This window comes from Pleuronectes platessa, chromosome 10, assembly GCF_947347685.1.
Source record: "Pleuronectes platessa chromosome 10, fPlePla1.1, whole genome shotgun sequence".
NCBI lineage: Eukaryota > Metazoa > Chordata > Actinopteri > Pleuronectiformes > Pleuronectidae > Pleuronectes > Pleuronectes platessa.
The window spans coordinates 7,310,665-7,454,843 of NC_070635.1; the positions used below are offsets into that span (position 1 = coordinate 7,310,665).

Here is a 144,179-nt window from a genome sequence, read left to right on the forward strand (position 1 = left end):
CAGACTATTTTTGCCTATACAAAAATCAATAGAACTTGAGTTATCAAATCCAACGTGTGTTGGAAGAGAGCGCAAAGGGGAGAACGAGCGGCAGCAAAATCAATCCTGAGATATTGCCTTATTTAACAGGTGCCATAAATAGCAGCATTATGATGTTAACTATTGCCGAAGTTACAGAGAGGACGAGGAGAGGTCAGACTACATGTTACACTCACTCTCTTTGCCCACTCAAAAGCATCCAGTGTCTCATCCAAGTATACAGTAGCCTCTCCTCTCTAACTTCACTCCTGTAGCCAGGTGCATTTCCAGTGTCTTCCGCATTTTACTGCAGCCAGATCCCACTCATCAGATCCCATCAGCTAAACAGGGATCACTCATCTCCTTATGATATGGTAATCTGTAAACCAAACCTTCCTGGAGGAGCCAGAGCATGTACACATACAGAAATAAATGTTCAACCTAAATAAAGGAGATATTTGCGACAGGATAGTGAAAATGAATCAATGGAGACAAATAGGGGAACTCATGCAGTTCACAGAAATCCGTCTATCAATAAGGCAATAGATCATTTTGAAGAGGACTGGCAGGGCTAAATGGATTCCATTAGGTAAATAAATGTTTAATCAGTGTGATTAATTGACAGATGAGGTGCTTTAATAGAAGAAACCACTATAATAAAAGAGAGAATGAAGGTTAGGAGGGTCTAAATGCTCAGAAGAAATGAATGTTGTTAACTGCACAGTAGCACCAGCAGCAGCTTTATGTTGCATGAATATACTTTAAAAGGGGAATGCATGCATTTATTTTAAATTTGGTCTCATTCATTAACTTCACCGTGGATTTATATTACTATTGTGGCGAAGCTACTGTCAGCTAGTGCTTTTCTTATAATTAGCTGGGGCCTCCATACATAATATGTGACTATGTGGCAATTCTCCAGCAGCATCTGCTGAAGCTGTGCTTCCACCCTTAGTATGAACTACTGCAAGTGAGCCTCAGATTTAACCTCTTCCTAATCCTTCCACCACCTCCCGCCTTGCCTCTGCACATGAGCAATCTTGGCAGAACTACAGAGAAAATGTGGGCTTATTGGAAATTTGATTCATGTTGCCCAACGTCACAACTAGGTCTGCTTGCCATTCAAGTAAAAATCGTGTTTCCCAAGTCTAAAAGTAACAGGATTAAAATGGGTAACTAAACATGTGTAGTAACATATGTAGTGTTGCACATTTCATAATAATGCAATGAGGAGTAGGTTGGCATTAGCTCTATTGTAGACAGACAGTGATTCCATAATCTTAACTATGGAGAGAAATCTCTTGATCACACTATATTGCAGTTACAACAATTCTCTCCATTTTATCACCCAAGATCAAACTCCTCCAAAGGATATTTTTGTAAATCGAAACTGTAGTAGTTCACATTTGTTTTTATGCCCAGATGTGCATAGAACATCTGTAGTACAGCTATACATTAGGTGGAATATATAATTTCTTGTTGATTGGAACTAGCAATAGCCATAGCAAATCAAATCTCTCTTCTCTTTTTCTGTTTAACAGTGCTGCACCCCCTGCCACAGTGCACTGACAGCTTTATAATGGATAGTCAACGGGAGCTGGGACTTGCTTCTGTGCAGATGAAACTACTTATGAAAGAACTTGCCAAGTTGCAAGGTGCAAATAAAATATAGGGTACCGCACAACTAATCTAGGACACCTAGAATGTAATGCCGATGACAGGTGTGGTCCATAAGTCATTTGAAAATGCATTTCAAGAGGGAAGGTACATTTTTAAGCAACTTAAAGAGCACTGTTATCATTAGATTTAAACAGATAAGCCATCTTACCGTTACTTTGCCTTAGATCTAAAATAGACAATCTGACAATGCTGCACAATTTCAACATAACATTTCAAATACTGCTGACACTTTCTTACACATATAATAATATATTTATTAACAAACCAATGCGATACAAAGCCCAGATAATCAGCTATCAGTGTTCCTCGAATATATAATTATCCAGACCTTTTAAGGATTAAGATACCCTAACAAGTTGTCATCCCATTTCCCATTTTCATATATATATATATATATATATATATATATATATATATATATATATATATATATATATATATATATATAGTGGAGAAGTTAGAAGCCCGCAGACAAACAAATATAAAAATCCTGCAGCATCTCAGCAAATATACTTCTAGCAAGTGTATGAATTGTAGTGGCTGTTCTCTGACTGCAGGTTCAACAAGACATTCATAAAACAGTATTCCCTAGAAAGTAAGCTGGCAGACATTTTGTTTCTGACGAGTAGAGTTGCACCTGTTTTGTGTCTTTGTGTGTTTCTTTGTCCAAACAGGAACGGACTGTTGGCTCCATCCATAACAGAGAGAAAGGGAGAGAGAAGGACAAGTATTGCTGTCTTTGCTCTGACAGCTACAGAGGCACAAGAAGAATCTTGAGGTTACAGGTGCCATGCGGCAAATGTCACACTAGTAGATGAGCTCACGTGGTGTCCAACATGGAGACAGGGGAGGGAGATGGACGAAGGGGTCAACCATGCAATGATGATGAAAACCAATGCTCTATACTCAATACAAGACTAAAGCTTGACGTTGACATGTTTCAGGGTAGGAAATTGAGAATCAGGAGTCATCCATCCAAATTGTGCTACTGATATCACAACCTGAAGGTCGCTGCTGCCTTTTCAAGCCAACAGCAGCAAGACACCACAAACCAAGCAGTTTTTTCTAGTCAAGACAAATGTTCCCTCCAATGAGGAATAATGATGAAGGCTGTGGCCTGCATCCGAGTCGATCAATCAGTAGTGAATGTTATCTCAGATGCTGCTAATCAGGTTTTCAACATCTAGGAATGATGAATGTCATTGCGTGAGAAATAAATCTTCAAAATCCCACTTGACAAGTGAGGGTAATTTTTCTGTTTTGAATATCTGTCTGGTTCTGTGGTTAAAAAATACAGACACAATTATAAATTACAAAAATTGCTCTTTTTTTTTTTTTTTTTATTCACCTGCCTGTGGGTGGTGCTTAAACGTTTGTTTACTTCTTCCTGATTGGTCCAAAGTAAATACATCCTTTGTAGAGGATGACAGCTTGTTTACCGGTGCCTTGTTTTAGAAGTCTCATTCTTGCAAGTGACTGTCCCTGAGGGATTCAGTTTTCAAGTTTCTCATTTGCTGTCATTCCTGTAATTTTTATTTTTATTTACTGCCGTTCTACCATTTAATGGTTCATAGTCAAGCACTGCTGCATGTTCCATACAATACCCCTCATTATTTTGGAGCTGTTTGTTCAGTTACAGCAGAGTCACTGGTGGTTCGAGCTCAACAGATGAGGTCTCTCTCTCTGAGCAGCTGTTGCAGGTTATTGATGACCTCATTAGAATGCTGCCTGCGGCACAACGGCTGACTTTGAAGGACTTCCCATATGCAATGGCACAAACTGCCATCGAAGCCCGTGCCACTTGTTTCATGCCAGACAGCATTTCCTAACGGTCTTTTAGTCGCAGAAGTCAAAGGAAAGGAACTGTAAAGGAGTATTGTGGTTCTGAGTCCTCGCTCTGAACTGGAGACTCTTTATACCAAAGTATAACTTGAGAGCTTGGTAAAAAAATTCCAGTTAGCAGCTTTCCAAGTTTCACTCCTGACACAAATAAATCCACATCCCCTTCATTTAACACATCAACATCAATACCCACAAAATTTAGTTTTTCATATAATTGTACTCAGAATTATAAATAACACATTATATCTCCAAATGGGCTCTTATATTAAATTACTCAGCTATTCCATGCGGACAAAAGAGGTAATACACCATCCCATTTATGATGGGCTACAGGTGCTGCCTCTTTATCTTTTATATCTGAGACACTAGCTTGCATTAAAAAAGCCTCATTGAGCAATAATGCTCTGTAATTAAATATGACTTTACATTTGGCCCTACTAATAAATACAGGCAAGAAGGATCCACAAAAATAAAACACAGTGGGGGACATAAATTGTGATTTTCAGAGGCCACACATTAACATTTCTTCAGCTTTGTGTGGACACTAAAACTAGTCTAGCACAACGTAAGTCATCTGCCATAAATACTGAAAGTGAAACACACGTTTTAATCATGCACTTTACAGCTACAGTGTATTACTTGCTACCGCAGTATTTATTGTGGTATAAAGTGATGTTAGTTAAATGTCTTAAACAAGGGAAACCCTGTCAAGAAACAGTCAGAAGAGTTGAAATCAACTCTTAATAGATGTTTATCACAGTATAATTCAAAAGTAAATTATAATTATAGTAAACTAATTAAAATCGTTATTATCATGATGCCCAGAGTCTATTAATTTGAGATAAAATGCCATTAAAATAGGTGCTTGTGAGATATAAAACAAAAGTACTTGTTTGGTCATCGAAGTCCGAAGCAGCTGTTCTGTCTCTTAACCACCACAGTTTGGGTTAAACAAAGCTCCCAGCCATCGCTCGCAATCCCGCTTCAGGTGCCAAGAGAGTTGTATGCCAAGTCCCTCCAACTGTCACTTCCTTATTTAATATTAATGAGCAGTTTATGGTACACACATCCATGCCACTACCTCTCAAAATGTCAGACAGTTTTGAACAGGAGTTTTGATCGCTCAGTGATCGTCCTTTTTCCTTCAACGTTCCATTGGAGCGCGACAGAGGGAGGAAGGTGACAGTTCTGTTTTGGCCTCCATCTGCACACAGCTCAAATTGGCCTTCACAGACCATAAACTTTCCCCCAGCTAGCCAGACACCCTCTAGCACCTTCCCTGTGGGCAGGCCATATAATGTTCTCTTATAGAGGAGAGGGGAAAAAAGGAGAGACTGTCTGACTTCCATCATTGGGGATTTATCATGTTTTACTAAGGAGGCAAAGATATTTTTGAAAAAGACACTCTTGAATTTAGCTGGTGGAATAATTGCTTCTTCTCTGCAAAAGTGAAGCAAAATTGGCTTCAACATCTTGTAGTAAAAGACAGCCTCCATTTCATATCATCATAATCAAGTCGTTATAATTAATATACCAAGTAAGGACAGATGCTGCTGTGCTGCCAAAACTCAAAATGTGCTTTCAGCACATAAACGGCTTAGCAGAGACAAACACAGACACCCATAATGGTCATAGATAAGTCAAAACATATTGATTCTATACAGTCTATATGTTTTGGATATGCGCGCATGGTGTTTTGTAAGAAACTTTTAGGCAGACGTGAAACACTATTGCTGCATGCATTGGCAGCTTCCCAAGCCAAAGGATTGAAATGTGGGGACACAGTCTGATAGAGAATACCAAATCATCGGCTGGTGAACTTCATCCTCATGTGGAACCACATGGAATCTGGCCCTGGGCCAACATCAAACAGCCTTGCTGTAGGCTGCATGCAACCGTGGGATAAAACACTGACAGCATTTCCTCAGGTAGAGACGAGCAAAGAGGTTTGGAGTTCCTGTCTGATGCAGAGAGACTTGCTTTGCAATAAAAATCCTAGACAGGAAGACTCAAGCTCATCTGTTAATGTTGACGATGTGAACACAACTCAAGACACTAGCTCGCTAGCTCATAACTTGTAACCCTCGCTCACAAACAGAGTTTACTAGGGGGTTGATTCACCAGAAGAGGACGCTGCTCAGCTATTGGAACAGCATTTTCTTGTTCTAATCTATGCCACCTAGCGGAAAGGAAAGCTACAACGATAAAAGCAGAGTAATCCTGTGATTGGCCAGTGAGCTACACTTCACTCTCATGCTAACACTAACTGGCAAGTATCCTGAGAAGGCTATCAATTCACTGAATTTGGTATATCTGCCTGTAAAGGAAAGTAGAAACATGATATACTTTTTTTATTTTAAAATGAATTGGCCTGCTGATTCAGTGAGATTTGTACTGGTCCCCCTGCTGGTCAGGTAAGAAGCAACTAAGTTAATCGATGTGCTGTGCACAGCTCTGCAATAAAGAAATGGTACAAGATAGTACATGAGATATATTTTATGTTATTGTAAGAGGTGTGACATTTTGGTTTTGTTTATTATGAGACATTTGAAGGAGAAATTAAACTGTGGTGGTCTGACACGGTCAAGTTGATTAATGGGGAACACTAAGATATGGTGATAGTACATCCCACTGGCAAAGAAAGTAATAGCTGCTGCAATTTTAACTGGAATACCTCCTGCAGGCAACAACCACTACAGTTCTACAATTAGATGAGGCTTGCTTGCAACTGCATTGCAATGTCAAAGCTGTCCCTGTTTCATCCAGAACAGACTCAATTCTTCAATGCTTGGACTCAACCAAATGCTTGAGGCTTTCAAGTGAATCTCAGTCTTTGAAGACAGGATAACATCTAGCATTTTCTGAAGTAACTACAATGAAACATTCATGCTCTGCTACCGTTTCAACCAGCTCATCTCAAAGGTATTCTGCTGGTTTGTGATCTGTTGTTTGGGCTGATGGTCGGTCTTGTTGCAGCAGAAAAACACAGCAATTTTGGGATGTTTTGGATACGTGGGTGAAATCACTTCAAATCTGCACCGTTTAAAATATCCCAGTTATGACAGTTGAGCAAAGCTGAAGACAATGAGTGTTATAGGTTATGAAGGCTGTTGGCAACCTTACTGCATGACATCTTTGTGGGGCAGGGAGTGTCCGCTTTTTACAATGGTTAAACGTTTTTTTCTTGTTTAACTATTTATATAGTCATTATTGTCCAGATGTTTTCAAATTTGATTGCACAAATGTTTAAAAATGTTCCTGACATCAACCATTGACAGGGATGTTTAGTAGTACTGTAATGGAGTAACATACCAATGCATACAACTTGAAATATCCGTTTGGGAAGGTTGATTCAAAAGCGTGCCAATTATATTTTATTGATTTGAAAAAAAAACAATGCACAAGCCCTTCAGCCTTTCACCTCCGCTGCTACTACAAGCACTAGGTATTTTTTTTAGATTACAAACTGACTCATCATGATAGGTCAGCAAAAACCCTCATATTGCACAACTTAAGCTTAATGTTGTTTTCTGCTTTGACCATGCACTGTTAAGGTATATTGAGCTGTGTACAAATGAAATGTCCGTTGTGTATAACTGTTGTATCTTAATATTGTTTGTGTTCTTGCAACCTTGACGCCTCTTGAACCTGGTGTTTTTGCAATTGTTTGTGTTTCGTCTGCTGTGTAATTTCTTGGTAAGACTTCAGATGTATGCAGTAAACAATTACTCAAGTCAAAAGCACAAAATTACTGCTTTATTTCAACGTTAACTATTTTGTTTGATACCTTGTGTAATTGGGCCGACCAAAAACTTTGACCATTGCCATTGAAATAATCAACATCCAAATCAGTATTCGAAACCATCAAGTTTTTGTATTATTATAAGCCTTTATTATTTATGATAGAAAAATCCCAAATGGCCTATGAAATACTAAATAATAAACCAACATTACTCATCACGCATTATCATTAGATATTTGTTCTCAGACAAGGACATTTGATAGTTTTGCTCATCACATAATTAAATCACATGTACACCAATAACACTGGGACAGAGACACATGAGCAAGTGACAAGTTCAAAGTTACAACTACACTACCAAGATACAAAAAAAAATGTCTGTAATGAATTTCAAATTTATGAAGGTTATCTCTGCAAAAAGTCATGTTTGCCAAAGAAAAATTACTAAATGCTAAATGTTTAGTGAATGTCCTAAAACTATAGGTAAAATCTGAGCCATCTTGCAACTACTAAAATATGATGTCCATTTATTATAGTAAAGCTGATGCAAGTGGATGCTGCTGCATGCTAACAATAACATTGAATAACATACACACACTCTGTAGAGGAGTGTATGATTTACATAAATGAAGAGGTGAACCTAGAGTGTCTATACTGAGTGCATAACACGATGTTAAACAGCAAAAGTACAGTACCTTCTTGACAAAAACTCCTCTGCATTAAACGTTGATGTGTTTTGTTTTATGTACACTGGAGAAAAAAAGCCTTTCATACAGTTCTATATTTATATTCATGAAAGCCTTTATTCCAGTCATTATCAGGGTCAAAGACGGAACAGAAAGAGCAAGTCACTAAGGCATTTCATGGGCAATGTCTCTAACAGGCTATTTCACATAAAGTCAAATGGATAATTCAACATGATAGTACGAAGATAAAACTCTTATACTGGTGCTGTGAGGGATTTTGCAATGAAAGAGACGGGGTCTGGGATAAACAATTGTTTTTCTCTCATTCAGCCATATGGCGTCTCCTGGTACAAACACAATATGTGTAATGCCAAGCTCATTATGGAAGGGAGAATATGCACAAGTATTCCCACTGTGGTACCACTTCATTAGAGCAGTACGGTGTACTGTAATTACACACCCATTAATTGCTCATCCTTTTTAATGTTATTGGGATGGGCAGTGTTATCGACCTTCTATTAGTCTTGTAATCCAGCTCTGGCACTTTGCCCATGTATGAAAGTGAAAATGTATTCGTAGTTTCAATATTTGACCTGGAGAACGTTAATACATGTGATGAGTCTCTGGTTTTCCTTTTTGTTACGAGGGCAAAGTTAAGTGAATAAAACTGAATGTTTGTTACCCATTATCTCTCATTTAAAAGTTATTTTTTCCCTCCAAGAAAAGCTGCATGTGCAGTTTGTCACTTGTAGCTCACTGCTACCTTTCATGACTCTCTTGTGAAAATTCAACAATGCACTATTGAAAAAGCACATTTATTTTTTGTAGGTCACATATTTTAGATTAAAAACTATTATACTGAGAAATAATTACAGAATGTTAATACAATCAAAACAATGAAATATCATTCAAATCCTCAGGAAGGAGTTGAATTCCCCTGCCCAGTTTTTTAATAACATCTTTTATTTGAAGGTGATATGGACAGCCATTCCTCCAAAACAATTGTTATTTAGCTTCATATCCTATTAAAGCTATATCCTGGGCTGACATTGCCCATAATAAGGTTCAGTGCACACTGGCCCTCCCATCAAGCTAATCCTCTGGTGCAGCTTCAGCCAGGATGGGTCTCTCACCCACTGGGTCCACGGAGATGGGCATGGCACGGGTCAGCCATTCATTCACCCCCAATTGGTCAATGATGCACAGCCATTGGGCTCCAGCACATCACCCCGGAGTGTGAAGCAGAACATCACGCATTGACGGCACAGTCAAGGTCAACAAAGAGGGCATTGGTCTGGACGTGTGCCATCAGAGTGAGAAATCCACCACCAGCCTGCATGAGCAACCGACCAGGGCAGTCACCATGATGGCAAAGACGCTGGAGGTCAGCTTTAGGTTGGACTTTCTCCTCGCAGAATCTCATTTGTACACTATATTGAAATATGTGAGTATAAATCTGAGGACATGAATCTGTAAAGGTAAGGCAAAGTCTAAATGTCATTCATTACCTCAGTTCTTCACAACATTAGAGACACTGTGTAAAACCACTCTAGATAAATAGTTTATGGTACTGCATTAGGCTGCAGCCCATTAACATTAAATCAAACATAGACTTTCCATTATAAAAAATGAGGGACAAAACGTCCCCCTTAAAAGCCCCTCTAGCATAATTGAGTACCACCACATTCAATTGGCTTTGAATAAAATGATTCATTTTAATAAAATCCATTTTGTAACCGTGCAGTTTATTTTCAGGAAGGCCTGTGTCTTAAAATAGTCTATATTTACTGACCTACATTACAGCAGCACTCAGTTTTCAAGCTGAACATATAGCTAATCTTAAAAGGCATGTGCACAGAGTAGCTTGTGGTGTTGTATCAGTCTTTCAACTAATTTTATTTTTTCTACGTTTGGTGTGGATGTTTTTATCTCTCTGAATTTTTTTGATTTCCCTGACAATGAATTAAATAATAAAAATCTGGGAACTGAGTGTAAGTAATTTTGAGATCTTACAGATTTGAAAAGTGCCTTCATAGGAATAATGTAAGGAGGTATATGCCCCTTTGAGTGCCATTCTAAATTCACTACATTTCTTTTCATATTCATCTCACTTGATTCCTGACCTGTCTTCCATTGCTTATATCCTATAACAAAATCGTCCTCTCTTCACATTGTCGCTGATCCATTTTTCTTCTCTCTTCACTCTCATATTGTTGTGGGTGTTCCTTTGAAACCATTCCCTCATTCTCCTTGGCTTTTTTCCTAATGTCATCCCATCTTTTTTCATTTTGCCCCACTGCTCCTGCTTCTTCCAGCTCTCATGTCCTTTCACATCTTTCTGTCTTCATCTGGCTGGCTCCTATCCTCCCTCTGTTTCCCTCTCTCTCTCTCTCTTTTACATACTCCTGATGTGCTCCTGCTGGCCCCGGTCTGTCCAAAGGGATTAATTGATAGTGAAAGATAATAAATCTTCCCATTAGGCGCAAGGCCCCTGCCCATCGTTCATTATGAACCCGCTGCTCCTCAAAGCCATGGCCTGGGGTTTCCCTGGCTTTTTTAACAGGCATGTCTGCCATCTCGACGCCAGCAAGGTTAATCTCTCTCTATCGCGGTTGATTGGCTACCTCACGTAACGACAAATTCTCATTCATGCATGAGCACCGTTTGTGGCGGGTGTTTATTCCTTCCTTTCTCTCTCGATTTGCAGCGCACCGTGTTTTACATGAGCGATCCGAGGCTCGCCTTGCAGCAGCTGTTACATCTGACTGCAAAGGTCCTCTGCTGTAGGGGTTTGGATTTTATGGTTCTCAAAGAAAGGACCTATATAAAAATGATCATCTAGCAAATCGCATTTTTCCTTATTTACTATTGATATGATGGATACGAAATATAGAAACTATTCTAGTATCTGGGACTTGTACTGAATTATTGCTACCCTGAGACCTGTTTGTGGGCTCCTCAGACATTCAATCTTCAATGGTTCCTCCTTCTTTTTTCAGACCACAGATCTCCTCAATGCATTAGCCAGTAACTATATCCTTCTCCCAGTCTGGGAAGCTACCGTCCTTATCTATCCTCACATCTTTTTCGCTTTGTTCCTGAATAATTACTGTGACAAAACACACTATGAATAATTTATCCTGCTCATCAGGCGATTTGAGTTTATGTTGTTTACCATTAGTCCTTGTAGTAGTATTTCAGTAGTATAATCCCACTATGATTACAGTTCAGTACATCCTTGTAGCTTTAAGCTGTGGGCATCAACAGTAGAGTCGATCTCGAGCAGTCAGAAACCAAAGGTCTTATGAATTTTTGAAAATTATTGACGATTTTTCCCTGGAGACATAGAGATAAATTGTGGACAAAATGATACTCACTAAACATCCTAAATGACTGTCACATGTTTTCCTTAAACATGCTAAAGCCATGTTTGCCTACATGATTTAAGCACGGCAGCACAACACAAATCAATCAGCGGCTGAACAGGAGATATAGATAGTTTGTATTTTTTATTTAAAACTTCATATAACCCATACAGCAAACTGTACAATTGAATTATTCACAGTGAGTTAAAAAGAAAATAATTCAATAGCTTTTCTTAAACATTTTGTTGAATTTCCCCGTGTTTTACTCAGATGTCGCTTATTCTAAGGTTCTCTTAACACAAACAGTTACTAGGAAAACAAAATCTTTTTTTCCCTTGTTTTTTACAAAACCTTACAAAAAACTATATTCATATAAATTCTGCATGTCCACAAGGAAAACCCTGGTTGGCACCAACATATTAATCATATTGTTTGAGAGGTTTTCTGCCAAATGATAGAAGCTTTGCAACTGAAAAGAAAGGAATACATAAAAAGGCATACTGTCATGACCGTGGGGAAATCAAACTCACACACTGCTAATGGAACACAGGTTATGTAGCTTACATTTTGCATTACTTTTCTCTCACAGTTCATAGAATTTTGTGTAAAATGACATTATTATTAACATTGATTTATAAAAAGATATATATATATATATATTTATATATTCAGTAACCAAACTGACTGAATCAGCCAAATCAGAAACCCTGTTGTAACTAATTTTGATTATGATGATTTCAGTTCTTTTCACATATCAGAGACGTGAAATACAGGCAAACTTGAGTCTTTGACCTGCATGACAAGCTACAGTACACATGAGGGTAACGTTATGTAGTATAGCCACTTTTCAGCTGTGGCCACACGTTAGACCAGGGGCCCTATTCACAAACATTCTCATACAACTCCAAACTTAGCCTAAAACTTTCCAGCAAGGGAAGTTCTCTTAGCAGCTCAGTAAGCACAAGACAAAAAATTGTTACTCGCTAGTAAGACAAGTTCATTTAAAAGGTGTGGGAAAAAAATGGATTAAAAGAACAGTGGAAGCACTGGAGAGATGAGCGATGTTTAATCTTAACTTAGTTTGTGGACACGTGTAAAACCATTTTATGAATAGACTTCAAACCTGATTTTACAGCGCAAGCTGAGAGGCAGGTGAGGGAGAATATAGCAAAGCGAGTTAACGCCTCCTTCCCGTGCAGCACCAGTGTCATAGCCATGTGTTCTGCAGTCTAAAAGCAAAAAACGGAGATTGCAGCATAGAAATTGGATTCTTCATGCACAGGTGAGCGCTGTGTCACTTACTTACAACCACTGGCAACGTTATCTTAAAAAAAACGTAATAACACAATTTTCTCGTCAGCTTAAGGAATTTTAAAGCCTCTTAAAAAATCCTTGTCCCTGCTACGAACAGTATTTCACTAAAAGAGGCTCTCTTAAGGGTTACGACTCTTAGTGAATACCAGGATCTTGTCTTACCTGTAACAAGTTTCTATTCAAGTAACAATTTTCCATAGAGGTTCGTCACCAGCTTCATGAATATGACCACTGGTCCTTATTGGATTCTCAAGAGAACTATAGGGGCAGTTACTTAAGATTAAACCTTACTCTAAGGAAGTGTCCGCTAAATTCTTGGGAGAGTTAAACATTTTCATTTCACGTTTAATTTGTAGAAATACACTAGCCATCAAATAATATAATGCATTAAAGCGTTTTGGGGCTATGGAACTGGGGAAGTGGTTTAAAGTGAACTCTCTAATGAAATAAATAGCATCTATAACATATTTGACTGTGAACAGAATTCATTTATAACAGTATAAATTTAGCAAAATACATTTTCTCCTGCTGATCTTATCTACATACTCTACTTTGCAGAAGGGAATCGATAAACAATTATACAGTGACTCTCTACCAAACCAACGCTAAGTTTTACAGATCGGAGTTTCCTTGAATCATATATTTAGTCATATATTTTTTTTTTTTCAACATTTCCACAACTTGAATCTCACAGAGGTTTGTTGTTTGTTCAGCTCCCACGTGGCAGCAGCTCACAGACTCGTCAAATCTTCACACAGCTCTCAATTACACTCGCTTAACATATATACTTACTCGACAGAAATTAAAGTCAACATGAACACACAAACATCTGTCCTCTGTCTATTCACCATCTATTCATCACTTTGTCCTTCAGCATGTTACAAGTATGGAATTACTCTGTTCACAACAGGTAATGGGGTAAAAAAAAGATAATCTTCGAAGTCTTTCATTTAAAAGCAAACCTTGGCCAGTTTTCATTACACTTAGTGAAAACAAAAAAGCCTCTTGATACAGGCCTGTAAAATAAAGTAACTGTTCAACAACATGTTCAGAAATACTGGGGATATTGAGCCGTCATGTAGCCACGGACAAAGACCAGAGCATATTTTGATGGATATGTCACAATTAAATGCACTCAAAAATGCTCTTCAGTTTTAAGGTCACAGTCTCTGTGCCTTACAATTCTTTATTGATACAATGCCTTCCATCCCATTCTGTAGCATGCTCTCATTTTAACCATGGTGAGAAACTGAACCTGGACTTTTGGAATTGATTAATCGTTCACAAAGGACCAATGTCTTTTTTTTTTCACGGATTGGGAAATTAATCCAGTAGTTTTCTTAATAATGATAATGTGAAGTGAGTTATTTTTTTTTTTTCAACCAAGCAAAGACAATGCCACAACTGCCCCAAATACAATTCCCGGTCTACATGTTACCCTACACCAAGGGATTCGTAGAACCCCTTGATAGTCAAATTTACACCACTACGATTTACTCTGCATGGACCTCAAGTTGACTGCTCTCTACGAAGCTAAGTGAGCAGTTATGGCTCTAACTTGTCAGTATATACTTTGTTTAATGGTCAGATCTTTGGCAATATAAATGATTAAAATTCAATCATGTACAAAATCCTTTCTGACATAATTTGTGTTTCTGGCCAAATTTATCACATAACACTGATCCAGTCATCAATAGTGGAATTTCCTGTTTAATATGGATTTCTCTCAATTGTAGCTTGTTTTGCATCTATGGCTAATTTGTGAGGAACAATATACACATCACTACTTTAACCAACAAACTGCTGAACAGTTGTCCCTGTGAACCTAGCTTTCAAACGATCCTTTATCATATCCTACTGCCTTTAACTCAACAATTACATTATAAGCCTAGAGAACTGGTTTGAGGTAACTTTATTTTCTGCTGTCAAAGGCAATCTAGGAGTTTGTATAAATCAACAGGATAAAGGTTAGAACATGATATTTAACAAAAAAAATCAATGAAAACTGCACTTCCTTGTCCTTTTGTATATCTGTCATTTATTGCCATTCTCATCAAAGCCTTTCTTCTTACTTCGGTCCAGTACAATTCTCAGTCTTTTCACTGATGAGGATTCCTTGAAATTTTGTTTGTTTTCTTGTGTTTTTATGTTGCGCACGTAAACATCAGACTTAAAACTGAATATTTGGGTGTACTCTTTTCCCGACCCCCCGCATATTTATTTTTTTCAAATCATTTGTGGTTTGGATTAAAGTGGTGAATGTTGTCATACCTGTGTGGCGGATGCTGCCATTTTGAGATGCCCGTGTTTTGTGAGTGTCCCCATGTCACTGTGGTTGATCATGTATCTGGTGATTCCGTCTATGCCATTGTCTCTAGTCTCTGGCACTGCCCCTGACACATTGCTTATGAGGTTCTTGCCCTGGGGGGAACACAATGTCATGGGAACACAGGAGTCATCCCAGTGCTGCAGCTCATGTTGTCCTTTCCTGGGAGTCGTCGGTCGTTGTAGGCATGCATGTTTATCACTGCATCCGTCTTCACCATGACTGGAGGCTGAGGCTTGTGTTTCACTCGCCTCTCGCAGGTGAACGACAGTCTGATCTCGTCCACCATGGCACTGCACAAAGACCTCTGGGCAAAAAGGGAGGATGCGGAGAGGAGAATAGAAGGAGAAGAGGGGAAAGGGATGGAGGGTAAATGCTTTAGCTTTAAATTGTTCTGACAGCAGAGAGTGTCAACACTCTAAAGAGTACAAAATGCATAAGAACACAACATTCATATTGTGTTAACGCTTGTGTGCGTGTGTGTGTGTGTCCGTGGCTGTCAGCAATGTCAAATCGCAGCTCCACCACATGAAGCCTGCACACAGTTCATTATTGTTGCTGTGTCAGAAAGCGTGAACAAGTATGGTGCACGCAACAACTCGCTTAGCTTGAGTCAAATTAGCTATTTACAACAGTAAAGGGTTCATGCTATTCTGACATATTCAATGACTAATAATAGATTAATTTTCTATGCTCCAATTTGCAATTCTGCCTGTTAAAATAAGTAAATGTAGTGTTATGGCCAAGTACTCCTGGGGATTAGCCACAGACATGCAAATCCTTTTACAACATGTTTAAATTAAAAGCCATGAATAGAGCACAGCTTTGGTTTGGAGGCTATGTGCTGAGGATCAAAAACAAAATAGGCATGCTAAGCAACTTCTTTTGTAAAATCAAGGTTAAAAAAAAATTGTGCAGTGTAATTAAATTCATTCTAGATTAATTTCCCATCTATTCAGCCAAACCACAGAAGAGAGATCAAATTAAGATAAAGTAGCATGTTGTGTGTAATTTATGGGGATATACACCTGCTCACGTTCTGCAGTCTTCCTTAGCTTGTAGACGAATTCAGCAATCGCCACAAAGACGGACAGCACTAGGCCAGAAGCCAGCACGATGAATATACCACCAAGGTTCTGGATACCCATGGGCCCTGCCTCACGACGCTCTTCATCCAAGCAGCTGTTCCCGCTCCACCACTTCTCCTTCAGCATGTGTAGGCGCCCATCCTCCATGATGCTTAGGATTGCTATGGTGATTTTGTCCCTGTATGGGGAGCCTGGAAGCAACATAAGGCCGGTTTTACTTGGAAGAAATGCCAGCTGCAGTCTGTGATTATGAGGCTCATAAACACGTTGTGGCACACAGTCTGACTAGCAGGGAGAAAGAACCATCCTGTCCTGCTGCATTGTTTAAAAAACATCCCCCTCATACTTCAAAGGGCGACACACAACTTTTTTTGTATCACTTCGATTCTCAAATATATTCCCAGGTCATTTGCATGTCTTACCGAGGGGAGTGCCGATGCCGTAGCCTTTGCTGTCGATGAGCCCTCCCACCTGGGTCAGGTTACAGTTCCTCCTAGTGATGTAGTCAATAGTGGTGGACTCCATTATGAGGGCGTAGTCTGACTTCAGCACCCTCTGAATCCCATCCTCAATAGACTTCACTAGGGACGTGCTTGGCCTGCTGCTCATGAAGGCCCACATCTTCTCAAAAGTAGAAACCTTAGATTTCTGAAAGGGAGGGAAAGAGTAGTTTTAAAATACATTTAACCTTATTCGAACAATCTTTCTCAATACAGAAAAAAAAGAAACCCCGTTAAATATGCAATACTTTTATTAATGAGAAATAGTTAATAACCTTGTAGCCCAAATAACTGAAGCTTGAATTACTAATATTGTTAGCGCCCCTGATGAAGGGCAGAATGACTGTACACCCATGGGGAGTTTTAAATGCCTGATTAAAAACTGTCAAAGGCAATACATTTGTTACATTATAGACACGTTTTTTTACGAATATGGATTCTTTAGCCAGTGACCAAACAGATTTATGTGATTACTCTCACAGATCGCCACTGTTACAGGATTAAAGGAGAGTAAATTGAAGCTTTGTGCACATCTATTCTCATAAGTGCTACTGAAGCAGCAATAATAGAATGCCTCTCCATTAGTCTTGCATCAGGCTATGTGGTATTTCATGCAATTTTATGTGAGGTCACATTTATGCCATGTCTAATCCTAGATAATTACTGTCTAAAGACTTTAAGCCATTTCAAATTGTGAAAGATGCTGTTATAAGAAGCCCTCCATTATGTGTGACTCCAGTAGAAACATGGTATTTGTTGTTTTAAACTGTGATGTGATAGTCTGATATTAAAACTTAAAAGCACCAATTAGGATTACTTGCAAGTGTCCTTATAAGATGCTGGTTTGAATTATAGCAGTATGTGATTCCAAAGGTCTCCTGTTGATGAATGCTTCCATATAGATTCCTTCTCCCTACCCAGAGTACAAAATACAGCAATTTGTTTCAACCTTTTAAAAGCAGATGAAAACGTCATCCTTTGGAAGCAGTTGACTTGTCTACATGTGCCCTTCACTGCTCTTGATATCCTGTGCAATTTAACGAAACCACATCCCCTCATAGGAGAGGATTCAATTGACATGGTAACCTTCTTTGCACATCTTAAATTGTGTCTAGCGTGACTTGCATAGTGTGTCTTCTTATATCGTGTCATCGCTAAATGATTATCTTGGTGAACATTTACAGAAGTTAGCATTACACTGTATTTGGTCTTTTGGGGTCACTGTATTTATTGACTGCATTTCATTCCATGAATATTAAGGGGTGTAATGATGCATATTTAGTGTTACATATGCCTGGGGGTGACTAAAGTGTCTACAAATATGACATTTATTATACCTACATGTAATACTTTATTACAATATCTGGTTCAATGTTTTCATCTTTATTGCCACAGGAAACAATTTCCCTTGACACCTGGAACTTTTCTATCCATTTCCCCAAAAAATTATGACACAACCTTCCATGCTATGGGAGAAATTTCTACAGCAGTCCATTTTCTTTAGTCCATTTCATTTGCGTGGTCTTATCCTAAACTACAAATCACATTTAATAGAATTAAAGCAAAACACATAATTTAGTATGTCACCCTAACTTAACTTTAGGGCCAAATCCTTCTGGTTACATACATCTGCAAAGGCCTTATCCTCAGTATTTATCCTGCTTCTCTGCCTAACTGAGTCGACATCATCAGGGCTTTTCTGTGAGCGCAGGCGAGAGCAGAGGGCACTCGAGCCTTGCTGCTTTGATGAGGTAATTAGACACCTGTGTCGCCTTCTATTTATGACGCGACAATCACAACCGCAATTTAGAAAAGTTCACAAAAAGATCTAAAATAACTTCACATGGCTAATCAGAGGAAGCGAAGGTTGATTTCTTTTCAAAGGTTCAACGAGTCGAGTTGGATTCAGGCTGCTTCTTTATCATTACACCCCATTTAATATTCATGGGATAAAATGTAATAAGTTAGCAAACTTACATTGTTATATACTAACTAAATATTTTTCTTAAAGAATACACAGGCTTTTTCAGTTTTTCCAATTCCTCTGTGTTATATAAGCTCCCTACTATAGCCAGGTAAAGCAAGAGTCGAGAAAAACTTTTCCTTAATGTGCTTGAAGCCTTCACAACAGCTGGCCAATCAGTGCAGACTGGGCTTTACAGCGAGGGGGGCCTCAAAGACATAACAGCTAAAACCAAGCCTTTCAGATGTGTGGAAACATTAGAGCTTGTAATCCTTTAAGTTACATATCCCAAATTCAAATAATGAACCTGAATATGAGCATAATAAAAAAAAAAAAGACGTACAAAAGTCATCACTAATGATGTCAATGCACATCAAGAGCAAATATCCCAAACCAAAACACATTCTCGAAGCTGCAGGATCAAAATCATATACCTTTCAGCAAACTCAACAACGAAGCCTACAACATTTATGAGCTCAGCAACTAAATTTGTCCAAGAAGAATCCCTTCTCTTTTTGTTTCTTTCTATTGACTGCTGTAAACTTATGGACTATCTTAAATATAAATGCGGAGTGTTTTCATTTTCTTACTTGGAGAAACTGTAAGTCTGTTACATGTGTTATTCAGCACCAGAGCAGCATCAGCAGCAACATCTATTGCTCAAAAATAATAAAATAAAGTGAAGGACCCTGCAGGCAAACGCTGAAACTTTGGAATAAAAAAATCATTATTGAGGAACACATCAAACAGTGTAGAGGAGTGGAGAAGCTGAAGAATGTGTCTTTGCTGTGGGACTCAAGATCTAACTGGGGAAAGATAAATAAATAATAAAGATATAGAAAGAAAAGTTATAGAATATTTTTCAAAAAGTCAATTTAAAAACTCAAGATTCAACATCTTGCCACATTTCTGAACACACACATTTTACAGTACTATTATTGTATGAGTTTATAGTTGACACACTTCAGCTAGTTTGTTTTTACATTGGAAATGGAAATGATTACAACAATTCCACTATCAATAAATGATAGTGGAACCTTTAGTTTTTTTTTTTAAATATAAATTAAATTGATTTCAAGAATAAATAAATGGCTTGATTCAATCGTAGCTGCTCATGTTAGTACCGTACCCTGAAGAAGGACATGGTTGCGGCGTCTTTGACGACTCCATACTCAATCTTTGTCTGCTTGGCGATGTCGTCAGCTGAGTCCACAGCCGAGTCCATTCTCTCCACAGTGAGAAAAGCTGTTAAATTCGCTGTGTAGGATGATATGATGATCAGTGTGAAGAACCACCATATCCCGCCAATGATCCTGGTTGACAGTGCTTTGGGCATCAGCTCTGAGCCTGCAAGCAACACAAAGTGATAAAGATGAAATTGTAGCTGCCAAATCTGTAACAAAATTTAACAAATGCAGAAACATGATCACTGACATTTCTGTTAATTAGCCTGTAAACATTACAAGCAGTGCAACTGGTGTTGATCAAGGTGCCTTCAGTGTTTGGCAGGTTAGAAAAAACTCCAAGCTAAGAATATCAAGTAGGCAGATCAGACCTGTAAGTGTACATTTCCAAGGATTTAACACTGGGTGTAAAAAGCCTCTCAGTTCAGGCTTTTGTTGCAGATGACTACAGTTTTATTTCAACATGTCCTCTCAAACAACCCATAGTTTGTGTGTCACTACCATGGACTGTATATAGAGAAAGATGACACATCTTTACTTCCTCCCACTATCAAGACATGTAAACATCCCTGATATGAACAGTTGCACATTAGGAGCCAGAGTCAGCGGGGTCTGATCGTGAGCCATCTCAGGTGTCAATCATGAGGTTTTATCCTGTTTTGAAGGCATCAGATAACTAAATAAAACCAAACTTACTGAGAAAATGAAGAATTTGAACTTACATCAGTGGGATCAGGGCTAAAATGACAAAACCATCTTTAAGAAAAATGTACTTGACATGTACTTTGACTCTTCAGTTGGGTCCATGTCCCATCCACTAACACGGAGGAGGGTTCATGCCCTATAATGCGCCATCAGGGATTGATCAAGTCCCTTGGGCTTCACTTTTGGGGAGCAGACTGCTGTTATGACCCAAGAGAGTATGTCCTGAAATGGTGCCCTTACATAGCGAGAATATAAAGTAAACTGTGGTAGTTTGATTTGGTTTTCTTCTTTTTTAGACTTGAGAAATCATCATTGTTTGGGTTTTTATTTTTCCTTTAGATCTAACTTTAGATCTAATGTCTAAATTGAAATTAAAATATGCATCCTTTAATGAGCGCATTTAGAAAAGTCACAAGTGCCTGTAAAATTCAAACACTCCTAAGTCATACTCATCAGTTAGGCAGCTGCTCTGGAATGTAATCACTACGACAGATTTGCGAAAGGACTTTTGGCATTAAGTTCCCAATTTAAATGTATCTTTTGGCATCAATAGTAGTCTATCCTCCTCCTATTGTTAATTCAACTTTTTTTTTTCCAGAAATTAGTTTTTGGTGAACATACAAGTTGATGTATTGCTGTGAAAAGTGCATCTCTGTAGGATGTCAAATCAAATATAAATGAGATATGTAACGGACACGATTATAATTCACTCGGTTTTCCTTCTCTGTTTCTATCTCGTCACGTCGTCAGATTTTTACCAGACGTACACGCGGGTCTATTTTGCAAACAAATCATCACAGTCTGTATAAATAAATGCAAGAATAATCAAGATATACAATTGTGCGGAGCCCGAGTGACATTACAGCTCTGAATCAGCCTTGACTTTGAGTGGTCCTCTGCTGAGTAATACTATGTTTACAATGGTACACTGACTGGTACTAAAGTTACTTTATATCTCATCTCTGACAACCTTTAAAATACCCTTGTGCTTTGTGCACTCTGTTACTTTACTGAGAAGATTTATGAGGGCAATTCTGAAGAGTAACAAGCCCACATAAGGGGGGCAGAGTGGTCAGCTCTTTAACCTCTCCCACCAAATTTGATTGGATTTGTCCTTTGAGGTTTGACTAAGACTACATGGTTGCAAACAAGGGACGACAGGAGCGTCCCTTAATTCACTCTGACTTCAGAGGGGGAAGATCCAGATGCATTCCCTGGTCACACTAAAAATGAAGTGAAGCAACGGGTAACTCAATTGAATTCCACACTATAAAGCGCTGTTGTCAGCAGGGAACTGTGTGTGGCTCTGCATCAGAACACTAATAAATTCAAAAAACCGATCAGTCGTATGGTGCCAGGGAAACAAAACGATGTCAAAATGGCATTTGTTTACTCTAAGAAGGACTTCAAGGAAACCAAGGAAATTTTAACGTTCTTTCAGGAAAGACAACACAGACTCTGTTACAGTAAATATCACATATCTCACTGACATGAATGCCGTAAATGGTTGTGTACAATTATGAAAACTATTATAAAACAATATTAGGACCTATGTGTTTGTGACCAAGTTCAGGATTTTATACAATATTATTAAATTAGCATTGCTAAAGAAGATACAAAGAAATATAGGAAAACATAAAAGGAGTTTACATAACATTTATAAATATATTGCATACATATATAATAATATTACAGCAATAGTGTGGTTTATAGAGACTCAGGTTAACTGCATTACCCTGTGTTTAATTCACTACATTTTGAACTCCTGTTAGATTTATCTTTTCATGCAGTCTCAGGATTAATGTCTCAAGATGAATCGGGAGTTTTGAGTCATTACATTTCCATTCTTGATGATTCAGTTATTTTGTAATATGAATATTATTTAGTGTGAATAGTAGTTTTTTGCTAGAGTTAAATAATTCCATTTGACTACTAATTGATTCTGTATGTCTTACGGCATCAGTGAATACTTCAGCATGTGTAGTTACTATATAGATATTTCTGAAGCTTCTACTAACACGACAGAGCCCCACATTTCTAAAGGGAGATCATAAAGAAGTCACTCTGCAATTCTCCTTTGTGTAAATGAACAGACTGTTTTGCATCTAATGATGCTTTTTGAAATGTCAGTCTTTTGGGACACAAAAAGCTGTTCTCTGTGAAGCCAGGAGTGCCCCAGTGCTTAACATGATGCCCCCAATGTCTGAAGTGTTTCTCCCCACTAGCAATGCCCCACATTAATATGAGAGAACTGGGCTTTCCCATGAGAACATTACCTGCACTTAGCTTTTTCTCTATAGAATCATAACACAAAAGCTGGTGTTCATTGCATCGCAAGTAAATCTTGATCTGAATCTCAAGAAGAGGCTCCAGTTTCTTAACCACAGACAAAATGCCATTGCTAATTAAATCAAGCATGAAAAACCAAATAGAGAATATAATATTCCAGGCTTACAAACTACGGGTAGAAAATGAAAGCAATAATGTCACAGACATTGAGAGAATTGGGAATAAATCAACTCATAAATCAAATGTGCTTTCAAAAATTATTTTATATGAGGAAACCAATTTGCGGAAAATGATCAGACATATGTTTGTTGTGAGCAGAAGTCTACTGAGACCCCCAGGAATGCATTTGAAGCGCACAAAGTGTTTGCTTTTGCACCTCCTCGTATTTTGTGTTCTTTGTGTTATCTGTGACACCTCCCTCCCACAGACAAGCTGGTTGATATTTTTTTTTTGGATACCCTCAAACACGCCATTTGCATTTTAAACATGTCACAGAAATGGCTCCCGTCTCGGCTGCTGTCACAGTTTGACAGACGAGCAAGAGATGCCTGTTTATGTGACACGAACAAAATATACATTGGTGAGGATACCAGTGGCAGCAAGTGCTACGAGAGGCTGTAGGACGACTGGGTGTCGCAGGATCCCAGAATCAGTTGTGTCAAATCGAAACACAGACGACTTTCAATCTCCCTGTCAAGATATTTTGAATGTTTTTCATTTAAAGATCATGTCAGAACGGTAATGTGACATGACGGAAAATATGCAGCATATGTTCAGACATGAACTTCATGTTAACTCTGATTTCCCAGTGATATTCTTTTCTCCATATGAGCTATGAATACGAGCTGATTAGCATCTGCTTTAGTCAGCCACGGTAAATATGAGACACACAGAAGCTCAGGCATTGACAGACAGACAGTGGGCCACTGTATACATTATAATAGTGAATTATCCACTGTTTATTTTAATAATATGGGCTACTAACCAGCTCATTTTGTTTTGATTCCCTTTCCTCTCCCTCCTCTGCATGCTGCAGCTACATCCGTAGCCCTCTGTCTGCACCAGCAAATTGGCAGAGCTGCTATGCAGTTTCACAAGAGTGCTGCCGAGCTTCTGTGCTTAATGAATTGCTGAATGTGTTTGCTAGCCTTACGGGCACAGATCCACTCCCGGGTCTCTAGGAGCCTCCTTGATTTGTCTTGTTACATTGAGGTTAAACATTTTATTACTTGGGTTTTTTTCACTCCACAGTTGACTTCATTAAGTTATTTCTGGGGCCTTCATTTGCTTACCTATCCCTTTAAGTGACACCTAATGAGTGAAAACCTATTTGTAAACATTTGGTTTCTACCGTCCAAAGGAAGAATTTAATCTGCCGCTGGAATTTTTTTATGTTGGGTTTTTCCTGTTGAAAGAAGAAATTGGTGCTGTTGTTTTTATGCTATAAATGTGTGCATTACATGATACTGGTGCAGTGCCCATTCTAAACCTGCCGGTCTGAAATGGACTTGACTCGTGATAATGCTGGTTGCAGCTTTCTCTCTTAAACTGTCAAAGTAAAAATAACAGCAATAGAGCAGCAGCTAGTAAAGACTTGCTGCCTGCACCACCACTGCTGCACAAAGAGCTTTTCACCTGTTCATTTAAAGCTTGATAAAGCTCGACTCAGTGTGCAGAGCCCCCCAACGGGAGAATCTGTTGCTGTTGTTGTGATCGACAACATCACTTGCGTTTAAGAGTCCCAGCCGCCACTGCCACAGAGCGATGATCGCATGTTTATTCAAATTTTGATATCATCGAACATTTCACATCGTACTAAATTCAACTTTGTAACATACAGACAGACAGATAGATATTGTTGGAATTATTAGATAGATATACAGCCCACTTTACCATTCAAGTGAATGGGAGCTATCACATTTTGTCCATATTTATATACAATGATGAATATATACAGTATATTTAATTGATAGGCTATGTGTTTAACTGTTTTGACAGAGACATATGGATTTCCTACAGCTGGTCACTAAAAGTCCATTTCATATGGCGCTGGAAACATCACACCAGCCAGTTGGAGCATGGCTGACAGCTGGCATTTGTCAGACATGTACTTCGAGTTACCCTTTTTGTCCCGACACTCAGAAAGCTCTTGTGCAGGGCCAGCGACTGTGTTATGGACAAATAAATGCGGCAATGTTTTCCATCCTTACCTGCCAATCTCTGACAAGTGGCTGGCACCTACTCTTCTCTTTTTAAACAGCAGGTAGCTGACAACAGCCTTCCTTTGTCATGAGCTCGGCAGTTGTTCTGACAGGTAAATGTCTTATGAAACAGTCACAGAATGGAAATCATGGAGCTTAAAGAGGCAGAAAGTGGGAGCTAGCCATGCACAGGAGAGGAGGGGTGGTGTGACAGTATTGTTTTTGACAGGGAAGGGAATGTGTGTGCCGCTGTACCTTGTTGCATTAAGGAGCCGACACCGAACCAGAAGCTGTTGAAGAGGGTGAAGTTGTTTTCCACCACATCTGATCCGGGGTTACACGGATGTGCATCGTACCATTCATATGGACTGAACCTTGGAACGAAACAAGAAGTTAGAAAGCTGTTTTTAAAGTTTTACTAATCTAAAAAAGTGCAAAACTTTCTGTAGTATTTATTCTTTCTGAACACTGTTCCTTTCTCAAGAAGAATTTGAAAATCTGAAATATATTAGCATACAAGCTATTTTGAGAGTTGCTGCTATTTTCGAGTTTCACCTTTCGTGTCGAGTAAAAGAGAAAGAACTATTATGAAGGCAGCTCGACAATGTAGTACTTCAAACATCTGAATTTATTGTTCCACTTGTGGCAGTGGAACAAGTATCTTGATTAGGGGAACATTTAGAGGGAGTTGCTTATACCCAAATACAGCAGATAATGATCCACCTTTGCAATACTGTACAGTTTTGTTTGTTGTTTGTCTGCCATTTAGAGGTGGGCACTCAATGCATATTTGGTTTATCTAAGCTTTTTAGGCTGCTTGCTGCTGCTAGAAATGAGTTTGACATTAAAACAGCTAGGCTATCGACTTTAAAACAAACAAGGAGCTAAAAACACACAAAAACTGAGTATGGCTGAGAGTCACTACTGAGTTGGTTAAAACTTGTTTATGTACTCATCACTGCAAGCTACAGTTTTCACATTACACAGTTGTTTGAACCGTTCTTCACACATAAATAGTGATTCATGCAGCTTTGTGTATGGCTATAACATGGGTATGTAGGGAAAAATCTACATGAGTCAGGTTTATATGTTTGGAAAATTAAAAAGTTAAATCCCTGATGAAATGTCAAGTCCAACACATTGTAGATCAAAACGCTGTTGGTTTCTAAGTATTACCTTACCTTACCTGAGCTTATTGTGTGCTTTGTACCTAAATGTTACCAACGCGGCAAAAGAGTATTTTTCAGATGGTTTAAAATGGCACATTTAACAATGTGAGGACTTCTCCTAAAGTAGCATCAAACCAAAAAGCAATCTTTCCATATCTCTGCCATTTAATGTGACACTTGCCTGATAATGCTTCACACTTTTATTGCTCAAGTCATTTTAAAAGGCAGACGTTGAGATAAAACACACTTAATGTCACAGCTTTCCCCCTTTTGAAATATATATTTATATAATGTGTAAGTATTCCAGGTGAATTCCTGTAGAATTGAATCCCTTAAACTGCAGATACTATCTCAGATAGAAATGTGGCATATTTATTACTTTAAGGAGATACAGAAAGTGCTAATGGCTAAAAAAAAAAAACAGATAAGTAAAACGGTAAATATCCCTGGAGCCCACCAAAGTGAATCCTCAAGATTACATTCTCCATTGTGATGGGCTATAGTGAATATAAAAATATGAGATAGATGCACTTCACTCTAATTACATTCTGCACAAATATTTGGTAATGTTAATCAGATGCTGAACAGAATCGTTGGAAAATCATGAAACTGCTTCACAATGTAGTCTCTATTCAAATAATTCAAATTTTATGTGAGCAGTTTAAACGTCTGAACTTTTGAGCAAAAGGGTGTATTTTGGTCCAGTGTTGACTCTTCTAAGCGCACCCCTTGTGCATTTAAATTATCAATATCAAATATACTCACTAGTGTTTCCATTTCAGAGTGTTTCTCTTAAGACTCCAGAGAGGCCTTGGGCTACTGCCGTTCTAATATGGTGCTCCCTACTATTTCAATTAATTCCCCCAGTCTAATTTTTTTTTTACTTTAATGTTGTATTGAAAGCCATGGTCAGATAACATAAGTAGGTTGATAGTGAAGAGGAATGGTAAATGTGTTCCGTACATCCAAACCTCTCATGAAAAGGATATAAACATTACACAAATTAATGAATATTAATTTTGAATCTATTCTAAGTGCAGTCTTGACAGAAAATGTTACAAGGCTGATTTGTATCGCCCGAATTCTCTGCTAATTTCTAAAAAGCACATTCACAATCACATTCAGACTCTGCAGCCACCCACAGAATTTCCTGCTAAACAACACTATTAACCATCGGCCAAGAGAACAGCCTACATGCAAGAAGAGGTCTGGAAACCTGCTTGGCATCCAAAACATCATATAAGCAAAAAGCTGTTTGCATTTACAGACATTATATATAATTTGCACATTGTAGCTAATGATGCAACTGCACTTTCCACTAATGTTTCAGTTCTGCTAGTCATTAAATTACACGAATTTTCCCACTACTACATCACTGACTGCATTGTTTTTATTCCCCCTGCGATAAATCCTTTTCAACCGCATTCCCGTTAGTCTTTCAAATTTAAAACTTACAAGTCAAATTTTAACTTACCAAATGCTTTTGGTTTTGAATAATATGAATTAAATTATAAATGTTCTCTTACACTTAACAAATCTTACCCTACCCTAAAGAGAACCTGTGTTAGCCTTCATTAGATCCCTTTCCCCTAAATCTTACACACTGAAACTTTAAATCTCTGCGTACCATGACGATAAAATACTTGTATTTGCACATTGAATATAAAGATAGCAACTAATTCTCACCCCTGGCAAACCAACATAACTTATCCTCTCTATTTTTGGGGAAATTTGTTGGTGTATATTTTTTAAGGTTTTGTATTATGGACTTACATTCTCTTGAATCATTCTTAGTTTAAAGGTAAATGTTAATACAAGCATTATCTTCCGTTTTATTTATCTACAGTTTTGAAATAATGTGTACTTTTGAACAGATAAATAAAATGTACCTTGCAGCATGACTAACAGGATTGAACAGATGTACTGTATGACCAAACCTTGACAACTCTGTCCAGCATTTAGAATTGCCCATTGATGCTGAAGCAGGCCTCTCGTTGTTCACTTTTCTCTATCGTTGCATGATGCACATTTGAAGATGCAGCTTTTCAGCTATTTCGGCCCCCCCCACCCTGAAAAACTGAAGCAACAATTTAAGATGATTTCGTATTTATGTGAAGCCACTCCAGAATTTGTTTGGTCTTGCAACAACGAATGAGGAAAGAGGAGCGCAGCTGTTTGCTCTCAAACCCCAGAACTCCTTTCAACGCCCGGTTTTCAAGAACTTCCTCAAGCACCACTTTGCATGAGAAGCAGCAGGAAAGACTGACAATGATACTAACAGGATATTCATCATGCTCATGACCAAAAAGAAAGAAAAATACAAGTGAAGTACACTTTAGTCACATTGATAATCTCTATCCATAATAACTTTCACTTATTCCTGCCAGTAATTTAGTTTTTTTATGCTAAAGATGAACAATGAATACTGTAGATTCTACCCATGTAGCTTCACATCAGGTATGTATATTTGTTGCTTTTTGTACTGCTGAACTTTTGCCACTATTTCAATTTTTTTTTAACGATTTTCTGAAGGCAAATCGTTTGAAGCTGCATTGTTAGTTCCAAAGATATCTCACAGGACTTTGCAACTCAAGTGGCTGGAGTGGGTTGTATTCCTTCTCTCACTTCTGGTCTATGGAGAACTCATGCAGACATAACTGCCTTGATCACTACCTGGCAGCTAACACAGTATGAGAAACTGGCTGGTGTCCTCAAAAGTCTGCAGTAATATCTGTGTAAATTATGTCTTTTCAAGGGTCCTATGGACAAAAGAATGAAAGACCCACTAGAAACAATTGCATATAGACATTTTTCACTTACCTGGCAATGACAAAAAGGACACAGCTAACCCCGAGGTAGGCGAGCAGAATGTAGACCCAGATGTCGGGAGTCATGGGATTCAGGAAGGAGAAGAAGCCGTTGTTGGTGGTATTGGGTTTGCGATACAGGATACTGATGCCCATGCTCATGAAGGGCTTGGAGAAGTCAATAAACTTTTCACGCACGTAGGTTATGGTAAGTGGAGCAACTGCCAAGTCCGCTCTCTGTTGAAGACAAACAAAAACAGTTAGTTTGCTCTTTGTTGTCTGTTAGTTTTTTTAGTCACACAATCAGGGATTGCCAAGACATGTAGTAGAAAGATTAATGGTACCCAGAGGATGAATTATAATAACACTGGTGAGGAACCTGACTTTTTCTAGTCTTATCGACCACTCAAAGCTCTTTACATTAAAAGTCACAATCACCCTTTACAGACACTTTAAATAGTTCGCTTTTATACGCAGACCTTTTTCTAACACACGCCATTCACACACTGCCAGCACAACCATCAGGAGCCATTTGAAACATCAGCCTGCAGAATAGGGGAACAGGGGATATAAGCAATTACCTTCTCAATATAGTGGATGGCCGTGTTTCTTTAGTACAAAGTCTAAATATATTTCAACAACTATGAAATAGTTTCCCATTACAACAGCATGTTAACATTGTTTTTATAAGCTTGTTAACATGCTGACATTAGCATTACTCTAAATTGGTAAAATCTACCGAGAATATTATTTTAAGTATTAATCATGTTATATCATTGATACTGTGACTTGTGTGTCAGGAGGCTTTAAGATTTTATTTTTAAAATGTATTTATTTAATGTGAGGAGACACACAAGCATTTACAGTCATTCATTTTAAATATGATAATACAATCGGTAAATAGTAAATGTGAAACATGTTTTTGTCTCCAATGAAAACAGACATTGTTCTAGTGTATCTTGTGCTGCTCCATCTTTGCAACCATAACCTAATGTCAATAGAATAATGACACGATTATGGCATTATACAAAGGACTGGCTGAGCATGACAGATACGTTTCAGTCATCTATTGTGTGCGTATCACTGTATATTCGGAAGGTTACTGCACATTTCAACGCCCCTCACAACTCCCCCTGCACCATGTCTGGACAGGAGGTTAATGAAACCAGCTGCTTGGTTCACGCTCGAATACCTCTTTCTTCCAAGAAACCAGACCCTTCACAAAGGGAGGCTTTTTTCTTCCTACACATCGAGCAGTGGAAGAGGAAAAGGACTTGTTCATACACCAGTTCCCCGTACAGCCTTTTTACCAAGTACTATGAGACAGCTTGTGTGTTTTTTGTATTTTATGCAAAACCCTGACTTCTAACCCTAAAGGACTGGAATGTGCTGGTTCCACAAACACATTCAATCTTAACGAGATGAAAAGCTGATCTGAGTGATGCAGCTATGTCCTGCCCTCCTCTTGCGAGCTGATTTATTCTATGTCATCTTCTCTGTTTTTACCAGCTTAACCATCGTTTCTATTCACTTTCGGGGCCCTACGGCTATTCATAACATGAATTTAGCTTCCCCTGTGGCTCAAACAGCTCTTCCCACAGATTCACTTGATAACTACCACACAGCAGTAAACAAAGGTCAGAAAGAAAACATTTTCCACTTTGCATGTGGCACTGTGGATTATGTACTCCTGTGGTCAGCACCATGGTGGTTAAATGCACAGTGGCCTCTGAAGAGATGGAAAGATGGGAAAGCCAGTGCATCCTGCCGTGCCTCTGCTGTCCCTCTTAAAATATTCAAATTTCTACATCACATACTGCTCCCTCTGTTCTCTGCTGCCAACTGCAGCTCTGAACCAACCTGCCACTCAGCCGGAAGATCAACCAGCATGCGTTTGCAGACATCCCTACGGCAAGCTAATATACATGCTGCATGTCCTTGTTCTACTTGCCGCTTAGGCACACAAACTGGGCATATGCAAGATAACCTGATAGTGCATGCCACATGGCTTGGTGTTATCTGGGTTTGCAGATGGTCGGCTTAGTGGTATTCTCCCTCTGGACCTTCTCACCTGACAACAGCCTGGAGGATTCATGAAGTTAAAACTAAGATAGTCTGACTAGCTGAATATAGGCTGCAGTCAGCCATTCTCCCCTGTCCACTTCCTGGTTGTAAACCTTTTCAAAGTCCATTTCGCTCTTGTGAGCTAATGTATTCAACGCAACAATGTAGACAAAAACCTCTGAACTAGCAACCTACAAAGGCAAGTTTTGACGATCACTTGGATAATAAAATCACTCCTTTACTTTTTTGTACTCCTATATTTCTATAAATTGTCATTTTCAGTGCAGTGATCACTTCCCCATATGCAAATATTCCAAATGTCCCTCCCCTTCAATACTGTTTTAGCAGGGGCAGCGTAACTGCATCCTTGGCTTATTGGGACCCAAGACAATTGTGATTAAAAGACAATTATGTGTGGTTAAAAATAAATATAAGCATTTTCCCCCTATATAGCAGAATGATAATGGCTGCAGTCAAACCATTCTCCTGCGCTGACGCAGCTCTGTGGAGATAGGTCTGCGTGTGTAAGACTTCAACTGAATTAAAGTATTTATTTTGAACTCACTGACTTTACACTGACCATACTTAGTGGATGGTATTAGTCCATTTACTCAATTCCAAATATGCAGTAATTATGTGTTAATTACAAACAAGCCTTTTGTCACTTATTTACACAGTCCATAGTCTACATGCATCTTAGAGCAGGTAGTGTGATATAAGAATCATTTCCAAACAATTGACTAACGCAAATTTGTTATCCTACGGATTTAGAACCGATTGAAATGCAAATTTGTCTAAAGATTGTGATTAGAATTGCTGAAATACAATTTGTGGAAATAATTTTGTAGGACAACCAAAAGCTGTTTTTGGTACTTGGATGCTGAAGGAATGTAAACAGAAAAAGGTTTTCATAACCAGTTGTTCTCTTATACAAAAAATGCATTGTGGGAAACAAATGCACAGTGTGACATTTATGTACTAACCACCCACAGTAATATAGATACACACGAACGGTCCTATATGCTGTAGTCTGGTATCCAAATATACAAAGGGCTAATGATGAAGCACACTTACTGTAATCAAGAAATTGGTACTTTGCATAAGCAGCGGGCTTCAGAGTGAGGTCGTCTGGAATGTGATTTACTCAAGGGAAATGTTTGCTGCTGTGGCAGTTTAACTCATGCTCTTACAGCTATTGGTTAGCCACTCTCACAACTACCTAATCCTGCTTCTGAGATTAAAATCAAAGTCACACACACTTGCAGTTACACGTTTCCCCCATGAAATACCCAATTATGGGCGTTTCTACCTGAATCCGAATGAACAACGTTGTTTCAGCTTATCATTCAGGCTCAAGTCTCATCCAATATCTATATGTGTTAGAGGATTTGGGCCGGCTATAACTTATCTGTTGAAGAAAAGATTAATTGCCATGACTGAAACAAATGATGTGCTAAGCACGCTGTTAACATTTGCATCACAGCATGATTAAAGTGATCATCTATTGTGGCTAAATCAAGTTTAACAAGGCCTGTTGCATCATTTAGCACCTTCCAAACAATGCCCTTTGGCACCACAGCAAGCTTTGTGACTACACAGAGGCTAATAAAGGGCTGTATGTTACACAATGCTAAATCGCTGCACTTGGCAACGTCGCAGTTACTCATTCCGAAGCAACAGTAGCACAAGGATTGAAATGTGTAATACTATCACAGTCAAAACACAGAAATTCACACACACTCTCACACACAGATTTCTACTCTCTGTCACATCTCCTTCTCCGCAACAAATCTTAATGGAGGCTTACAACTGATTTTAATAAACCCAAGTCATGTTCTCTTAAGAAAGTGTCAGTCAAACAATTTTGTGTAATTTCTATAATGCAACTATGATTTATGAGGCTACACTGTGGGAACTGATAGTTTTAATGCATGAGTCTCAGTGTCTCAGCACCATTGTATCAGCATAAACTAACACCTTTCCCTGTTTTCTACACTAACACAGACCTTATCTAATGTCAGGACCCTTTTTTAAGTACAGCCACTGATCCCCAGTAAACTGTTACAGATCTTATTTATCTGTTTTACAGCAGCGGGAGAATGGGTTTTTAAGAGGTTAATAAGAAGTAGTTATGAATACACATTTAACAGATACAAATGATGACTTAAGACGTCTGCTACCCTCTGTATCTATTTGTATGTGGTATACACAATTAATTCTTACAATAGGTTTTTCGAATAGACCATTCTGTATGGATACCGACTTACTGCATGGTACATTTCACAAGTTTAGAAGAAATACAGCTGCAGTAGTTTGTAGTTAGCTACGTCTTCTCACTGGCCTCTCATATCACTCCAGGGTCAGATCTCTTGAGCTTGCCTTAACGTTTATGTTTCAGGTCTGCTGAATCACGAACAGCTTATCCATACCGACAAGGGTAAGGAAAGCACTAGACCACAAAATAGAGCTGACTAAAAATCCACAAAGGCAACGTCATGCATCCTTGGTCATGTGATAAGGAACAGTAAAAGCAATAACTGGCAGAACAGATTCTAATCTACACTTCTGCTGCTATTTACAAAGGCAATAGATCTAAAAAAGGCTCCAATATATAGGTGTTTCATCAAAAGTATCATGTTTAAATGCAATTTTGTGAACTCTATTTGTCTATTGCTTTATTATTTCTAACTTTGTAAAGATGTCAACCAAATGCCAATGGAGCAAACATAGAAGATGAGCTACACTGTTTTCAGAAGGTCTCAATCACCCGATGCTAAATCTCCTCAAAACACGTTTAAATCTCATTCACACATTCTTCTTCTCTATTTGACTGAGTTAATGAATAAACTAAATGGACACCTGCACCAACTCCCTTTAAACTGAAGAACAGACTAATACAACGAGTGAACTTGCAATTTAATGAGGGAACCATGCATCTTCATCTCGGTGCCAGTGTTCTTTGCCTTTAGTAATCCATTTGTTCCCCTCAAGGTTATTGTTATCAACATGGATCTATCAAAAAGCTTGGATGTTGATACAAAGTGTAGTGGATGTCCACCTTTCTCAACCCTTTCAGCACCAAGCCATTGACTCCTGCCATACGAATCCCTGCACTAAATGCCACTTAAGCTATTACAAGTTTTCAGCTGAGTACAGCGCTGACCTGATGGGGCTGAGGACAAAGAGAGAGCACTGACAGGGACGCTTATGAAATGCCAGCAGGGAATTGCAACCATGACATTGGTGTAGCCGCTGCTTCATGGCCGCTGGATGTATGAGTTTGATACACACAGCTGCGATTGCCCACTCTGCATTAATAAGATGATCGGTATCCTTACTATATGCAACACATTTACATTGCTCCTCCTAGATCTTCAGCTGAAGGCAGTGGTTGGTCTGGCATCGACACACTTTTAACATTTAGACAACCTTGACATAATTGTGCCATAAATGTAACTGACAGCTTTGCAGGCTCCCCCTGACTCGTACTCCATCATAACTATGTCACTGTCCACACAGAGGACATAACCAGCAGTTCACTTCAATGGCATGCTTTTGTAAGTTCATGTGATAATGTAAAAAACATTTACAGTATATGGAGCTGCCTTATTGCAGAGATGCAGCATATTCAAGGAATAGTTTGACATTTGAGGAAAAGAGCTAATTTGCTTGCCAAGAATAGGCTGAGAGGATTAATACCACTCTCTTGCATGTGTGGATAATAAATAAAAAATGCTTAGCTGAGCAATAAGACAACATGGGGGTAACAGCTTGCCTGGATTTATGTAAATCTATATACCAACACCTCAAAAGGTCGCCAATTAACATGTAACAGCTCATTTGGAACACGAAGCAAAACAAAAATACAAAACTTATTGTTGTATACCTGGGGTGGAAGAGTAACTTCTTCTCTAGTTGCCTGGCAACTGCTAAGCTAACTGGATGCGTGATTTAGCTACTTATTTTATGTAAGTGTTGCCTCCATCTTTTTTATCTAATTTCTAATCTAATCTATATCTATATATTCCAGAAATGTCAAACTGTGCCTTTGGGGAAACATTTTGCAGCAGACAATATAAAGTACAACTTACGTGTTCAATAAGTTCCCTGATCATGCCGTTCCACTGGCCCTTGTCGTCCTGCGAGCCGTATTTTCCATCAGGCACCAAGCGGATCTCATACGTGAAGCCCAGGATGTTGGAGAGCTCTTTTAACAAGTCGATGCAAAACCCTTCGAAGCGGTCGTTCCCAACCAGCGCCTTGTCAGACTTCTTAAGCATGACATATGGCTCCTCCTGCGCAGACCCAAAAGATCAAATGAAAAGCAATGGTGAGGTCATCTTTTTCAATTTGTTTCAGCACATCCACCTAATTGAGGCAAAGTGATATGAGCTGATGAGCCGCTGTTGCATTTAACAGGCAGTGACAGCAGATTCCAACTCGGTGTACGGCTACAGGAAGTGTTAAAATATGAAAGAAGGCTGAGGTTTCTCCTACATTGATGTATTAGTGAAAGGAGACCTGAGCTACTTTAATACTCTAATGCAAGTAAATGTCTTTTAAATTGCAAAGCCCTAACCAGTGTTTGCCATAGTGATGGTCATGTACAGAGAGGGAATGTTTGCCATCGGTTTGTACTATATTTGTAATGTTGAGCTGACTAAACCTGCCCTCGTCCCCATGCTGCTGTGTGTTGACCTATATACATGAAGCTGGTTCACAGGTTGTTTATTTAATGGTCAGGTAGCTGCCACCTTTTACTGGCCTGTAATATCCAGTCTGGCTGCCCATTGTTTTGGTCTGTGTAAAAGGTTGATCAGGGACAGAATACAGTATCATAATGTAACATGCCCAAAACTTTACCTACATCAACTGTCACCAAACTCCAGAAAGTGAGCTGACACCTGCAGTGACAATGACTAATGCAGAATAGCTCATAAATGATTTCCTTTAATTAGTGCCTGTTACCTTTTTGCTGCCAGATAGACTTGCATATCCTGCTGCGCATTTCAGGACATATGTTGGTCTATTCATGCAAAGGTTGTAATATAAAGATTGTCTCCAATGGACAGATGTATAATTTACAAACACTCTCAGAAACAGAGTAATTATCTAATACAAGTGAACCTTCGCTTTTTTAGAGAAAATAAGCAGAGTGCCCTTCATTATACAAATTGTTTTTTTCATGGGGTCAAGGGTGATAAGTGTGTAGGTGGGGACAAAGGAAATTATCGTAATAAAATACAACATCATGTACAGTTGGCTTTTAGACACAGTTTTGTTTTGTGGTCTGTAACACAACCTGACATGAAACACTGCATAAACTAAAAATGCCTGGAAAAACATACAGAGAAAGATACATGTCTTTAATTGTTTGCTATTAAAACACAGCACCACTTGGACACTACTATTACAATGGCCTTTTAAATAAATGATAAGATATGAATACTTGATGACAGTGCATTTAGAGAGTAAGGCGCTTAGTCACAAACTTTTCTTTAGTTGTTCAATTAACGTCATCAAAAAGTTTGCATGTTAAGGGAAAAAGTCATTACCATCTGTTTCTAGCCTTCCAATTCTTGCTATTCCCCAAGGTTTGAACTCAAATCAAAGTGTTTATACCAGTTCTACCCTCGCAGTCGCAGCATGGGCTAGCATAACAGAAAGAAGGAGGGAGGTGGGCCTGTGAAGAGACATTACAGGCAATGGAGTGCAAACAATTAATGTAAGGAGGAAAACACATTAAGTGCCTAATCTCTTCGACAAAGTTATCACTATAAAGCTGTCAGACGTCTTGTTCATGCATCGCTGGAATCAGTTTGATGCAATATCATTACGCCGAGAGGAGAGATTGATATTAAGACTGAACTCTCTTCAGCGATTTGAAAGTATCTAGTTTTATGACCTTAAACTAATGATTCCCAGTTAAATAGCAAATCAAAGAACATGTCAGAGATATTCAAATGTATTCTGAATTTTTGGAAAAGTTAAATTGAACTTGAATCACTTGAAGTTCTTTGTGATGAACACATCTAACACCACTCAAACTCTGAGGTTAAATCATAAAAACAATAGCGGGCACTTCCTTGTACACAAGTTAAATATTGCATCACTAGAACTTCATTCGATTTCTCCTCTTAGAGATGGAATGAACGATGGCCTCTGATAAGCATTAATTATGTCAAGACTTGACCTCAGATGCAAAATTACAGTATTGTTGTCGAACATAGGCATAATGATAGTATTTATTATTGTAGCCTGTATATCTGTCCCGGGTGGGGAACATCTGCATCAGAAACCCCCCAGTATCTAGTCTAGTGCAAAGGGGTTCTACATGATGTGGAGCTGTTGTAGGGATCACCCAGTTCTTTCTGAACCTCTGAACATGTATTTAATTCCTTTCTAAACAGCAGTTCATTATATCTTATAACTAGAAAGACTCTCAGTAGAGCACATACCTCTGCCAATGCCCCAAATTTTCCTTCAATTCAATGAAGCCGCACTTAAGTACCCATACATTGATATCAGCTCCCTAAATGTGCCTAATATATGAATATCTATTCTTCATCACGACCCATTCCCTGAGAAATATGAGAAAAAGTAGAAAAAAAAGTCTTATTACGCAGACTTTTGTGTTGTCAGACACTTGGCCATTGCCAGCTGAAACGTCAACTGGAGCTGTCACACTTCATCAGCTGTAGTTAACTTGCTAATTAAGCTAACATGAGTTGTTAAAAACGGCGTCCCCATCTCTGACTTTTTAATGTTTCAAGCTGACTCATTTTAAATTTGAAACCCTGTAAAAGGATGTTAAATATGAAATGAATCGCTGCATATGTGATTTTGTGCGAAAAGAATGTGGGGCTGAAGCTGCATGCATGATCCAGGCACAGACTCCTCACCAGTTGGGATGATTCAAAACATTAAAAAGAAGATGCAATATTATTCGTATATTGCAGTAAAGGAATTTAACGTAAAGCTATTTCTGGTACTACATTTAAGCTTCTTCAAATCCAGTAAAGGGCAGAACAGAACAGCCTCTAGTAGGAGCCAAAATTCTGAATTAGCAGCATCCTCACCACAAAGAAATATTACACAGTGACTGTGCTGTGGTGAACAGAGCTTAAAATGAATGCAACCTTAAAAACTGTTGATGATGAAATGATCCTAGGCCTTAGAATTAATGCTGGGTTCATTTATGGTACATATTAGATTCCAAGGCTCAGGAGTAGGCCGATAAAAGTGGTTAGAGTAAGATTAGGTTCAGGTTAAGGTAAAAGGAGACGTAAATCAACGGGGACAACAGACCTGGACTCTACAACACCTCCTCCTGATCCTTCAAATCTAATCAAGTCCTTAAGCGTAAGGAGGCCGCTTGCTGGGCAACATTTGCAGCTTATGTTAGAGCACATAAAAAACGCTGCTTGATCCATTCTTACAGATGTTTTTAGTGGGCAATATACACACAAGTAAAAAGTGATATTTCAAAACGTATATGCAATAAACAACGCACTTGAACAATGTACTTCTTTTTCAGGTATTCTGTGCCTGGTTATAGCTCTTAAGCTATGACTGCACAGTGGAGGGTGGAGGGGATTTAGCAAACCATCAGTTATAGTAACATTTTAGTACAGAATCTGATCTATAATCTGTGATTTGTGTGCTGTGTTTAGATCTAGCAAATATAATATGTCACAAAGATATGTTAAACTTAGTGAATCTCTTTTTTAGTGTTGCAGTAAATCTGGAATATAACATGGCTGATGCCCTCTGGATGACAATGAATATCTCTACTGGAGAGAGACAGATATAATACCTTATGCTGAATTTCAAGGTATTATCTTTCACACCAGGGTGCACAGGTGACCTACCAGGATGGTGGTGATGACGAGGGAGCGGTTAGCCAGGGAATCTGTGATGTTCATCCCCTTTCGCTTTGGCGCTTCTGTGATGTTAAGACCCCCTGACGGACTCCACTTCCCCACCTGCGGAAGATGAAAAGCCTGTAGTTAAGTGTTCTGTGTCTGTTGGTGGGCTGTGACCCCAGCAGAGAACCCGTCCCACGCATTAGAGCCAGGTTGAACACATCTCCTGCAGCATATGATGAGTCACCTTCATATCAGCAGGTCAGGGTGTTTGAAAAGCAAAAGGTAGTTAGGTGTATATCTTGAAATAAATCTTGTATGATGAGCTAACCAAATTTGAGTCATTTGAGGAATTGTACGTTATAAACCAGATTTTAGATATAGTTCAGAATATTCAATTTGGTTATAGTACACATATAATAATATAATGTCTAACATGTCACTTTACTGGTGTTGTGCGTATCTGACATCCATTTAAATCTGAATAACAAAGAAAGAAGGTCTAAACAATGACACTAAAACAAATTATTAAAATGGCAAATACAGCAACAAGGGTACAGTTCATTTGTATGAAGGTACATCATGGGGCTGCAATTTGAATTACACTGTGAAAGTAATTCGGCTCTGCTGTCTCGGAAAGAAAAGCCAAGAGATTTGAACAAATAAAAGGAGTTATACATGCGAAAAGCCCTCAGGCAAGAACCTCTGCATATTGTGGAGACACACTCTGGAACGTATCATTAGCACAAATAGTCCTCTGGCTGTCAGTTACAATCTCTGTTTGCAAGTCAAACCCTCTACCAAAACCCGCCCTCCATCTTTACTGCGTTCTCTATTACCACAGACACAGCTTTTAATAATCACAGGGGTTTCTGCTCGAGGTGGATCCATTTAAAGACACACAGCGCCCCGCAAAAAAAGCATGGAAAACCTCTGTTAATGTCCTCCCTGCCTAATCCAGAGAGAGGCATATGCTCTAATTTGAAAAGCACATTAGTTACAGCTTGTCAAACAACCAAAGAGGACTCCAGGAGAGAGATTTAAAAATATCATTGAATGCTTTACGCTTTGCAAAACTCTTTGTAATTGTACCCAGTTACAATTAGCTCAATTCATTAAACGTGATTAGCAAAAAGACTTGATTCAAAAGTTATTTACTCATGCAACCACATAGCAAGCATTACATTTATTTCACCCTCCTGAGCGCGGCGGCATGGACTGAAAAGTGGCACTCTAAGAAACTGTTCATAAATCCAGCACAAGCTCACATTTGGGCTAATATTCAATTACAGTGGATTAGTTGAGAAAAGTCCACATCTTAACAGGCTCAAATAGTTAAAGCCGATTCCATGGATATTAAAAAATGGCATTTCGCAGCACAAGGCTGGATCAACACGAACATGCATGAGTGTAGGACTTGTCAATCATGTGAAGATGCAAATATGCCATCAGATACTTTTTCCAATTTGACTGTGCTTCAACTTAATTGACTGCTTGCAGGACAAGATGCCAGTAAAAGGGAGAAGAGGAATAATTTCAAAGCAGCACTGTTACAAGTGAATATCTCCGTTCTTGAACAGAAGGGTTACAAGCTGAAAAGCCCCTGCTATTATATGGTCCTGAGCCTTTAGGGAGTACTTGAGGAAGTCATAATGGGACTTATCCCTATTTGATGTATTCATAATGTAGGAAAGCCCTCTACTAGAGAAAAGCTGTTATAGTCCAGAGGGTACTTTGCCTTACACTATAATAAAATAAGTTCTACATTACCAACCTCTTAGTTTGTTTTTTTTCCCCTTTTTGCAAAACATGTTTATACAGCTCATTACCGCCAAACAGCATTTTGGGCATCACCTCGAATTATCATTAAGAGAGGCTGCAATTAACACCCTAATGTGTACCCTAATCCAATTTGCTTTATGATCCACTAACTTATGCTTATGTTGAAGCAGCCAATTTGCTTCCTTGTTAGGAGGTAAATGATACTGTCAAATTTGCATTATCCGTTCCACCTCAGGCAGCAAATATGAGATGTATTTCTGAAATCAATATTCCATTACTTCTTTTTATGGTGTAATCGTCACAGAAGTTTTACACATTTATACGCTGTGTGGGGTTCCATACATTGATATAAGTTTTATTCCATCTCAGCAAAGAACGCATTGTAAGGGAAGCTTGCATTTCAATAAGTTACCTTTTCAAGTCCGTCCTCCTTTAGACTGACGACATCCAGGTCGAAGTCTGTACGTAGACCAGTTGTCTTGTTGAATGAGAGTCTCCCAGTCAGACCATCCCAGTGGGACTGAAAGATAAAACCATATTCATTGATTAAATTCCACATTGTCCTTGTACAATGATGCACACAGCATTCTAAACTACGGCACAACCAAATGCAACTACTACAGGAATCTAACATCATTATTCACTGTCGCCCAGTCAGATTGATTCAGATTTAATTGTGTTAATAGTAATGGTGCTGTTGCAGTGCATTTTGTCACCACTAGGTGCACTCACTAACTTATGTTGGGAACCAAGTATATGGTGCATATTGCAATTTGGCAAAACATAATGAAGAACTAGTGCATAGAAAAATGCAAGTGCTATCAACAAAACACGCTACAACATCCTCTAACAACTTCAACTGAGAGAAAATTCACACTCACACATGCATGAACACCCATAGACCAAGAGTACGAGCACGAATTGTACAGGCTGCATTTCCTTTTTTTAAATTGCATTTTACATCTCAACGCCTCCAAAGCATTTTCCCTCCAGACCACAGAGTTAATTAACAACCATCTCCTTTTGCTTGATTTCCCATGAGGGGGAAAAACACATAACCGCCCCCATTACGATTCCCTGATACCCGCCACCTCCATGGATGTGCGCGTATGCAAACACGACAGTCCCTGCTAAGTACCTGGTTTTCTCACACTTAGGCTAATAGAGGTAGCCATCTATCAGCAGTAATGGAACTACCTCTTCTTTTGTCATTGGTCTTGTCAGCTTGGGTTTAGTCTTGGCATTTGTATCGCATGCCATGCTATACAATTTATTTTTAATTGAATATCTTATTAATTTGATCTCCTTGAATTATTGTCATATTTGTATCCATTGGTATAGCACAAGACCATATCTGTAATAGATCTTGTAGTTTGCTGATATTTCAAATCCAAATTCTAACAACGGCTCAGGCTATAACTCCATTGTTCCCTCCTGTCGCTTGTCAGAGCTTGTTGTGAGGAGATTCAAGCTTCAAGGAGAAGTTTGTTGCGGTCTCCTTTTTCCAAGCCTCGTACCTCATTTCATCTTGCCTATCGCAGAGGTGGGTGTCATGTTCAAACTGCTCTAATTCAAAGAGTGACATAAATGCCTCAGCCACATCACATCTGAAGGACCTATTCGACCTTCAGAACATGTCAGACACTTATCTTGGAGCAATTGTAAATCAGGTCTGAGTAAGGGTTTCTGTAACCTCACACAACAGTCTGTTTGCATAGGAACAACACTGTAATGATATCTTATTGACTTCAGTCATTATCACACCAAATTGCTAACACGAGTGCTAATGGTACATCTCAGCCTCACAATGCTCATTGTTTCAACTGACCTCACACACACACACACAACATTGTTTGTTTTGCATTGTAATGGTGTAAGCCTATGTGATATTGTGTTTGCGCATTTGGCAGACAAGCAGATATTGTTCCTGCAACTCAGACACAAACAATAGTATTTGTGGATCTTGTGCCAGATGGGGATGTGTAGCTGAGACACATGATAATATGGGGCATCAGTTTTCAGAGCACACGTTACACAATTAATTCTGGGTGTTGTGGGGATGGTTGGAAACAGTTGCATTGTGAGCGCAAGTACAAAGATTACATTTTCTCCCAGGGTGTTCATCATGGATATGTCATTATAAATGGATGGTTACATATTGTTGCTCTAATTCTATTTACTCAGGGAAACTACTCTTAACGTGGGATGCTATATACCCTTTTGCCAAACAAAAAACAGAAAATTGGATTTTGTGTGCTTTTAAATCCTCCTGAAAGACACTGCCTGTACCTTTACTTACTTTGTTAGAGTGATATACCTCAGTTCATATCAACAAGGTGACAATAATCATCGTGGCAATAATAACCATTCACAGAAACCTTTTATTACAACCAGCCACTCTAAGCTAAGAGGAAATGCACAAAAACTGTACCCCACAATGCTGACTGGTCAGATAACTGTGCCTCACTGGAAATCTCAACACCTTACTGGTCTTAGTGCACTTACGTGGCTTTCCATATCATGGTAGCCAAAAAAGAGCCAACTGACACTGGGTGAGAGGTGGGATACACCCTGGACAGGTCACCAGCCAAGCACAGGGCGGATGCATTTCAGACAGACAACTGTTTCAGACATTCAAATGCGGCCAGCCTAGGTACAGTGGCAATCTGCATGGCGACTTCGACCCCAGGGAATGAAGTATGAGTCAGTTGAGTTGTGTTACAGAAAAGTGGATGAGGAATAGGGTTTAGCTTTACCCTTTTATATTGACAGCCCCCTGCTGCTATCACTCTTATTGCTCTGTGGGCATATGCAAATTAATCGGGCAGTTCCCACAGATGATGAATCCTGGTTACAAGCCGGAGCTTTAATGAAATACTGTAGCTCGAGGTAAATGCTTTATTTCTGCAGTAATGTGAGTGATTATAAGATGGAAAGAGAAACAAATGGAATTCCTGCCTTTTCTAGACCACACCCAAGACAAAAAAAATCCTAATTATTTTGTTGTTTGAACAGATCAAGATACAAATAGTAGCATCGCTGCACACCCTTCATCTGCCATTTTGCAAAGACTTGTTTGTGTACTCGGAGGCACTGTCAGACTCTCATGTTAGATGAAATAAGAGCTGATTACACAAGTTGCACTCTCAAAAGGTGACAGTACGTGCTTTCCGGAAAATAGGTTATGAATACAGGGAATTTATAAAGCTGACAACAACGGTGCTTTGATGTGTCTATCAAGGCTTGGTTTTCTTTATATGTGGATATTATTGATTTACTGGGTAAATAGCTAAGCCTCAAATGACTACACGGTCCTCACTCCACTCCTTTTGTCATGTTCACCACTCAATCAGTAAGCTTTCAAATGAATTACACTCAATTCAAAATATAGCAACATGCATAAGGTGTTACATCACCTCTTTGATGAAACTCATGAAGCGACCTCCGAATCTCCAGGGTTTGTGGCGGTGGCACTGCAGCGAGTTGACTGTCATCTGCGGAGCGTGCTGGTATGACACGGATACAATGTGGACCGCATCATAGGTCAGAGCTGCATCTGTCTGGAATAAGGGGTGAACATTACTTCAGCTGATGCCTGTAAAAAGAAATTCTTTGACATTTTCGGTGCAGCCAATGTATTTTTGAGATTATTTATTTATACATTATATACTGTGACGATTAGTCCTTCCTTCAAGTACATGAATGTTTCACTCTCTTTAAACACCCATCATACAAATTTTCCGCAAATTAAATTGAGATAAATGTACTTGTAAATTACCATCCTTTATTTCTCAACAGGTAATTGAAAGTATAGTCCTACCTGTGTCGTATTTACTTAACACAGAGTTGCAAATTTAGTTGCTGTAAACTGTTTATTAATTAAACCTATCAGTCAGTTTTAGGAGTAATCCGGCTTCAGAGATTTTGGGCCTGTCAAATACAAACCTTTGTGTAAGCTTCACTTGCTTTGTCTACTAGGTGAGGTTAGTCAATAAGTTTAATCAAAGCTTTAATCCAAAAACTAAATTGCCCACTGTAACTGAACCCATGAAAAATTGTTTAGAAGATGCTGGAATCACTACAAATGATTTTGCCTTTAAAAAATATATTAATAATAAATTCATATATCTCTATCTTTCCCATTCAATATTTAGTGAAGCAACCCAAACTACACAAGTCTGTCCACATACTAAATAAATAATTAGTTTTATTCATTCATGAGCAAAGCCTCAGGCTGTGTAAATTAAATTCATGTATTGTGTGCATTGTGTGAATTGCTGAGGTAAAAACTTTGATTCTAAAAGTAAAACACAGCAAAATATAATTCTAACCATGGAAAGAAGCCACTGATCCCTATGTTGACATTTAGATTGACTGACTGACTTTAAATGGAACAACACAGAAGTAATAAAACATACCGTCATGATGCCCTCCAGCAGGCCGGAGTCAGGTTTGTGTGGTAGCTGCCTCTCCATCGACCATTTCTCCACAATGGATGCAACCTGGGGATTATCCACGTTGAGGATGCGGAAGCCGGTCATGTTGACACCACAGAAGCGATATGGCTCCAGGTCAATGGCCATCAGGTCCTTTTTTTGAGAGACAGCAGTATATGGATTTTCATTGAGTGTACCAGTGATGAGCATCTTTATTTGAAGTATTTCTCCTGGATGCATCCTCCTCACATATAAAAGGAGTGACGCAACAGCTGATTAAAGAGATACTATATTAAGATCAAATCGAGGGAAAGAAACGAAAAATACAGTTTTCAATGTCACATCAGGAAAAGTAAGTACGGTGTCTAAAGCGGTGTCTGTATAATAAATTAAATCTTAAAAGACTCTTGTGGCGGAATCATTTTCTGCAGGCAAATCCTTTTAGAATTGACAAATTGTTATTTGCTTTGTACCTACATAGCATGGAATGACTCTGCACAAACTACATGCTTGTTTTATATAACATGTTTTTCATTATTATGATCAATCATGAAAAATGTATAGATTCATATTTGTGGCTAAGGAAATATTGTAAACAAGAAAAAAAAAAAAAAAATCTCCAGTTCTGTTGGATCATGTTAATAATTCAACACTTGCATTCCCCCAGCAACTTCTGAGCAAAAAGCAATTCAATTTGAGTCTCTGTAATTTCTGGGGCAGCCGTTGTAGCTGAAGTGTGAAGTCACATGTTGACGCACGTCGTGTCGGAATGGGCCAGGGGGCTTGGAAAAGACATTTGGATGAACATAGATATTTCATTAGCACCCTGTGGGGTTAGTGCTGAGGGAACAAGAGCGTGTAAGACACTTACTAAAGAACGGTCGCCGCCAGTCACTGAAATATTTCTCCTCATTTCTTTTTTCCCTCCCAATAGAATCTAGTACTGTACTATCTTTTATGAACAGAGATCAAAGTAAATCACTATTGTTCTATATGACATTCAGAAGCACTCAGCAAAGTAGATCAGGTTACGAGTTTTTGTATCTTTGAAGCTAAGAATACAAACTAACTGGGACAGAATTGTTTGTAAAATATAATTCATCTTTTGCGACATCCTCATTTTGTCTCAGGGCATTTTCGAAAGTCGGAGAAGTAAGTTGTTCCAATTATAAGTTGACTTTATGCTGCACTGCCTTTTTACACACGTCGATGAGACAGAAACAACATTATCCAACAACAACAACATTACACAGCAGTGTTCTTTACCTGAGGAACACGCCCCATATCTCTGAGTACAAGTAGAAGTGCTCTGTATGTGCTCAGCTTTAGGTTCTCAGAGATAGCTGCTGTGAGACGAGAGCTATGACAGACTCATTTCACAAGGACAAGGAAGTTATTACCCCGTACTACTCTGCTGTTGCCTTTTTTCATGCTCTAATAAGTCGCCATTTCCCTCAGCTGAGAGGATAAAACACAGACATCAGGAGGTTCCTTCGAGGGGAAATTGTATTGCAATATAAAACCATGTATTCATCATTCTCAATCAAATCAAGCCACTAGGTATATCGTATTAAGGGTGTGGCAATCAGTATGACAACATATTTAGATAGATCCCACAATGAGATTGTATAAAGACACCCTGAATGAAAACATATCTTGTTCCAGAAAGTCATATCAAATACGAGTTTTTAAGTCAAACTGCAGGTAAATATATTTTTTTCTTCCATTTATTTTGAAACTGATACACTTGACACATCAACCAGTGCACTGACAATACAAGGGTATTTCCCTATTAAAGCAATACACATGCTACACCAACATGACGCATGGCAGAACAATATCATTGCCACGCCGTTGAGCGTGAAAGATGACACCCATCATGCCTGGACCTCTATGTCATATCGCATTATCACAACAGTCGGGCCGAGTCCAGAGAGACAGCCACTGTGTGTGTTTGTGAACGCAAGGGAGGCAGGCACAGACAATAACAGAGAGTGAAAGGAGCAGCATCGAACATGCTGCTATTCATTCCCGCTCAGTCTGTTGTCACCAGATAGCCAGTGTCACAGTGAAGAGCAGCCATGGCTCCCCAGTGGGACAGCTTATTTTAGCCCAACAAGATAATTTTAGCTGAGATATAACGTTAGGGTTTATATCAGATATATATAATACATATACATACAGGTGCCAGTTTATAGGGTACACATAGCTCAAACTACTGCTCTGATACAGCTGCCATATCTTCATAGAGGTTACGATTTTCAGTTTTCTGTGATTCTACTTTAATACCTTTTAAGGATGGAGGCGAGTTCTAACTGAGGATAAGTCTATTTTAGTTCTAATAATGATTTTATTGATGTAAACAAACCTTTCATAGAGTCTGAAATCAATAACTTCTTTTGATATAGTTTATTGATTTAAAAGCTAATAAACTGTGGAATTATATTCAGTTAAAAATCTGGTTTATATTGGTGCTGTATTGCAAGCAAGTTCATTAAATTACTACATATGGCATCATTCTGTAAAAGCTCACGATGAACCACTTTTTGTAAAATTGGAAATCTTGTTCAGTTTTGAATCTCAGGCTGTTGTTGTTTTCCCTTCTGCCACCCTCAAATACTTTTGTTGACTTTACATAAAGCAGAGTTTTTTCTACAGCACACTGAAGACTCCATTAAGCCTGCAGTTTGTCAAACAAAATTGATATAATGGACTGGATCCAAAGCCCATTGGCAATTAGCCACTATTCATCACGAACCTCAAGCGGTGGGGAGATGAGAACAAACAAGACTCTATTTGCATTAACAAGCATGATACATTACCAGAGTGGTGAAGATATAGTGGTAATACTCTGTCATCATCCCCATGGTCTGTGCCTGGAAGGAGATGGAGACAGAGGATGGGAGAGGAAGGTGTGAACGAATGGAGACAGGGGAGAGAAAATGGTCATTTCGTCACGTCAGGGTATTTTAGAATCAACAGCACAGTGAGAACAAATAAAACCAAAGAGCCACACGGAATGGGCTTTCATCTGCAAAGGAAAAACATATCCAGATTTTAATGAACATATTGACAAACATGCTGTTTATTTTGTGGGCAAGTGTCTGCCATCATTTGCTGAGATTCCTGCGCCATATGTGTTCCGGAGAATTACCGAATAGCAACTGTACTCGATGCTTTTCTATGCATTTAAACGGTTCGCAATGGCTCAGGACAAGTGACGTTATCCCAGCAGAGGCGAGCCTTCAATCAGAAGAGCTCTGTAATCTTTGTCTCATAGCCCAACACTCCATCACTTCCACTTGTTTCACTCAATCTACATTCAAAGGCACCACATTCCCATGGCGGCTGTGCTTCCCTCTTAATTGTACCATCTGCCGTGGAGAAAAAAAAAAAGCCAAGGTTATGTAAATAAGATGCTGTGCTTATGTGGAGGCAAATTTCACTTCTCCATCTATAGAGATCAAGCCAAATGCGTGACATTGAAAACATGAGTGATGTTTTGTATTGTGAGCAGGAGATTTAATTCATTACAGTAATGTATTTACCAACTGCAGGATGAATTTAGAGTGTGATCCAATGTGATTCTGTCAACATTAATTTTTTTCATCAGGCTCTTATTCTAGCTTATCTCCATATGTCCCTGTTCTCGCCAGTGGAACAATCATGTTTTAAGATTAATACTAAAGAAATGACACAATGAAGGGCAAAGGAGAGGTTTGATCTTCAAAGAGAGCAGGGACAGACTTCTTATTTTCTTGCATCCTGTCAGAGAGCGAGTGCAACGTGACAGAGGAGCGTTGAGTGCAGGTGAGCTTGTCAAAACAAAGACGGGACCCAACATACTGTTGACAATCACAGCGTGACAAAAGAAACATCCCAAGGGCACAATACAGTAGTTTCAGACGTGATGTTTCAAACCTTTAAAAATACAGTCGCATCAGATTCTCCTTTAGACGTACGAGCCCAGCAGCACTCAGGTCAGTTTATATTCAGCGCATCAGATTTTCACTTATTGTCTTAGAGATGAACTGCTTTTCAGTAAAGCTGGAGTTGAGAATCTTGACATACTGTTGTTCATGAGGTGATCTTGTCAAACTACAAATCAAAACTCTTGTGATGTGAATTCAAGTTTTTGCCCTTAGAAAGAAAGTTTCTTTTATTTCTGCTTCCAGCTTGTCAAATGTCAGTATTTCTTTTTTATAGAAATATATTATTCAATAAATTATTATTAAATATGTGGAACTGAATTTATTCTTTACGTTTGGTGGTTATTTATCATAATTTTTTTTTAATTCTGATCTCAATTGTCCTACAACAGGGAATTATTTTTGCAGCACATTTGATGCAGCTTGAACACCAAAGATATTAAAGTTATAACATAATTAAACTTTTACACCACTTAAAATAAATAAAGACAAAAACGGTTACTCTTGGTGGTTGCCCCAATCGTTATCTAATAATTTTGATTGACAGAAATTATTGCTGTGTTTTATCTAACGCTATATTTTGTAAATTAAATATGCACAAAGCTTCTCTAGAAGGCATCACAGCAAAGTGTCAGAACAACACACATTTTAATTTACTACATGTTAGTACTGTATGGTATTGAATTTAATTCGATTTCTCATGATCACACTTTATATACTTCTGTACACCGACGTCCTGATAATTTGCTTATGGAGTAGAACTGTCTGGAGCAGTTTTGCCTCTAAACCTTCTCTCACTTCTTCTGTCAAGTGGACACTGAGTTCATGGTGCGAGATGTGTCAACTGGCCACGAGCACACATGTGTCAACTTAGATCTCAGTAACTTGGGAGGACTGAGTTATTTAAATAACTTGGAAGTAGATGAAGCATTTGGTAAACATGTTAATAGAGGATGACAGCGAATGAATGGAGGAGGGGGGAGGGGGAGGATCCAGCAGCAGCAGCCTGCCACTGACATCTATAGAGCATCAGACCACCTACACAATCTCCATTCATTTCTTGTTGACAGCTCTTTGTTGACTGAAGGTTGTTTATATCCCAACACATGTATAGACAGGATGTATATTAAAGTCAAATTGGGCGGCAATTCGTCCATAACAACTGCCCATCCGCGCATTTAAGGTCTTGCTAAGTCAAACCCTCCATATGTTCGTCCACCACAAATATAATAATAATTAACTAGTGTCAAACAAAGCTTTGTAGCAGAGGACCAGGAGATTTAATTTTGTCCGGTTCTATCAATAAAGGGCTGAATGCCATTTTATGAAATGCTCACACTAACCTGTTTGAGAATCTGTGCCGCCATTTGGTGACTGCAGTCGAAGATAATGCGGAACTCGCGATTTCTCTTCATTTCTTTGAGAAGGGGCCTCGTGTCCTGCGTGTCAAGAGGAAGCTGACGTATCTTTAGCCTGATGTTGTACCTGGACGGGGCCATTATCAGCTCCTGTAGCCTTATAAGGCCTGAAGCAGAGAAACAGCACGATTGACGGCATGGCCACACAGAAAATGCTCTGAAAATCAGGTACATAACGTAGATTCTGTAACATTACAGTAACATTATATAGAAGTATAACAGTTAAATGGACACCAATATTAACCTGATTAAGACATTAGACTGAATAAGACACTGCCATGTAAACAGCATAGTCAGATTACTTTAACCTGAGTAATATTATACTCAAAATAAGCAATGATCAGATTAAGAGATGTGGAGTATTCTGATCTTATTCTCATTATTTAGACATGTATACATCTTAATCACATTACGTCTTATTGGAGTTGGCACAATATTTTGCAATATCAACATTGGGAAGTGACCAACTGCTTGACTCCTCCCCTGATTTTAAATGTAACCTTTGCAAAATTAGAGAGAAAACACCCAATCACTCTGTAGGGGATGTTTGATATTCTATTAGCAGCTTACATAAACATCATAATCCAAATCAGGTCAATAGTCAGAATATTGCCGTCCATGTAAACACAGTCAATCTCTTCACCTGTGCTGTCATCATACACCACGGTGGCTGTTTTCCATTTGAGGAACTGCACTAAGTCCAGGATGGCATAGCTGAGTGATGAGTAATCCGGGTATAGGTTTGCGTAGAAGGCGTCCCTGTTGTCCATCGGGTGGTGTTTCCATCGCACCTGGATGTGCGGCACTTCCAACGCATTGCAGATGGACTGCACAGCATTTGACGATGAGCTGTGGGAGGGCCCAAATATTGCAACCACTCCTAAAGACAGTTGGTCGCAAGCTAGAGAAGAAAAAGACAGAAGAAATGCTTGAGGAGAAAGCAACTCCCAATAGCTCCTCAGAAGCTCCTCAGAAGCTTATTTGACCAACCAGCTTCTTGTTGTCCTTCCACAGTGTGATCACAGTCCTTGAACAAACACCATAAAAGTCACTCACCTTTCCTCGATGCCTCAAAGCTGTCGTAGATATTAATCCTCTGTATGTCATATGTTAATGTTGTGTTTGGCAGCAAAGTCCTGTTTCTGTTGATGTTATTGACAGCAAATTTAAATGCAAGCTCCTCCGCGCTGACAAGTGAAACAGGTCCTTCGGTTTGCTCGAAAATCCCACCTGAGATAAAAAACAGAAGGATATGTAAAGCCCATGACAGTTGGTCTCAAACATTAGCACAAGCAGAGGTAGAAAACGCAGGATTCCAGATATAGGACTAAATGATATCGAGAGGCATTTGCACTTAGGATTGGCAGAGAGGGGAGCAGTACACATTATACAAGGTATTGAATTTGCTCAGCAAACATGGAGCAACCCTCTCTATTTTCAGGGAATGTGGTAAAAACCATCAGCTTTGAAGTCCAAAGCCATAATGGATTTAATAATGTGTATGTGTATGTGTGTGTGTGTTCCATCAGTCCAGCAGAGTAGTTTAGGCTGCTGTCTCTCCATTAAGATGTCCTTTTATTTCAACATACAACCACATTGGTGGAGCACATATCTGGGCTCTGTACTCTTCTTTTACATAAAATTCAAAGTAAAGTATTTTTTAGATGGAATGGACTGCTGCTCAAAACTCACAAAGGGGGCTCACATCAAAGTAGACATTAGACATCACGGCTGCACTACATCCCTCAGATAACGGAAAGAAGAAAAAGCTTATTTTTCTGTAGTTTACGAGATGAACGTTACTTTACATCATATGCTAGACTTAAATCAAAAAAGATAAAAAAGACTGATTTTATGTTTACATTATGTCCTTAGCCCAGGTTTTATACATTAATTCAAGTACATTTTTAAAAGAACCTAATCTGCAAAATATATCTAACGTTTATATAAATGTAATCACTTAAATAAAATTTCGGTATCTTAAATTTAGTAACCCTGATGATGTCATTCTGATAGAGTGTAGTATTGATTTAAAATGTGACCAATGTTAACTGTTTAGATTAAAACTTATTCAATCGGTTAAACAATTTACAAAAAAATCCAGTTATTTTAGTTATATTCAGAGTGTTTACTTTGGAAATACTCCACTGTTGTGTCCTCATCTACCACATCTGACAATCGTCTAAGTTCAACAAATTGTGTGTAATCGGTGAAGTAAGAAACGCAAGTACTGTCAAATTTGAGACAACAAAGTTCGTCTGTGGCTCAGCTGCAGCCTTGAAGACGACAGCTTCGACAGCTTCCTGGAAAAACGCCTGTAGGAACATCAGCTTATGGAGAGACCAGCTCCTCCACCTCCACTCTTATCATATTATCCCTTTCAATAACAAGGAAGAATGTGCCTGCCTTCTTCTATCAAATCTAAAAAGAATGTTCACTGCCTTCAAAAGTCTGTATCTGTAGTTAAGCTGAACTTTAACGGCTTTAATTGAGGCAAGCTTTTAAAACTAGCTTATTCTGCATTCAGATCACATATTTGTTAACACCGAATCATCACAGTGGAAGTAATGTTATAAATTATTTAGACATATTGAACTGATTTTATATGATTTCTCTCAAAATGTTGATGCTCATTTGAAATCTCTTTCCACTCTCTCAAGACTCTACATTAAGGTAGTTACTAGTTTGTTTTGCGTTGCATACTATTCCACAGTTACTTTTCAAATACTCCCTTATTTAAAACTGCTTTCTTGGTTCAATACAATTTTAATCCTGTCTTGACAATAGGCCTATTTTCATAAATCACATGCTATCGGTGTGGCAGCTAACCATTATTTTTAATGATCCATTAATCAATTGATGATGTCCAAGGCCCCAACATCTGGCAGTTTTCCCCCCCCAAAAAGAGTATAACACTTAAAGATATCCAGTTATAACACATCAGAGAAAAAAGCTGTCAAAAAGCTGGAACCAGGAAAATAGTTGGCATCTATTCCCAGAACGAAGACAATTTATTGCTGATTTAAATTGTTAGTAGTTCATTTTGTGTTGGCTTTATGGGATGTGAACTATAGTACAACTAAATATGTTCTACTGTTATTGGCTTATTGAAAACCGTAACCAATATTGAAACATGACAAAATAATCAATTAAAATATACTCTATTATAATATGGCCCAAAAGGCAATGTATTTGTATTGTTCAATATTCCTGTTTTGCTGTATTATTTGTTCTGTGGGATTATGCACTTCCATGGCCTAGTGCACAGACTGTCTGGCAGCCTGGTATAATTTCACTAATCCTAGAGAATACCTGGTTGCAGAGAGCTGAGCTTGTAAATAGCATCTGTGACCCACTGATGCCCCTTAACAGACCCCCAGTGCCCAGATCACAGAACCATATATCTGCTGCTGCTATGGGCACAGTGGCAAGTCTGGGAGCCAAGATCATCTCACTATTTATGACTCAAAGCCTTCCCGGATTGCGGGGGGGGGGGGGGGCATGATGCATAAACAGCCCGGTGGAATGCGTCACATTAAAATAAATGAATCCTTCCATTTCGTAGGGAAATCTCATTAGAGTACATTAAGTAATCACTGGAGTATATAGTAATTTGACTGTTAAGAGGATAAAATGTGCATTGCTCAGAAACACTCTAACAAATTTAATAAACAAGAAGAAAACTGCTCCTTGGGAAGAAAGTCCTGCGTATAATATGGTTTCCCACTTTTAGAATTCTGCCATAAATACAATAGCAAGAGCTGCTGCAACTCCATCAGATGAGGGCATCACGCCAACTCAACTCTAATGATGTAGAGATTGGAATATTATGGATGGAGCGATTTTTACCAGCTCCCATTTAAACAACTACGCTGAATGCGCCCACAAATTGAGATGCATAAATATGAGACTTGATTTTGTGAATCATCGTCAAAAGGCCTGAAATTAGCATGTCTATAGACACACACACAAAGGCCCTTAATTAGTCTCTAAGGTCCCCCCACAATATATAAATCCGCCACTAATTGCAGCTGTTTCCATAATTTGTGGATTGGCTGCATTCATAAACCACAGACTGATGCATGTGGAGAGAGGAATTTGCTACACTGGCTAAAAGTACATTAAACTCGACCACCCAAACTTTGAGACATGAGGAGGGGCTTCTAGTACCTGTGCTGTATGATATAATCACAATCTGATTCTGACTCTTATATTGTGCAAAATTATTCACAATACAACACAAGTAATTACTCAGTAAATTCAGTTTTAATGTATTCAAGTAATCTCCTAATTTCGTAATTCCTAATCTGACATATTTAGGGGACTGATATCAATGAGAATGCTAAATTTGGTGCAGTTTAAATTATTTTACGATTGAATTTAAAGACTGTTGTGCTGTGGTGCAGGTATTAGCTGTATTTAATGCCATTGTATTGCATTCCGCTTATCCTCAGTGTTGCTGGTGCCAAAATCCATTACCACTCATTAAATGTGTTTAGCTTACAAGATTTGCAGATGTAATTATACAAAACAAAGGCATCAGGAAAGTAGAAAGCCAGGGTATGTTGACGGGGTTACTAATGAATCGTGTATAAAATGTACAATGTACATCGTAAAGTACCTCACAGAGTTAAGTATGGATATTGGAACCAAAACACATGTTCATCGATACATAAACCTGTTCACCTGATCATAGCGATGAGTACAAGTGCATGGAATATAATTTTTCAAGCTAATAAATTATACATTAACAAAACATTTGGCCTGCATGCAAATGAAAGCCTTAGGTGATCTGTAGTGAATGACAATCGAGCTGAATTTAATTCTAAAACAGTAGCTGTGAGTGCTGACGGGTCTGCAGGGCCTAAAGGATGCAGGCTCGAGTTTCAAGATTCAGCCGTAAAAATCCACGCTATATAGCTTATAGCCCTACACGTCATGAACCTGCAAACAAAGTGGGCAAACGCGCAAGCATAAGCCCACTCTCTCTGCTGTTGTGCGAAAAATACTGATTTTAAACATGTGCTGCATTTACTGATAAAAGACTTCAAAGACTGGGATCTGAGTGACAGGGTGACAATCTGCCAAATCCAGCTGCAACGTTGAAATAGAATTATATCAAGGGTTGTTTTTGCTATTTGTTTGTCATATTTCGCACCTTAACATTAAAGCTGTCAGGTTTGGACGAAATATACTTTAGATAAATTTAGGGTTACCACGTGTCGGATTTCCTGATTGCTGGTGAGGCAGGATTACTCTGAAGAAATGTTCTATTGCATGTTTTGTTTTCCCTTTTATCCGAGTTGATTCATTTGTTGGAGAAACACGCTGCATTTATCTTTGTGAATTTATCTGAATTAATTCATCATGGAAAACTAAATGCAATCTCATCCAACAGCTGTCGTATTATTGTGGAGCCGTTCACAGAACAATCGTCTTCATCTATGATCGTCATCCAATAGTTTGTAGTTGTAATGCAATGTAAACACCAGTGTTGGAATGTGTTTGTCCCGATTCTAACAGCAATCACACAAACACACAACTCAAAGATTGTTTTTAGCATTAATTTTTTAAAAGAATCATAACCTTTTTTTACAGAATAAAACAGTGTCAACAGCTCTTAAAAGCAAAGCGAGGTCACATTTGACTTCTGCACTGTTTTACTACTGGGTTAAAACCACTGGATACCATTACCACAACAGGATAATGGGCAATTTTGTTATTTTCTGCTAAGCAAGAATCCGACCTTACATGTGGTTACAAACTCTGATGACCTCACCCCATTCGTCCTTCTAAACTTTGCTAAACCACTTTTTAAACAAGACTACCTTGGAGAAAAAGAAAAGTTTAAATAGATAAATAATTAAAAACATTTAGCATATAAATACAATGAATAATACATATGTGTAGAGATGTAGGAACATGGAGTAAATATTATTTCTATCGCCCTCCATTGCATTATACCTTAGGCTTGTAAAAATCAACTCTTTGCTGCCAGCGCTCCAGCCTAAACAATGAAACTAGCTCATTATGCTCTTGGATACATGTGCACTCGCCCACTGCATTTCTGAGTGTTGCTCTTTTATACTTTATTTTCACTGGTGGGATTCCCAATCTCCCTGTGAATAGCTCCCTGTCTCACTGGACATACAACAGCACTCAGTTTCACAATGATGGCAGCAAACAATGACCGGCGCGAAGCACACATGCAAACTGCCATGAAGACTCGGAAACGCAGCCAATTTTGGGAAGAATATGTTTCTTCATAATTACGGATAACAACAGAGCACTCGGGACCATCAGTTGCGTTCTGCTGGGCCCAGTAGCTGAGTTAGCCAATGCTGTGCTTGCTATCAGAGAAAACACAGGCCTGCAATCTTTTACATTTAATCAATGATAAGTATCATGGCAGGAAATTAAGGGTGCTGGTTAATTAATGGTGTCTGGCAGCGTGTCGGCTCATTAGTTAGCATAGACACCTCACAGCAAGAAGGTTCCAGGTTTGATCTTAGCTGTGGTTCTTCTACACACGTTCACCTGGGTTTCACCCCACCAGTGTGGTTTCCTCCCTGTAGTTGGAACACATGCGGCTCAGGTGAATCAAAGACTCTAAATTGCCTGTGGGTGTTAGCGTGAATGTTTTTCTCTGTGTGTTAGCCCCGTGGTGGATCAGTGACCTGTTCAATGTGTTCCTATGTATTTGTCGTAACGCTCCCGCCCGCCTGTTACCCTTATCAGGAAGAATGGATCATAGGTGAGTGGGTGAGTAATTACTCTGGTGAATTTAACCAGGACTTAGAATCTCAAAAAATTATAATCATATGCAATTTTGGAGGAAAAATCTGGGCAAGCGTGCATTGAAATATGAGCCACTATCTAGTATATTGTAGAGCAGTAAAAATGTTAGTGGTAGTGCTATCTCAAAACATGTTAGAGTGATCGCAGCCTTGCGTTGTAATTGCATTGCATATAAAACAACTAAAAGATATCACATTAACTTATTAATATAGAATGAGATCTTTTGAAAATGTTAATTCCTAAAAGATATCACTGTGTCCTCTAACATGATGTGTTTAGAATCCTTCTTCCCCATACTGTACATATGTTTACAGACCTAAGATTAAAACAACGTTGGGACCACAAGCTCCCTGTTCCCTCTGTAGATCAATAGGCAGGACATGATTATCTCACAGAGCCTTCTTACTGTGTTTTGGTAATGTGGGCGATTACATTACAAAATAAAGCTAAAGCACAGTATAGCTTAAAGGATTAAATGGGCCATGTTACTTTATGGGTGTCATCCGCTCTTATGTAAGCGTCTGTGTACACTGGTAATTCATGTAAATTTATTTAACAGGATGAATAAAGCCTTAAATCTCAGGACAATTGTTATAAATTAACAATAAAAATGACATTTAAATTTACAACAGCTGAGTGATATATTGTACATCTGATCTTTTGTTGTTTTCCAACAATATTTAAGTTCGTTCACATTTAACAGTTGAAATTCATCTTTGCTTGGTAGAAAATCACAGCAATGTGATACTTTGATTTATAACCTCAGATTATGAAGTATTTAGCTGTTTGCTTTAACTTAATCTATGTCAGTGGCATCTGGTAAATATTTGACAATGTTAGCATATCTAATATTGGAAAATATTACTTCCAAATGCACTGCAATGAAACCAGCTGTGAACAATTTGGAGAAATAACAGAATATTATTGTTTTTATTAATATTTAGACCAGTGCAATATGATTTTCTTTTTGAAATATCAACAAATAAACAATCCAGTAAAACATTTCCCAATAAATATATCACCTCAGAATAAATATATATTAAACATGTTCACATACACCTACACATTGTTTCTTGTAGCGTGCTATAGATAACATGACTTGTCTCTCACACACACACTGCCTGTCTGCTAAGCTGACGTCCATTCATCATTCAGACTGATTCATTCTGTCTCCATTCATGTCTTAATGATTTATTTTCCTTCATATTGTAGCCACCAATAACATGGCTAATAATTGTCTCCTCCAACGCTCAGTCTCACAGCGATCCATTAGGAGGAGTGACTGTTTACATTTCTTACTTTTGACAGACTGTCAACATAATTGTATATACATTGTATATACTTGTATATATTACTTATATATAGCAACTTATAACAATCAATATTGATAATTGATCGCAGCAGGAGAATCTGGTCTTGGATGGAGAATAATGACAGAAATGCACAGAAAGGAGACAAATATCACTGGAAGCAGCTTTTCTTCCAAATTTGACATCGACAGTCGATGACAATGTTTGAAGTGTCACAGCATTTAGACGGATGTTTTGTAATGTGCACAGCTTTCAAAGGGCATAATAGATTATCATATAAATTGAATTTGGCCTGTAATGAGAAAGGATGTTTTAATTATGTTATTTCTGCCCCTAACTCACTGTCCACATTGGAGCTTCGTCCAGCTCTATCACAGTTGAGAGGCATTCTTATTTATTTGATACGATTAGTAGCACTCTTGCTGCCCTATAATGTTGTGATATCTCCTCTGTCAGTGGACTGTCAGGTAACAACACATTTGTAAAATCTAATTTTATGCTCAAGTGGTTCTGCTTCTGCAATTTATCGCAGCTATCGCTCACCCTCTCCCTTGCTCGCTCCTGCTCGCTTCCCCTCAGCCCCGCTCCCTCTCCAGTCTCCACCCTCTCTTCCCAGCTTAGTGAGGTGTTTTGATCTCATTATCATTCCCAAACATTCACACCGGATAATCTGTCAGGGCGGGAGCCTGTGCTGTGCACCGTGCAGGGCACCCTGGTCATGATTAGGGGTGTCGGGGCGTGCTTGCAATGAAAATACCTTTTTCTTCAAATTAGAAGTAATCGCTGTATCTTTCGTATCTTATCTTATGCTACAAAAAATTTACTCTGTCAATGAGATGCTTTAGTCAAGAGAAGCTGCCTCATACTATATGAGAACAGCTGGGGGCCAGCCTGGTGAGGACACTGAATTGATTAGCCAAACGTAGCAGTGGGATTCAGGTGCCCTTTCAGCCACAAATCCCTTTCCAGAAACACTGCACAATGCACAGTGAACCTGCATTAGACAATCCCGTTCCACAATGCACGATACAAACAGCCACCTCTCTCCTCTCTGTGGCCTATTGTTATCGCGGACTTAAAACCCACATCATGCCAAATCCTCACCTCGCTGCCAGTTCAATCAAACATTGTGCCAGGGAAACGGGGAGCGAGACAATGGCGACTAAAGCCAGGTGGATGGGGGCTCTGGATGTGCCAGGCTACCTGTGTCCATCACCATCCCGACCCCCTTTATATCCTCACCCACTGCCACCTTTCTTTGTCCACAAATGGTGGTAGAAAATGCAGACCTGCAGCCCTGGCACTTTGTCACAGTGGGACACAAAGGTGTCCAGAAGCAGGGGAAAGCTCCACGCTGTGCATAAACAACAGCTTTAGAAGGTACATCTTCAACAAGCCCTGTTTGAGTGTGGTTCTCTTTTTGAAGTGGACCTATATAGAGATAACCACAACAACATAAGTAAAGCTTATACTTACCAGCTAACCAAGGCTGTATTTTAAATACTAGAGTACAGATACTCTGCTGTTATATATTTTGAGAGAAATACCAAGGCCGCAATGCAAATACATATTCTAAATTAAAATCTTATGAGCAGGGACCCTGGAAGTGAGTCCGTATTTGGTGTGCTTAGAGAAAATCTGTATACAATAATTACATCATATTAAATGCAGTGCAGCTGTGTTGTGATTTTAGTTTTTGTTTGAATGTCCGACCGCATCATATAACAGTTTGAAAACAATTGATATTACAACAGACATTGAAGAAATCCCAGATTTGTTTTTTAAAGACATATCCAACCCACTAATAACACCAATGAAATGATCTAATTTAGGACTTTACGTCACAACCTCCTTTGCAACGCCCCTTCCAGTCTCATTGCTCATCAGGCTATACTAATTTAAGTCTTTAATCCCACTGCAACATGATTTTGTACAGATTACGGTTTCACATTCACCAGATCTGATGTATCATAACCGTCGGCCACATATTCACTCCCCTGCAGTCACAACAAACCCCACAAATGTCAAATATAATAATTGAGCGTTGGAAATGGGAAAATACTTCAACTACTTATAATTTTAATGGCAATGTAACGCTAAAACCAAAACTCTCACGTCCCCTGCACTACTGAAGTGATGTTTTTTCATCAGCTATGAAAAAAAAAATGTCAATCATGTCTGCATGAAAATCATATGCGGTACAACTGTGAGCAAACAATATAACAGCATGAAATAAAAGAGACAGGGCATGTCCTTTTCTCCCAGTCCGAGTGCTTGAAAGAAGGGATTTACAGTACGTAAGTGTGCAAGCTAGTGGGCCTCATCTGCCAGGCGACCAAAACAAAAGGAGAGGTTTTGTCTTTGCTGCTGCTGCTGCTGCTGCTGCAGAGTAAGGCAGCCTTTGCACAACAGCACAGTGTAGAAGAAATACCAGCCCCTTCCTTTGTTTCAATGAGATCACTGTGTTAATGAAGCCGGGGTTTTATTTTTTGCTTTGCTCAAACAGCCCTCAGCAAATGTAATGTCTTCTTTTTATGTATGTCATTTAAATCAGGTGATACAAGTTTAGCTGCAGTGAAAAGTTAGCACTCATTCTTACTGAAAATGAATACATAAATAAAATGTGTGAAGAATAACTTTTACTTTTAAGTCTTTCAAATTTCATTCTATTAGATTTTATGTCAGAATCAATATAATGTGATGATTGTCGGTAAAGCAGCGGCACTAAGGGGCTCAGTGTAATGACCTCGTAGCTCAAGTCCTCTCCATCCAGTTTTATGTTCATATTCTTTGTGTTGGGTCACTTTGGGACTGGAGGGCTTCATTTTCATTAGCGGCACATTGAAGGGGACCTCTTAATTTTACGGTCACAAACCTGCTGCTGACCAATTGACTCAACCTGAGAGTTAGACCTCCATGCTTCGATGTATATGGGCTCCACAGGGGAAGGCTATAGGAAACTACTTTGGGTCACAAAACCACGCAGTGGAATTGACATTGATTTTACAACTAAAGGTGCAATTAATATCAAGGCCTTTGTTTATTGCTGCGAGCGGCTTCAAAGTCCATACTAAAACGGAAAGGCATTGTTTAATCTAGGCCACCTTATTACCGTGCAGTTTTGACAACCACTTAGTTGCTTTAATGCTCAACATAATTAGAACAAGAGTTTGAGTTCAGCTACATATAAAACTCTTTGACAGCGCTATTACTGTCCCATACCCATAGAAGTTAGCGCCTTTTGCCAGAGGCATTATGAAAACAGGACAAAGTATCTTCTATGATCTTCTCTCTTTCAAAGATCTTTGACAGAAAAAAAAGCTTGATTGCAACCCAAATTAATTCCAAGCAGAATTTATAATAAAACGGTTAAATATCAAACTTATATATGAAGTTTATATGTTATAGCGACAGGAAAAAGGCCCTGGAGCTGAGAGGTTGAAAGAGGTCTGAATAGTCACCCTGTTTTTCAAAGTCATTGCAAGCGTAGCTAAATATAAATCTGCCCCACTTATTGCTGGACGGACCACACATGCAAAGTAAATGTAGACAAATGAAGGGGAGGTGCAGGTCAGATCATTTGGGACACCTCTGGCTAGTTTCTGGGACAGGAGGCACTCAAATGGAAATTGACTTCATTGTGTCCCCAACAGCGTTCACATCCTCGGGAAGAAGCCCAATCTCCCAGCATCTGAATTGAGGCCCTTGGCGCTGGGTTTTTATCCACGTTCTCTCAAGTTTGCTGGTGGTGTGAGGACGGTTATTCCCCTCGGGGCGCGTATAGAGGGCCATGTACTCAGCGGGATTAGCAGAGAGCAGGAGAGCAACGAATGTGAAGGACCAGTCGACCGAGGGGCATTTAACTGATCGCTTCTATATGAACATCAACATTTATAGACTCAGAATTAAAGATACCGTTGGTAGGCTTTTCTGACTTTTAAACATTTATGTAAAATCACCATAGAAGGACATTCCTTCATGTGTAAATCAACATGTTTGACTGGCAGCCAACATGAAACCTCTGTTTTAAAAAGTAGATCTAGATTTGAATCATGCTCTCGTAGGAGGATTATATTTCTCTCTTTTTTGGGGATCTCTGTTTCAAAACATTCTTGTCAAATCAACTTATCAATCTACAGCTGAGATGATCAAACGAAACACAACACAATGAGAGGAGACATTGTGTGTGTGACACTGTTGCATACACATCGTGTCCCGAGTCATTCATTCCCAGTGTGCAGAACCAAATGCACAAAGATTATATTTTCTTTATTTTTCAAACATGGTTTGACTATTGTAGGTTTGTAATAAAAGCTGCCTGTCTTATCACAGAGCACAAGCATTATTCCAAAGCACTTTGCACTGTCTTTTCAAAGCCGATTAGAGCACAGAGAAGGAAGCAAGCTCATCCTCGCAGAAGCAGGATATTTACATTTCAGTGCCATGTGCAGGGAATTCAAATTTGGCTGCTACGATTTAAAAATCGCCGGCTTCCTAGCAGTTTCACACTTGAGTGCTTAATGGCTTCGTTAACATCCTGAGGGACTTTCCTCATTACCTGATCTGGTCAGCTCTGACAGGTGCAACGAGTCTCATCACTGATCTTTGTTCATTGTGCCAAGTTCCCTCGCACCAGCGATTGCGGTGGAATCGGAATCAAAGAAACACGTGTGAGTCAAAAAGCCAATGCAAGGAAATGAACGTCAGTCAGAGGCAAAGGGGGAAAAATTCTAATGAGATCAGTGCCCTTGACAAAAAATGTACGGCCAAAAGTTAAATCTAGTCTAAATTATTCCAGCATTGCCTTTCTCAGACTTGTTGGACACAGACCAAGAACACCATTAGGCCATTTTAAACAAACCCATTAAGTATGTGTTTCATTACACAGTCACTGATAAAGTCCCGGAGCAATGCTGTAGAAAAATGCTTAAGATTTTTATGTTTTCTGTATTAAATTCACCAAAGATATCAGATAATAGTCTTCTAGCATCCCATGGATTTATCTCTGCCTCATATACTTGAAAATCCCCTTACAGCACATAATTTATAATATTTTAATTCAACATCACTTATCAGATTTTTATCCTGAAGGTCAGAGAATTTCCCTATCACATAGGACAGCTTATGTTCCCAGTAATAATTCAGTAATTAAAAAGCCTTGTTTGCATTTTTTCTTCAAAATACAAAACATCTGCTGTATGTAACATAATTAGAGGATTTCCACATAAGCAAGGTGGACCGTCTCTGTCTGAAACTGTAAAACCTGTGACCTGCACCAAGAGCAGTTCCATTGTCATTGTGACGAACATGATTGTGCTATTGTCGTGACCCACAATGTCAGTTACGTTGATGAGTCCCAGCCCCTGCTACAGAGCGCCGGTCATCTGTTTATTCAGAGTTTATTAATATTGAATGTATATTCTGTGTCCAAATTGCACCACATGCGACACTGTACTTGCTTTGGCCCAAAACAATACACATCACACGTCTGAAAAAGATACAACAAAGGGTTCTTGAGATATGTGTTTTACATACAGACAGAGATTTCTAGAATTATTTAATCGATGAAAACACAAGGTTTCTCTATTTATGCCAATCCTTATTATAAATTGCTTAGTACAAAATATGATTGGAAGATAAAGGAGTCAGAGAGGCATCCTAACAACAGAGCTGTCTTCTTGCCAACATCCTCTGACCATGGCAACAACTTGTTTTCTCACACTGCTCCCTCCACCCTCGCCCTCAGAGTGATGGTCACACATGCTGCACAGCATAAATTGTCTTCAGTGTTTGCTTTGATCCCTGACATGAACATGGCACCCTGCTAAAGCAGCTCCATGTGGAGTACTGACAATCAGCCAACACTTTGTTGTGGAGAGAACACAACATGTGTGCGCCTTGTGAATTGCCCATACAACAGGGTGTGCATCATGTCTGATCACCCACCTGAAAAGCACAGTGGAAATACTCCCCCGTCTGAGGTATGGTAATGAGTTCTGCTCAGGCTCCAGACAACTTTCAAACTCGACACCGAACACAGACTACATGTGCAGAACTACTGGGACAGCAGTGCCATCTCTTTGTTTTTGTTCTACACTGAGAGTATTTGGGTTTAAAACCATATTTAGATGTGTTACTCTAAGATATAGAACCTTTTCAACCCACCTATTTTATAGGTAGGAAATATATTGGAATGAGTGTTTACTGTTAGCTGTTTAAATATAATCGGGCTCTCAATGTTTATGCTTGGTTCCAGCCTTGGGTTTCACCTGTTTTATGCTCAAGAGGATAAACCAACATGAAGACCAGGGTCCTAAATCAGGGGAAACCTTCCACTTGTGTGCTGAACAACATTAAACAGGTCAACCAAGGACAGCAGTTGAAGGCACAAACATCAGGAGACATCACCACCAACCTCCACAACGAAGGTTTTACAAGCCACTGTTTGAAGAAGGCTTCAGGAGCAGAAATACAGGAGAGGCCTCTCCGCATGATGCCAACCACTCGTCAGCAGAAAGAATCTGAGGGTCACGGTGGAATTTACAAATCAGGGATGAGAAAGCTTTGGAACCTTTTTCTGGACTTGCTGTATGTGACCATGATTTACTTCTACCACAGTGACGGAAAGGTCAAAGTGTGGAGAAAGAAAGTATGAGCTCATGAAGCAGAACATAGAAGCTCATCCGTGACGCACAGTGGAGGAGGTGCCATGTCTGAATCTGCAACATGCCCAACAACATTAATTCATCATTTTTCAGCAGAATTAATTCAGAAATCAACAGAAACAATTTTCTGCCAATAATTATTCAAATCTTTTAAACGTTACTCATATTTAGGCACTTTACTTTTTTGCTCCTTTAAACACGGGTGGGTTCATAGAAATGCTGCAACGTCCTTAGTTTATTAACAAATTAAATTCTGAACATGTGTCTATTATTCTAACCCTCAATCCAAAATGATTAAATGTATATGCCTTGCTGTTCCAATAGTGTATTTACTGAAAGAACAGGCTTTCCACACAATGAGGCATGATATCGTTATTGTTCATAGAAAATCTGCATATTTGTAAAATAAATTTAACTACAATTGGGCTAGGTCAGGTTCAGCACTCAGTAATGGCAAGCATTCAATAAGAGGAAATATGTCCTCTGTATATAACCTTTAATAAACCTGGCTCTTTATTATGATCTTTATTTTGCAATAAAACCTGCTGTAAGATCTCAACCTTGTTTTAATGCTCACTTGGGTTGATCCATCATTTCAGAGAATAATGTTGCCCTCAGATTTGTTGGGGGTTGATATCTGTTTTTGCCTATTTGTTTTTATTATTCAAGTTTAGGGACCCTTATTTCTTAATATATATGGGGTTTTACCCATATTTAACATAAATAAATGCCATATATATAACAAAAAGGCAAATATTTCCATTATAGATTTCCACATAGATATTTAGTTGATGGCACATATGAAATACAAAATGAAGCTGCACACAGCCACTCTCAGCATTTGTCTTTTGAAAGTTCCATGAAATGTATAAAGCATTTGTAATAGGCTGAATATCATTTAATATTTAATTTAATTTAATTTGTTCATTTAACTAATATTTTCAGCTCTATATGTTAATGTATGTAACTGTTGCTGATTAGTGAAATATGAACAATATAGAGTCCCAATTTTAAAGATGTTTAACAGTTGAGTGTGACTTTGTGCAAAATGTTTAATTGTACAATATTAGCACCAACAATTAATTAGTATTGGCTTTGTTGATGTCATATTGTGTTAATCAGCTGTTGTTACATTCTCGGTGCACTTGGGGTAACACTGTGTAGTTAAACTGATGTTTTATTGTTGTTTTATTATGCGATCACGTAGTTATTATTTAATCAGAAGCTTTACTTCTTTTTGTCCATTGAATAAGCTTTAAAGTATCACAAGGCCATACAAGGTATAATAAAAACTTCATCCCATCCACTGCAGAGTAATGTATGCTGCCTGAGCCGACGGCATTTTCCTCTGCCAAATGAAAAAGGCAAGAAATCTCAAATGAAGTGAAAAAGGAGCGAGGCAAATCCATACCTCATACTAACCTCAGCTTCTTGTGCAGTCAAGTCTCAGTGCTTTTATCTGGAAGACCTTATACTATTGATGGGCTCTTGAGAAAGAACAGAAAGTACTGTTGCAACAACAGCATTTTGGCTTCTTAGCATTTGTGGGAATACACAGTACGAGCATTATGGGAGCAGATTATTTATTTTGAATGAGAGGCAATTCAATACCTTGGGTCCAATGGGAGAAGCTAAAATGTGTTCCCGGTGCAAAACAAGCAGCAAAGCAGAGACTTGAGAAATCAAGGTGCTGAATTGAATAATAACGGCAAACGACAAAGCCAACAAACTCTGAAACCTCAGAGCTGACAAGTTCATTACCCGCTGAAACCAGCCGGCTAACAGCTTTTCTTATGAGGTTTTTTTTACTAATAAAAGGTTTTAAAAAAAATGCACACACTGCGATTTCTGTCTGGCCACCACAATGCCGGTGGCCTGGTGTCAAATCAAGGTCATGTTTTTAATCCCATATTTCCCCTTTTCACATTCAAGTTTTTCTTCAGCTGCTGTAACACATCAAACCCAGTATGTTGTTGTGCCATTATTCAACCACAGAGGCTGCAGCTTGTCCAGTTCATACAAAATGCATTTTGATGGATGGGAATGAAAGTTAAACTGAGATATTTCTCATGATTAGACAGATTTGAGAGAATACAAAATATCCCTGCTACTCAGTAGAAAGATCAGGGTCCAGACACATGTGTATATACTTACTGGAAATAACACAGAAGAGATACCACAGGAAACATCACTGCGGCTCCCCTGAACAAATTATTTTGTCCATATTAGGGTTTGTTAATGCAATGCCTTTATTTCAGAGTGGTCCTCCTTTTTAAGTTTAGCTGCTTCTAGTCAAAAACATGATGGTGTCGTCAGCTTAGCTCTTTTTTCATGCAGCCAATCCGATGGGTTGGGGGGGGGGGGGGGGGACTCATCACCCTGGTAACTCTCTTAGTTACCAGGGTGGCTTCCGATTTGTGCTTCCGATTTCCGATGAAGCACTGGGGTGAAATGCTCCCCAGTGCTGTGCCAACACATTTTCCGTTAAGAGGAAAAACTATATGGACACAGAAATCTGATGCACTGCAAAGGAAAATTAAAGGTTTTTCAACAAAATGAGGCAGTGTTAATGTTAATTCTGATAATATTGGCAAAATTTTCACTGTCTAAATTTGTAGTGTATCTCTAAGTGCTCTAGTTGCCTAATGTTTGGAGTTTTAACCCTGATCTATTGTGTCTGGGTCTTTGTGTACATTCACTTTTTGTACTACAATAATGTTGTGTACAGGCATGATAACATTTCTCCTGGGGTTGCTCAGAATTGGTAAATTACGTTGGCTTGTTTGGTGTGTGCCTCGGATACACTTGAAAATCAGTGGAACTCTGCCCTCTAGCCTCCGCGAGAGAAACAAAGGAGTGCCATTGTTTTGTATGTCTATCTAACACTGTAATAAAAGCCATATGTGAGGAGGCTACAGCTAAATCCACCTTGCCAATCTCAAGGGTGCTTGTGGGATCAAGAGACCAAAGCTATCGTAACGCCTGGTTTAAAGAGAGCGGGCTGTGTGGCAAGAAGGGAGAGGAGCACCTGGCAAAACAACCGTGATCCACTCGCTTCCTTAAGCACTTTCACGTGGCACTAGTTTAGTAACAGTCACTCCAACGGCAGCACTTGAAATGTGAAAGCACACGTGCTGTTAAGCTGGTGTGAGTGGCTGCAGTCAAGGACCTGTTTTGTCATTCAAAGCAGAGATGGCCCCAAGCGCTAAGATGTTTGAAGAAACTTAAATATGAACTGCTCTACCTTGGCCATACTATCCTGTTACAGTTTTCCGGGGACGCTATGACAAACTGTAGAAAATCAAGTTGTACAGCTGCGTTACTGTTGTGCGATCACTGAGACCAAATCCCAAACATCAAAGGGGCCTCACTGTCAACTTTGAGAGGACGCACGCATGTGATGTGCAGCGTTTCATGCGCTGTCGTAATCCGTTAACACTCTTAATTAAAAATCTGAGTGGCGATGCAATCATGATTCGGTCGACTGCGGCGACAACGTCCAATGTTTGTTTGTGCAACCTGGATTCAAATGGGGATAGTCAGTGAAAATCAAGTCATCACTCGGTAATGCCCTTGTGAATGCGACACGCGTCACCAATGACTCATGAAATGTGTTACTCCGATCACAGGTTAAATCCACATCATCAATCCTCGAGATTAATTTGACTTGGGAGATGAGTTATTCAATAATTCATGGTGTAATATTTGCCTGCAAATTAATTCTTATTCAATGTGACAAGGAAAATTAAATGATTGCTTACCAGGTAAATTGAACATAATTATTCTTATTTCAAGCTGTGGTCGGCCCGCAACAAAAAAACCTTCAGGCTTTGTCGTTGTTTTTGCCAGGTGCTGCTGTTAAGACAAAGAACCAGCATGTTTGTATTTCCCAGAAGGTAAAACAGCTAAGTTTAGACTGGAGCACATGAAAATGATTCATGTGCTTTAGATGTTTTTCATCTCACTGGAAGATTTATGATTGGTATATTACATAGAAAATGATCATGCTTTTGCCATATGCTCTGAGAAAATCTAAAGTTACCACATCTTTTTTGGAATTTTTTTTTACTTTAAACTACTTTACAGAGTGAGAACAGTTTGAATTTCTTCAAACCTTCAAACATACAAAGAAGTAGAGCTATAGGGTCGGTAATCCTGGGAAAGCTACAGTTAGAGCAGGCTACACTTTGAAAACGCAAACAACATCCTCCCCCTCCCATCAGCCCACTCGCCAAGACTACGCTTCCATAACGCACACTTCTGCTGGAAGCCGACTTCTCTGGGACTCGCTCGCTGACTTCAGCCTCTGATTCAGCGGTCCATGAGCAGAGCGGCTGAAGACTCTGCTCATGGGCTGTGAGAGCAGGCAGACAGGTCGGGTAGTGACAGACCAGTGCGCCAACCAATCATTACAATTATGATGGGCCATACACATCGGCCATTACTTATATACTGATGGCTTGAGTATTTCAACAGATACGATTTTTTTAAAAATCAGAAACAACCCAACAACCCTACCTCTAAGGCATCTCCTTCTGGTGACCGCCTTTTATTCTGAATATGTGTTTCATATATTTTTTTTACTGATACCCACAGCTACGTCACTAATCATAATATCAGATTTTCCAGTCGGACAATAGAGTACTTTACACTTTGAAATTGCTGCCGTACTTGTGATTCTGATTCAAACTGAAGGTCAGCGTGATTAAGAGTAAAGTTATTAAAGCCTGTTAACTCCAGAGTGAACTGTAATTATACCAGTCTACAGAATGGAAGCAGCAGCACTTCTACGAAGTGACCTCAAAGGCAGTTTCTCAATCACCGCCTGACAGAGTTATTACACCAGGTCCTTACAATTACTGCTGAACAACAATCCCGTACTCTGACATTTTAAAAGTGCAACTTGAAATCTACAAAGCGCACCACTTGAACAGGAGGAATTTATGCATTTATTACGTTAATTAAAGTGAATTGAGTGACAACCATCACAATTCATGCACCAGAAATGCCCCAGCTTTACAAGTAGTGTATTGATAAAAAATAGTGCTATCAGAAACACTCAGTGTTATACAGCACAGGAACAAATATCTCCACTTTACTCACACCTGCTGTCTACCTGTCAAAAGCCTTCACTGTACTGCTGGTTCGCTTCCTTCACCACAAACCCCCCCACTCACGCGTGAAGCCTATTCACAATTGCAGGCCCCCTATTGCGGTCCGTCAGATGCCAGCCTCAGACATAGTGCACCACTGCGCTGCAGTCTCCGGAGCTAAGTGTCACTTATTCCTCCCGTGCTTCTCTTGAGCAGAGGGAGCGAAAAGCACAAAAACACACTCTGGGAGGAAAGATAGCTGTCAGCCGGTGCTAGAAATCATTAAGGCAAACACATAGTTGAGGGCATGTAATGTTAGTATTGTCAGTGATGCTGCTGCTGCAGTCTGCTAAGTGAGAATATGTAGCCAAAGACGAGAGCTCTGGGTGTTCGCTATGATTATCCCTTACTTCTTATCTAGCTATATTCCTCTTACATAAAAAGAGTAAAGGGCGATAGATTTTTTAAATTTTTAATCCATTCCATCTTTTCCACCTCAGTTCATTTGTTTAGTCTGTTTTCTTACTGGTTTGTCAGCAGGGAAAACAACTGCAGAACAGAAACAAAAAATGTGGTGGGAGGATTATCAAGTATTGTATCGTCTTTCAGCTGCTCTATCGTCTGCGTTGGTTCAGTCCTGTTGCCCCAATCAATCCATTTTCAGTCACACTGTTTTCAGCAGAAATGCTCTGACATTCAGTGCACACTACACCAGCATGGAACACTACACAGTGTCAGAGACGAGCTACGAGCTGCTGAGCGTAGTAGAGCACCTACATCCATCACATGACCAGAAACATGACTCCTAATGAATGTTAATGTCCCACCCCACCAGATGTGTGCCAGCACATCTTTATAAGGTGAATGTGTCAATGTTGTATTTACAGCTCGTCTCCGTCCGGAAAAGTCAATAATAAATGCAGGTTCAAACCTCCATCAGTTAATGTCTACGTAGCCTTTGTGGCTCATACAGGAGCTGCATTGAAATAATGGAACCTCTTGTGGTTTCTGGCTCAGTAACTCAGGGTTTATCTATGGATGGAATAATAAGATGTCCCTCAGAAAACCTCATGTGGACAAATGTCTTCATGGTCAGGACGTCAATATGTGAACCAGCCCTTTACCTGAAAAACTCAAAATGAATCATAGGATCAATTTAAATTCAAGCTGACATTTTTTTTTCATATACCAGATGGAGTAATTGATGATTGTGTGCATTACAATAAAGCTTTGTGTTGTGTATTTGTACAGCAATCTACTTTCATTACAAATTCTTAAACACTGTGGTGAATGGCAACAAACCTTTCTTAAATTATCTGTTAGATCTTTTGAATATATATTTTATAAGGTAGTAAAAAGTTTATAAAATACTCACCACAAGACAGACAAGTAATTAATCGTACAAAAATGTATGATAATTAATTATATTAATTAACTTTCATCAATACTATGTGCATGAAATTATTTTGTGGACATATGAACATATGTTATTATTTCATGAGAGTTGTCCAAACAATATATTCCATATTTCTATGCTTATATTCCATATTTTTCATAAAATTAAGCAATATAAAAATAGTTAAATTGCAACAACCAACCAGATACTGCTATACTGTGTACAGAGTATTTATACTATATGCTACCATACATTCATAGCATCGTCTTCTCTGCCCATCAGGGATCCCTCCTGTACTTCTGTCCTCAACCACCACTTGAGGTGGTGCTTTTGTTGTACATGATATTGGGCGAGTGCAGCCCAGCTGAGTTAATCTGTTTTCTGCATCAGTGACTTGCAACAAGTCCACTCTCTTTTTCATTAAGTGACGGATTGATCCTGGAGGCTGAGCACAGCAGAGGTGCTGTCAAATCGCCTTGCCCATCCATCACACATTATTAGCAGGTGCCCATTTTCAGAAATAACAAGTCTTGCTTACATTTACGTCTATAAACAGACAAACACACACACACACACACACACACACACAAGCATCATACACACTCTCCCTTGTATTCTTGCAACAAGTTAGTATGATAAGATTTCCCCAGCAGAGGAATCTAGTCGGAAATGTTTTCCAAAACTATGTCTAGTATTTAAAAAAAGACATATCAGATGGATTACCCAAGGCAAAAGTAGTTGGCAATCTGTTTTTGTTTAGGTTTCCCTGTTGTTCCCTCCTTAGAAATCTATTGTTTACAACTTATTTTCTTTTAGAGGAAAGAATAGGAGGGATCAGCGTCCCAGGCCACGAGGTGCCATCGTCTCCTCTCTCCATCTGTCTGCCCACTCTTCCGAGGGCTAATTATCCTAATCCCTTGAATCCAGAATGTAGGCTGGTGGCACACGCCTCAGTCCCAGGACGCAAGCGTTTTGCCTCCCAGTTAAAATGTGGAAATTAATTACCGCCTGCCCTGCTGCCAGTGGGAGGAGGAAGAGGAGCGGCAACCGCAGGAAGGCTTGTCCCTAGCAGGTGTGGGTGGGTGCTAGGGAGTTCTCCTGTGAGCCTTTATAGGGGCTACAACAGCAGCTCAGTTTGTTGAGAGCTGTACTCTACTCCCAGAGCCTTGTTGGCTATTTGAAGTCTCTGTAGGACAACATACTGTTGAGTTCACCAAGCTCCATGCATGGACTAGCATGAGATACAATATTTGTTAAGTGCGAGGAATTGAAAAATAACAGTGATTCAAAATGAACTGTGCTGAACAGAAAAGTGTTCATCTGCCATTATGAAAAAAGGTGAGAATAACTTCATCCTGTGTAAACTATGGTGGGCCATTTTCAAATTAGTTTTATATTGAGAACAAAACATAATAACTGATGTATGGCATATGTTTCTGCTATTTCTTTAACACAGTTGACTGGATAGAAAAATAACCTGCGAGATATGTGAAAGCTTGCACTCAATTCCAAAACACCCACATGGCCAAATGGCATAGACATACTTAGTCACGCTCCTACTTTGCCAAGAGAAACGGGGTGAGAAATACCACTATTAAAATGATATTCATTGCTGAAAAATTGCAGTTTTTGGCATCCACACTTTCTATTTTTCTCAGGGGGGTTTGCTCTCATTAACACAAGTACTGGTCTTGAAAATGAACTGCCTGAAATGATGCCAGTTTCTAGACATGGATCCTTATGAATTTATAATCCAAACCCTTGAGACTAACCGAGGAAGAGAAGTTCTGTTCACATTTGATCTGCTTCGGAGCCCGGAAGTTCTGCTGAACAAGGGAAAGCCTTACACCTGTGGACACATCTGATGAGAAAGTAATTGGAGAGAGTATTTTATCACATTGACCACAATGGTCTAATAGTGGTATTTCTCACCCCGTGTGTAAAAAGGTTTAGCCTCACTGAGGAGCTGTTCTTCTCTGTGTTTATATAACAGATTTGATCCTAAAAAACTACTCTACTATCATTCTTGTGGTTGTTGGTAACTCCACGGGCAGTATTGACCTTGAGGGACAATATAATGCATTGTCTAAGAAAAAGAGACAAATGTCTATACTAGTGTACAACCAATAAAACGAATAAAAAAACCTTGTCCACACAATCGTCATTTTACAAAATATCTGTCAATACGAGAACACAAAAATTGCAACAAACCCTCAAACAAGCATGCCTGGCCAGTAGGTGGCCATAAAATCAAGATCAACGACCCATCAAATACTAGAGAGGGAGATTGTAAGTATGCTCTGTGAGCTTCTTCTTCCGTCAACCGCTATGTAGCTGCCATCGTTGTATCTGGTGCAAGCTCATTACAAAAAGCAACACAGGGCTTGCACGAAGTAAGCTATGATGTAATTATTTCCCAAACAGCTGTTTTAGAATTAATATGCAGTTTTGCATGATGATGAGAGTCCAAAATATCCACATTAGTATGGACAGGGTGTCAGCTTAGCAAGGAGGTTCTCTAAGGATCCCTCACTATTCATGAACTGTGTGTAAATATTTTTCAAAGGCAGAATCATGGTGTGATATCCCTTATTTATCCGTTAAAATAGATGTTTGTTGTTAGACATCTTTATTTTTAGTTTATGAATAATAAGGGATCCTTAGATAACCTCCTTGCTAAACTGACACCCTGTCCATACAAATGTGGATATTTTGGACTCTCATCATCACTTACCTATTCTTATATATTTATATATATATATATTTTTTGTTTGTTTTTATATATATATATATATATATTATTGTACTATCCACTCCAGCAGCACAAGAACACTTTCCTACTGGACACTGACACAATCACATCATTGCATTCTGTACCATAGAGTCAGACACATTCCTATATCTGTAATATGTTCTCCGTATGTGATTTATGGATGTTTGTCGGTGAGGTGTATAAGTGTTTAAGTTACTGGATGATCTAAATTTCCCACGGGATTAATAAAGTATCCATCTATCTATCTATCTATCTATTTTATAATCTTTAAGTATTACATTTAATTTTTGGGACTTTACCATGTGAGAGAATGGAGTGTAGAGGAGGATTTTGCATTTGAGGATGTCAACAGCTTCCAATGTACCTATATAAACACATGAAAGTTACAAAAATACATTTAGTTCCTCACAGACATCTGGGAGGAATAACACACTATCTAGCAGTGTAGCTTATGATTAAATGAACCTGTAGATGCACAGATGGTTCCATTGTAATCGAGGACTCCTTCCAGCCTCTCTACATTTCCTTTGGCCTTGAGTGTGAGATTGTCAGGAAGTACATTTTATTTGACGCAATACATGGCTGACCTGAGTGTCAGGTGGGTAATGGGGGTCATCAGTGAGCAGGTTGCTACAGAGATAATCAAATACCCGGAGGTGCTGAGCGGGTGTGCAGTGTCACTGGTATCATGCTCTTACCTGCCCAGACAATGTTCTCTTCCTAAAGCCAAGATAGAGCTGGCTTAATCCACACCGCTCATTTGCTGATGAGCTTACGAACTGAACAATGTATCAAAGGCAGGTTTCTCATTGAAAGAAATGTGTTCATGTACAATGATCAGGCACTGCAATCATTTTCATGTTGAGGTTGATAGGTGGTATAACGTGAAAATAAGACATTATTTTAAAGAGTTGATCCAAACCCAGATACACACTAATAATGCTTTGTATAAGGAAAAGTGTATATTGAATTTGGTAGGTAGTCGCATGTATTACTGTCTTTCTGATAGGAAGTCCCGATTGGCTGACATTTTATAAGCCTGCCCTTTTATTGATTATTAATCTGGCAGTCAGAGTATTTTCTGAAGCTTTTTTACTGTTTTAAAAAAGTCATCACTCATCAGACCTTTGTGTAAAATTTGACATAATAAAAACAAGTATTCTTAAAGCCAAAACCATATTTTGTAACCTCACACTGACCTTTGAACACCAAACCAATGCATTATTGATACCAAGTATGTAAATAAATTCCCTTCTGGAGTTCCTGAGGAATTGTATTCACAAGAATGTGTCTCACATGAGGTCGCAGTGACCTTGACCTTTGAAGACTAATCAGTTAGACATTGAGTCCAAGTCAATGTTGCCAAATTTGATTAAACTCCCCCAGGCCACTGAGATATCATGCTTATCAATGAGATGCGTGGACAAATAGACCCACAAACATAATTTCTCCAGGTGCTGCTGTCCCAGCCACTGACCAATGACTGTATAGAGAGATGGACAATGTGTCTCCACTTCCCCCTACTGTACAGAATTGAAGCCAAATATCTTGGATAGATGCCGTTTTCTTCATTGCAGTGTTTAGGGAATGGAGTCGGAGTATAGAGGTCCCAGTGATACACATGCTCAACCTAATGCGAGTCCGTCTCAGCTGTCAATCACGATGTTTTGTCAAATTTTTAAGGTTTCAAATAGTTGATTAAAACCATATATAGGCTACACTTGAGCATGCATCTGTGTGATAAGCACTAGCTAAAGTGTCAGACGTTTTAGTTTAGCTAATGTTCCGATTCCCATATGGAGGCTTCCAATATCGAGGATACAGCCAGCCACCAAGATGCTTTGGCTTCACTTTTGGGCAGCTATCATGTCATCCATCTTTATACATTATAGTCTATGATACAGGATGAGTTAAACATCAATTATCTAGTCATAATTCAAAATTCATCACTTAAACAGTGTTTTCCTAATGATGTTTAATATACATTTGACAAAATAAGACACATGTACATGCTCTTGTACGGCAGTATTCTATGTATATTTTGCATTTGGACTTATTCAAACCTTTTTATCGTGGATTCCTGACAAGACCATGCTGGCACTTTCTCCAATTCTCCATTATAACCTAGAGACAAGCAGCCGTGTGACAGGAAATGGCCACGAGTTTACAGGTTTTTATTCCATCCAAACACTGCAGAAGGTGGTTTCACTGATTAGCATGCCTTCTAGCTGACAGAAGGAACCAATTAGCGTAATCACCTGCTGTACCACGGCACATGGTTTTTCCATCGTTGCTTTAGAGTGAGGCAACAGAAACAGTGCTAGCTAAGTTGATTACAGCATCTTATGACCTTGATAGTGTGACGAGTGGGCCTGTGTGCATTCATGGCTTTTAGCATACTGCTGGAATCTTAACACTCCACTTGACTTTCAGAGATGTGATCCCACCTTCACATTTCCTCATTAGCAACCCTTTGCTGATCATTAGCACCTTAAGTGCCTTTAATTGATAGTCATCTCTCACTGATGACTTTCCCATTATCCGCTGACTAGCCCCTGCCCGAGTCAGACGTACCATTCCTCCACTTTTCCACCTCTCCCTTCCGACAAGATTGGACAGTGATGTATTGAAACGTCACTTATCATTCCTTTGAAACTGAAGCATGTCCTGCTCCACAGAACATGACAGTGCTGCAGGACAGAGCAGGTCATTTGTTTTACCATTCAAAAATCATTTCCCCTTAATGCAGCATATGATGCCTCCGCTGGAGCGTATCAATTTGAAGGTGAGTCAAATTAGATACATTTTTAGGTTGGGGCCCATCAACGGAGTGCTATGGAGTGAGTGACAGATGCATGGTTGCTACAGTCACAGCCCTTGTCAGTTTTTCTCTCTTTCTCCTTTATAACCAGTCCCTGCACGGCCATCTATCTTTCTTGTCCTCCACCACCATCTACATAATCTGTTACCGTGGTTTCCTTCCATCTTCCTGTGAATCTGTGCTGAACTGCTCTGTAATTTTACATCAGTGACGCAACGCCTTTTGTGCTGCTTCACAAGTTTATGACAGTCTTAACGTACAATTTTTTTTCTTATCTCTTACACGAGGAGAATATAATATAAACGTACGAGGGCAAATTCCTCCAGGCTGTAGAATGAATTTGCTATAACCAACTTTCACTATAAATTATTTGCTATGATTGATGCAATGGGCCTATAATTAACTTAGATTTGCTGAGCTGTGACTAGTGACATTTAAAAAAAAGGAATAGATGCAGTGAATAAAATATTGGCCCCAGTTTTTCCGGACCTATCATTATTTCCTTGGACATAACTGATTTTCTTCATATGGAAACGTTAATACAGTGTTCAGTGCATTTCAAGTGAGAGCCCGGGTACAATTTACTTTTGCAGCTGCCTTCATTTAAGCATGAGGTACTGAGCTTCTACTGGTGAGGAGTCACCACTTGGTTTGAGACGACTATGAATACATTTTGACTGAGTTCGTCGATTCTTGATACAAGAGATGGGATTGTATCAATCATCATCCGCTAAATCCTGATGAAATATTCAAAATCTCATAGAGACATGCCGGCGCTGCTGTTTTATCTGTTCACAAATGAATGAACAGACATCTAGAGCCAGCTCCTGTTTTTCTACAGCAGCATGAATTTGGCAGCCAGTGTCTGACCTCCAGGCACGCTAACAGGCTAATGATACGCTAATGTGTCCCATTACGCCCGATTTGCCAGGAGGGGATTCTTTTGGTTGAGCATCACGCTGCTGGTGGATTTCAGATGGGCAGCGTATAATGATGCGCGCCTTTCTTCCTGGCTCATAAAAGATAGAAGGAGCAGTCCTGCTGAGAGTCATTAGAGGGCCATTTACGCTTTTCTTATTCACACACTTTTTTGTGGTCTTTGAAGAGAGCCACAAGGCTACGCAGACATCGTGAAAATGAAACGTAAGCCGCCACTCGGGCAGAAAGTAGTTCCTGTGAAGGAGAACTAAAACAGCTGTTCAGCTTTCACAATGATCACCAAAACCAGTGTTTGAGGTTAATGCTTTCCAAGCAGTAGCCAAATAAATAAATAAATTACATGGAAAACCAAAAAATTATAATTGTGTATACAATTGAGGAGGGAGGGGATATGCCGTTTTGGCTTGCATTTCCAGAGCATAAAACACAAATTAGCATGGTGTGATGCAAGCGAGTGGGGCGAAATCACATACCATTTTCTGCCTCCTCTCTCAAGCCTTGCTATTACCATTCCATCGACAAATTGAATCCAAGGCTGATTTGAATTGCACCAGCGTATAACCTCTTATTTATTCATTGCTTTTTTTCCCCTCACCTACGTACTATTAAATCTAATAATTATTTTTCTCAGTACAGCAGCCACCACATACTTTGAACACCAGAGTGACTTCATGCGTCCCAGTGCAGGATTTCAAGTGAAAAATGAAAAGTGAGATTATGTTCATTAACTTCATCATATTCATCATAGACCCAACTTTGGCATTAATTTTCTATTCCATTCCATCGATTTTGACGAAAATTGGAACAGCTGCTTTGCTATGGGAGCTTATTTCTTATTGGTGAAAGTGAGCCTGTGGCTCCAGAGTTTGATCGTATGGCAGTTTTTATTCATGTCCTGTTATTTAGAATATTTTAAACAAATTCCCCCCAAAACACGCGTAATGTGCTTCTCTCTATAAACTGAACAACGGTGCACAAGAAAAAGAAAGATAAACAAGCTCTAAAACAACAACCAATGTTGCATCAAAGTGCCACGAGAGAACCACCATCAATCTGTTTATAAAACGAGTCTTTGCATTATCAATTCTTTGGTGATGGATGAGAAAACGGCATCATGGGAAAAAATGGACTGACCTCTGCTTAAACAAACACAGCTACAAAAAGAAGCGAGTGATTAAAATATAAACCTTACATCAAGATTTGTTTTGACTCCTTCGAACCAGCGTCGGTGAGCGGCCATGTCCAGTCCTCCACTGACAGGTAATTAATCCATTACAGTGATACATCTCAGATCTGTCCACTGTTTACTCTGTGCTTGCCCTCGCACATTACACTACTGTGCTTGACAAGAAAATTATGAAAGAGGCCGTGCTGAGGCGTAGGTTTGTGTGAGTGTGTGTGTGCGCGGTGTTAGTGTTAAACGAGGCGGTGATATTTGCCACTTCAGAACCAATAAGGTTTTATATAATGGATGTCTTGTCTCATATCCATGCTCTCCTGATGTCATAGAAAATAGCCTGGAAAACACAAATGTCTTATCTAAGTGCGAGAGCCTGTGTGTTCATAGGAAAGAGAGGGAAACAGAAGAATGGTGCCCAGAGAAAGACGGAGGGAGAGATAAGGTTTTCATGGTGTTACTGTGTATGAAGTGCATTTAAAGTCAAGTTTCTCCTCACATCAACCAACTCTTATCAGCAGTGCTGATCATGAATTTTCCACAAATTTATGATCACCCTTTTTCCGGATAAACACTGTTAAAGAGCATGACAACCATGGGGTGACGTGTGAGGGAATGTAATGCCAGCCCGGTTTGTTCATTAGGAAGAAAGTAGAGTGAAGAGCAGTATCACTTCTCCTTATATTTGAACAAACTTTTCGCTGATTACATTTGGAGATACGCTGACATCACTTTGACAGGAATTTAATGGAAGGTAATTTCTCACACTTGAGCGTCAGTTGGAGACATGCAGGCTGAAACTGTGGGGGCAATTACACCTTAATAATACCTTTGTTGAAGTGATAATGTTTACACTCTGGATGTGGGCAAAATGACAAAGCACCATGACGGTTTAAAGTGAAAGAGGCTGCAAGGAGGGGAAAGTTTCTCAGCTTTAGAAAAGACAAGGAATCTGGCATTTTATCCAGCGCCATTCATACCATAGGAGAATTGAGCCACAGCACAAGTTCATCATAATGTCCACATGCTACACTAACAACTAGTGACTCTCAGACCACCTGTTGCTCCAGAAAGTTTAGGACATTAAAATGTTGTCTGTAAAACACCAGTTAAACTGATATATTTGCATTAACCTTGATCTTTCTCACTGGTGAGGGCCAAGGTCATAATGCACATAATCCCCACCAGGGACTGCTTTTCTTTTTCAACAATCATGTGGCTTAGCAACCTTGATATGAGGTTGGCTGAGTGGGTCATCAAAAAAAATTGGGCTTAAATCTTTCACTGTGAACTTGGCATTAAATGATAGCAGATTAAGTGAGTGATCATAAACAAAGCTGGTAAATCTATGAAATAAGAGGGAATTTTGGTCAGAACATTAATAATTAGCCCGTCTATTGCAGCCTATATACTAACGTTGGACTTTACCAAACATACTGCTCCATACATCTCAGAGAAAATTGTAAAACATGTATAAATTCTCCTCCCCCACAGGCTGTGTCCCTGTGTTATCAGTGTGAATAAGCAGGTTTGTTCTCTATCATTACTTGGCCTTTGATTTGCAGCCACATCTCAATGCTCCAGTTAAGTGATCTGAACACACAGCACTGGCAGACTTTCTGTCACAATGCAGATTTTTCTGAGCGAGAATACAGAAAAATTGTTAAAAGAACCCATGTCTTCCCAGGCAGAAGCTTGCTCACAGACACCCAGCTACAGCTTGTCAACAAAATGACATGCCTTACTTTGAACTGAGGGGAGTGTATCTGGCTCCAGCAGTGACACATTACCAAGGAGATGTGAAGCTTTGCAAGGTATTACATACCATTCAGCTCGTATAGGAGGAAGACGCTAAGGTTAGACAGTGGACTCAGGAGTTGTGTTTCAGCCGAATCCACAGTAGGTGAAAATCAACCCACATTTTTTCCACATTGAAAACTCTGTGTATTGTAAGGTAGATGCAGCAATGTTTCAAGAATGAGGACGGAGTTTTATTTATATACATATTAAACTGTATTTGAGTCATAAAAGACACAAACAAATGTTGAAAGCAAAAAACTATTATTACACATTTATTTTGAGCATTGAACTATTTGACATAACAGATTGTGTCATATTTCCACCACATGCTTTAGCACCATCAACAATCAGGCAACACTTTAGAGGAAGCAGATTTAATGTTTAGTATCGGCTCAGCACAGATCAGTAATGAGGTCTGATTCAGGTAAGCGTATGCTAATGCAAACACAATACCTCTTGTCACAACTTCTTGTAGCCTTAGTCATCAGTGTTAGTGGGTTCTTGCTCTGCAATGCATATTAAATAACCCTACATAGGAGGGATTATATAAGCAGCAGCACCCACGTTGAGGTGATTTGAGGTTTACTGAAGCTTGCATGAAAACATAAGACTTATAACCGTCTAGCATAGAAAAGCAACGTCTTACAGTTCAGTTACATCACATTTTTTTCGTCCAAAATAATGAAGTTAATTGAGTTAGATCGAGTCCTAGGATTAAGATGCAGATATGTCTGCAGAACCAAATCAGCCAAAAAGCTGGTAAACATTGCTGTCAAATGAACTATTTGGCTAATACAAGGGAAATCTTGTCTCACAGCCGGCTTAATTAAAAATGTTAATCAATTGCTATCATCATCATTTGTATCTCCGTTGTCTTCCTGCTGCACAATCAGACACATACAGCTAAGCAGAGTTGGTAAAAACCAACATGTCATCTTTACCCTGGTTACAGTACTCTTTAGGGACCCTTGACAAAGCCAATCTTTTCTCACTGGCCTCCCCTTTGATGCACTGCAAACACCTAGAATAAATTCTGGAATGCGACTTCTGAAAGCTTACAGATACGGATGAAAGAAACAAAATGGAGCAGTACCACCACAAATCATGGGGGGTGGGGTCGACACCAATAGTTCAAGTGAGATGGCTGCTGAGCCCGAGGAAAAAATGCGACCAGTAGGGTAACTTTTTGAGGAGAGACTTTGTGAGTTGTTAAGGAACTACAGAATTTACTGCTACTTCAAAAGAGCAAAGAGACAAACTCGGTTTATTATTGCAGCCTCCTTCACCATCTCGGTGAAGGAGGCTGCAAGTTTCTGACGATACTTTGTTATCGTCAGAAACGCTCGACTTTTTGCTGCCCTCGAGTGGTTACATTGATTTACAACCATGCCAATGTAAAGGCTGCAAGGAAGTATGTTGACAGTGACCGTCACATTGTTTGAAACAGACATATCTCTTTTCGAATGCTACGGCAGCATGTATGGGAGCCTTAATAATGACAAGTCACTTATGTGCTACAGCCCCGTTGGATTTTCTTTTTAATACAAGACTCTTGAAAGGCTATCACCAAGGTCTGAAACCGACTCATTTCATTCAAGAGCTGTGACACTATCTGTATCAAGCAAAAGCAAGGAAGCTCAGTCTTGTAAACAAGCCACAGGTAAAATGACTAAGACTGTAACTGGTGTATAAAGAAAATGAACCAATACCGAGAAGTAATACGTTTGGTATTTCTTTCCTCTCCTCTTATTTTAGTATTTCCCTCTGCAGGTTGTTTATAAGAAATAAAATATGGAAAATGTACTAACAAACGCAAGATTTTTCATCCAAAGGTTGAAAACAGGAAAAATCCTATTTGGTTTGTAAAAAGTCAGGACATGATTACACCTGTGGCTGCAGTCATCACTTCTTTGATGGAAAGTAGGATAAAAGCTGGCATGCAGTTAAATATAATTGCACACATCAAGATCAGTGGGCAAGTTTTTCTACAAAATAATGGAGGTCGTCTTTTAAATTTGAGGTTTCACACGATCGTTTGTGTCGGTGTGTGTCGTGAACACAGCGAATGACTCCTAGGAAATGAGAAAGAAGAAGGAAAAGAGATGTTTCGTGTGCCTTGGTTGAGTAAAAAGCAGCTGCTGGGCTGTGTGACAGGAGGACATCTCAACTATCCGATGAATGGAAACATCTTATAGTTACGTATAGACTCTACCTGCTGGGCCTTTTACTAGAGGCAGAGAGAGAGAGACCAATCGGAAGCACAAACACAGATCCTGAGACGGGGCTGATACATGCAAGGCACAATTGCTCTTGCTGAACCAACACATGAATGAATAGTCCAGGCTTTTGCCTCAGAAGACACTAAAAAGATGTGATGATTCATATGAAAACAGTTCATTCAGCTGTAGTTTTTTGCAGGGTTGTAAAGCTGATGGACCCTAACCTTAAACACTTGGTGCTCTGGTCATGTGGGCAGACTCGCCTCCAACAACTTCATCCTGGAGAACAATGTGGCCTCATGAGAGTGATTTGCTCGACTGAATAACTTTTTAATCCTTAGGTTTCTCAGCATGTGACAAATAAACCCTTGAATCCTTAAATCCATTTCACAAATTTCCTTTGTGTTCTGACCCATTAAGGTTGATAAGTCTAAAGATTTGCTTCAAACTAATGTCGACTAGATGTCTTACATTCATGGGTGCAAGTCTCAATTTTGAGAAATTCAAGTGTCACTGGAGGCTGACGCCAGGACATAAAAATAATTAATAAAGTTTTCGATGAGATGAGTTCCACTCCTAGGGCAGCTCAATCTGTATTAATCAATAACCTCAGAGATACCTGTTCTTACTGCTTTAACTTTCAATCTGACAGAGACGAGGAGAAAGAAGAAGCACAAATGATGTCCCACATTTCTTTAGCAGCATATACAATTCAATATGTTATTATAAGGCACCATTTGACTAGCATCTAAAATGTATAGGCCATTAATAGACAAAGAGGATTTTTGTCACCTGTTAACTGGAAGCTTCGGAATGGATGAAATTCTTATGACACATCCCTTTTTGTGTGGAGACATTTCGAATGTGTTCTGCATAGGGACGGGAAAAGTCAAGCCTTGTGTGGCACCTTCTCTGACATGCAGATGAGATGGCAGCCCACCGGACACTAAAGCGGAATGAGGGGGACAATTATGAAATTCAGCGCAATCAAGGGGGTCCCTGACAGGCTGAGCGAAGTCTGATGAGCCAGTGTGTCACTCCGGAGCTCCAGGGCTCCACAGCTAATCAACCACCAAGGAGGGGCTTGAAGAGCGCGATCACTCAAGCCCTCAAGCACCACAAGCACAGGACGGCAATCACCAGCCCATTTCCATGTGCTGCTATTCCGACAGTCCCCCCCTACCTCGGAGTCTCAAATCAAGGTGCACAGGGACATGAACAGGGAAGAACCAGGTGGAGGCAAAGTTGGCTCGTTGTTGTAATCAAATGAAATGTAAAGAAAAAGAGATAGAAAACTTTTTTTGCATTGAAAGCAGTTTGTTCAAGCTATTAAATGTCTATTAAACAATCTTAAATTGACTGAAAGCACAAGGGGAAGAGTTTAAATGAGCCTCAGCTTCCCGACCAGCAGCTCATAAGAGCCTAGTGATGGGCTTGCAAATTGAAATGCAAGTCTTGTTATACAAGTGCACTGAGGAGACAGAAGGGGTGTGGGTCAGGAAAGGTGAGAGAAAGGAGTTCTCATTTTACCCTGACAAGGGATTAACACAATGAGTGTGTGTTAGCGAGGTCACATCTTCTGTCTGCTGAGAAAAGAGTGAGAGCAAGTGAGTGAAACCCAAACAAAAGCTTATCTGTGACCTTCTTAAAAGAACATGACTTCAAATAAATGGTTATTTCTTTTCCCAAAGAAAAGACGAAGGGGGGAATAGGAGGAGGAGAAAATAAAGGAGTAAGGGAGCATTCCTTTTATATCATCATGATACATGTAAAGTCAAAGAAAAATGATTTAATAAACGGACTAAACTTTGACGCGGCAGCAGCTTGATGGTGCTCAGATGCACCAAAGCATGTAATTGGAGGAAATATCTCCTTCTGTCGTCTGTTTTTACTTTGACAGTGGCTGGAGAGGCTTCCCACGTAAATGGGCTTCATTCACAATAGCACACACAAGGCCCATCCTGTCATCTCATACTGTCCCCCGATGCTTAGGCAGAATATTGACAAAGAACGTGAGGTCTCTGATCTATCTGGGCTTGAGCCAGCCACATTAAAGACTGGAAATCCAGTTCACAAAACCCTGCTGATTGTCCCCGGCCCCCCTAAAGACCCTGATAGATGGAACAAAATCCAGCCTCTTTAAAGTCCACCCTCCTCCTTGTATGGTTGAATCTCTGATTTTCTATCATGCTGGGCTTGAGGGAGGTATGAACATCTGAAACAGGGGTCTTTGAGCCGGCTACTCTGTCAACGTGACGCTCAGTTTTTACTTTAAATTAGGGCTGCACATAAACAATTAGCCTTATCATTGATTAGCTGGCTGATTTTATTTGGGGCTGCAAGTAATGTTTATTCTCAATAATGATAAGTTTGTTGATTATGTTTGGTCTGAAGAATAAAAAGTCAAAATAGTAAAAAATACCCATCACAATATCCTAAAACCCAGGCCTAATATCTGCCCATGGAAACAATACAGAGATTACAGGCTTGCCATGTATGAACATACTAACAATCCCATAATAAAGAAAAACAGAAACTTTAATATGTATATAGCATTGCTGTAAATATTTTATAAATTTCTAATCAGTAATTATCATTCCATTTAACTTGTGTTTCATTATTTTTTATTAAAAAAACTGTTATTTAATATATTAAACACTAGAATAAATCTAAAATGCCAGTTGTATATGTATATCGACCAACAGGCAAAAAGGTATTACATTATGATCATAAGAAAAATGTAAAGTTCTGTAATTTTACGAAATGTCTATTCTGTTGAAATATTCTGTTGAGTGTTAACAATGTTATTGATTAACTGACTAATTATTTTATCTTTATACGACATTTCCTCATTAAGAGATTGCTCTTTTCTGTATGCTGTAAGCCTGTGCTCGCCTCACAATAGGAGTGTTCCTAACCACCTTTGTGGTAATTATCCCTCTGGCAGACGGGCGGATGGGATTCCTATGTGAACAGTGCAGGGAGAGGCTGAGCGGGACATTAACAGAGCATAAGTCCTGTGATGCCAGTGTAATGCCAATTATTTTAAATGTGGTCAGTGTTCTGATGGTTGTAAATTTCTCCAAATACATCTGAAGATATAAGAAATGTTCCTTAATGTAAATGAAAAGGAGAAAGTATTGGGCCAAAGAGAGAACAGCTTTTTTTTTTGTTGAAGGAATAAAGAAGATCATTTTTTGAGTTTTGAACTAAAATACAAAATGTAATCCAGTAACCTAAGACACAGTTTTATTCACCTCTGTTGAACCCACTTACTTAAAAATTGTCGCATTCCTCATGAACCTTTCAGACCTTCTACAATACGGACATTTTCTTCTAAGTTTTCTTAATAGTTACGTCTAGACATATAATCACGGTGAAGAGCTCTTTCCTTGTTTTGTATCGCAGAAGCCTTCAGCCACGCCGGCCACTCAAGGCCTAAAATTACGAATAGCATTTATTAAAGGAGATGAGAATTTTTTCCACAGTTTACTCATACAAAATATTCTGCATGTTGAAACCACTGGTGTGTTTTAAGACCCTGATAATATCTGCTGTTAATATTCATGGCGTTTTTAGGTTAATACAGCGAGCGACAGTGCAGTGCAATGTTTGCTTTACCAATGAGAATAATCAGCAGCATTTATACACCGTAAATGTCTCATTAAATTTGCATATGATTATTGCAGCATCGGTTCAATTGATCCTTTTCATCAAACCATATAATACACACTGATTGCAGACTATTTTTTGGCACAGGCAGATTTCATAGTGTTATGTTCGCTCTCGATGAAAAGCAAATTCAAGAGCATAGTTTTGAGAGTTAGCCCAGTTTTATTCAGAAATTAGCTTTCACAAAATGTATTCTCTTTTTTTTCTTCCTCTGGACATCTCTGAGGTTGAGGGGTTAACTGAAAGAGGATTAAATTAAGTTGCATTCTCCTTTTCTCTGAATTCGTTGCATTTGAAGTTTTCCTGGTGAATTTTGATCATCTTTCACAGAGGAAAAGGAAAAAGATTTATTTCTCAATGTCGGTAAAGGAGCAAAAACCTTTAAAAAGGGTCACACAAATACCCGTGTTTAGTGTCAGAACTATATAAATAACTGTGTACCCTCCAATTTATGTTAAGGAGCATTAAAATGATTAGTTGTAGTCTGTAATGATTTCCATAATTTGTATAAAATAATAAATTCGTGCTTAAACTGGCACAAAAACAACACAAGCAACACACAAGACTGATCAGTAAAAGAAGAAAGAAAACGCACTGGAGACTGGAAAACATGATTTAGGAACAAAACAATCAGAAGCCTAATTTTTCATTAACTCTGTGATAGGGAATTGATTAGTGAAAAACAAACCCTGCTGCTCAGATGATAAGCAGTCCCATGCTATAATCTCCAGCATTCACATTCTGGTTTGCCAACTACGTGAGCTGCCGTTACTATGACAGCCATCCCTCCTCCTCAAACCCCACCTGAAAAAGTGAAAACCCGCAGGGACCATTAGTTACTAGCCTTTTCTGGCTCTAAATTAAAGGCTCTAATTCATATGAGCATCACTAACCGCTTTACTAAAATGTACTGCCAGCCTCAAACCGCCCACAATCTCTCCTCCTCTTTCTCGTCCCTGTCAATGATAATGTCTGTCTTGTTCCATATATCTAAAGCCGGTCACATGCAGACAAGCTGTCTTCAGATGAGTCACGGGGGAACGTTTTGTGGTTAACCACAGTGCTCTCTGGGGGCAACCTGGGCAGTAGATCGGCAGCCGCTAAAAACATTTGCAGAGATCGGGGAGGCTATCCCAGTTTGTCTTGCCTGCGCACAGCATGAGTGCTGAGTGGAATCTTCTGGGTATTGGCTGTGTTAACTAAATTGACATTGGCTTCCAACCTCCCGGCTATCCATCAGGGGGCGAGGGAAGCAACCCCCGAGCCTTGTGCACTTCCTGTGGTTATGCTCACAGGGATGAAAAGAGAGGGGGACGTGTGGAGGAGAGGATCTATGTTTCCACCGATATTTTTGTTGATAGCCATTCATTTGTAGTGGTTTTGGCCTGAAGAGGTTTGTCTTATCTGTAACTTCTCCTTCGTCTCTGGGGGGGAAATAGAGGGTGAGTCTTCTCTAGCCTACTCTCTCACAGATGATTACTAACTCCTGCTCTACCCCTACGCTCCAGGGATTGTATGCCAGCTCCCCTTATACATCCCCTTTTCATGCACATTCTCGCACTTCCTCTCTTTCTCTTTCTCTCTCTCTCCGAAACACACACACTCCTGCACACGCAGTCATGGAACGGCAATGTGAGGGAATCACACAACCAAGACCTGACATTTGCGGCGCACCTATAACAATGTGAGCTTGATTAAAAGGGCAAAATTAAACAGTGTCATCCTCTATTCAATGTCCTTATCCCTAGTTAAATAGGATTTAAAACCTGTGCACTGCAGCTGATACCTCCACTGTTGAATCCTGATAGCTCTACAGCGTTGAGAAGAAAAGGTCTTGTTATTCTAATGCATGCATGTAACTGTATGTAACTGAGGTGTCAGAGGTGACCAAGTTTACATGGAGCGTCTGGGAATAGATAAGGACGATACTAATGTGGGGTGGGAAAGCAAAGCTAATACTGCTCCGGTGAACGCTGTGGTGTTTGAAAGGCACGGAAATAAAGCTTGGTTTTATCTGGCTTGGGGCGACACACAAAAGGCACCAACAATGCAACGTGGCGGGTTTTAAAATTGGGATCAAAAGGTTCAAGCTAATTAAAAAGCTAAATAAGAGTCCCCTAGCTTCATCTAAGTAACTACCCTCTTCCTTTCTCCCTCCCTCTTTCTCTCCTGCTGCAGTACTTTCTTTGACTATATAGTGTGAGTGTGCCGTTTGCCAGTTTATACAGTGTGTCTGGAAAAGTGAGGACAAATTGCTCTGCTTGCTGAAATGTAAAAAAAATCACCAAATTACCACCAACAAGATGGTTCTAATTAACTATGTTACGTGACCCTGAGAGAGAAATGCCCTGAGATCAAGCTTTCTTCTCAAACTGTTTTGATGTTTCCGACAGAGCCCCGAGGAGGGCTGCTATGGGAGAGTCAAATAGAAAGGACAAGGGCATGTAATAAAGACAAATGGCTAGAGCATGAAATTTGATTCATTGCCTTGGTACGGAAATATTCATAGGGAAATGGCCTACATTGACATGCCATGCATTTCAAAACACTGTCAAATCCAAAACGTGCACGTCCTGCTGTAATGACATAGAGTCCCTGAGGGACCTGCAGGGGGACTCCAGGCATATTGTGGATCTAATCAATCAGGCTATTGTTTCTGATGGACATATATATATACTCATATTTTCATGTTTTTTTTAAACTGTTTTTCATCGGAATCAAATGAAGGTGACAGAAATGTTGTTCAGTGTGTTAATTTATCATTTATCTTACAGAAAAATGTTCCTAATCACTCTACATATTCCAGAGATCTCATAGTTTTTATTTATTTGTTTTTATGTAGTTGTTAACTATTCACTCTCAAAAACAATACTCCTTATGAAAACTGTATATCATATATAAATATCAAACTGTATTGTATTTAAAATGTGACATTAGACCAAAACTGTCAACATGGCTTTACACTGCTAAGGAATAATAGGATGGATTTTTTTTATCATCATTAGTGATTCTTTAGATCTCCTGTTTCACTCTGAATAGTGACACTAAACAAGCAGTGTACTATTTTCTGTAAAACAACATCTTGTGTCCATATAAGAGCAAATGGATTGCCTCATTTTTTGAATGAAAATGATGAAATTTACAGCCATAAGGAACCCAACGCCTTATTTATTTCAATAGGCATCAGAAGCATATGCTTGCAGCAGACCTTTCACTGCAGAGCACCCTCTTTGTAGTACGATATGAAAACACCATCTGGTGTGTGAGCAGCAGCTAGGCTAAGCTAACTGGGGCTAGATAGGGCCCTGCTGTGTCAAAGGATTATCTTACTGGTTGGTAGATCCGCTCTATTAGCCCCTAGTGGCTGGGATTATTGGATGATCATTATTATATGTGACTGAACAAGGAGCTAAGTACCTGCACTTCCCCGATGCAGTTAGGTCTTGTTAGTATTAGTGATCAGACACATTACGAGCACATTTCCGAGCATTATGTATTTATTGCACCTATTCTGGGACATAAACAAACTGTTTATTGAATACACTTTGAGCTGGACTCAACAGCGCATTTAATACAGGCTGACTGGCTTTCCTGACTCAACTCAACAAAAAGGCAGAGCGCTTCAGGAAAACACAGACTACGGTGCGCCTGGAACCCATATTTGTTTGTGGAAGAAGGATCTTCCTTTCTAATGCATCTAAAGAGGATCACAGGCGAGTACAGAAGACAGCACGTTCAGAGACGGACCCTCTGCTCAACAAAACGAACATCTGCCGTTTCCCATCAGCGAGATTGAAGCTAATGACGAGCCGTGAGTGTGCTGACAGAGAGAATGGAATTGGATTGTGTACAAGAGGCCCACTGAGACCAGACATATGTTTTGGAAAATGTTGTGTATCGAGTATGGGTTTTACATAGTGTGTGTCCTTGTGTGAGTGTGTGTGTATGTGTGTGAGTGGAGATGCCGGAGAGTGGGAGAGGCAGAAAATAGGCCTCAGCTATTTCTTTTGCAGTTCGTTTATCTGTCCATGTTTATACAAGTGGATGAAGGGGAGTGTGATAGCGCAGGTAAAACAAGTGCTGCATCCCTCTCCCTTCAATCTCTGCTTTCACTAGCAGATAATGGAATTACACATCAGAGAAGCTTCTCCCTGTCTCCAATTCTTCTGTGACCTCTACCAGCCTTTGTTCATATTCACCACGACAACTCCCCGGGACCGAGCCTCCACCAGCAGGCTTCTCCCTGTTTCCTCCCTCTGTGTAGGGAGAGATTAAATTTAAATGCAAATGAAATATTCATTTCCACTCAGCAACTGATGGCCATCGTAATTTGAAACAACTTTTTGATGCAACGTCCCGTCATTGTTGTGCATCATGAAACACTTTTTCCTTAATGTCCCTCCCTTTGCCGGCCGTACCATCCTCTTGTGGGTGATCTCGATACAAGCGCCCCTTTGGGTGCGACTTTGTTAAAAACTAAATTCCAAAGAAACATTACAGTCTTTTACAGTCTCTTGAAATATGTCTGAGTCATTTCAGATGAGACGTTCGCACAGACCCTCGGCGAGGAGGAACTCTGGGAGCATGCTAGTGGAGAGTGCACTCTCTGTAGCTCGCTGGAAGAGTTAATCACATGAAAACTTCTCAGTCTCTCTCTGCTGCTGGTGCGGGGATAACGACAAGCCTCTGAAGTGGCTGTGTTTCGAGACTTCAACCAAAAGTGGTGACCACAAACCCAATTTATCCCTCTGAAGCCTCTGAGTGGTCACACTGCATGCAGCTTCGAGTGCTGCACATTTGTCAGCTTACATTTACTGTAAGTCTCCGGGCCGTTTCACACACAATAATTAAGTCTGGAGTCATGGCCGCTCCGAAGCATTTTACGGAGGCTAAATGAAAAATGCATGTGAGCAGGTGTAAGGGAAGAGTGAGTAGCTGAGGAAATGAAATCAACATGAAATCATGAGGGAGATTGATTAACTGGCACTGATTAAGTGCTTTAAGTATTAGGTAGATAAAGTAATTGATTATTCAATAAATCCCTGTCAGGCAGCAAATAACCTCACTGAGAGAAAAGAGAGGCAACAAATGATGAATTAGTTTCATTAAATCACAGATGAAGGAGACGACGTAAAGTAATCTATAATTACTAGATATATAATATCTTTCCTATCAGTCCCTTTACAATTCCTATCTGATGGAGATGAGAGCAATGTAAAGGCAGAACGATGTTCACTGGAGTAACAGAGCAAGGCACCAAAAGTCACATTCAATGAATTCATCAGTGTGATTCTTCAATATCCTTATCAATGTTTTCATGTTGGTCAAACATACAAATAATTTGCAGACACACTATCTCCAGGGAGAAAATCACATCCACATGCTTGAGAATATTTGTCTCTTTTAAAGCAAAATTGGATGATGAACTCAAATGGTTCCTAGATGGGATTAGAGGTTGAAAAGATGTCAGGAGGACAAAACAGAAGAATAATGAAAAGGCAGGCAGAGAGAGAGTAAAGAGAAGACCTCCGCGTGTAAGAGCACAAATACTGGAGGAGCAGTCTTTCATTCCCTCCGACAAATAGAAGCTCCAGAATGAGACGGAGCGACCATCTGGCCCCAACTTAGAGCAATGCACTTTAAAAGCACTAAAATCAATGGCAACAACTCTACTGTGGATGCCCACCATTACCCAGATGGAGCACAGGCCACCTAACTAAGAGCAGACACAGCACACACCGAGAGCGCCGCGCTCAAATACCACCGCCGCCCACCTTGATGATTTCCACTGGTTTATTTTGTGTTTGTAACCAGTGCTGAGGAGCGATGTTGGCCATTGTTCACAGACTAAAAGAGAGCCCTCTGTTGGTTTTTGTGACACAGCACACACACACACACACACACACACACACACACACACACTTACACGCTAAGAACCAAATTATAAAATATTGCAAAAAGGTCCATTAAACATTGAAAAGAATGCGCTCATTCCCAAAAAGTGAATATAAACTGCAGCATTTCTGAAATAATAATACACACAACACACACACACACACACACTGTATCTTCTATCCACACCCTCAAGCTTATCCTGCATTAAAACAGAAATTTTGTAAATTGAATTATAAAAATTATTATATTTATTTTATGTGATTTTCACGTGTATTTTTTTAATGGACAAATTAAAATGGATACACTCGTTGATGTTGCACGTAAACACTCTGCTTCAAAAGATCATATAAAAATATAAGCCCTTTCAAATTATTCTTTTTTCTTTTTCGCTCAGAGGCAAATTCAGAAACCATCTCTTGCATGTCCCTCGTCTCAGGATGTCAAAAAAACAATCCCAGGAACACACACACTTACACACACACACACACACACACACACACACACACACACACACACAAAACTGCTCCTGCACCACAAGCAGTGATAGATTCTATAAAAAGCAATAGTGCGACTGTAGCACATTTCAAGGTAAATTTGTCTCAGCACTTTGACATTTTTTTAAAAACAAAGCCTGCCAAGTCTATTTCAGGTCTTCATTTGAGCTGCTGCTACAGTAAGAAGGAGAAAAAAAAATGTTCCTTTGACCGAACGATTTCAGATCAGTCGGGAGGGAGCTTTAAGGATTTATGCAGTTTCGCAAGACATCGCCAAAGTCCATACACAGCAATGTCAGAGAAGTCATGGCTCCACAGACTGCAGCAGTCAATCACAGGGGACGAGCAGGGCCCTGCACCCTGACAGCTGCGTGTGGTGCTCGGCAGTACACAGCATTCTATGCTCCTACACCTTTCAGCTGAAACTTGTTTTTTTTTTAATTTATAGAAAATGTAGAAAAGGTCCTTTGAGGTTCTAGAGCAGTGAAATGTCAAGGCTCTACTCCATCCAACTTCCTTTTGAATGAGCTTCCCATTGTCAACCCACTGAGCTTGACAGGAATCATGAATCAAAAAAATCCCGAGTGGAATCTTGCAGATATGTCAAACGAAAAGTCGACTGGTTCCTGAGACACCAGTGACCTCAGTTACAGAGCACAAGAGAATGGATTTTTGCAACATCCCTCCACTTTCACCCATTGAGACAAACTCGCTCCCTGGCTGCCCCGGTTCTCCAGGCTGTTGAAAGTGCTCTGTGTTAATGAGGGCCAGTGCCATTTTGAGTAATTGTCCTGCGTGGCACTCCGCCAAATGTCAAAAACGATTTGCCTTGTGACAAAAACCACTATTGATCTTCATTCTGCTCCTGTCTCTTCTCGGGGCAAAATGTTTCATCGCTTCGTCAGCATCAGAATGACAATTCTCACATTGTTCCTCAGTGAGGGATCGAGCCGGCTTCTTTCTCACTGTGTCTCACATGGACGATCAGGAGGAGGAACACAGGACTTTACTGTGCTATTTCATCAGTTGGACCATGTTTATGTATGTGTGTGTATGTGTGTGTGTGTGTGTGTGTGTGTGTGTTCATTTGCAGGGATGATAGAAGATGGAAGAGATAATAAATAAACTTAACTGACCTCCCTGGATAAACTAGTTAGAAACTTTCTGATGGTGTGTAAACTGACAACTGTAGCTTTCAATCCATCACACTGTTCTTTAAAAATAAACTTACTTCCAGAAGGCAAGGCATTGAGCCGGATGACTCAACACACTGGCTGCAGAAAATGGAACAGACAAATCAGGGTGCTTAGAGGTCACACTAACCCACAAGATCTCGCTGCGCGGAGCAGGCTTCCTCAAATTTATAGGCAATCGTCTACTATGAATGCAGTGCTCTCCTGTTGCTCCCTGCCTGCTCTCCGTTTAAGCACAATATCATCCAAACGCACACTGCGTGGAAGAGACGCACGTTAAATGAAAGAGACTTATTCTCATTTACTCCAAAATAAACTACCCGCTGCAGCTGAGCGCGCACGGATGAGACGCACTGAAATGATCCGAATAGGGAGCAAATTTGAAGGTTACAAACGGGTGCGCCTGTGTGAGTGAGTGTGTGCGTGTGATGGCAGATGCGAACTTACCTATTCGAATAACGTGAGGCATCCCGTAAGAGTACTGAATCCATAAGAGACATAGAATCAGCGAGGTCCAGTATTCCCAAATCGCGCTCCGGGGACACAGCCAAGTATTTCGCATGGTTGTAAAGTCGTTGGATCCACTTTTTTAAAATTCCAAAGACGGCTCTGAATTGCTCCTAAAAACTGAACTCGACGGAGCATATATGGATTTTGGTGTCTGCGACAAATCTGCGCTCATTATACTTGGTGCGACATTCTTCCAGGATTTGTCTCTCTCTCTCTATTTCTCTCTCTCTCTCTCTCTCTCTCTCTCTCTGTTACTCACAAGTCTGAGCGCGTCTCGGTCAGGATGAAGCTCCAAGTCCCTCACAGGCGGGTCAGTGATACACCTGCGAACACTGGCCGCTACAATTAGCCTGCAGGAGTGTCTGTATCCCCTCCTACAGCCGATGCTATCTGTCTATTGGCAAGTGCAGCGGCAGCAGCCGAGCCAGACCCCTGCACCGCTGTGGAGCAGAACTGCGCCTGCGGAACTTTGGGTCGCCTGGAAATGAGTCTGTCTCCTGGAAGACAAAACCCAGAGAAGCGTCGCACGATGAGAGACGAAGGATGTGCACGCGCACTTGAGACGATGAAAAAAAGAAGCGGTTGCCGCGGTCTAATCACTCCGGTCTCTCATTCCAGTTCGTAAAGCACAGTGAGACTTTGTGAAGGTGGAGGAGCCGACGTCTCCAGTTGCGCGCGGTGATGGCACGAGGCAGGTTATTGAGGAGCGTCCAGATGTGATAAGATAAAAGTCTTTGTCACAGCGTCCACCAAAATACACCTTGTAGTTTGTGCTGATTTGAAATGAAGTGCAGAGAGTCGTGCATCTGCGTGCGTCTGACGACCATCCTTCCGCGGTGCCACTAGAGGCACGCGTCGTTACGCATTGTTGTCAACTATGTCCAAGAAGTGTTTTATGGAGGTGAACGGGAGCGATGACCCGATTCTCCACTTTGTAAGATGCTGCATGCACTGGCATTATGTTTACGTCTTCATATTTTATATCTTATGATTTATAACCCGTTTTTTATTTGTTATTTTTGTTTCAGCCTTTGCAAAGATGGACATTCAGAAATGTGTATTTACTGCTAAGAAATAGAGAAAGGAAATCCCCGGGATGCACACTGTGCCGTGAATGGAATGAATTCTTTGCACGAGGGACATAAGTGTCAGCTGAGGATTGGTCCATTGACAAAAGAGGCTGCTTATCGCTGTTATTTGAGACATTCTGTCTGTGTCAATAAGTGTATTAAAACCCCGGTTACTGCTGGATGACTATCTGCTTCCCCATTTTTCATGCCTCACAAAGAGCCGTCGAATACAAACTGAAAGTTAGATATACAAGCACACACACACACACACACACACACACACACACAGAGATCTTGTCGGTCTCATCACTGCAATAGACGAGGCACCTATATGGTTTGTGGAGCTCAGTAAATGTGTTGTGTATTTAGTGAGAATGAAACTTGCAGCAAGATTTAAAAAAAGCTTTGGAGATGAAAGCTTATCAGGGATTAATTTGTGACTACTTTCTTTAAATGTAGACAGATGGATGGATGGATAGTTTGATAGATGAGATCGGAAATAATAACATTGATAGTTTTACCATTTAAAATTTTTAATAGCCCTAATAAAAAAAAAAAAGCTGCATGCTCCCCATCAATGAAATGAAGTTATTAAAGATAATCTAAAAAATGCACTGCTACATTATTTGGGCCTAATAGAACGCAGTTGATGAGATAGTACTGCGGCTCATTGGTTTTATTTTTCTGTTTGGAATGGGGGAGAGGAATAAACTGTGCATCAGGGGGCATGCAAGCAAGAACAAGCCAGACTGACTGCCACTGCATATTCATGTCTCCCAGAGCAGATTTATCGCCTCTTGGCACAATGTAAGGACTATCAACGTGAGTTATGTGGCCCGGCTCTCGCATTATCGAGATTCATTGACTTGCTGCTCTTTCAAATACAAAATGTACACAGCTCCAGCAAACAAGACATTCTGGGTGTGCGGGTGCCCTCTATAGAGAGACGGCGGTGTTTGCTCTCAATCACCTGGGCTGATAACTGCAGGGTCGGGCCCGGGAGCGAGAGGGCTACCCCGCTGTGACACGCAGAGGAAATGTGAAGCACACGATGATGATCTCTGCTAATTCTCGATTTTGAGGAGCCGCTGGAGCAAACCGGATCTGAGTTGTTTGTGTTTCTTGCAGCAGTTGGCAATAACTCTCCCATGAAGCTATCGGCTTTGTCTTTCTGCCCCTCCCCTGTCATTGTAAGGAGACATGAAGACATGAAGACAAGACATTATATCGCTGTGTCTTCTGCTATTATCACAAAGAGTAGGAATGCACTTTGGCAGTGGTGCCACAAGAGGAGCAAACCAGGAGGATTATTAGAAGCGACCAGAGCAGTGCCGGTGTATCCTGTGTCGTACACATTACATTAAATCGAAGTATATGTAATCAGATTTCCATTAAGTTATTGAAAACCATATCTTAAATGTACACTTAAAGTAAATACATTTATTTAAATACATATATATATAACATACAATGCTATCTGTGCAGAAATGTTTCCCTGTTAGGGTAATTTTATCACATTTTATAGTATGATTATATAACTGATAACAACTGCTACCATAATTCATAAGTAGTATTTTACTATTCTGGCCGGGTGAGTATGTGTTCAGTTAAGTAAGTTGTACTCATCCAGTGGTTCCCAACCTTCGGGCTGGGCCCCTCCAAAGTGTCACAAGCTGAATCTGAGGGGTCATGAGATGATTGAAGGGAGGAGGAAAAAGAAATAACAAAGTTCCTCAACACAAATTGAACCTGATTTTGCAAATTGTTGCTCTATGGGCTCAAATTGAATTCCAATGAAACCATACAAGAAGTTAGATGTTGAATGTGTCGAAACTATTAAAACTAACAAATGAACATCTGCTCATGTACATGATCAAAAGCCACAGAGAAACAGGAGTCTGATCCTATAAGCATCAACTAATGTTTAATAAATTTCACATAATTTTACTCATTGACTCCTTTAACATTGAAGTAAAAAATACTGTCAAGTGAAAACCCTAGCAAAGTACAATACTTAACAGGTAAATTAACCTGTGCTTTCCAAAACCGTTATAAATACAAATGCCAAAATCTTGAATTATATTTATAATAACATAAGGCATATGTATGCACACGCTGTCTTTCAGGAGCACAAGAACATCCATTGACCATCTGAACAAGGAATAAACCAGACGGCTCACGGCTCTCACAGATTCCTACTGTATTTTCTGAGGGTTGTCAAATGATATCTGAAGTGGCTGTACAAGGCCCCATTGAAGCAACAAAGACACTGAAGGACACTGGGGACTATTACAACAGCACAAAACCATCGCTGATATAACCAGTCTCTGTACTTTGAGAAAACATTAAAAGTCGTTGAAGTTGACACTTTCTAAGCAGGTCACACATCCATATACAGCAGCCTTATTTCTTCAAATGATTGCTGTTACCTTTACAACTGGACAGCGATCAATGCCTCGTCTGGCAAGTTGCTCGTAACAAATGGCTTTAGAGGCATCAAGTCCATTGTAAAGCTGGAGTCATTGACAAGACATGTACTTAGTTGACTGGATTGATCAGCACATTTTGTTTATTTTTTGAAGAGTGTGAGAGAGAAGAAAGAGGACAATCAATTTCCACATGGCGCCTTTCACTGCTTGTGTATACACCTGATGATTGCCTGGTGAAGATGTGCGAGCCAAGATTGTACATAATTATTTGAAGAAATTGCTGCGCTTTGATTGAGCCTCAAGAATGAATCGTGCGAAATGTGTTCGACATTGATTTTGCTTTTCTCTTCGCTAGAAACACAAAGAACTTTGTCACCAGACTGAAGATCGAACATCTCCCGTCAACAATGAGTCAATAGGAACTCAGCCCTAGGTCTAATGTGGTTATAAATTAGACGCCGTTTTCTGGTCTTTTTTGATGGGAATAACTTTTCTTTTGACGAAGCTGTGGCTTTGTTAAAAGGAAAGAAGATTGTTTCATCAAAAGGCCCCAGACAACTTTTCAAACTCTGAGGGAGTTGTGTTGATCTCTCGGGAGAAAAGAGAGACGAATACAAAATGGGGTTGAAGGCATAGATCTTGTTTGTATTGCTCGTTCATCATTTCATAGACAAGTAACGTGTTGTATGTTTCTTTCCTATATGTCCGCAGTACCTGACCACCTCACTATACAACAGCCTTAAAGAACCGGGCTGTTCGGTCTCATATCTGCTGCTTGGGGTTTGTGGCAGCTCCATTACATCACCTCCACAATGCCTATGCAGCTTTTGTGGGCAGAGGCAGATAATTTAATGACGATTTACCCTCTTCGGCTGAAAGGGGGCAACAACATCGCTGCTTTGCTGACAGATTGAACACTTGCTAAAGCCTCACACTTTTATGATTCAAAGCAAGGTGCCACGCGCAGACAAGGTTATGAGGAATTGGCCCAATTCTGGTGCTGATTGCACCGTTTACTGGGGCTCTACACCGCTCGGGCTCGGAGTTAGAGACTGCTCAAGATATATGTGCTGCCGTTGACGTTGCGGTGGTGTGTCGGGGCGAGGGGAGACAATCACAACCCTGATCAGTCATCCAGACAGTCTGTGAGATGGGAAATGACTGCTGGCGGGGTTCAGCCACTGGTTATAGATGAGAAAGGCACAGAGTAATAATAGATTTCTGACCAACCTGATTTATCAATTGAATTATTAGTGTTATCATCCTTATCACACCCATCATCTATCTTCAATAAACACTGAATGTCAGCTTAAAATTGTGAAATATTTCTGAAGTGTTTATAAGGGAAAAAAATCACTGCAGCCACATTGTCATGACCATTAAATCAACATGTCTATATGTAAGTGAATTAAAGTTCATAGATATTTCAGTAAAACACTATTAATACCATAGTTGGAGATGATTATTCTTTATTCTCCTGCCTAAAATCCGGAGTGGCTCAGCTCTAAAGTGACTGGTCCTCGATGTGCATAAGACCCACGAGGTCAAGGAGGCAAAGTGGTGAAATAAAATCCCACTGGAACTGGAGAACCTATGGAGTGCAATCAGCGAGACATTAATTTCCACACAAAACTCTCAGTGATTATACTTGACCCCGCGTGCATTGTCTGCGTCACCTGTCCTGACCTGTACTCCAGCTCTCATCAGAACACAGTCAGGACCAGGATGTTGTTTTTAGTCCCGAGCAGAGGTCACATTATTTGCATAGTTTGTCTTTCCTTTTTTTACATGTTTGAATCATGTTATTTTTGTCTGAGCTCTCAGGGCTTCAATCAGTTACTGTTATGTTCAAGTGTTCTTGATGTACATGATGTACTGCTGTGCACGGTGCAATGCGTAGCTTGTAATCCTCTACATCTCTTGTCTGTCTCCACTGTCAATTTATTCCAAGTCAAAAATACCTTAAAGGGTAAACATATTTAAGATAGAAGTCTAATTAAATGAAGTTTGTATCCTCATTCTCTATCATGACATTCTCAGATTATATTTGTGAAATATAAAATGATGTGAAGATGCAAGTTTAAACCAGGTTTAAATATTTCACCTCCCTCTCTTATCTGCTTGGTAAAGTTGGAGAAAAATACATCCGTTAATTAATCAGGCCATTATTTTAATTTTTTATCAAGCACAGTTATAAATGCCAGACAAGAGAAGCTAAAGCCTCAGTGAATTTGCTGTATATTTACAATATAAACAAAACCACCCAACCACATACACAAATAATAAGGAATTCAAAACGAACTGCAAGCAAACAACATCAAAACGGTCATAAAATCAAATAAAAAATAATAAAGTATACATTTTCTCATTAAAAAACAAACAAATGATTAATTGAACGTCAAAGTTGCTGTAAATTTAACAAATTAATGAATTGACTGATCGATTCAGCTCAACAAACTATGCTGAACAAGAGCAGAATCTTACTGAAACACTTTGGCATCAAATCTTTTTGTAATTTATATCAATTATCTTCAATAAAACTGTGTGTACAGTGATGCCGGTCCTTCCAGTCTCACCACAGTCACACATTTTCCTCCAGAGAGCCGGACTTGTGTTTGTGCTGAGATCAGTGCAGAGCGTCAGGTTTGAACGTTGGCACAGTGAGAATCTTTGTAAAAACATATGGCTAATTATCTAGTGTGGAACTAAGAGAAGACGGCCATCATAAGCCAAGCGTCCTTAAAGTGTGTTTACCATCTAAGAGTTTGTTCAGCGCTTCAAAGGGAGGCAGAACGAGAGGCCGGTATCATGACACGGCTTGCAAATACTCAAGCAGCCAATACCCGAAAGGCTTTGTTTCGGAGGCTATCTTCGCTCGCCACTCGGTTCACTCGAGTAGCATATCTATCAGTGACGGAAAGGGAGCGGTGGTGACAGCCGCTGTACGATTAGAAACTATGTCGGCTAATATTGCACAGGCAGTCGAACAGGGCCAGCCTTTGTTGTTGTTTACACAGCGTTTGCCCATCATTAGACTTGGCAAGGCTGGCTGCCTGCTCCTTTTATATTAATTAAAATGAATATACAGTAAAGATCGCACGTGTGGCTCCCGGCCAGAATTTTGAAGTAAGACTCAATTAACCTCGATGACCCAGTCGAACACAAACAAAGAGAAATGATATGCGGCATGCAATCCAAACAAGCTGAGCGGCTTCAAAACTACATTATAAATGATTCAGAATGCATTTGCACCTTATTTTTGTTTGTGTCTGCCAAATCAATGGCCCATTAAAAACCTGCAGTAACATAAAATGGATATCATGAAAGAGCAGGTGTCTGCAGGGCAAGGGAGTTTAGAGAACCAGTCGGCTTTCGTATATATGATTATCTTCACGTAGGTAAGTCACTGATTTGGCTTTAATGTAAGACAGACATGAGTTTGTCAAATAATTTGAAACAAGGATGAACACAATGTCTGTTTGTGCTGTGTTTTTTTACCTTAAGGAATCTTTCATTTAAAAGCGACTCGACGCTTGAAGATTGTGCGTGCCTTTGTAGGTGTGTGTGTGTGTAAACAAGTTCCACACCGACACTTGCACAAACACATTCAGACAACCTGTGAAAGAAAGTGTCTCGATAATCGGAAACGTGTTTGAATTTGTGCACAATACAGTGATCCGCACACTTTCATGTTATCACATTGGCAGTTATGAGTAATTGCACCCTGCAGCAGTCCCTACCCCTGGACAGCTTTTAATTATGTTACAAAGTGCACATGCTCTCCTGCATTAATGTCTCCGCTGGAGTCCCACATGATTACATCCACTCTGGTGTGGTGCGAGGGCCCAGCTTCCCTAAATCGCGAAAACATGTTTTTTAATCTCGGGAGATAAACTCACACCCTGGTATTTGTTGATCTGAGTCAGGGATTACCCTTTGTGTTATTTATGATAACGGATTTGAAGAAAAAAAAAACATGTTGCAAAGCAGTGGGATGCTCACGAAACCTGAAAGACAGCAGGGGAGCTGAAGTTTATTTATGTATTTATCTCTAAAGAAAGAGAACAGCAGAGAGACAAAGAGAGAGAGAGAGAGAGCTGACAACATGAGTGAACGAACCCACTGTAACATATTCTTCAGGCACCATGGATCATTTATGTCTTGTATGGCCTGTGCCTGAAACATCTCTCCCTGTGGAGCGGGATGTGTGTGTATGCCGTCCATCACTGTAGGAGCAGATGAGTGTGAAGTGAGGCACATACCAACCAGCAGCTTGTCACTCACACTTTCATGTTGGGCAAGTCCCTCCTGTCACACTTGAGTCGAGGAACGTGTGAAGGCATGATCGCCTCACAACCTGCTTTGACCAACGCGTCAACAAAATATTTATTTTTTACAAGAACAAGAATATGACAACATTCTAGTGGTATTCCTACTTTGTGACTGTGTTTTATTATGCAACGCATGTCATGAAATCACAGAATGTAATGACAAATGGTAGTTGACTTGGGGTCTGGAAAGTGAAGCCAATGCAGAAGTGCCTGAAATCTGTATTATCTCCAATGAACAGCAGGGGGCGACTCCACTAGTTGCAAAAATAATTCAGTTCTAGCTTTACAACTTCTTCAATAGAGCGTTCATTTAATAAATTATGAAAAGCCTTGCGATTCGAGTGGGGCGTGGATACCATTTGATTTTTAAAATTACTTTATTGTCACAAAATTTTACATTTGCTTGTAATATGTGGATAATACTAATAGCAGACTTACAAAATGTTATGGTTGATCAAAAAAGGATTGTGCGGAAAAATTACATATTTGTAAATATAGTTATTCTCTTGCTCTGTATATATTTTTTACCTTTGACTGGATCCCCGCGAGGATCATTAACGTCCATCTTATTCTTTGTTTGCGGTTGGTTTGATTTTGAGGTGTTGATAATACATTCCGTAATATTCTAGTTTATTTAATTTTAGCAAAACATTGAGGACGTGAATCATAAAATATTTATTAGATTGTTTTACAGATGATGCCCTTGTTTACATGTTAAAGTACCTATTCAATGCTTGACTTATCCATGCAAACATAAAGCACACTGTAAAGATAACCAACACGTTTACTGAAGTAATCGTTGACTGGGTTTGGAAAAAAAGAAACTGTAATGAGAGACAGGGGTCGTTTGGAAATGTGCTCTTTCAATCAATGTACACTGCTCCGCGCTTGCTTAATCAAAGATCTTGTACATGGATAATCACTACAAGTGAACCTTGCCTGGCTGACATTTGCATATATTGAGTTACAGGAGTCAGTCTCTCTCCGACGATATCTGGTGGATCATCTCATGCGATGTTATCTGTTGCGGCGCAGCAAACATCAGAAGCATGTTTTTTTTTTTTTTTAAATGAACCATCGGTGTGGTTATAGTTCGATTGTAAATTTGCTTAATGAAACAGGAGCACAATTATAATTCTATTATACAGTTACTGCAATTTAGTTAAAGTGGATGCGGAAAATGTTACAGCTTTATATATTATTTTGGAAGTGAACTCTTAAGTGCAGCTAATGTTCAGACCTTTGAACGACCATTAATTCAAAAACTCTTGTTCATTAATTCATGTTTCAGGTCCTGCACGTCTGGTAGCTTCAATCTAAGTCAGTGGGACCTGACCTGGGTTCAGGGACCCTGACACGGTGTGGAGAAATTAATCTGGGAGTCACAAAGGATTGATTGGAAAGAAAAACAGAAAATAATAGATTATTACAGTGTAGTGTATTTGTAAATTAAATGAATATATGAACTGTATTAAGAGAAATACAGAGCCGCTTCCTCACAGAGATAACAATAGTATATGAATAAAATCAGTAAGTTACATGAAACAGCAAAGTGGCAGTAAGCAGTAACGATAAGAGTGAGTAATATGGGCTACTGTGCGTACTACACTAATATGACACAACCACAATTAAATGTTCTGATGAAGGAAGGATTTAGTTGTGTTTCTAGGTAAAAAATTGTTTCCAATCTGCAGAAAGACACATGAGAGCTCAATTAGTTCCAATGGTTTTAAAGGAGATTCTAACTGAGAGTAAATTCCCAGTGGAAGTTCTTGGATCTTTTTTCGGATAATAATCAAATCAAGCAAAAAAAGAAAAATCTTACGAGGTTGATTTAATACATTTACAATGGGAAGTTCTGACTTGAGTTTCTACTTAGATTTAAATCAGCAATTTTCAAGGGGAAGTTCTGTCTTGAGTCTCTTTTGCAAATAATAATGACAATAATAATAATGACGAAGAAGAAACTGTAATACAAGAAATGTAAGTCAAAGTGCTTTACAATATAAAATTACAATTACCTCCTCATGGCTGTATGACTCTGCGAAGGAGTCAAGAAATATAAGCAGTGAAGACTTTGACCTTTGACTATTTCTAATCCAGTCAATCCTGAGTCCAAGCGGACGTTTGTGTGAAATCACAAGATGTTCCCTCGAGGTGTTTCTGAGAATACGACAGACGGATGGACAAGCTGAAAACACAAAGCCTTTGACCATAACTATTGCCATGGTGGAGGTGTAATACATGCCCAGAGTGCCTCACAGTTAAATACACATTGAATGAGCACATTTAATGTATCATACCATGGAAAATATACTCCCTTAATGGAAGTAATTAATATATAATACGTGTTTCACAAGGCAGCACAAGGCAGCAAAATAAAACGTCAAAGTCACAAGATCATTAGATTTAAAAGACAGTTCAAAGAAAATTTAAATTCAAGTAAAGTCTGAAAAGCCTCTGTGATACACGTATATCTCAAGGAGGGACTTGAAAGAAATGACTGAGTCAGCAGACTTGGTTTCCTCAGGCAGATTGTTGCAGAGCCTCGAGGCCTTGACTGCACACACTCCGTCCCCTCTAGTTATCGACCCGAAAAGGAAGATGAAAATTCTATACATGCAATGCATAAGATAAGGTGGAAATATAGTAAGAATATGATTGACAATGAAGGGATAATGAAAAACAAAGTAGAAAAATGCAATGATTACAATAAATGCATTGAATCAAGATCAGCCTGTATGAGGAAAGTCATAACTAGCGAAAGGCTGAAGTGACTAAAAATGTTTTCCAGGTTTATTTTTTAAATATTAAGGGGGCTGGTTTCCCTAATATCTATAATTAACATGATCTGTAACTTTGGGTGGTCATTGACACATTTCTCTTGGCTGTTGATGGGAACCTCCGTTAACCAAGAAACAGATGAAGTCACTCTTCTTGAGGCAAATATTAATAAAATAAAAGTTACAAGAAGCCAGTGCAGTAGAGATGATGCAACTGAGTAAAGCGCTGCTTTTAGATCCAAGAAGACGACCAGTGTGAAGCTACATTCATCCGAGTTCAGCCTGAAGTCGCTGAGGATTCTATGTGCTGTGGTATATTTTGACATTCAACTTAAATTCCTCCAGGATATTTGATAAATAGAGAGAATAAGACCCTGTACATTAAAAAGACTGTAGCTGAATTATCAGGAAGGAAACAAAAAAAAAACAGCCAAAATCATGTTCATCTTTTTAGATTTTCCTCTTATAATAATATCTAGCATCAGGGCCGGGTCTAGGCAGGGGCAAGAGGGGGCCTGGCCCCCTCAAATAAATATTGTGCCCCCTCAAACTAAATAGGGTTAGGGTTAGGGTTAGGCACAATGCCCCCTCAAGATTTGTGGCTGCCCCCTCATACATGCCTGTCTAGACCCGGCCCTGTCTAGCATTACATGAAATAAAAATAACCATAGCATCTCTAAAAGCTTCAAGATAAAGGACGAAGGTTGCATTTTGAAGGAAGTTGGAACCAATGCTAATGATCTAGAAAGCGGATGTTGCCTCCACTGACGCTCCTGTTGCAGCAGAACATCCACTCAATCAGTATCTAAGCTTTTTTTTCCAAGTGTCTCTGTGTTGACACATGAATCCCTGTGAAGATAGTCATCATGGACCAGTACAAGTCTCATGGGAATTAATTAACCTATATTGTTTATGGTGACATCCCTTGAAGGACCCGTGGGAAATAGTGCAACTGAGTCACTCCTTCTTTACTCACATAGTCAATAAGAGGGAGTGACCTGACAAGGGCGTACATTTTATTCAAGCTGTTGCACACGCATTTTCTAATGAAGCTCAAGGCTGCTCATTTCTTCTGCATCTCCGGCAGTCATATCCCAACACTCTTTGAAATGACGGTTAGATAGTAAATGGCTTATTCCCACTGGCAACCGAGAAGAGTATACATCTTTATAGTCTGTTATCAGTCATATTATATCTTGACATCCCTCTCCACTGTCAGAGAGGAAGAGTTTCAGTTCCAAGTAAGCATCCACCATCCTGTTAAACAAACCACCAAGCTGTGGCTCCACCGGGAAGCAGCCGCACACGTCGGGGCTTCAACTCAAAGACCAGACATTTAAGTGTTTCACCACCGGGAGGTTGCAAAGGTCTAATTAGACACCATGTCTGCTCTGTCAGCGATGGCAGACCTGTACAAGGCCCTTCCTTCCACTGCCAAGTAAACGCCACAATAAAGTTTGCTCCATATTACGGCGTCAAGCAGAACTGGGCCTTTTTGCTGTGTGCTGCTGGGGTTCTCCCCATGGGAAAGCGTCTGAGGAGAGGATACAGCAATTATCCACGGGCTGCAAAGTGAAAGGTGAAAGGCTTTGTATTTACCAGCCGGCGAGTGGTTAATGACAATACAATATGCTGGAATTATGGGGATTAGAAACCAGGGATTTGTGTACAGGCAAAGAAATTTCAATCAACCCCTTAGTGTTACCTCAGTAAATTGGTGAGGGACGGGAGTCATGAGCTGTGGGAAACAACAAATGAGCAAACAATGAGGTTTCATTTTATTTCACTCATGGGTTGAATGTCTTGTCTATGAACTATGGAGAGAAACAGGACAACATGGGAGACATTAGCTGAACATTAACGTGACCCAGGAGGGTTCTCTAGTCAATTCGAGTTTATCCCTTAGTTACAAGTCCACACTCACGTACTGAAACATTTATTCATGGTATATTTCTATAGAAAATACTTTTTTAAATCAAAACAATAAGGAATAAGGCAGCAAATATATTCCCTTCTGAAATACATCATTCCTTTACACAAGTCCCTTGCTCCTACTTGGATGGAGTCATTGGTGTTGGCAGTAGCTACTGATTCAAAACTCAGTTAGCCAACTTGGTCTTCAACACAACGGTTGCCAACAGCTTGGCATGGAAGTACTTTAAAAGAGTTGACGGCAAAGATGCATTGAGTGTGTGCGCTGTGAGTGTCTTATAAAATGTGCTGGACATTTGGAAAGTGAAAGCTTGAGAGTGGATTCATACCTGATCCCAAACACTTCCCTGCACAAAATACTGGCAGAGAATGCAGCATATGATGGATTTACATTCAACAGTAGGGTGAAACACATCTGTCTCACAGCGGCCCTGAAGAAAAACCAACATATTCTCAATTTGCTTACTCAAGCTGGAGAAAAAAAAATCTAAGATGCATGTGAATTTTAGGTTACATTCATTCTAACATTTATTAAAATGAATGGCTTGGTTTTGCTTTAATGATTATTAATAAAAACAAACAATGCACCAAAGCTTTTATGTCTTGGATGCCTTAGATTAATTCATATTTCCTCTTTTAGCATTTAGCGTTGGTCAAAATATGATCAATGTATTTTCAGAAAAGCCCAATCAAAAGTCTAATGTTTGGAAAAAATATTAACCTTCATGCAGTGATAGTAATTACCTGGTGGAGCTGCCTGAACTCATTATGTGTACATAGATTGCTCTTTGCCTTCCTGTCATTGGTAATGTTTGAAGTTGTGTTTCCATTGTACAGGACACAGCGACCAGATTGAAGAGTGCATTTACACAAAAAGCAGCAGCACTTTGTGGGAGGCTACTACACTACACATCTAATATTTGCCCTTAATTTCCGGAGGAGCAGCGCAGCTTTACTCAAACAGCACCAACCACTCTGCAGAGAGTGGTAAAATGGCAAAATTTGAATTTGATAAAACACTTATCTGTGGGACTTTTAACTTATCATGCTTAGTACACTTGATCTAAATCATATAGTTGAATAAGGACCCCCATCTATTTTTGGTCTAATACCAGCCGGGCCTGTCGTAATAAACAGAGGAGTGAAGCCAAAAGGGCTATTCCTCATTTGCTGTCTCATGGTTTAAAGGGGTGAAAGGCGGTGAAGAGTACGGAAAAAATGCAAATCACATCGCCAGTTTATTTCAGCTTAATTCATAAATATGTCAGTGATTCTGTAGTTTTTATCTTAAGGACCACATGAACATTAAATGCAGAACCTATTGACAGAACTCTCAGTGACAACATGCAGTGCTAGCTTTGTTTTACCACACATGTCCATTATGGTATAAGGACAACAAACTATCTGAAGTTACAAAATGATCATGGTTACAAACATGTACTTTCTGCTGTGATATATTTAAATTATATGTTAATTCCTGGGAATTGGTACAAGGGACGTGACAGACATTTGAGTCTTTGAATCAAACCTCTAAAATTACGAAACGTTTGGCGGACAATAGTGGCATGGGGCCTCATTAAGGGGTTTCTAACCTGAGTGTTTTTATGTTCTGTACAGCGATCGTAGAATTCAAAGGGGTTCTCAGAAAGTTCCATTGCTGTTGATCAGCCTTTCTTGAGGTGGCACCCTCTCCACTCGGGGCCTCAGGCAATTGTCTGCTTTGCTTTCTGTGTTCAGTACTACAATAGCCCTATGTGCACCTTTTCTGAAGTTCATACCTTCAGCAACCAATTTTCTCCGCAATGATTATTGTGTTATGTCTGCTCCTTAGAATTCGAGGTCTTTTAGTAAGTTAGTTACATTGAGGGGAGCTTCAGTTCAAGAAGTGAGTCAGTTGACAATGTTGGTGGTTCATTAACTGAAAAGTGACAAATGCTTAGTCTCTCCAGAAAGTCACGATACTGCCCAAGTGACATCCTGTAAGCAGCATGTGCCCGAGCTACATAACTGTTTGATTCCAGGTGTTTTTCTGATACCGTGTTCCCCTACCACCAAGAGAAACCTAATTTAGCTTCCTATATCATAATGTATTCCTTATTGTAACAAGCCAAAGCTCCGTCGATGAGGGTTGATCCAAAGACCAGAGCTCTGTCGTTTACAACAGCTTTACCACCACAGTCAAATGCAGAGGCTGTGTAACTCTAGTGCCAGACTACAGTGGCATATTATGAAAGAAGCATTTGTCTGAAAAATAAGTTTTTTACAACACTTACAACTTGAATGATTTTCACAAAGGTTGACTCGGAGTAGCACATCAATTGTGACAACGCTATGGTCCAACCGCGCATGTAATTGAAACAATCGATTGCAATTTCATAAACACAAATGTGCATAAAGCACAGGACCGGTAAAGTAAGCTTCTGTTGGTTGAGCGATCAGACCGGCGTGCCTATCAATCTCTCCGTCCTGTCCCCCCCCCACCACCCTCAGGCTTGTTTATTGCTTTTCCATTGCATGCTGAATAGGGAGCCACTGCAAGGGTCTTTTACCATCGCAGGGAGAAGCAGTTTCTGAGCTCCGCCTATAGGATAAGCTCACTCACTCCAACAGAACAATCGTCTTGTGTTACAGACGAGAAAAACGACATTGATCACTTGAAATCTTCATAGATCAGTTGGGATCCCTTGTTGATCAATCTTTTTATTAATCTTCCAGCCAAACTAGTTTTTGCTCTCCACGTTCACATCAGTTTTCATTGTCCTTATTGGCCTTAGCGAACTCTAATGGTGAAAACAGTTCACAAAATAAATCACTACAGTAGGAATTACTATATATTTTAAGACATGGTGTAGTTATTTCATCTATCGGAGGCATTTAGCTGTTGCTCTTTGAATTTTCTTCCAACACATTGTCACATCTGCTGGTGAAATGCTCTGCTAGGTTTGTGTTGCCTCCCGAAGTCTGCGTTTGTTTCTACACATTTTTTTTCTGTTGACTATGTAAGTGAAATAATTCCATATCTTACTTCTTGTGTCTCAATTGAAAATGTGACAGGTGACTGTTGGATTTCCTGCCTGACATATGTATACTATCTAATAAACACAGCCATCGAGGTAACACTCCGAGGCAGTTATTTAGTGCTACCAAGACCAGAGTAAACCGCTTTTTAAATGAATGGGGAAAAGAGTCATAACTCCACTTTCAATCGTCACCAGTGGAAATACACAGTATAGAAACAACAGTCATACTTATTCCCTGCACAGGAACATTTCAAGGGACTGTGGGAGCCCCACGTTAATGGGTCCTGGGAGCCCTTCACCAAACCAAACCTCTAAATGTATTAAGCTTTTGACTGAAACCTAGTGACATGGGACCTTTTTAGTGAGTCTCTAACCATGGTGTTGTTTAGTCTCCTGTACTTAGCTGATTAGGGGATTTCTCAGATGTTGTCGTTGCAGTGGACTAATGTAATCAGCTGTTCTCAGAGCACCCCCCCTCTCTGCTCGGTGCCCAAAGCGATTGCCTACTTTGCATACCCCGTTACGATGTCCCTGACTTTGCATGTGCAAGGTTGTGCAACAACACAATCTGCTTGATATGTTTCAATTGCTGTAAACCTGCTGATTGGCTTATCTTTGGTTTGATGGACTTTTCTGTAAAGCATTTGAAAAGTTGTTTGTCTCTCTGTTTTAACATCTCTGGTGTCGCCATTACCTTTTCAAATGGATTTAGTTTTGTCAGTTTTTTTACGTACAACCAACTAACCAATGAAAACGTTCAAATGAAAAACTGCACTGTGCTATGTGGCATTACTCATTATTTGTCTGTCTGTCTTTTCTAAATCTATTTGTCAGTTTTTTCTCTCTTTATCCATCTGTCTTTCCTTGTGTTAAATTAGATGGGAATAGGTTATGAGAACATTTCATGCCAGGAGCATTGGTAACGATGATAATTTATGTCAATTGTTTTTTGGATCTGCGAAACATAAGGCATCAAGCTGAATTATCTCCTTAGAGGCTGCATGAATACATAAGGAATCAAAGGTGGTAACGAGCGTTCAGATTTCACAAATAAGTAGAAAGCTGGATTCTCATAGGATCTGTTTGAGCAAAGGAGAGTGCAGTCATTTTCTTTTACTCACGTCCGCATTTAAGTATTTGATATATTTTATACTTGATAGGTAATTCCATTAAAGCTCCATGTATCACTTTTATATTGGCCGGTTTTTCCATCTGGTTGTGGATAACTGGTCAACTGTGAACCATGTGATAAATGTTCAATGCAGCAACATTTGAGATTAGATTTTTAAAAGACCTCAGCTATCTACAACATGTAAAGATCAGGTTCCCTGAGACACAGAGGGCAAGAGGTTCTTTTTAGATGCACCCTCTTGCCTCAATGCTCGGCAGTCATACAGGACGAAATCCATTACAGATGACGGGCAGGTTTTTGAGTAATAGGTGCATCTCACCTTTTTGTGACCTGAAAAAAATTCTCACTTTATTACTTGTTCTGTTTTCCTCGCGCTGTTTTTAACCACACGGAATGAATAAAGCTCAGGTGCTTCTTTCCACGGCAATGTAGAAAATCACTCTGGGAAACCGTACAGAATAAATGTTACAGAAGGAAAGGCTAAAAGAGAGTAGAAGGTCAATTCAAACTCTGCTGCTAAACCACAAGCATCGTGATAAAATAAATATATCTGAGACTAGGATTTATAAGGCATCTCCTGTATTTGAGGGAGCTGATTTGTTGATCTTGACAAGTTCTTGTAGATTCTTTGTCGTCCACATTGTTTGGACTCTTGCCACCTCTCTCTGCCATTGAAAATCCCCCCCCGGATTTGCACTTTCGAGGTTTTGCCAGCTGGCGTATGTACGATAAAAGCCACACCTAACTAAATCCTGCACAATGTGGTGTGACCGAAAACAGCTCAGGTTGCAGCCAAATTGTTGCTTTGCTCCAGGTGATTTAAAAAACTCAAATGTCAGCCAGGGAAGACCCAGCTGCTATCAGTGGCTGAAATAGGAGTCCTTTTTTTATTCTAAAGCATGTTATCAAGGAGATATAAGAGACATTTTCTATTGGATTTATCGTAGATATCATTATTTTGTCAGAGTGGACTCCTCCCCGCCTCAACACTGCAAGTCCATGTTGAGCTAAGGGTAATTTCAGACTCTACATCCGATTAGTATCTGAGGCAATGTGGCTAAGGACAGTGTTTGCAGTAGTTATTGGTGACGTGGGAGTAATCATAGAGGATTTGGAGGAACAGCGGTCTTATTTTGGAGTTATTGATTTTTTTATCTGCCACTGGCAATGTTAAGAATTCCAACCCTCCAACTGTTTTTTTCGCAAGGAGTAATAGAGCCCCTCCTGCGGCCACAACAGCACACTCACACTCATTGTGTTCTCTGGTAATACTTTTAGATATTTTAGGGTAACTTCAAATCTCAGTTGCATTTGTTGCCCGTCGGCTGTGTTTTGTTGCCAGTTCAATTTACATGTTATGCATCTGGTACACATTCTGACAAGTATAAAAATTGCACAGCTCTGTCAAACCCCAGGCTTTCAGAGGAAAGCTTAGCGAAGAGCTCTTCTAATTTCTCTTCCCGATCCCTCCCCGTTTTGGATCGCTGCACGCATACTGTGGTGCATTACAACCAGCGTGTGTCTGCTCTCATGCCCCTGCTGCCTGCCTCTCCTCTTCTTCTACATCCAATTCTGGAAACTGAAAGCCAACGTCCCTGTAAGATTCCACCACTGCTAAAATGCAACTCACTGGAATCCTACACTTATTATAATACAAGAATGAGATTAATATATAGTGTTATTCTCTGTGTGAAATATAGTTTGCTGAATTTCTATGGTAATTTAAAGGTTTTGTGGCTCTGGGGATGGATTTCAGTGAGTCGGTCAGTGTGTTCCCCAAAGCAATATCTCTGCTGCAATTAGAGGGATTGTTGTGAGTTGCTTTGCAGTTTCAACTGTACTGATTCTCTGACCTTACTCCTAGCGCCATCTTGATATTAATGTTTTATTTTTATTTTGTTTATGTGTTGGCAACTACATGAATGAATTGCTGTGGACATTTGTGTCATTCCTAAAATATCAACATTGTGTTAGCATTGTCAGTATGACGATGTTAGCATGTGAGAGCATTTCAGCATCTTGTTAAAAGCCCTGCTGTGCCTAGTATTCCATAGAATGTATATAAAGATGGAGGACAAGTCTCCACTTCCTGGATATTTACGCCACCTTCTTGCAATGATGTTGTCTTTTGGAGCCAGGGTCTGCTCAGTACTGCTCAGGGGATGGAGCTGTGGTATCCTGGACCTGCTGATACACATGCTCCACCAATTGTGAGTCTGTATCAGCTAGCCAACTTTGACAAAAATCTATTTCCCGCCTGTGTATTTTTGTTTTTAGTTGGTATTGGTGGGGTTTACCTAAACTTTAGTGAGCCACCAGAAGGCGATTGATATGTAAGGTTGACTATATACAGTCTATGATACATCCTCACAGTTACCGTCCTGGCAATGAGCATTAGTCTTATTTAAATATTAGTTTTCATCTCTGGGTTCCTGTTTGTACAGCGATAACTACGACTCACTTAAATTCACATAAATTGGCCTGGATCACAAATTCAATAGGCTCTGATTTCAGACTGATTAACAGGCATTGTGAAGGGGGCTTTCATGTTGAATGTCCCTGATGTGAGCTCAACCCAGTCAGAGGTTTGCTCATCTCTCTCACTGGACCAGGAAGGAGGCCTCTGCTGAGATCATGAAGTGCACAGCAACAGACACTTCTACATCAGGAATCATCTTGTAATTACTGTAATGCTAATCAGCCAGTAATCACCTTAAGAGCCTGTCGAGCCCTTGACGGAGCATCGCGGGGGACATCATTCTCATCAATGTGACCACACAGCTGACACAAGTCTCATCCTGTTACGGGGCCTCATTTGAACTCCCTCCAGCAGGAATATGCTGACGGGATATCCATCCTCCAGCTATTGTTCCTCGTCTAATCTCCTCAAGATTAGTTTCAAATCAAGCTTTTCACAGAAGTAAGTGTGAGGAGAGACCTCCACGGCTGGCCTCTTAATTCCCCCCCCCCCAAAAAAGATATTTTCAGATGGATGTAGATGAGGGAGAGAATAATGATACTTAGAGGGAGTTTTTTCTACTTATTAAGCTCAAGGTGAAACTTCCAACGACAAGTGGTCAAATACCTTAGGATTATCAATTTATAATCATAATCATAATGCTCTAATTAGAGTGCATACTTTACCTAACAGTACACTTATGAAACCACATTTAAATTCACTCGATCTAGATGTTTATTTTCAGTAGATCTGTACTTAATCTGCACACACTTAATACATTTTTTTCCCGTTAAGATTTTATAAAATTGTCATACCCCACCCCTCTACAAAATCGTATGGAATATGTTGGGTACTTTTTGCATAATCCTGCTAACCAATAAACAAACACAGAAGAAAACCTACCCTCCTCACATAAAAAAAAAAAAATGAAATGAAATACGATCTGTGCTTGTCGGATTAATTTATCAAGTATTAGTCAATCTCCTGCTGATCAAGTGATGTCAATAGCACAACACCTCTTTTAGCTTCTGCTCGATCATAAATTAGAGCTTTTTTCCCAAAAGCCCTTCTCATAGACTCCATGTCCATTCAGTGAAAATAAGAGCAGTGTTTTAGTGTTGCGGTGCAATATGGAACATGAGGTTTTTCGATGAACAGAATGATAAGTCAGGCATGAGTGACTCATTTGTCCCAGAAGATTATACAGCATTATGGTAACTGCTCATTTGGTAGTCTCTGCTCAATTGCATAGCTATGCATGCTGTTGCTACTCTTTGCCAACATGTTATCGCTTTATTGCAGAGCTGCCACTATTTCATGGGAGTAAATATTTTGTGCTACAGTCTATTAAAATGGTTATGAACAAAAAAAAACACACACAGTGAGTCGTTGTCAAGGTGTGTTTGCTCCTCATTTGTGAGAGATATGAAGGTAAATTTAATATCTGAACTTTTAAACACTTTCACTCAGACCGTGTGGGTTTTTCCTGAATATTAATGAGAAGCAAGCGACCCTAGAGAGGATCTTGAGTGAGTGACTGGTGAGCATGCACTGCCCCACTGCCCTATGTTCAGCTGTGGCATTGTTCATTAAAATCCCCTGAGAAACAAATGAAACTGTGGAAATAGCGTAATGGATTTGGCTTTTCTTCCCCTCTCTTATTAAGACGTATTTTGCGAATGCAAATACACATTCAGTGGACCTCCCGAGCTTTCGTTTAATTAGGGGCTTATGTATTATATTTTTCATGGCTGCTCAGAGGCAGAGTTAAAAAAGCACTCAGAAGTCAAACTGCAAATAAGGCACATAGAGCAAGTCATGGGGTTTTATTCTGTGTCAACTGCAGTCTGTGGTTCTATCTGTTCCAGAGCTCTTTTTAAAATTACTCCTCCTTACCTCCTTCTAAGGCCAATTTTTCCACCATTAAGCTGACAGATTTACTCTAGTGATTTAATTCAATCAATTGGAAAGGGCAATGAGATATATTCCAGCCGTGGGACAAAGGTCTGCATCATTCGTCTGCACTCAGTCCAAGCAAAACAATTATACAAATAACCTTTGAACACATTACCTTATTTACTTCATTAGGTTAAGTGGTTCCCTTTGAGCTATAAGGCCGGATAATCTTCACTTGACTCTGATTTGGCCACGACAATGAGCTTTATTTTAAGAAAATGCAGCGAATATAAAAGGTCAAAAGTCATCTAGCCGTATAAATCTGTCAGTCTACATCCACGCCAACTTCCTTACTTTCATGCAGTCACATTGAAATCTTGCTTCGATGCCGGTAAGAGCTTTTAGTCACCTTTTTATTGTGCAGCTCTACAGATTGAAAAAAAGGAGTGCAGCATTTTGAGGTGAAAGTGGTTAGTAGTGAATATAGACTGTCACTGCTGGGAGAGAAAGAGGGTACGAAATGAGAGAAAACAGGTTCATCTCCCCCAGGTCTATAATCCTGAGATTACTGTTTGCTCTGGGGCCTGTCTGACTGCACTCCGGGCCGCCTGTGCTTCACTTCTAATCTCCTCGGCCCCAGCTGTCCAAGAATTGATTTGAAGATTCTCTGAATCAATTACTCTTCTGTCCAAGGTCTCATTGCCTGGGAGAGATACTCGCACGTGCACATGCGCACATGTTTACATGTACACATGGAAAAAATACAAAGAGAAAAATGCACACACACACAAAAGGCTATTCATCCCTCCGTAATAAACAATCATTCACAGAGGTTAATTGCAGAACCTCTGACACACCAGTCTTGAACCAGGCCTTGTCATTCTCTAGTGTATCTCATACAGTTGGGTATGAGGCCATTAACTGGCCACAGATGAGATTTGATCTTTTACTTAGTTTACCTTCTCCACTAATTTGGTTGTGAAGGTGGAAACAGCGTCCACCTTCATTTCTCATTGAGAAAACCTGCTCACATTTTTACCTCTGCCAAGGAGTTTATGTTTTCGCCCGTGTGCATTTGTTTGTTTGTCTGATTGTCAGCAGGATTACGCAAAAACTACTGAATGGATGTCTACGGGATTTGGAGAAACTATAGGACCTGGGTCAAGAAAGACCCGACAAAATTTTGGTGCTAAATGTTTCATGAATCTGTGCTTTACTTAAAGGTCCAGTGTGCAAGATTTAGGTGAAAGGGATCTTTTGGCAGAAGTTTAATTTAAAATTATCATGGTGATGTTTTCACCAGTGTGATCATCTAAATTGTATTAATTGTTGTTTTTTCTTTACACTTTATATTTAAATACTTTATATTTACCTTTCTAGGAGGGCCGCCATATTTTTTACAGTAGCCCGGTGTGGACAAACCTCAACCCCTTTTGAGTTTTTTTATAACAACTGAAGGATACCACAGGTTCTCTATCATGTTTGGAAGGGGAGAGTGAGTTAAGGAGTGTTCAGCTGCAACATGTTACTTCACTACTAGATGTCACTAAATTTTACACACCGAACCTTAAATTGGACTTATATTTACTTCTCACTTATACTCCACAACATGTATCAGCAAATATCTGTATTTTTTACTTCACTATAATGTGGAACTTTCACTTGGGAACATTTTTGTTGGTTTATTTGTACTTTCATTTAAGTAAAACGTTTGAGTACTTCCTTCACAACTGTATGAATGGTTTGCAATTTGTTGCCGCTTGATTGAATTTAAAGCAGCTGTTTGACCTCGGCAAAGGTATGAGCTTTAGTTCCAACCTACTTTGTTTACAGTATGCCATAGTAGGGTGCAGTTATTTATAATCTGCAAACATCTACTGCTACCACACCGGATGCTATCATGTACAATACTGAATGTTTTATTCAGTACCTCTGCTCATGACCCTGGATTTCCAAGTGGTTGTAATAAGATCTAGTGGATAAACACTAACACAAAATGCTAAGGAAATGGAGTGTTTTCAATATACCTACTGTTAAGTTATTTGTGAGTACAACTCCCCATCATCAGCCAGGTTTATAACTATACACTCACGTTCCTACATGTATGAATAATGGATGTGAGAAGGGAATAGGGAGGTTTCTGTGTAAAGGCAGAAGAAGCTGGAGCATGAATGTTGACCGTGTGCCTTCAATTGAGCTTATTATTTATTCATCTATTTTTTATTGAGTCATGGAAAGCCGCAGACAAGCCCACAAATGTATTATTGTGAAAGCAGGGGAGAAGAAATTGACTCCTTTGGTGCAGGGGAACTTTTAAGATGAACTTGCCCAGCCTCTCAGCAGTAATTATTATCTCTCCATACAGCCATGCAGCATGGAGGGGGAGAAATCCAGGGAAGCTGGCTTTCTTTTCATTCTCTCGTCCAACACTGTTTGTCGTAGGGTAGAAATGCAGTTTGCAGCTGCAAAATAATTACAGTTTATTGCCAATTAAACTAATGAGTTCTAAAATAGCCTCAAGTGTGTTGTCTGACAAAGCTGAGTAAAACTGCACATGGAGAAAATCTGTAATGTAGGAAAACCAGCAGGAAGACTTGGTGATAACTAAAGGTAACGAAATTGAAGGTCAGTCTAAAAGAACCTGTCAAACACACACTTCTCCCCTCACACCTGTCTGGACTGAAGTACCTGAGCGTGGAAAGAGATGTGCTGCTCTTTGATAGATGTCCTCCCCAGGCTTGGCCTCCAAATCCTCCCTAAGCTGCTCATCGTTAATAATGCAGCATGCTCTTACTCAAACCTGCCTGACAGATGTGCATAGATTGAGCCTGAGGTTCCCCGCTGCTTGTAAACAGTCTGCTGTTATTTTAGGGACAGGTTGTACTACAGCTCTGCAGCGTGTTTTTGGTGGAGGTGACTCAGACAAAACAATAGACTGAGCAAATTTGTCACTTCCCTGAAGTCTGCTCTGAGGAGTCTGAGCGCTACGTCTGCCGCTTTTGTCCAAACAGAAATATCTCCACAGCTATTGGATGGACTCCTGTGAAGCTTAACTGATAATTATGCTCATGAGAGGATAAACTGTAATAACTTTGCAGGATGAATTGTTGTGACTTTACTGATCCTTTTACTTTTCATCCAGCATCATTATGAAGTCAAAGTGGAACTTTCTGCAATTTGAATTCCTTTATAACCAATTACATGCAAACCAAATAACATTATCATCAGCGCTACCTACTCTGTATTTTGGTTTATTAGCAAACATTACCATACGAATAGGACAAACCAGACATGCCTAACATTAGAATGTCAGCATGATCATCATGATTATGTCTTAATGCTGACTGTAGCATTTAGCTCAAAACACAGCTTGACAGAGCCGCTTGCATGGCCATGAGCTTTTGTTTTTCCTTCAGCAAGTCAGAAGCCAAGTTTTAAAGACTCTAGAGTTGACATTTTTTGGGACCCAAATAAGATTTAAACCCCCTAATTTACGTCCCTTGGAAAAATTTGACATAGCCTTTGTTTTATCACTTCTACTTTGTTATTTAAAAGGACAACATAAGAGGAATGTCTAAGGGAGATATTTGACAAAATGTATCAAATGTATCATAATCGTTTTGCATATTCCCATTTGAGGACCACTGCTCTGGAGGACATTTTAGCCCATCTCTGCACATTAAGAATGCTCTACAAGCCTTAGATGCAACAACAGAAATCTACAGGGAATCTGACAGCCAGGCAGCCCCTCTGCCTACAGTGTGAGTACCTAAGAAATAAGTAATGTCTTATTTTATAATACAGTGCATTTTGTATTAAATATTCTATCATATTATTTATAGCTCAAACTATAGCTGTAGCAGAGAGCTGTCAACTTAGTCGAATGGCATCAGAACACATGTATAAATTCAGATTTCATATATTAAATGTGTTTGTTTGCTGATCGAGAGAAAAAAGAAGAAAAATTGGAAAACTTTGGTTCACAAACAGCAGGTACACATGTACAGTAAGTGTTTTAGTCTGAACTATTTCAACTGTCACTGTCATTCTTACGCTCCAGTTGTCTCTCAAATGAAAACAGGGCTCGGTACCAATGACAAAAACAATTAATAAAGCTTTTACCTACTCCATCCAAACTGTTTAAACTGTGTACCTCCGATACATGGAGTAGCTCCCAGTACAGCAGCTCTGCAATCCACATCCAATTGCACTGTCGAGTTTTCCATTATTTATAAATGGTCAGTCTATAGCCTTTTCTCTATGGGGATTTGACTTTCACTCTACACATGCAATCTGATATGTGAAGGAGAACAAGCGTCGTCTCAACATGTGTGTGATTTATTGTTTTAAATAATAACTGTCGTTGTTTTAAATGTGGGGCTTTCGCTGGATTTCAATCCGGAGGGGGACTGATCAGTTATGTAGCCGCTAACCTACCCAGTGAGTCATTAAGGCAACAGGAGGATGAGTCCAGGCAATGATTCATAATAGTAATGAAAAACGAGCGTGACTGTTGACATTAGAATTCAGTGCAGTGCTCAGCGCTGGGATCAGTTCACATTAACGCTCTGTGGTCAGTTGTGGCTCGTACTGTAACTGTCACAGAGACAGTTAAAGCTGCTGAAGCCTGAGAGATGTCAGTTTAGCCACGGGGAATTCACATGGACTGAGCTTTGCGACTTAAGATAAACGACTCTGACCTGACGTTGACTGTGTTTACTTGAAGGCTGCAGCACGTGAGTGAATAACAAACAAATATAAAAGCCTGCCATACCACATGAATCTCATTGTTTTGCCCTCGGGAGCTGTGCATTTAATTGTGTTTAAAATAGGCAGCAGAGGAATGCAAAGCAGTGACCCGACATCTGGCGTTTAAATCTGATCACTAATCATTCAAAACAAACAGGAAGAGCATATTCCAGAAGTGCCCCTTTCTACCGATCTGCTGTTTTTGTGACGCTTGAAACGATGCTGCCACCTTTGCCTCCGCACAGATGTGAAGGGCCAAGAAGGCGCGACAGTGTGGTGTCCCTCGCTGGCACCCCTGTGTCAGCCATCATCGCAGGGCCGCGGTGGCACTGAGGTTATTAAAAACACAGCCTCTCCATCTGTCAGAGCGTGGTGTGTTTCTGGCCTTTTGTCGCTTTGAAGATGCAGCCTGTCAGGCTTTCCACCCCATGAAGTGATTGGAGATAAAACCAAAATCCGTTATCAGCATGTCTGTCAACTATCGACAATCCCATCTGTCTTCCCCGATAAGACTCGTCTCGCATCACGGTTTAGAATTGTCACAAGGCGTGGACGATTCTTACTGATGCTTCGAAAAAAGGGAAATGTGATAAAATTAGAGGCAGCCTCATTAAAGATTAAATGTGGTAAATGTTGAGCCTAATAGAATTTCTACTCACACAGAATTGTGGGGGCAGAAAACACGAGCAGCTACAGTTTGAACTCTTGAGTTGGTTCAGAGTTGGAGATCGAGAGGCCATAGATGTTTTCGTATAAAAATGCTGCTGCCTCAGTCCTTAAGATCTTCAGATGGTGAAAATACTGTAAGATGCAGAAAAACAAGACGACTTTTACTGCAACGCAAAATTGCTTTGACTAATGCATCAGTTGAGGTTCCTTCTGCAGAATTGTCTCTACTCAGGACGACTCAGTCTCTCTACAACGGTTTAATACCTTTATTCACCAATTAATGCAGCATCGCTCGTGACATGAACATTGACTACATTTAAGGACATCAGCTTCCAAAACTTGTCTCCAAACAACATGCAGGGATTCAGCCCGCAAATCAGTTTGTGGACTCTCACTGAATGCAACAAGGAAACAAAGCTTTGCTGTTACACAACACTACACAAGTTAGTATCTGTGTCTGTACACCAGTATGAGCTATGAATTATTAATATACAGTATGAAGGCAAATGAGCGTTGCCTTTTCAGAAACCAGATAATCCAATGAGAGAGTGGAAATAAAAGCTGGATCAATAATGAATGAATTTGTCCCAGATTTTTCTGCTTGCAAAACTCATCTGCAACCAAAATTAAATATCTTGTGTTGCAGGAAAAAAAATAATAAACTTTTAATTCCATCATCATGTGTTTTTCAAGTAGTTTAGAGTTCTTACTGTGTTCACTCTCTTGTTGACATCAGTAATAGAAAAGTTCAATTCCAAAGTCTTGTATGCATTTTAGAGTGCATATATCTACATTCATAAGTTGTTTCCTCTGCAATATACTCAGAAGATTATTTTTTGGGGGGTAAGTTTCAATATTTCTTTGATATCTGCACACTATCATACATTTCCATTTCACTAGAAATTCACAGTCGTCAAAGTTAATGTTTCATATTGAGCAGCATCTTGCGCTGCGGATATACAGAAGAAAGTCATGCTGTTACTTTTCACTGACTCCCTGTAAATAAAGAATCTAGGGCTCACCGTGATAAATCTTCTTTTCAGTGTCACCTTCATGAAAACTAGACCTAAGTTTTCCTCAACCAAAAATAAAATATAAATCTCATATTTGACATAGCCTGCTCCAGTTGGACTTACTGCGGCTATTTTAGTTTGTGTACAGGCATCAGATCAATCTCATGGTTCTATTGAGGTTGACCACAGTAACATAGATTTCACCGAATGCAACAAGCAATGGTTGTGTCTTTGTCGTAGGCCCCTGGTCTACTCACATCTGTCAGCACCAGGGTGAAGTCATGAAAAATATAATCATACATTAGTTGTTTGTTAAAGTACATTACTTTATTAATTACTCTGCAGTAGAAGTAACTACTGACTTGTTCCATCAATGTTCTTCCTTACATCTCTATACACTATGTGTAGAAATAGAAGGTGAAATATTCTCATTCAACACATGTATACTATGTACCTGCAGGCGGCAATCTGGATGTTATATTGCCACAGTAAACTGCTCGCACCCTCTAACTATGAAATAAGGCAACATTAATACTTGCAAATTTTGTTTTAGAATGCCTTTATAAAACAAAAACATATTGATGTATTGTAAAAATGCTGAAATTGAAGCCAGTGGTGGCATCCGAGGCTCTAAATTATTAACATTTTCTCTTTTAGGCTACATTAGATGTCAAAGCTCATGCAATATATTTGAACCTGCACATTTGTTGCCGTTTTTAAAGGTTTTCCTCTCACTGTGGATTATCTGCAGAGCTCAGTGGCTCCACTAATTAGTGTTTGACTTGAACAGCCTCTTTTTCACCCCCTCATCCCATGAGTTTGGGCATTGTTTCAGTCATACCCTCCTACCATTTCACAATTACAGGCCTCCAGTGTTCTTTAGAGGGAAAAGTAGTAATGGGCCATTATTTCAATGCTCACCAACCATAGCTTTTATCACAGGCTACCCACACTAAACAGCAGAGATGGGACCACTGGTGGAGAGGGTGTCTCCTGCCTCTGGGATCCACAGAAAAAAAAAAGAAAATCTTTGATAATATCTGGCCTAAATACACTTGATGTTGGCCTCAGTGAGATGACACTTTTAATGTTTTAAAATTGGCTTGTTGTAAAACTCAGGGTCTCTCAAATAAATGCAGCTAATTGCCAGAATAACGGTTTCAACAACCGGTCAAATTGGCCGTTTAATATGAGCTTTGGATATTAACTTCAGATTGATAAGAGGGAGACTAACTATGCAGTCAAAGGAAAGTCACAGTAAACTCCAAATGAGAGGAAGGACGGGATGATGGGTGGAGAGAGCGAGGGGGCTCGGTAAATGAAAAGGGAGAGAGAGAGTGAGTGAGAGAGGACTGTCACCTTCTGACTAAAAAGTGGCCTTTTATCATTTATTCATTTGAAATGCAAAATCGTGGAGGCAGACATTGAACATCCCCAACTAAGCCCTCCTCTCCTCTCCTCTCCTCTCCTCTCCTCTCCCCTCCTCTCCTCTCCTCTCCTCATTTGCATTGAAAGGACTGCAGGGTTCATGTGAAGGCTGGAGCTCATGAGCTTCATGGCACCGTGTGGGCCCCTGGAGCCGGTTCATTCGCCCACATGTTAGTGAACATGCAAGAGCTATGAGCAAAGGCAAAGCAAACAGCACTCACTGCCCCCACTCACATTTTTGGCAGCTTTGCACATGGAGACGCAAACTGGGATAAATACCTTAGTGTCTTAACATGTTACATGCTAAGAGCTCCACTGCCTGCCTTGCTAGAGTGAATACATCAGTTTGAATTGAACTTATATTAGATGAAAAACAGGTTGAATACAAGTTTCAATTTTTAGATAGTCAAAATGAAAACAACGACTTAAAGTCTTTTTTTTTGCAAATGAATTTGTCCTTAGTTTGACTTTCAATATTTGGTATTTTAATCAAAGTAGTTTTTTGCATCAGCTATGTGCCAGTGATCTCTACATGGTGTAAATTTGAATACAACCTACTGGATACATGAAGCTGTGCATGAAAGAAATTGTCTGTAATTTGACTGTAGTAGCAGCATCCAAGCCCCAACATTGGGTTTTGGGCTCTCCTATATTACTCCATTATTATCTCCAACAAGGAGGTTATATTTTGTCTTTGTTTGTGTGTTTGATGAAGACGGCAGAAACTACTCAACCGATTTCCAGGGCACTAATCTTTTCACTTTCTTTAAACATTTTATGGTTTGAATCTCACTTTGCCCCTAAAAAATTCAAAGCGATATGCTGAATAATATGCTAACTATAACTGTGGTATCTTAAGTGTTGACAAGCTACATGTTCACATCAATCCTATAATTTCTCTACATTCTAATGTGGCCAAACTAAGCTGCCGGTTAAGACTATCTCTCTGATACCATAAAAATCCAATCTACTCTCGGCAGGAAATTAAATCACAAAACTTAATCAGAAAATTAGGGCAATACCAAAAGGGTGACTGTTCTCACAAGAGTATTATTCCTTTGCCTGAGGATATAAACAGAACAGGAGCAAAATGTGTATAAAATGAAAAACACCACAAAAGTATGCCCAAGTACATTTTATTTATATGTTTGTATTTAAATTAGATTAATTTAATCATACCATTGCTGTGATCTAAATATGTAACTGATTTCATCATGACTAAAAAAGGTTGCTTTAAATATAACCAGACAAGGAGGAGGAGTAAATGATTTGACTCTGCATGTACATTTAAAAGGATGAAATTGAGCAGAACTGCAGCTACTGTGCAGTGATCACCTGAGTCCGGCTCCAGCTGGACTTTCATTTGGCTCCAGAAATCTCACTTACTACAAATAACCTTGTGTCCCACTGTGCCTTGTACATGTATGTTGGTGTGTGTGTGTGTGTGTGTGTGTGTGTGTGTGGATGTGTGTGTGTAGGGGTGTGCGCACACATGCTTGCACATCCGGCAGAGGCTGTACTAGAAGGAGGGGGCAACATGCTGACCGTCACTTTCCCTTGCTGTCAGGACCAATCAGTGTCTGCCAAGTTAATGGAGAACACAAAACCTATTTAAAAGCTACATTTACCACTTGGCTGATTCCATTACATTGTGTAATTTCCAGGTGTCACATTTCCCCTCCACACGTCTGTCTTAATGCTCTCCCAAGCACCCTCTGATTAGTCAGCCTCGGCTGGCTCCCCGAAATCCAGTCTAGCAGAGCACCCCATCCGTTTACATCCTCCTTAAAGGGAAAAAGTCCTTACTGCACATTTTATTCGGGTGTTCAGCAAGTTACCAAATAATACTGGACACCAGCCTGGCTGTAAAATGCTGAATGGTGCTAGCTTTCTGTGTTCTTGGATGGGTCGATCCATACGAGTGTCATCCAGATTTTTTAAAGTCTGTCCAGCTTTTCACTACTTTTGGGTTTGAATAAAAGTCTGTGTGTTAATTGTTGATGTCTGAACAAAAATGTCTTTTCCTGAAGCCATTGTCAAATTTCATAAAGAATACATATATTTATAATATACACAATGTTTAATTTGTGTTCAAAAGGCAGAGTGGCTCCTTTGTTTATTACAGAAAGGGCAGAATGCACATGCAACTGTTTAGGTTTCATATATGAATGTGTCTAAGCCATAGACAGAGGCCAGTTTCTACAGAAGTCATTTGAGATGAATAATTGAAGGCAAATCATCATGTAAAGGTACATTTTATCTTGATTTCTGATACATTATGCTTGAGGGACGTGTCTTACTTTGAGGTTTAAACTTCTTTCTTATTATAACTGCATCGAGATCCGTGGAAGCCCACCATTGATTGGTTGATTGGTTAATAAGAAGCCGCTGAGAAGCCGCTCAGTTCAAAATCAGCGTTTGATTCCCAGCGGTGCAAACGGTGGTCAGGGGATAACCTTCCCTACTTTGTCAAACATGGTGCTGATGTATAATCAGTGGCCAGACATTGAATTTTAATCATCCGCAGACCAAGGAAATCAATGTCGCTTGAAAATGCAATCAAGAGCTTAATTTGATTTGTGACATGAAGTGTCACTGTGTTTCCGATTCGGACGGCCACATGGGAGCCGCAGCTACAAACTGTTTGGCCCAGAGAAATTCTGCAACCTAGAAAACATTTCATTTTCTCCATCAGAGTTTATAGTCAATGGAGAGTGGGCACTTCCTCCCCGTAAAGGTCACCAGCCTGTTACAGTGTGTTATGTGTGAGGACACTCATTATAATGGGTCATCTTATGACTCTGTCATTACTATGTGCTCAGAGTGAGGCTGAAGCTGCCACACGTTTGTTTTTTTGTTTCATGGTTTGCGGATGAATGTGGGCTCTGAAAATCAGGTCATTAGAAATGCAAAGCCTTGCCAACGTAAGGATCCTCTTCGCTCCTTTTAATCACATGCAATACCCTGCAGTTATGAGATCTATCAAGCTGCCAATAGTTACAAGTGGGGAAATAAGGACGTAATTGATTTCCGAATTGGTGATCATTGCTATTGAAGTAGCACAGTCCTCTGTGTGACTCACAAGTCATAACAGATCAACACAACTTACTGCAGATATACAGGCAGATAATGAGATTAAACCAATGAGGATTTTTACTTCAGCTACATCTAGGTTGTATTGTACTTGTTAACGCAAAGCATCCAGTCAATATCATCAGTTAATTTCCATGATACTTTAAGGACTATTAATAAATGTGAATTGTATTTTTGCTACACATTACACGACAGAGATTAAATCCTCTCTTCTAACCGCTCATATAAAAGCAATGGTTGGCAAACACTGGAGGGGGGGGGGCTCCTTATTTTTAGTGCAGCTGAATTCCAGCCTACAGCAAATTACAGGTCAGCAAGGTTGGTATGCGTGTTGGGTCCTCCCACTCACTGCTGAATTGCGCACTGTCGGAGGAGTATATTAAAAGGACCCACAGGGCCACTAATGATCTGCTCTCCATCAATGTGCAGCTTGCCAGGAAATGTCCTGCGCTTTAATTAATGATTCCGAAGCTAACAATCAATTCAGGCGTATGTTAAAGGAATTAAAACTGTCCGCTAAAAATGTTCCCATTTGGTGGGTGGACATGGTAATTGTTAGCATTACTGACAGTCGAGCATGTTGTTTAAAAAAGATAGAGGAACAATAACATCAAGGCAGGCTGTCCATCTTTCCCTGGTTCAAATGGAGTGCGCGTATAGGGCAGCATTCGTCATTTGAGCTGTGAGCTATTTTCCGTCTGCCGACTGACTGGAGGGGATCCTTTAGGAATTCATCATTTATCAAACTGGTTGAGATCCCCTCCGGCAGGTCGGGAGCAGATGAAGTCTGACACCTCTGGGTTTGCCTGGAGAGGAAAAGGCCAATCGGGATGTTTAGCTCCTAGCCTAACCATGGCATTATTGCCACTTTCATTAAACTGGGCTTACAGATGATAACAAATGAATACTCAGGCACCGTGATATCTAGGGCTTCTTGCACTGCAAACAGACACATTTTTAAATCTCTTGTTCCTGTTTCGTCTCTCTTCTCAAACATTGAATCACTGCTTTGAACAGCCAAAGAACTTCAGGGGCAAAGATGTAGCTAAACTAAATGCTTTAATGCTAATAAAACAGTTAACACTGAAAATGTTATGAATATCTTTATATGTAAAAGAATAACTGCTGAAAGTAGATCCTGTAAATGTCAAGACGCAGTATGACTTTACCTCTCAAACTGGTTAATAGGCTAACTGACTAGACGTATTATTAGATTGACAAGAACATCACGTCCATGTGTTTTGAAACAATTCTATGCAGCTTCATAATACATCTCATGGAATGAATGAGTCGTTACATATCACACAGTTGGAAAAGGTTTTTTCCTTTCTTTTAGAAGAAAGGGTGAATGAGTCAATATAGTCAGGGCAAAAGTCTTTGCCCTTTTTTCTCACTGCGTGTGCACGAAATGGCACAAAAGAGAGGACATGGTGCATAATAAGGACAGAAAACATAGAACCTGGTCGATCTGTGGAAACAGCATACTTGCCTGTTCAATGTTTCCATTCTGGAGTGGCATATATGGTCAAGGCAGTCTTCTTCTCCTTTGTTGGCACTGTGAAAGCAAACAAACTTTGACTTTTCCTTCTTTGACAAAAGCCAGAGGGGTCCGGAAAGGCCAATTGGTTCATGCAGTTCGAGAACTCAGGTTTTTTTCTGGATAAGATACAATACAGTGTGAGTAAGTAAATCTTATGGTGGTCAGCGTTTAACCCTGCAGATCTCACAGCACAGCCTTGTTAAGACCAGAAATCTCTCTCACAACTAACAAAAGTCTATACAAAGAGACTAACACATGCCCACAGAGAAGCAAAAGCACACACTGCGACAAAACCCTCCATTCCACCAAAAAGGTACGCAGACAAACATAGTTATTGTCTGGCCGGTTGACAATAAATGCAATCTGCAGACACAAAGTCCATTGAAACTGTACCCGAAACCCCAAAGTGAGGGAAATTGCTATACCAGGACACACAGCTGGACCAAATCTACCAAACAACCTCTGTAAACATGAACCAAACTATCTTGGACATCATGTCTTCGCTTCCTCCTGTTATTGAAAAAAGAAGCTAAAATGACACAAATAGGGCTCTACCATTCTGTGCTTTTAGCAAAATTTGTAGCCAGAGTTTCGCTTGTGGTGCTTGTGGTGCTTGGGGTTTGGAGCCAGGGTATCGGGGCCCGCTTAAACAACCAATCGCGAGTCAGTCTCAGGTGTCAATCATGAAGTGACAACAGCCATATTTAACGCATACTCCACCAACATAGCTGTGCACGATGATTTGATTTTACCTTTGGGGAGCTGTCGTGTCATCCATCTTAATATACAGTCTTTAGAATGAACAGAAATGGAAAAAAAGAGTCAAACACAGTCCTCAGTGCTGATATGATTGGAAAGGACATACTTCAGTGGAAGCCAGCCTATCAGAGTGGACTGCAGTAGACCATGCTTAGTATGTCCAGTGAGATTTATCTGCTTACATCAGCACCAGGGACAGTTGCTGAAATATGCATTTTGATTCTGCCAAAAAGACTATTTATCAGTGTTGTTTCTTGTTGACTTTGTGTGATGTGAGAAATGAAGCAGAGAAGATACCACAAAAACCTGGATTTAAAGAAAAAAGGAAACATTAACAAAGGATCAGGGAAGAAAAATAACAATTTCCACATCTTGGAATACAGGGAGAGCAGAGAAGTATCGATGTACTTTCCATTATAGTTAAATTGTGTGATGGGTTTATTATCAGAAATTAAATTGCTTTTACAGTTGCCAAATAAAATTGAGAACTGACTCACAACATCCATGTACACTGTGTGCCCTGTAATATTGCAAAGGCAAGGCTCACATTCACTGGCCGAGCAGGCGCAAGGGGATTTCCTGGTGCTGCTCTGCAGGGCAGCGTAGTCGAGGCTGGAGAAGCTGTGATAGGTTCTTGAACTAGAACTAGAGACTGAGAGCAAGAAACCTGTGTTAAAACATCATCTTTGCCTGAAGGCCATTCTGTAATGTCAAAATAAAATAAAAATACTAATAAAAGACTGTTTTATTCACAATTAGAAAAGGAACATGCAGTATTTTAACATGTTCTAAACACAGACAGATCATTTGCCTTGTGCATGTATAACAACATATACTCACGTAAAGTATATATAATGTACATGTACATGTCTTTGTACATCTCCCTTTACTATACATAGCAAATTCTAGAAGGACTAGTAATGAATGCCCGGTGGGAAGACATGAATATGCATGACCACTTCTGGATGTGTATATATATCATCGTGTGTGCTTGGCATGTACTCATAAGTGCTTTAAATAGAAATTTTGACGTTAATATTTATATAACCTCAGCAACTCTTTAATTGCAATAACGTATATTCAGCCTGTCCCATTTGTTTACATTTAAATGGAGGGTTAAGGTATTAAATGTGAAATCAATAATTAAGACGAAGCACTAATTGGATGATAGTATTGCCAATAGTTTAATGGAAAGACATCCCAGTATGGAGTCCTACAATTAGATTCTCTGCATTCCAGGGTTAGCAGCCTTTGCTGGAAAAGCTCATGATCATGTACATGAGGGCAAAGAACATCTCTCAAGGCCAACTACTGCACTGGCTGCATGTTTTTACGTAGGCAGCAGAATATAGCAGATTTATTATATGTCATTTAAACAAGAACCTGGTTTCTGTAATTAGGGGTCAGAAATAAGCATTTGTTTTCCTAGCTAGAATTCTCTCGGAGCATGCTGGTTCCTTTAACATATACGGTTAACCATGTTTCTAATTGGCTCCTTGCAACGATGCATGAGCATTAATATAGAAAAAAACTGCAGTTGCTGCGTGAGGGGATTAAATAAGAGATAATTTCACACTGCAACACATCTCTGTTTCAAAAATTACTTAATTCAAATTCTAACTGAAACCAAAACTGACACAAAATAGCATTCAGAAGTCTAAATAAACAAGTTCCCACCAGGTTTATTATTTTCTATTAAGGTCTTAAGTAGGATCAGTGATTGGGAAGTACACATTATGCATTCACCACATAAATCCATACATATATATACTATATATATATATATAGTATATATATGTATTATACAGATTTACAATAACCAAATTACTGCAGTGCATGTAAACATGTTCACCGATTACATGTGTAACCTTATTTCTATGATAGAGGCAGATAGAGGTTTAACGTTGAATTGGACTGTTTGCTTTTAATTAGCTGATGACATTATAGTGTAAGATCCCTTCAGACACTTTCATATCCCTCGTGACGAATGCAGCTGTCTTGCTCTTCTTTCTTTCCCCACAAGCCTGCCTTTGACTTTGAGTACCTATCGTGTAGTTTTCACCCAGACAACACCTGACACCACAGCATGGTCACCAGACGCCCTGCAGCGCAGCACACAAAGAAGATGAAAGCTCCATGTTATTGCATTTGGGCATATGGACGCTCACATATTCAGGCAGTCATACGAACAACTAATGTACATAGACTTGAATCAATAAAGAGATGAAAGTTTCTTTATTACAGTAACTCCATCAGCCAAGGGTACGGCTGCTTTGTTTCGAAGAATGTTTATCTCTATTTGCCCTGTTTGGGAAGAGGGCCATGGCTGGATGATGTCAGTTTTGCTTCGCTGGCTCAGTACATTAAGTTGAATATTTGCTCTATGTGAGAATCAATAATGGAGCATCTGCAGAGGACTATTAGAGTCATACTCTTACATGAGGCTGCATCCTCATGATTCACACAAAGAACACTTTGTACAAGGTTAATATCAAGAGTGCCAAAAACAAAATATAACACTGTAAAATAGGTGTTGGATGGGACGAAATGTAATGACCTAAGATGGAGGTGTGCAGGGGTAGTATTACGCATATTAGCACACAATTTTCTTTACGGTCAACATCTGTCAATCAAACTTCAAATTGTAATCCTGTGAGATTTCTGATGGAACCGTCCAAAGGTGTGAAGATGGACAGATCTTGTTGGTCAAACCGATAAATCCCAAGTGTTTTTTACACATTTGGGAAGAGCTCCTCAACATCCCAATGTTTTTTTTTCTTCTTTTTTGTGTCGCATGCTCCCTGACTCGCTGAGCCATGATTGAACCATGGGTCCTACCTCTCATCGAGCACTCTTCAGTTCAGGCAATCATCCGAGCCCTTACCTGTGTTCCCCTGGCAGTTGCTATGACAACAGCCTCCGCTTGATCAGCCGCCTATTCACGGAGTGACACTTGAATGACCACTTCATGGATCAGTGAAAGGAAGCCATCTGGATAAAGAAATACAGAAAGGTGTGATGATAATGACCAGAGAATCATTGATCCCTTTGAACTGAATAAAAGTTTCAGTTCTGTCTCATTGCTGCACGAGAAAAAAAACTGTTTCAGAAACGTTTGTCTATTGACCAGTTGACCGTGAAAACCTCTGATCCACAAGGCCACGCTACTGTTGGCGTAAGGTCAAACTAGATAACCAATATATGCTTAGAATTTATCTAGATCTGCTCCAAAATTGAAAGTGTTCTTCCTTGGCCATAGCTACACCCATTCCACCAACTTTCATGGAAATTAATCACCTATCAACATTGTAAAATAAACGCAGTTTGTTTTGATTTTAGATACTCATGGAATGCCATTAATTCTAATCTAACATTCATGTGTGAGCAGATTTCCTGGTTTAAGCAGCAGCATGTAACTGTGAGTGAGCATCATTTTTTCATGACAGGATGTGCAGCACACATGCTGCTACCAACCGATGTAAAGTGTTTCATGCTGATGCCAGCTCTTCGTTGTGCTCAGATCAGAGATAGGGAGATTCTCTGTCCCGTCATTTAGACTGATACAGCTTCATTTTCATAGTTGGCTACACCTGAGGCACTCCCACAAGCAGACAGCCCTGAAATACAGCCTATGTTCGTCTTTCATAGACAAATAAAGCTACCAATAAATTTAGCTAAAATTAAGAACTGAATAATTACCTCTGCCAAGGAGGTTGCGTCTGTCTTTGTTTGTGTGTGTTGGTTAGAAGGATTACATAAAAAAAACTATAATAAAGATTTCCATTGAATTTTGTGGAGGGGTGGGACGTGGCCCAAGGAAGAATCCATTAAAGTAATGGGAAAAACTGCTTTGACATGGCGAGACAGGCCTATCCTTGGCGAAGGTATACACATCTAAACATCCCTTATTCTGGGTCACAAGAGGCAGACTACAATGTGTAACCATATTCATTCAAAATCACATATTTTCTCTTTTCATTTAACATACTTGTGTAGTTGTTGTACATGAAGATTACAAAAAACAGACACAAACATTTCCCTCCTTCTTCATACTGCGGAGATTAAAATGGGACGAGAGCTGTCGCTGAACGAGGATTACACATGCACCTTGCAGCGAGATGAATGCTTAACTCTTGTCAGCGGGGTTGTGTTGCAGTGGAGCTCGGGCTGAGTGCTGCCGATGAAGCTCAAAGCATCGCATGGAGCGTATCATGAAGCAGAGCGGCTCATACAAACAAAATCCTCTGAAAATGCTTTTCATTTGCAGCTGTGTGCCACAAAAAAATGGTTCTGGTTATTGACTTAAAATTGGTCTGATCCTCATTTGAGCATCACCTTGTATTGATTTTAATGATAATCATGTCTTTGGCTTAAGCAGAGAAACACGCGTTACTCAGTGGATTCAAGTGAACAAGTGTTGCATGTGATTCAACAAGCAATACAACTCATATTTTAGTTGAAGTAGCACTGATACTTCGAGCATCTTCTCCTCTGCTCGATACGGAAGGCGCAGATGCATTTGCCGTGTAGCTGTAATGTTGCCTCGAGAGCTGAGATACAGTAATAGACTATGACAGGGCCTTTTCTCTACCTGCCTCAGGGGCGCTTAGTCATGTGCGGTTGAAGTGGAGCGAGCCCTCCCAGGACCTTTCCAATCTGAAGCATATTCTGTCAGCAACCCCCATCTCCCCCCCTGCAACATTCTGCTCATGTCATCTATCAATCTTTACCTTCGCTTATTCACTGAGCCCCATAGTCAGGCCCAGAGATGACAGGGACTGCTGGTGCTTCTGGGGCTTCACAGCTCCTCCCTCCCTCTGCAGCATGTTGGTGGAATGGGCCATCGAGCAGCAGACGGCCGATCACATGTGACAGTATGAGGACCGCAGACCTTAGGAGGAGGCTGTTTGTGGCGTAAACAGGCTCTGACAGCAACACTGACTAACAATACACACAGCTACAGAAAGTGGAGGCTATTTATATCAGCTAACACCCCCCACTCCCAACAACCAGGTGACAGAGCAGAGATGAAGCACGCAGGAGACCAAAGCCACTGACATGAGAAAGGAAACAAAAACAAACCTCTTCCTGACAACACAATAAGTGGATATGAGGAGTCAACTTTCATCCGAGCAGAACACCTTAATACTGCTGACATGTCACTTCAGCCCTTTTTTATATTTCAAACCTATCCGCTGCAAGCTGCCATCATAAACCGGCAATGGGAGGTTAATGAAAGGCGAATGGACAGGCGTGCACCTATACGATGTAGCTGATAATGCCAAGTAGCCTTTTATGGAGGAGCATTGTCCAACTTTGGTGCAGAGCAGTCAATGGCAATTCTTTCACATCTGTCACGTCATGGCATCTCAACAGTTTGGCGAAGTCCCAGGCAAAGTGCTGACACAGCCGCTTCTGCACAAAGACCAGGTTGTTATTTTATTTATTTTTCACACAATGAATTATCGAGATCACCTGAGACAGTGTAGAAACGCATCCTGTTTCTGCAGCAGCATGATAAAATTATGTGAAACGATAAATATATTGTATTTTTCAGCATATCCTAACTTAACACTTGGCCTGATGCAAAAAAACATTTTATATTCTTACCCCGAGTGTGACTTACTTTTTCCCTGTAATAAAAAGGTGATTTTACCTGATATGATCGTGGCTCCGACATTATGGAATGATAATCCTATTGACTCAAGTTCTGCAGCATCTGTTAAAGCCTTCACAAGACAACTGAAAACCCATTTATTAATTAGCCTGTCTCAACTTGTGCATTCTAGTGTTACAGTGAGACCATGCACTTTTACATGAACCCCAGAAAATGCCCAGACAATCAGCTTTCGTTACCGAAACATACTCAATTGTGGGATGGCACAATTCAAGAGATTTGTTGACATTATAACAGTGCTTTCTTTCTCTCTCTCTTTCTTATGATTACTGTTCCCCATCATCACAGTTACAAATTGACCGAACTTGCACTTTTCCCCTTATTTCATATTCACATCAGCTATCATAGGTGCAGTATTCCACAGAAAATACATAAACCAGCTAAAAAAAAAAGCACAAATAATTGAAAGTAACAAAAACTGTTTTGTTGTTTTCTGGAAATACAAGAACAAACACTTGCTAATACTCATGGGTAATAGGGCAATGCGAGATGGGGAATGGATTAAGAAATTAACTTGTTTTCATCTTGTTGCAGCTCATTATTTCAAAGAGAATAAGATATTAAGATGTTCTTTCGATAAACAAAGCCTGATTAATATCCATGGCAAACAATGTCTAATGGTTCATGTCTTTTTTGAGATTTTTTTGGAAAGAGCTTCACATGGTACAAAGAAGCCTTTCATGCAGCAAACCCCCACCCAAAAAGACAAAACAAATCAACAATAATTCAAATAAAAAAAAAAATCACACTGTAGTTGTCAGGAACAAACAAATAATCCTGGAAGCAAAAAAAATAGTACAAAAAGTATTTGAAGTGCCCGTCTATTCATTTAAACGTTTTACTAAACCGTCAGCTTGAGTCCCACAATTTAAAACTGTTGTCACTGTCAGATATTCCTTCTTGGCTTTTATGATGTATAAATATTTTGAATTCAAACTGTGGCATTAACCAGTACAGAAGCCAAACGCTGGCTGAATTCATACAGGTGCTTTTCCCATAAGCACAGAATCAGCTTCATTACTGACTCGCAGTTGTCAACTAGATCAAAGAAGATCCACGGCGTCTTTCCTTTTCTGTAGAGATATACTGGCTCCGTGTACGGCCAGGCAAAGCAAACGGTACTGTACTGGTGGGGGGTTTCTCTCTGATCATCACCGGCCTCAGCGCTTTACTCTTTACTTCTATGTAGATCTTAAATGTGCATGAAAAAGAGAATATATTAAACCGTAATTCCAGGTGGAATCTTAGAGGAATGGATTTTTTTTGCATTCCACTGACGATGAGCAGATAAGAAAAGGAGCGAGCTCAGCGACGCCTGAACCCTCCCACTAAATTGATACAAACGAGGTATTTATGCGGCATTGATGGCGAGTGGTTGTCATTTCAAAGGTTCCCATTACTCCGCTTGAACGCGTTTCATGTAATGAAATAAGTGTGATTATTAAACGGATCAGAGGAGGGCTGGAGTTTTATTTCACCTTTTATTTACTTCTTATTCATGATTATTTAAAGGAAGAGTTTGGTATTTTAAGAAACTTGTTTATTCTTCTTAAGGTAATATTGATACCTCTCAAATTTGTACAGTGAACCTGAAGCTAGAGGAGATGGTTAGCTAAGCTTATCACTAAAACTGTTTTATCTGAAGGTGAAATAAATCTGCCGACCAGCTACTGTAAAGCTCATCAATTGTCTTGTAAAGGTATTTAAACGTTTTGCCTGAAGACAGCGCTACAGGCTAGCTGTTTCCCTCTGCTCCCAGTCTTTATGCTAAGCTAAATCAACCAAATCTGGACTCTGTATTTTTACCGTACAGAAAAGACAGTCGTATCTTGTCAATAAAATCTCAGCAAGACAGTGAATTAGCACATTTTTCAAAATGCCAGTTCCCAATGTAGTTATAGGCATGTTTATGTATATATACCTTATTACACTGTAATGCCAATAATTAAGTGAACATGCAGTTTTTCATAGTTAAGCGGTTATTAAGTAGTACACATCCAGGGGTAAAATCATAGGAATTCATGCCCTCGTCTCCGCATCCAGCTCAGTGGTCATTCTGCTGCAAATACAAAATCATTGTTCAAGTCAGGAGAAATCTGGAGAGCAAAAAAAAAAAGTAATTCATGGGATGGGAAAGAGAGCATGTATTGTGTTTCGTGTATCACATTAAAGACAAATAGGATGTAGGAACGGCACCTGTGACTGTATTGTAGGTTAGATATAAGTGCCTGAGATGGGTTTTCAGGAATTGAACAGTAGTTGTATAGTGGTAAAGAAAGTATTCAGATCCTTAACTGAAGACAAAAGTGGTAATAGATGCTCTAACGGTACACAGTAGCAAAGGTCTTTGATTCAAAAGTAAGTGAATGACAGTGTAATATCCTAAAGGTACTCATGGATATTTAAGGAATGGATTATTCTTATTATCTCAGTAACGTAGGCAGCCTTTTATTGTTTTAGCTGCAGCCTGATTAAAAGATGAATATATACCATATTCTTTTGTGAGCTTTTATAGTGCTGTTTGGCAGAAGTATCTCAAAACTACAGTTCAGTACATTACATGAGCAAATGCATTTACAGGCTTATTTAAGGGATGGATATCCTGGAGTGTCTATAATTTGGTGCACATCCAATTAAGAATGTGGATCTAGCGGATTTAAATGTGCTTTCATAAGGAGACAGTTGGGCCTTGGCAGCGAAATGAGCTCCGTCGTAGCCCAGTCGCAATGATGACATTAAAAGCAACAGCATAATCTCTTTTCCTGACCATCTCATATGCATCAATGACGGATGCTACCATTAAAGCAGCATAGACTGAAAATATTAAATATGTACTCAGAAGTCGGGTGTTTTTTTCTTTGCAGCCACCTTTTTTAATGTAGCATACACCCGCATAAAATCTTATTGATTGAATGAAAAAGTGCTGGCTTCCACTCCACTCCGGCGTCCCAAGCAAACAGCACTTACAAATTGTGATCTATGATGAGTAAAACTCCTCACATTGGCAAGCTGCCCTTTCATTTATCTCTGTGAGGGTAATCACTGTTTATCTGTTTCGCATCATGGCTCCCACCTGCACAGCACAGTCACTTTTAGTGACATTAAGTGAACATGTGGAATGCACTGGACCTGGGAATATCGCCTCCATCACCATCCCTCCCGGTCCTTCACTGTAATATATTCAGAATCGCATTCATCTCTGCTAGGTGATCTTAATAGTTAGTGTGTAAAAATGGGGGAAATATTTAATATTTAAACAGGTTAAAGGTTAAAGTAATTCCTGCAGGTGAGACTCTAAGGATAATAGATTTAGGTGGTTGGCATGATGAGCCAAACAAGCTGTGAGGAAAGACCAGGGGGGAGTTAATGATAGAAAGGCATCAAGAGGAGCGGCGTAGTTCGTGATTAGATCTTAACACATGGTAGATGAGTAATTCATGTGTTTTTAATGTGCTGCAGCTGCAGTCTAATGAGAGGAGACCTGGCCACCAGCTCCCCCTGACTCTGCAGTTATCAGTCACCTCACACGTGTTATAGAGACAGATACTGAAGATTCCCTCTATCGTCCAAGTAAGACCAGAGAATAAAATGGTTGGATTTTGTCCACACAGTTACACAGTTCTGGTTGAGTCAAGATGTATCTCTCGTCAGAAATTTATATTACTTATAAATTATTACTTTCGCAAAGGTAGTTTTTATTGCGTTTAATTATTCCTTGGTTTGGTATGATATGTTGTGATACTTGTGATACTCTGTTTTTAAAAGATGCTTTTGTTGTTAGTCCCATCGGTGTTCGCTGGACTTAAGCATACTCTATCCTGGACCATCTGTGTCACATATATAAAATCCCAAATTCTATTTGTAATAATACATACAAATTTAAATAAAAATAATACTAATACATAATCAAAACAATAGAAATAAATATAATTAATGCGAGTAAATTGCCTGTTGGTGTGAATATGAGTGTTAGTTGACTCTGTGATACACTGGCAACCTGTTCAGATTGTACCCCACCTCTCACCCACTGTCAGCTAGGACTGGCTCCAGCCCCCCAGGATGAGCAGTATAAATACTGGGTGGATGGATGACAAACAAATGGATGCATCCATGAAAACATGCAGTGCTTCAACTCCCCCTTTTCTGTTCTCTGCATTAATTATTGGTCTTGTCAAGTGCTTTGTATGTAAAAAAAATAACTACGTTGTGATGGCGACATTATAAGACAATAACTCTCGTTCACATTAGTCTGTAGATTAAAACAAGCAAGGTTTTTAAAATGGCCAGTTCTGTCGACCCAAACATCTCTTTACATATCAAGTGCTCTATAGCATCCTCATTGTTATGCTAAGAGGGCTGGATTCATATGTGAAGGGTTTGAGAAATCATGACTAACAAAGGGATCTACACTGTGTGAATGGGTGGAAGTGCAGGGTGAGAATGGCAGAGCAGGCAGCTAGCAACAAAGCAGCGCTGGCAGTTCCTGTGCGGCTTTGCCTTCCAAGAAGCTTCTCATCCGACACAGAGCTGGGCATAAGAACTACTAGCCCAGTCAGGAGAACCCCTAATAAGGTAAGGCCTTATGAATTATTGATTGTGATGCCCCCTCCCCTCCTCCCCTCCCTTCCCTTCCCACAGCCCAGCTCCCCTTTAAGATACAGATTCCCTTTAAATCCAATAGGCTTTGCTTGGCTCTCAGCTGTGGCTCTTTGAGCACAGCAGCTCTCCAAGAGAAAAGGAGCAATGGATGTTCCAGAAAGAGAAACCAATTAGAGGCGGAATGGTGTCCTCTACCCTCCCTGTTCCCCCCACGCTGCCATCCCATGATCCTTTAACTCCTCTCCATTGGTCAGAGTCAAATCTTTCTCCAAGCAGTGCCCCTCTAATGTTTGGCTACCGTTCTTGATCTGCGGGCCAGGCCTTTCTTTCCCCTGTGGTCCGCCGCCCAAACCCCCAACGGTCAGTCCAGACCCCTCAGATTGACAGCTTGCTCATCTAATGTGAGACCACACTGTTTGTTGTTGACATCAACAAACAAACCCACAAGTCTCTCGATCACTAACCACCTGGTCAAATGCACTGACAATGAGAAGTGGGGGGTTTCCGAGGAATTAGATGGTCAATGTATTCCCCCGTCTCATTGTGCATTCTGTTAACACGTCCGTCACCACTCAAGGACAGACAAGGCTGTGTGCTTAAGATGCAGAGACCATATATATGATTTCACCACTCTGATGGTAATAGATATTGACAAGTAGTCGATCTAGTTTGGTGGTATTTGCAGTTCATTGCCGTCTGAAGAGCAGTCGCTGAAGTCTGCATCTTATCACAAATTATCGATAATTTACAAACCATGTAAATAATCAAGCAATCAGTCACTCTCTGTTAAATGCTAACAGCTGCTTTGAAGCTGAAATAATTTGTTTAGCCATAGAAATTCAGGAATAGAACATTTATGGGTAAAATGGAAAAAAACTACTTCAAACTTCTTGAACTTGGAGCATGAAACTTTTGTCCTAATATATAGTTAGAGAAAATCAAATAAACTGTTGACGATTGTTTTCAGACATGAACCCGGGGAAAATGTCTGTAAAATTGGGTCTGGACATTTTCAGAAGATTGCCTTTCACATGTGAAAAATGCAGCTGGAGATTGTCCAGTTCAGACGTGTTCACAACAACAAGGAACAGTCAGGTGAGGGATGGTGCCCAGGAGATCATGCAGGAGGATGGACATGACGTATAAATTCTGATGCAGTGTTTCTGCCCTTATCGTGAAAAACTCCTTTTTCCTTCTGATTTGACTCATTGGTCCCTAATTGGTGTGTTCTACATGTATGGTTCCTCTTTTTTATCCTGAGATATTTTTATCCTTTTTATTGCTTTTGTCACATGTCGGAAACGTCGTCAAAATGAATGTTGGGAGCAGCTGACTCTGGAAATGTGCTGTCTTATTTACAGCCCCTCCAGAAAATGCATGTTTGAAAGCATGTTATGACGAATGCCGTCAAATGTAATCATTAAGTTTTCTTTGATTCTTTATATAGGGTTTGCAGCTGTAAGTGTACTTATTATTTATCTCATTCAAGTAGTTTGATTGCGGTTTTATTAATTCCCTCATTCATATGACCTCAAGCCCACTTCATTAACCAGGGGTGAAATGATTTGTGCTGAACAGGGCAGCCTGAATGAGACTATCATTGCAATATTTTACTACGATATATCTTCTCCCTAATTTCACCAAAAAATAAATTGTTCAGTCTCAAATGCAAGGTTTGACTTGCATTTACAGGCAAATTGCAGAGTTTTTGCTTTTTTTGGTCTCGCTTTCTCATGTGAACTGAATCCAGAAAATAAAAAATCCCAAATGAAGGCTGTGATTCAGTATCTGTTATGGAATTCGGTGCCCCCACACACACATACACACACACACACACACACACACACACACACACACACACACACACAAATGAGTGTGCAGGGAGATCTGGTATTCATGTGCTTGCTCACCTCGAGGCAAGTTCTTCACTTATATATGACTGTGTATAGTATCCATTCCACAGCTCGCCATGTGAATCTCTGCCTCTCCCTCGCTCATCGAGGCAGGTCATAGGGGCTGCCGGATAAGCAGAGCTATATTGAAATATTCAACAGCAGTCAGAGACTAGGCCAGGGTGTTAATGCCTGGTGTCTTGGTTTGCAGGACGGAGAGGAGGAGGAGGAGAAGGAGGAAGATAAAAAAGTAGAAGAGGAGGGAAAACAGGAAAGGGGATGATGGCAGGCTCTGGCTAATAAACTTTCTGCTTGACATTTCCCAGTATGCAGAACTCTTGTTAGTTTCCTGACATCCAGAGCCCTCTCCTGGCTGGATGGATTCCCTGTTAGCCATTTTGGTTCCCGCTTCCACTCATTCATCAGAACTGCTCCTCCAGACCTACTTACCCCTGCGCTGTCATTACACATCAGTACAGCTGATTGTTATCACAGGGCTCCCTCAAGACTATAAATCTGTAGTGTGGAAACGGCAGCAATTGAGTATATGGTGAGCATGTTTTTCCCAGCATAGTGACTATTATGGTTAAGGAAACATTTGGTAACATCCATACAGTACACTGAGGACAGATGATTAATGTGACTCAGACAGGATTGTTCTCTGCGTGAAAAGAAACCATAAAAATATGAAACTTTGAAATAATGTTTACCTTTATATCCGGGTTTGATAAGAGGCCTGAACCTTGTGATTCGTCTCGAAATTATCTTGAAAATAGATGCCGGAAGAAGGGAGCGCAGGTCTGATTTACTGCGAATATAAAAAGAGCACATAATCATCCTGCTCTTTTCTCCAGGAAGAACATGGTGTATAGCTTATTAGGTGAATAATGTGCTAACGACTGACAAGCCGCTGTTGAAGACAGATAATACAGTGAAGCATGAAAAGGGCGACGGGAGGAACAAAGTGTCAAGTTCAGAACATTTGTGTTTTCCGACGTCATGAACTCTCTGCTGACCTAACAAAAGACACTTTGACCTTTTTAAGAGGGGATGAAAAGCACTATACTGTGAATTACAAGTTTCTCACGATAACCTGAAAACACTGTCTCATAGAAATCACACGTCTGAACAATGAAATCGCAACAACAAAAATAATTAACACAATTACATTACAATGACATCCACTATATCTCAGTTGTTTGTTGCCATAAGTGTTTAAAATCTTGTTTTATAACCTGTAAACAACCACATTTTATTCAAATAGGAAGTGTCCTGTAAGACACTCCTTTGTTTCCTCGACCCATCCATCCACCCCAACCTCTTCCTTATGTGGACTTGGTCACTTAATATACCATAGATCACCTGACCTTCTCCTTTGCTACCATCATAAATACTATGGCTGCTGGAGGTTATCTAACAATAAAACACATCTATAGGATCTTAATAACCTGCTCACACAGACAACCTATAGGCTCGTTTTTTACAGGAGGACACTCAGCACACACGCTCGCACCTAGTGCACGCTGAGATAAAGACAAGCTGCCCGCTAGTATTAACAGTATTGAAGGGTTTAGATAATGGATCACAACCAAATTTGAACCCAAATGAGAAATGTGTATCTTTCACACAAATGATCTCCTTTGCACCTTCTTCACAGATACAGACCCCCCCCCCCCCCCTCCTCCCCTTTCTGAAAGTGTGGAGCCCTCCATGTTTGTTGCTTTTTTGAAGTCCTTTTACTATCGACATTGTCAGTGAGCCCAGCAGTGTGCATTAGACATCAAAATCTCACTATATCTAAAATAGGCCTCTGAGCATTAGAAGGAACTGTGCTGCTTTTAACTAGCTCTGGAAAATGGGAGCTTATGCTCCCCCAGTCCTTTGTTTCCTGATGGTTCCAACTCCACACTGCACCAGCTCTGAGGAGCTTGAGACTTCAGAGGACTCTCTTGAAGCCATAACATCAACCATGCAGAGAGTAACACAGAAAGTGTTACAACAGTGTCCTGGGGATTTGACTGTTTTCAGGATAATAAGTAGGAAGAGCTTGTGTTAACTTTGGAAAAAGTCGCTTGAGAAACCCATCACAATTCACCTCTCCTGTCGGTTCTATAAGCCCACAGCTAGAAAGGGGACGTAATATGTAGGCATAACTTAACCATCAAACTGCAGGAGCAACATGGGAAATAATGTGGATTCAGCTTACATTTTTTTTCTTAAACATGAAATACAAACAACACAATTTGGAGAAGGTTGGAGGTTAAACCTACTCTGTGGTACATTAATTGTTCAAAATGTATATGATAAGAAACTTAGATTTCTGCACAGCCCATTCTTATTGTGTTGTTGTTCCCATCAAGACAGAGGACACAAATGCATAAATAAATAAACTGAACTTAAGAAGTTCCCCACACACTCCCTGGATATGCCCGCCTGGAGAATACAATATTGATGTGGTTGGAGGAGGAAACTTCCCAGTTCTTCTCCTGGAGGTCTGCTGAGCCCTTAAATCAAGGTCAGAGTGAGTCACCAGTAGTCTGGCAGAGGGATGTGAGGGGGTTAGAGGTCAGGAGCACAGGGG

At 39.7% G+C, this 144,179-nt stretch overlaps 1 protein-coding gene across 1 annotated transcript; it reads right to left on the bottom strand.

Moving 5' to 3' along the window:
* Positions 1-15,085: 15,085 nt before the first annotated feature.
* Positions 15,086-95,180, bottom strand: grik3 (glutamate ionotropic receptor kainate type subunit 3). Its single transcript, XM_053432556.1, has 16 exons — positions 95,066-95,180; positions 51,430-51,603; positions 51,017-51,274; positions 50,299-50,480; positions 47,849-47,902; positions 45,009-45,179; positions 44,007-44,150; positions 41,003-41,110; positions 38,815-38,928; positions 35,035-35,238; positions 28,893-29,116; positions 25,159-25,277; positions 19,654-19,871; positions 16,484-16,709; positions 16,002-16,252; positions 15,086-15,280 (listed from the first exon to the last, which is right to left on the bottom strand). The coding sequence occupies exons 1-16, from the start codon at positions 95,178-95,180 to the stop codon at positions 15,086-15,088; spliced, it is 2,757 nt and encodes a 918-aa protein (XP_053288531.1).
* Positions 95,181-144,179: the final 48,999 nt, after the last annotated feature.

Coding starts and splice junctions, on each gene's coding strand:
- grik3 (XM_053432556.1), bottom strand. CDS start 95,180: ATGCGAAATACTTGGCTGTGTCCCCGGAGCGCGATTTGGGAATACTGG. Junction 25,278..28,892: donor GTCCTTTTTGTCATTGCCAG/GTAAGTGAAAAA, acceptor TTTCGTTCCAAG/GTTCAGTCCATATGAATGGT. Junction 15,281..16,001: donor AGACTGCAGAACGTGAGCAG/GTGTATATCCCC, acceptor CTTTTTGCCCAG/AGGTCTTTGTGCAGTGCCAT.